Raw genomic sequence first — 130,246 nt, 5'->3', positions numbered from 1 at the left:
AGGTATGGAAAGAGACTTCACCATATGTTGGAGAAACACTTAAATTTCGGTTTAACTTGACAGATTTCGTCGATATTTTTAACATATAGGTTAAGTATCTGAAAAAATCTTATATTTCGTCTAAACTAGTGTTTAGTATCCTCTCAAATTCCGTTTTAAATTTTCACGTTTATGAACAAATTTTCATCTTTTCCATCGAAGGCACTGATATCGTTATCGATATTTTCACAAATTTATTTATTAATATTTTTACCGATACAGACATTTTAAATACCGTTGCACCCAAGATTCCTTTTGGGTGTGAGATGTCAAAACCAGGGTTTGACACATCAGCCTGCTTTTGCGATTTAGATATTTCAAATTTCAAACCTTATTTTAATGCAATTTAAAAGACCATGCATTATATATTCTACAAGTGTATGGTTCAGCAACCAGCATCCTCATAAGATAAAAAGTAAATATCTTTTTTATTGGTACATATTTGATGGATTGAAGTAGAAGCCTTTCTTCTTTCTTTTTCTTTGGTGGACTGCAAAGTGCAAAGAAACAAAGCAGTTTTTGTCAGTCGCATATACCATCATGGACTTATAATACAGTTTTTTAGTGTGACGGTCACATCTAAAAATTTTAAACGTCGGATTCATAATACAAACTTCACCAAATGCAATTCTTGAACTGAAAAAAAAAAAAAAAAAATTAATAATCAATTTATTTATGTTCTGTGAGGTCAATACACTCCTAACATATACTGCAATTCAGGAGAAGCCATTTAATCCTTCTTAAAAGGGTTGAATTGAGTATTTATTTATGGGTCTGAAATATTTTTCAGTGTACATAAAACACGGTTCAGTATATTAACTGTAGTAATATAAATAGTTGAAATTTTTTTTAAAAGAAAAAAAAATTCAACTAATCGCTTGGTGTACTAGGCTGTATTCCCGACACAATTAAAAAATTCTCATGGGGTCCATACTGTTAACCCTTGACTTTCAAAAACAAACTTGAAGACTTTTATGAAACATTGTGTCTCTTCTTGAATGGCTGCTTCCATTACTTTGTTAAACGGAGCGTCTATTGATAGGATATGCTAATCCATTCATACCTAATTTCCATTTTTTGGGTCATTCATGGCTAATTAGTCCATTATAAACATTAAATATTAATCAAGGGAAGAAAAAAAATTCTATTTGTGGACAACATACATCAGATGGAGAAAATGTGGGTTACGATAATTAATTACGGAAGTGTGTTTACTATTTTGAATTGAGCATGAGTTCAAATTTCCTTCCATGTAAATTAGTTTAGAATCCCAATTTATCAATAAAAATGCAACAAATGAAATCTTGGAAAATCATAAACATATAATTTGAGGGAATTGGTAGTGACCAATTTAAAAATTAGGTGTTGCATGAATGGATCACTTTCTAAAATTTAATCAATGTGTGGTCAAATTTGGATTAGGATTTTTATTTTTAAAATGACCAGTTGGTAGCTTCGCTACGACAATCCACCTTTTTTAACGGCCAGAGACTCAGGAAGACTTACAACGACATTTAAGCATTATTTGTCCACCATAACGTGATTCACACGCGTCAAGAGTCAAACTCAAGACGTGCCATTAAAATACGGAATTAAAATTCGTCTCCAACATTGAACCACCACATGATAGTTTAAATTTTGATTATTTCAACAATTAAACTTCGTAGATTAATGGGTTCAATCAATTTCCCATGATTTTCTTGTGATGAAAATACAAAACAAAATGAGCCACAAAATTCAAATATTGCCAAAGTGGAGCCCTAATCTGCTGGCTTAGTCTATCCAAACCTCGTGGTGGTTAATGGGTTCCCCACTGATCATGCAACTTTGTTGACTAGTTTGTTGATGATGCGACATTTCTAGAGAACAGCACCTAACGAGCCGACACACAACCAGTATCATTCATACTTCCATTTTATTTAATAGAGTAACAATTTCAATAGAAACGAAATTTTAACTACGCATCCATCAAATTTATTCCACGTGCAACTCACTGCCGCTCGATTTTTTTTTTCTTTAATTTACTATTATTAAGGGTACGAGATAACTTGAAATTATTACAATAATATAAACAAATTGAGAGTTTAGAACATAAAACATATTGATAGAAACCTAACACTTATCTATTAAAACGTTGAACTACATGCATGTTCTTGCTCAATTATTAATTAATAAACCCGTTGTAAAATAAACCAATGAGAACGAAAAGGATCAAGGCAAGCACATATTGCCTAACTAGTGGACGCACAAATTCTCTTTTTTCTCCCTACTTGGAACTTGTTCAGGCATCATGAACTTGTTCAGTTGTTCTTTGGCATCGACTACATAAGTTAATATCCAAGGGTTTTCATGAAACAAATATTAGTCTTTTTCTTTCGAAATTTTTTTTATTTATTTCTGAAATCCATTACCAATATTATCATCGAATTAATGAGAAAAACAAAAGATAGTGGCCTTGTGGGAGGTTAAGACAAGCCACGGAAACCCCCACCCCACACGATGGATGAGTAGTGGACCACTCGAAATCTATATCGGCATCCAAAAACTGTTCCAAACACGTTTCTACATCTTCTTTTTCACTTTGGTCCCTCCTATTCTTTTTACTATGGCTATATTTCAAGTCAGTCTCGCACTAGAAAGCAGAAATGTTTGACAAAACATGATTTATTGTGACATCTTCGTTGTTGGTAAATTTTTCGAAAGTACGAGCCCTGCATAATGATCGAAAGTCCAAAATTGGGTTTTCGTTATCCTAATGATTTCACTACTCAGAGAAACCTTGTGATTCAATAGTTTTCTTGTCTGTGACTCCATCTTTGTTCGAGTACTGGCCTGTCGTATTTTCTTCACGACCTAAAAAGTAAAGGCAACGTGACTATTCTGCCACAAAGCTTCTTTATAACCATCCAATTAGCATTGAGATCTAGACTGTATCTCTAAGCACGAAGTTCACGTACCAAGAGATTTAGACCGTTCAAGAGAAAGAAAAATTTGAACCGTTCATGTTTTTGGATTTTTGTAAAGTAAGCTAATTAGATGGGCTAATGAAGACCGTAAGATTTAAATTAACTGATCCGAATTTCTTGGTCCGCATGCTCGGGACACGTGGATCACGATCCATTAAATTAGAGAGCTTGTAGGCCAAGCCTTTTCTTCCGACCACGACAAATCACTCTTGCATCACGTGTTGGGACAAGAACAAATAAGGTTGGTACTTGGGAATTGGGACTAAAGAAACTTCGGGCTATTTATTTACATACAACCCACATGACATCTCATAGGATAGGTTTTTTCTCGTCTCAATCCATTAATGTATTGTGATGCATACGGTTTTTTACCACATGATATGAATTACTGGACGTAAACATAACGTCGTCGTTAAACTCGTTGCATGCAAATTGCTCTTATTGACACATGCATAATTGTCATCGTGACGTCTCGTCCCAAAAAGTCATATGAAAAGAAACTCACACACTCATGTATCATTACCACGGAATGTCAGCACCATACCAATATAATCATGTCATATAAATTCTTTCTCGTTCCGTAGGGTTTCAACTATTTAGTTCAATATTGCTTTGTTTCTTTTGGAGGCTGCAACTTTGCTAAAGGCTGAAAAGACACATCATTCCCTATGAATATTCGTCGCCCACTCTAGTAGGCTCCTAACTAGTCCTAATAAATCCTATCAAACTTGAGTCCCACTCAACAAGCTCTTCAACGGCAAACAGAGAGAGCTTATAATTTCTCTGGACCCTGAGACTGCGACCCGTTGCCCCTTCTATCGTAAGCATAAAGCTAATCATTGTACCAAGTACTAGACGCATATACTTTGTATTATTGATCACATTCCAACGGATGCGGGTTTGGGCCGTGTCCGCTTGCACCACTTAGTAGACACAAACCGAAAAACACGAAAAAGAAAAGCCTCATGGCTGCAAGGTGGTGTGCAATTATTGAGTTTCTATTGCCACAAAACTGAAAACAGCTAACTTAAAGCATGTGATTTCACATTTACGGCACCTAATGCGGTGAAGATAGCAGAAAATTACAATGCCGGATTCATAACAGAGCAACACAGATTCCGAATCCAAAAATACAAAAAACAGATAAACAAAAATCGGTATCAATCAGCAGTTGAGTTTAACTTACTGGACTATGTCTCATCTTTGAAGGCCACCTCTTGATCTCACTTGTTGCAGAGAGAATGAGCCACTGACAAGTTGTTCGGTTTAGGAAGCATTAGAGAACATCTGCGGTTAGTTGTTGTCCAAAGTCGTAGCTATCCACCTTAAAGTGATGGAAAAAATGACCTATACGGAGCAACATTGGATTTGGTTCTCAGAATTGCAAGAATTTGGAGGGAACTTAACCGGAAACAGAGAAGTGCAAAAGTACGTTTGATATCACATCATGTCACAAGTTTATGACTCTCAGTGTTTACTACCCTCTGAGAAATTACTTATTTGGATCGAATTCTCCAAATCCACTCTTGAAATCTTCCACCATCTTGGTTTCCTCTTCTTTGCTATCTGTACAGTTCTTCCAATCATCCCTGTCGGCCTTCTTCAACAAACCCGCCATAACCTGCAAATTATATCATTTGTCATTGGAGTTCAACCTTCTGCACGTCAGGAAACAAATTGGCAGATTATAAACAATCAGTTGAACTATGTCCTTACCTGGCGTCCAAATTGAGGTACGAAGTTCTCATTCTCTTCAATCGAATGTGATAGGATTGTACCATCAGGGAGCTGAACATAGAAGAAACTAAAATTTCTGTCGAACTGTTCCCCTAACAATGTTCTCCCATCATAATTGTTACCGGCTGCAACGAAGAGAAGCATCAGTTAAAGATACAGTCGAAGGTAAGGAATATCAAAAGTTTCTCAAAAAGTATACTTGAAAAGTTCCATGCCGATTGAGCACAATAAAAATGGGTTTTTACATTTCATGGTTGTGAACTTGAACCCCTGCCTTTCAGCAGCTAAGTTAAATATATTTTTAAGGGCAGCTGCTTTGGCTGAAGGAACAGGAACAACCTATACAAAAGAACGATGGGGTAAGTAATTCACCCAAAAAACTTCTCACATAAACATTTGCAACACATATCTTACCTGAAGATTAGCATGAGTAGTACGTTTCGAAGCCCATTCAAAGAAAACAACTTCCTTTCCTTGTTTGTTATAATACTTCTTCAGAGCATTCTGAAACTTATCGAGCTCAATATCACATTCTGAGGGTAGAGAAACGGTATTTGGTGAATGACCTATAGGGATTAGCAATACGTGATCTTCAACAAGCGGGCCTTTGGCAAGGGCACAATAGTAATGCTCCCCTATGCTGATAATGAGATGTGATTCTACTTTGGGGCTTGACAAACAAAACCAACACTCTGTTGACCTGCATGTGAGATTGAACTTAGTGTTACAACCAAAGAACATAACATCTTGAATACGTCTGACTGGGCCTGCTCAATAAGCATAAAAGTGTAATTCAGAGAGCAACCTGTTTCTGTTAGCATTTCCAGATCCACGTCCCGGTTGAGAATTGCTGTCACCTTCATCCTGTAAGCTGTGCTTAAATTTGCACTCTGTACCCCTTTCACATTTACCTTTGTTCATAAAATCGAAACAAACACCTCTCAACGATTGTTCTCTTGCATCTACGTCATGTTGAAAGTTGCAACTTTCCCCTCGAGGACAAGATCCAGATGATACAAACTTAAAACAAAGCCTATTACCATCTCCATGTTTCTGCCTTTTTTGTGGGACATCGTATCTCCAGTACTGAGAATCAGAAATACTATCGCTAGACCTCTTTCCAGCTTCTATTGAATGAGCTGTTTTCTCCTTATATGTGTATGGAGATAAGGTAGTGGTCGTCGACTGCGCCCTAATCTCAATAGCAGACATTGTAGATGCTGGAGTAGGAGAAAGCGCATGAATGAATTTCTGAGGAGCAAGTACAAATGCAACAGGTTATTAATGACTAGAAGCTATCTAAGGACAGAAAATGGAGATGTAACGACAAGAAACTCAAGAACTTTATCCATAACAAGGGGCAGCAGGCGTATCAATTCATCCCAAGACCAAATAATAAGGGAAACAAAGATGTTCGACTTGATGAATATAACTTGAAACTATGTTGAGATAACGAACCTGCTTATCTTTGTTTCCTACTGGAGCAAGACCCAAGAAGCGTGTGACATGCACAGCATCAACATTAGAGTAAGGTTCACGTGCATAGAACACGCCTTTTGTGCCTGCAATATGATAGCTACCACAGAGGACGAACTTTGATCAGAATCATAGAGATGTTGCTACTATCCATTGCAAAAGCTAAAATAATTCTGTTCACTACTATATGCAATTGACGAGAGTATTAAAAGTGACATGCCATGCAATAATCTCCAAAATTTCGTACCGTGGCTTGATCTCGGCTACTAACTCTGCCACAATATTGTCAGTGCCAAAAGGCTCGGAAACTCCAGGGGGAGCATCAGATATATTTGCTCTATTAGTGATCCCACTTGGCCATTTATTAGTAACAATCAGTTAAGGAAATCACACAAAAGTCCAAAAACTGAAAACATGCAGCAAACTAAAGCATGTAACGGATACTAATTGAGCTTCTTATTCATTCTACAAGATAAAAAAAATAAGAAATTGATAAATTCATAGCACACAAGGATATGTTAGGAACAAGTCAATAATTCCAGGCTCCTCAGCAATCGCTCGCAATACATCAACATCGTCCTGATTATACGTACCAAACTGTTGGCTATCCGAAGATTGCTGACCAGATAAATATGCCACAGATAACCCTGAACAATGTGAGCACCAAAATCAGCTATAAACGTAAATGAACAGATATCAACTATCAGTCTATCAGCAAATATCCTAAAATATACAAACGCAAACTATCGTAAAGCTATTTCATTTACAACAATTTACCCATTCCTCATTTTTACCACACTCAATGACTGCAACCCCTTATGTGAGCATTAATCACTTGCCTTTGATCAGAATTAAGCGTGATTCGAGTAATCCTAATCAAGCCGAGCAACTAATCCGAATTTACGAAAAATATAGCAAAGATTACCTAAGAACATAAAAGGTGCACTAAGCTTAATGCAATTGCTTAGCAAAAATAAAGTAAACTACTGAATTCTATATAAGCGCAATTTTAAACCAAAATTTTAACCTCCAGTTCACTCCTTTTTTTCCCAGTAACCAAACAGAACGGCAAAGTTCCGTCCTTTGGTTTTCCCAGTAACCAACAGAAACTTAAGCGAGAAAAATAAGCCGGAATTTAAAGCAGCACATTGGACTATACCGTGGAGCGTGAACTTGCCACTGCCTTTCAACCAGTAGAGGTTGTTGCAAATCTTCAAGCCGTCCAATTTGAAGCCTTGGTTGCCGGCGTCTCTCGTCGCAGCTAGGAGGACCTTGGCGGCGCCGACGCCGTAGTCGCCGATGAAGTAAGTCGGGAGAGGAATTTGGGCTCGGCCTTCGATGTAATCGTTGAACTCGTCGAGCTGGTCCGCCGAGTCGGGGAAGAATTGGCCCACGCAGAGCAGCACGTCGAATGGACCCGCCGCCGATTTGTTGACCTAGAACGAGTTAACTCGGTAAAATTAGAAATTGCAAATTAGTGAAGCTACAGAAAAGAGAGGTAGAGAGAGAGAGAGAGAGATACCGAAACGACGCGTTTGATGAGCTGCTTTAGGTTGCCGGAAATGTCACCGGAGAGCAGAATTTTGGGGGGAGCCATGAGTGATAGTGATGACTCAGAGAGGCGGGGGTTGGGAGGTTGACGACGCAAAAGGGCGCGCTTAAGCTTCTAGTATTTTGGGCTTTCCTTTTTTTGGGCTTTCAGGCTCAGTGGCAGAGTGGCCCAATTTTCAGTTCTGCCTCTCTAAATAAAAATAAATAAATTAAAGGAATGAAATACTATTCACAAACCCTCTTTTTTCCTGCATACACCTTTGTTAATTTTTGTCTAGTAATCTTCTTCAATTCATTCGATCCGATAATCAAAAATTAAGAAGAATACGTGAGAAGTAAAAATATATATGTGGATAATACCACCCTAATGACATCCTCTATACTATACTATATTTCTATGTATTTCTTTTGTACCAAATTATATAATATCTCGTCGGAAAAATTTGACACGGCTATTGTTCGGCCAGCCCTTGCCATAGGTTCGTCCTTAATGCTATGTTCGGGTGAGGGTTTTGCAAGTCTTGGGATTGGAAACCACACTATCCATCTATCCGCTTATATGCTTTTGTAATGCTTAGATGATGCATTTCTTAATCCCCGCATCTAAAATTTTGTAATTATTTTCTTTATAATTTGGCATTCAAACCCACGATCGACTTGCAAACCCCAATCCAAACATAGCCTAAATATGCATGTTCAAGTCAGGAGGATTCATGACAAAGATCAAAATAGCTAGTAAGTCTAACTGCATATACACACACGCACACACACACATATATACATACTAGTCTTTCTGCACGCGCCTTGCGTATACAAAATGTCTTTTTTACATCATGACGCGCTATGCGCGACATACAGATTATATTAATCGCAAGCGTTGCGTGCCTCTAGAAATCTTTTAAATATACGACGTTTATTTGTAATCTTACTCTAAGTCCCTCTATCTTTTACTTTAGATTAATCCATAATGTTTAATTTCTTTGCCCATTTCTTCTTTTGTTAGACCTTTTATTTTTCACGGGCACTACACACCCTTGACAATCTTTTGAATATACGACGTTTATTTGTAATCTTGCTCTAACTCATATTTTTTTTGCTTTAGAATCCATAATGTGTAATTTGTCTACTGATTTCTTCCTTTGTTTTCTACTGGTAGCATGCTTTCTTGTTTTTTTTTCCCCCGATATTATATTGTACATGTAAAAGCATAATTAAAATCATTAAAAAAATGGTAGAACTGTTCTGCCTATTAAAACTAAGAATGATACAAACCTAATCAAAGTGTCTAAAGAAAAGAAAAAATCACACCAACTGAACACAAAAAATAAAACACATCAACCATCGAAGATACAAACCTAATCAAAGTGTGTAATCCCCGAGATGCTTTGGTGCATTCCATATCAAAGTGTGTAAACCCAGGTTGTATTAGTTTGTATCACAAATATAAACCCTTCTTATAACTGGATGATCCCACGCTCACTCAAACCATGTATGATATCTTCAATTGCCAATACGGTACCGAAAACGCAATGGCTAAAATGATCGAAACTATCCTTCCCATTGAAAGTATAGACGATCTGCTAGCAACCTAAAATCCCAAAATCCCAACAACATGTCAATACAAAATTCAAACTTTCAAGCGATTTCATAAATGGACGTGGGAGTTTGAAAAATGAACGGAACTGCTATGTAGTTTGAACAAACGTGTTGGACGTGGTGGTTCTTTTCCCCACGTAATTATTTTCTGTTCTTTTTATTTTTAATTCTGTTTTGTTTCTAAATTTTTTTGTGACATAAGTATTCCTGTATTTTGATTGCATTATTTTTAGCCAGTTTTAGTTTTTTTTGGTTTAAGGGGCATTTCGGTCCCTTTATTTTTTTTTTTGTGAAACCTTGAGACATCAAAGTGTGCTTCTGGCTTTCTAATATTAGAGATATATATATATATATGTATATTCCTCAACGGGTCCAAGGTGATTGTGCATATATATATATATATATATATATATATATATATATGTATGTATGTATATTCCTCAACAGGGTCCAAGGTGATTGTGCATGTGAGTTACTGATATATATATATATATATATGTATGTATGTATGTATGTATGTATGTATGTATGTATTTATATTCCTCAACAGGATCCAAGGTGATTGTGCATGTGAGTTACTGATATATATATATATATATATATGTATGTATGTATGTATGTATGTATATTCCTCAACAGGGTCCAAGGTGATTGTGCATGTGAGTTACTGAGTAGGCAAATAATATGATGAGCATCTTCTTTCACCCAATCCTTTGCATCAATGAACACTAATATGATAACTTAATAGGCTTCGAAGCTAGTCCGACGTCGCAATTATATTGAACTTTGGCGGAACTTATGGTCAATATCAATTCACGCCTTGGTGCCTCTTTATCGTCTGTTTATTGTCCTATTATTATAAAAAATTATTTGAAATTGAAGATTCATAAAAACGTGCATGTATCTCAAAATTAATTTTATAAGAATATATGGTCCTACATTTCTGATTTTTCATGGCTACATGTCGGTCCCCAATCATGAATTACAAGGTGGTTCAGCCATTAATCGGAATAGGATCATTTATGGATCATTTTTGTGGGAATTCAGAGATCAATCAATCGTATCTGTTCATCGTATATCATGTATGTTAGAAATTATTTAAAATTTTTAATTTAAAATTGAATATAAATAATACCTAATGAAAACTGACTATACGATAAACAAACACGATTGATTGATCTTCGAATCCCAATAAAAATAATCTGGAAAGGATCATTTTCCCCATTAATCCAGTGAGATAACTAATCACATATTGTTCTTGTGACATTACATCGACTCTTCAATTAGAGCACCTGCGCTGCTGCCATGCTGATGTACTAGTGTGAAGAAATTGGGGTTTTTGTTATATGTATAGAGAACAATTTAATATTTTATATGCTTTTGCACTGGTCTATCCCTCACTGTTGTGTGACATTTTGTTCTCACATCATCAACTCTTAACACGTTTTTTCACGTGTAGTTAATTTTTAAGTCTACACATAATACAATAAATTGTGTGATGTATGAGCACATGTAATCTTTGGACTTTCACACGAGCAATAATTTGATCTCATACTATAAAAAAAAAATTAAAACTTCTACATAAAACCAATTAATAATTAGCAATATGAGGATAACCAAACATTTTATAAAGCTTTGCATTGGTCCTCACCGATGTAGGAACTTTTGTCCCCACATCATCAACTCTCGACGTAGTGTGAACGCGAAGAAACTAGAATATGAAACCTTTAAAATTATGTACTGTATGATCACGTTGACAGCTGGTACAAGTCTTGGTCTTCTTTCTTATGTACATTTTAACCTAATCATGCTTATATCTGTTAAATCGGTCAATTATTATTTACTAATCATGATTAGTATGGCATGCTAATTTTTATGTAAATTGACCAGCAATATCGCTTCTTTTTTGTTCTATTTGTTTCGAGGCCTCTTTACTTTCGTAGTAATCGATTGATATTATATGATGGCCCCCATTTTTTTTATTCTTATGTTTTATTGTTTGTTTAATTAAAAGTTTAAGTGGAACATGTTGGAATTTACATTTAATAATAATATTTAATTCAATGTTTGAATGAAAAGTTGTTAACCGTTGATTCAAGTTGGTGCCATCTTAATACAAAGTGGCACTACATTGTGTATGGACATCGTAGGTTTTACATAAATCCAAGTTAGAATAGACGTTAGATATGCATAAAGAGAAGGAGTTTTCCCTTTCTTATTTTCTTATTTTTTTTCTTTGTCAAATCTGAGTCGTGTCTTGAGAATACGAAATATATAATGTTCTCCAAAGTCTAAAAATTGCAGTGTTTTGACTTCGAATTATAAATTGTTAAATCTTAGGAGATAAATGTCTGCCTAACTACAAGCACAAGAGTAGATGTGAAATTTTGTCTTTAGGACATTGCATATGTGCAAGTCTCAATCTTCAAGTTTATCAATCTATATTACTTTATTTCTAGTTGTCTATATTAAATTTGTACACAATTAATGTTGTAATTGCGTTATAATTATTATCATTGATATTTTTTTTTTATTATTCTCATTCCAACAGAACTAACAAAGAAAGCATTTGATTATTATATCTCTACTAATTAATGAAACCCTATTTGTCAACCAAAAGAGAATGAAAAGACAAATTAGCCTTCTATCACACAAAAAAATTATGGGCAACAATGTAATTTCATAGGTCCAAAATTTACTGTTTTTTAGTGAAACATCACCTACAGGTGATGTTAAAATACCTCCAATATTAAAAAAAAAAAAAAAACTAAAAACAAAAACCTTCCACTCCCTCCACGTTCTCTCTCTCCCCCCCTCTCCTTCTCATTTTCTTAAAAAAACATGTTTATACACACAAAGTGTGTAGGCAAATGCTTGTACTTAAAGAATACAAGGTGAAAATTATCACAATAGAGCCAATTTAGGGTTTCTGAGTAGAGAGATAGAACGGGTACATATATAACACAACTCTTAAACATATGTTTTACTCAAACTGTTTAAAGTGAACGGAACATCACTATTATATTGAACGAAATAGTTATTGGTTTGGGAAGTGTTATTAGCACTCATAAAATCTCATTATACACTCCTCACAAGTGTATTTTTCTTTTTAATTATAGAAAGTTTGGAGTGCAAAATGAAATTTTTGGAATGCCAATAACAATTCACATTGGTTTAATTAATAATATCTCTTTTTCTCGTGTTGAAAGAGTTTTCTAAGTTCAAATCACTACCTTATTGACTACCAAAAAAAATCACATAACAATGTTGGTGCAAAGGATACGGGAGCTGCGTAAAGTATAAAACAACATACACGACACTATTTTAAAAATCTCCGTCTATCACCGTCTAGAATCTTCCTAGCACTGTCTTGGCCTCGTCTAGGCGCTAGGCGGCTGGTCAATGCCCTGATTAATCCTTAGACACTTGAAAATTAAAAAAGCGAGTCTAGACCTACCTAAGCACCCGCCTAACTCACCTAAACCCGTCTAAATGTTAGACTCAGCTCGCCATCCTATTAGTGCATAATGTTTTTTAAAACTTGGATTAAACATTAACAAAAGAAAGAAGAAGAAAACAAATCTTAATTAAATTTTTACAGCGGCTAATACCATTTTACCTGTGCTGCGCTGGTAAACAGTTGTCTTTTGTCACTTTGCTATCACCCATCTGTGATAACATTAATTGCATTTGCATGTCCACCACTCAAGTAAAACTTCAAGATGCTAGTCATGTTTTCGAACACATTGCAAAAGTCTTCGGCGCAATAGTCCATTGCATCTTGACACTGAAATGTTACGGAAACCATATTTTTAAATTATATATTCTAATTTATATGAAATGACAGTTACTAGTTGAATTATTTTTTTAATAATTTAAAGAAGAAATACAATTTTCAATCATCTAGTCTATAAAATATGATATAAACAGATAATCTCTCTAACATCATTCTGTTTGTTTCAGTGTAAAAGGCCATGTTAATTTGATGATAAGTCAAAGTTAGGTTTGATGGAGGGGCTTCTTTGTTGATTTATATGTGATAGTTAGAACAAAAAAAATTATCAACAACTATTGTTCATGAGATTGAAATTCTTAATTTCGTAACAAATTTTGTCTCAAAATATGTACATGTGTGGAATTTCACCTTACGAAAGGCTTAGCAACTTTGTCAATTAAATTGTTTAAATAAGTGAACAGCAACAAAGCTTGTATAATATATTACATATTATACAAAAAATAAATGTTTTGTGTACTTATCAACTCTTATATACTTCATAAAAAAATAATAATAATAATAAAATAAAAAATAAAAAATCTTATATACATTAATCAAAGCTTCATCACATATCAAGTTTTTAAATATAAATAAAATGATCATGCTGACATGCTACAATGGAATCACCCCTTTTTCTTTCTTGAAGTATCACTTATGAATCATGATCCTCTCCAATAAAATGAAAACTCGATAACGCCAGACGATAATATGTAAATGTAAGTTTCTACTTAAAATTCATAATACAATACGTGAAAATTCACAATCAGAGTCGATCCAATTTTCTCATTTATTTTTTATATTTTTAAGTTTTCTAATTTCTTACATTTTTTATATTATTAATCAGTAAACATGTCGTAAATGGATATTTTGATTAAATCTCTCTTTCAAGATTATGTTAGATGATAGGTGGAGTTAACCTTAAGGGTAAGTAACCACAAAATTTATTGGGGGTGTACATCCACACACTTTCTTAATTTTTGGCAATCAGATCGAATGAATTGATAACGATTAAATTCCATAAATTAACAAGAAGTGTGAGAAGTAAATTGGGATGTGTGGATAGCACATCCCAATTCATTCCACTTAATAAGAGCTTATTTGGAAGTGATTTTAAAATTGCTGAAAATTCTTTTCGTGAAAATGTTTTAGAACAAATTCGTAGTAAAAATACAAATGAATTCTGAAAAAACATTTGAAGTACTTCATGAAAAAAGTACATAACTAGTGCTTCATGGTCCTGGGCTTCAAGTATTTTTGAAATTGAGAATCATTTCTCTAAAATTACTTTTAATTATTTTTAAAATACTTTTAAACGAATAGTAAAACTTAAGATTTTTATTTTTTATTAAATCATCCCCAGATTAGTTAGAAGTCGTGCATCCATCAAATCAACGGACGTCTGAAAGGACTTTGATTGTTTGCGCTCCCTATCTCATTCTCTTTTCATCATTTTTCTATTTATGTGATCACGGTTAAGCAACATTAACATTTTATATTGATTTAATGGGAATATAAAATGTTGAAGTGGTTTAACCGTGATCTTAGAAATAAAATGGGATGAGAAAAGTATAGGATGAGGAGGGCAGACAATTCAGGTCCCATCTGAAAACAATAATAAAAACTTGCAACGTGTTAAACCTCTGTCCTTTTTTATAACGTCATCTATCTCCTTTTTTATGACGTCATCTCTCACCATTTTATATATCCTTCTATGTCATCCTACTCACCAAAACCCTACGGTTCTCCACTTTCATATGCCATACAACAACAAAAACAACTTCTCTCTCTCTCTCTCTCTAGAAGCTCACAGGAGTGAGAAGCAGCTGAGAAACTGCAACATGGCGGACCCATCGTCGTCTTTGGCCATGTGGGCATGGATGCTCAGCTGGTTCACGCCCTCCTCGCTCTTCCTTCTCCTCAACCTCATGATCGGCATCATAGTCCTCAGCTCCCACTACGGGACCCACAAAAAACCTGAGCACCAACAACTGCAGCAGCAAGAAGAGCAACCCGGCCTGTTCAGCTCGCCTCGACTCGAACGAACCCCCTCACTCTTGGACCGGGTCCGTTCGATAAACTTATCCCACTACAAATTCGAGCAACCGAATCCGGAAACCCATTACACGCGCCACAGCATGCAGATTTAGATAATTCGACCGGATCAAACCGGACTCCCTCACCCCAACTCGAACGAACTCCCTCGCTATTGGACCGGTTTCGATCCATCAACTTTTCCCACTACAAATTTGAACAATCCACCAGCCCAGAAGTCCAATCCGGCGAATCAGCAGCACAACTTCCTGGTTCGAGTCAGACAGACAGCAATAGTCCGGTCGGGTTAGCTAGGACACCCTCGCTCTTGGAGCGGCTCAAGTCGATGGATTTCCCATTCTACCGGCCCGAACATGCCGACCCAGAGAATAAAATTCATGAACCGGAAGAGTCCGAACATGAGGCCCGCGATCCGAGTTTTAGTGAAGAAAACTTGGTTCATCGGAATAAGTCGAACTCGGGTAATGGGGCTCGGGTAAACCAGCGTGAGAAGATAAAAAAGTCGACCAGCGATAACTCGCTGCTTCCGAGGAGGGGTTGAAGGAAACAACAAAGAAACGGACATTAGGCCGGCGATGCCGAGGGTGAAGAAAACGAAATCGTTTGGAGGACACGAAGCGGTTGATGCGAAAGCTAACGATTTCATAAACAAGTTTAAGCAGCAGCTGAGACTGCAGAGGCTCGAATCAATTAAAAAAAGTAGCCAATAATAAGGTTATTGTGTTTTTCCTTTTTAAAAATAATAATAATAATTTATTGGTTTATTTTCTTGCCTGTGAGACTGAGTTTGAAAATGTAATGGTATTTATTCAGTTTATTTGGTCATGCAAATTAAGGATAATGCTTGTGACCCTTCGTTATTTGCGATTAATGAATTTTTATTGTTTAAACATTATAATTAGAACCGTTCATAATATTTATCATTATTTAAAGATTATATTTGTAAAAAATTATTCAATTTTGAGATCGTTTATTTTTTCATACGTATTAAACTAATTAACAGTTTGGTGACAAGTAGCATCATATGACGAACCGTCTATTTATTTTATGCATATGAATGACTAAATAATCTTTAAATTGAATAATTTTTTCGCAGATATAATCTTTAGATGATGATAAAGATAATGAACGGTTTCAATTATGATGTCTGGACGATAAGGATATTTTAATCATAAGTAGAGGGACAAATAATTTCCATATTAATTCTCCTTATATTAATTTTGATGATCTGTCAATGGCTTAAGTTGGTATGATGTGTTGAGAGTTGTCCCACATTGGTGAGGGACAAAGTTTGCTATGTACTTATATGGTCTTGGGCTACTCCCATATTGCCAATTGATTTTATGATGGAACCCCAATTTCATCATGGTATCAGAGCGGGTTGTTCTCGTGTGAAGCCAAACAGCCACACGCGATCCACGTCACCTGATTGTTGTCCACATGTAGGCTTGAAAATCCACCAACGTGCGTGGGCGTGTTGAGAGTTGTTCCACATTGGTGTGGAACCCCAATTTCATCATGATGACTATTAATTTTACGAATGTATACATATATATAACTGTACATGTATTTAAGTTGGTATACATTTGTTCTTCTGAATTATGATACAAGATAGCAATAAGGATGGGTTATGGATTATAATCGATGATGAAGGAATAATTTCCAAGAAAGAAGTCATCGCAAGAATCTCAGTAATCTGATATGCATGAACATATTTATTTGTTTGAAAAAAGAAAGATATATGTTGTTTAATATTTATATTTCTTCTTGAAAAAAAAAAAAAAAAAAAAGCTTTCCTTTTTCGGTGTTCAAAGTGCCACAAATTCGTCAACCAAATTAATTAATTATTAATTCAAGAATGAATAATTTATTAATTATTACTCTTTACTAAAATAAATTATCGTTTTAGGGAGGTTATTATTGTATCAATGAATGAATAATTTATTAATTTATTGTTAAATAAATATTATTACATTTAACAAGAAATTTTGTTTGTTCATTTATTACTGTTATTATTTTTTAGCAAAGATACATGTATCTTATAACGCAACAAGTATATGTATATGACTTCAAACTTCTAAGAACTAGAAGATCAAATATTTTCAAAACTTAATGCCCTTGAAGACAAATATACTTTAGAAGCATATTTTGAGAAATAGTTGAATTGAGAAAATAGAAGTTGTTTGAAAAAAGAAAAGAAAATAGAAGTTGTTAAAAAAAAATCTAAATATGTATTATGAATATTTATGTGTTAAGCTCTTTTATGTACTGTGAATATCTACGTGTTATTTCTTTTATGTATTCACCATTATGAATTTATATATTCCCTCGGTCTTAAAAGATTTTAAGAAAATTTAATATCTTATGCATTTAATTAGTGAGGTTATTGAGTACACTTGTCACATCCTGGTCGGGTCCTCACCACATTCTCGAACTCAACTCCACAGTAGTACGATATTGTCTGCTTTGGGTCTCGACCACACCCTCACGGTTTTGTTTTTGGAAACTCACGGGCAATTTCCCAGTGGGTCACCCATCATAGGATTGCCCTCACGGTTTTGTTTTTGGGAACTCACAAGCAACTTTACAAGTGGGTCACCCATCATGAGATTGCTCTCACGCGAACTCGCTTAACTTCAGAGTTCTAATGGAACCCAAAGCCAGTGAGCTCCCAAAAGACTTTATGTTATGTAGAGTGAGAATATACATATAACGCTTACATGATCCACTCCCCTGGGCTATCCGGGATATTACAATCCACCCCCCTTAGGGGCCCGACGTCCTCCACTCCCCTGGGCAATGCAAGATGTTACAATCCACCCCCCTTAAGGGCCCGACGTCCTCGTCGGCACATTTCTGGCCAGGGATTGGCTCTGATACCAAATTGTCACATCCCGGCACGGGCCCCACCACATCTCAGGCTCAACTCCACCGTAGCACGATATTTGTTCGCTTTGAGCCCCAACCACGCCCTCACGGTTTTGTTTATGGGAACTCATGAGCAACTTCCCAGTGGGTCACCCATCATGGGATTGCTCTCGCGCGAACTCGCTTAACTTCGGAGTTTTGATGGAACCCGAAGCCAGTGAGCTCCCAAAAAGCCTCGTGCTAGGTAGAGATGAGAATATACATATACGGTTTACCAGATCTACTCCCTTGGGCGATGTGAGATGTTGAGTTTGAACTAAAATATTTATTATTTTTTCAAGATTATCAATTGGGTTTTTATTGCAAATGGTCTTTGAAATTGAGCCACTCCATCAAGATAATCTTTAAAATTGAAAATCCATCAATGTAGTCATTGAAATTGGGTGTTGCCAATTAATGTGGTTTTTCTATCATGAATTTGTAAAAAATTTTGTTATGTGCGATTGTGGCACATATATGGATCCCACGAATTTAATTAAATATTATTTTTGAATTAAAAATATTTACATAATAATAAAAAAAATTATTTAAATTAATTAAATATTATTATGTGAATTAAAAATATTTTAATAATAAAAAACAATTTTTATTTTTTATAATAAAAAAAAGGAAGAATCACCACCCAATCAATAAGAAAATGGAGAGCTTCAAAGCAGCTTCAACAAACCCAGTCGTCCTATTTCAGGTCTCTCTCTCTTTCTCTCCTCTGCTTACTGTTTATGCTTTTTCTTCTTCTGGGTTTTTGGTTTGATGGCGTAAGAGAAATAGGTTGTGGAGAAAAAAACATAAAGTCTTGAAATTTACGGAAGTGTACAGATTTTCAGCAGTAAAAAATAACCCAGTTGCTCTGTTTTTTAATGCGGTATGAAAAGCCAGGGGAGACGACAGTGACCGGAACCAAACACGTTTTGCAGATCTTGGAGAGCTTGAACAGTCTGCTACTACCTTCCCTCACGACAGCCGCAAGTTCGACGGTGGCACTCTAAAGATACCCAGAACTTCGTGGGGAGTGGGAGGGGGCGGGGTGGGGGTTGTAGTGGGAGGGTGGGGAGGCAAGAAGATGATGAACAATGTTCAATCATCTTCATCTTCATTTTATTTTTTTATTTTTTTAGTTTTTAATTATAAAAAATAAAATTTGTTTTTTATTATTTAAATATTTTTATTCACAAAATAATATTTAATTAAATTGGTGAAAACCATTTATGTGTCACATCTATACTTAACAGAATTTTTAACGGAATTGTAACAAAATGATCATATTAATTTGCAACAGCCATTTTCAAGAACTATATTAATTGATTTTTAATTTTATAGATTATTTTGATTGAGTGGGTCAATTTCATGGACCATTTGTGATAAAAAAAAACCTTATTAATTTATCAAACATTCATCTGTTGAATTTTGCTGTAGATTTTGATTGGTTGGACGTCCTTGATTTGAAACACTATTTTTCTTTTCGCTCCCTTTGATTGCTCTTCATTTTTAATTTCTTAGAAGGTTATTCAGATCTTCATACTTGATATATTAACGATTGTTTATCTCTATTAAACTATACTCTCGGATTTAGAGTTTTGGATAATTTTGATGCGGGACACTCTTTTCTTTTGTCTTGATTAAAATCCTCACAAGGTTTTATCGAAGCTTGAATAAAGCACCCTATTACAATACTCAGAGGTCTCGTTTGTTTGACCTCCTTAGCTAGGACTGAACTAGTTAGAACTAATAACCAATGTTTGGTATAGCAAGGGACTAAGTTAAATGGGATTAGCCCAAACTCGTGTGGACTTTGGACCTCGCTATGTCGCCTAAATTAGTCCTCCGCAAAAGCAAGGTATTGCTAAGAACCTCACTACGCTGCCTTCTCTCACTACGATGCGTCCTTCGCGTGAACTGGTGAGAGCCAGGTATTGTTCTTCATCAAAGCCACCGATCATTGAGTGAGCTTCATCCAGAACAAGTATCCCCTCTCCCTCTATCGAACTTAATTACTATTTTTTGTTGTTGTTTTATATTAGAATTACCATGATTATCTTGAAGTTCATCAATTTAAAAAGTAAAAGAAAAAAGAATTTGGAGTAGATCTAAATTTAATTATTTAGATCAGAATGTGAAATTTAGTTTTATAATTAAATTTAAAAAATGAAATTTTAGTTCTAATCCGACACTGCAATGCTTCACAATTTTAGTACTGGTTAGTCCAAGCTAAGCCAGTCTAGTTTAGTCCATGAAGTTAGTCCAATCTGAACTAGTCTGGTACAACAAACGCACTCAAAGTGAATAATAAGAGAAGAGACAAACAAAATTATACACTCCATAAAGCAATTCAAACAATTGGGTAAAACTTATTATTGCTTTAAATTGAAATTTGTTCATGCAAGACATAGTTTGTCATTTATTTTTTGCGTGCAGCAAGGCATCAATACACAATGGCACAATGCCTAAATTGATTCGGTTATTTTTGGAGCAGCTCTCATAACATGAATCCACGAAGCCTTCCACATAGCGCGTATCTACAATTTCAAGCAATAAAATTTGCAAACAACTGCAAATAAAACTAACCAAAATACAAGAATTTAATGAGCTCGTTTAAAGTTAGTTGTGCTATTCCCCATATAGTTAATTGGTAACTTCTTCAATCCGTACACTCACTTCCTCAACAAAGAACTCATGGCAAATTTTAAATTAGCTGGTGCTGCCTGCAAATACCAAAGGAGAAAATGTAGAATTTGTAAATGCGCAGCATATGTTCGGCATTAGAAACATTTATAAGATTCTGGCTACAGTCGAGCCAGATCAAAGACAAGCATCAACTGAGACTAATACTCTTCAAGGGAATACATGGAGGGATAATCGTTTGGTTGGTTGCCTTGGTGTTACCGGATTATTCCTCCGAGAACAAATAGATTTCTATGAGAAAGAACTTGAGATTACAAATTGATATCTAGCAATTTACAGGGAATTAAAACAGATGCTCGATTCGCAGAAAATACAACCAACACAAGCAGCACCGGTCGTCCCTAATCAAGTAAGTCAGATATTAATTTTTAATGATTCAGTCTCCTTATTTTTTTTTTTACTGAATTATTGTTAATTGATCTATATTTTTGGAACCAACAACATATATATATATATATATATGTATGTATGTATGTAGACTAAAATAATTGATTTATTATTACTTATACTGTGAATTTAGTTCCCTCAGATCACGGTGTAGTAGACATCAAAATTTCAAAAGTTCGTCTTCCACGTGGCTGAGATGAAAAAGTATGAAGAAGGGTACACTGAAACTTGCATGGGTGCATGAGGCAGAAGTCGAAGGCGTGTCTTCCAAACTCAACGTGCAGATGTACCCTTCTTCATACTTTTTTCACCTCAGTCATGTGTAAACACGAAACTTCCGAAATTTCGATGTCTACACCATGACCCGAAGACCTAAATTTCACATCAATTATTTTAGTCTATATATATATATATATGTTGTTGGTCAGAAAAATATAGATCAACTAACAATAATTCAATAAAAAAAAAACAAGAAGACTGAATTAATAAAAATTAAAATCATATGCCCTACTTGATCAGGGACGACCGCTGCTCCTTGTGTTGGTTGTATATTCTACGAATCAAGCTTCTGTTTTAATTCCCTGTAAATTGCTAGATATCAATTTGTAATCTCAAGTTCTTTCTCATAGAAATATATTTGTTCGAGGAGGAACAATTTGTAACACCAAGGCAACCAACCGAAGGATCATTCCTCCATGTATTCCCTTGAAAGAGTATAGTCTCAGCTGTCTTTAATCCGGCTCGACAGTAGCCAAAATCTTATAAATGTTGCTGATACCTAACATATGTGGGGTACGTGGACAACACAATTTTTTGCTTTGGTATTTGCAACAGCACCAGCTTTAAAATTTGCCATTAGTTCTTTGCTGAGGAAGATGACGGTAGGGAGTGAAGAAGTTGAAGTTCCATCATAAACTCAATTGGTAATATGAGGAATAATCCAATTATTCTGAGCACATGCAAAGTTTCTTTTCATCAATGTGAGATTTATTCTCAACAAGCTCCTTCACGTGTTATGTGTGACGAATTTCAAGTCTAACACGTGGACAACACAACTCAAGTTATGTGGGGCACGTGTGGGGCCGTTGAGTTTCGCACATGGGACAATTTGCTCTGATACTATGAAGAAATTGGGGTTCTACCATAAAATCAATTGGCAATATGAGGAATAGCTCAACTACTTATAAGCACATGCAAGGTGAGAGTTGATGATAGACACATATGTATGTATATATGTATAGATAATACTAGGAAGACCTAAATTTGCAAATCACAAGATGTGTCACTAATAGAAAATAAGCACAATACTCAAAATTTAAGTGACAATTCAACCATCAACAACAACATTATTTGATTTACCTAATTTAGTTCCCTTAAAAATTTGATGTCTCTAGCATTACTCATGGATATAAGGTGTTTATCGATAATATGGTTAAGGGTTTTAAAGCCAATTGTCATTTGGAAATGTGCCTTGTCTGTAAATGCATCCAAGGTTGTGTTGGAATTTGAAAATGTTTGGTGATTAGATATGACAACTCAAATCCTAGTGGATTAATTATGTCTCTCTTGGATTTCCCTTTGTTACAAAGCAATATATGTTTTTATTGCTTAACAGGAAAGCGGGATTTGAATTATGTCTCGTTTTCAATTTTGAATAAAAAATATTAAATCAAAAGTTAGTTTGTAACGAACAATTCACTTTAGTTGACAAAAACGAAACATAATTTGAATCCCACTATCCCGTTAATCAATAAAACGTATATTGCTTAGTAACTGAGGTAAAATCCAAAAGAGACATTATTAATCCATTTGGCTTTGAGATGTTAGAACTAGTACTCAAACATTTTTAAATTCCAACACAACCGTTACATGTATTTACAGACAAGTCACATTTCCTAATTAACGACAATTGGCTTTGAAACCCTTATAAATTATATTATCCAGCCTATTTACATATATACAAACATACATACATACCCATCTTCAACTCTCTAATTAACCCTAATTGCATTTGTTTTCCTAATACACAGCTAAACTTGGCATAAAAAACTGAAAAGAAACTTGTAATTTGAAATACACAGCTATATGGTATATAATTTGTCACTCCAAACAGTTAAATATGCTACTAAAATTGTTCTTTATATTATTCATTGAAAATTATAGCACTATTAAGTTCTGATTTGGTTATGCTGTGATTTAAAAAAAAAAAAACAAGTATATATAAAAAAAAACATGACCTTTTCAGTGTTTGGTAATCCTCCTAGAATCACCTTTTTCACAATCTGGGTGGAAAAAGCAAAATTAGCAAATGCAAACTTTGTAAAACGGGGTCTTTTGCTGTGTTTGCGCTTCTGCGCAAACCTATTTTTCCAGGCACAAAGACTTCGCTGTTAAAATTTCAACGGGACGTCCTGCTTACATTTAATTTCGGGTGGACACTTGTTCATCCGGTATTGAGTGTAAGCAGGAATTCCTGCTGAAATGTTCAGCAGCGAAGTTAATTCCTTTTTCCAGAGACACGAGGTCTTGTGTATTCTTTCCGAATCCTTTTAGTAAGGATCTTAGAGATTTGTAAATCGTGTCTATTCATCGTATATCATGTGGTTAATTTTTATCAGGTACTGTTTGTATTTAATTTTAAATAAAAATATTTAAAATAATTTCTGATCGCAATGTACGAAAAAAACTAATATGACTCACGGATTCCCAGAATCCTCACAAAGAGGATCCAGATTCCTTTAGTGTAACTTTCAAATAACAAAAAACAACCTTAAGCAATTTAATAATTTACATGTCATACCAGGATGGTTTTATCATCTTCCATCACCTCTCTGTTCACAGTGCCGCCGACTGATCAAACTCGAAATTCCTCTTCCGTTAATTCACCAATCTGACCAAACTCGAATAAGTAATTTCTTTTCCATTATAATTGTGGTCAGAAACTACAAATTAGCAGGAAAACTTACCACACAAATACTGAGCCAAAATTGATCATATTCACCTTCCCCCCTTGCCAGTTGTGAAATTGGTCAGTCCTAGGTGATATCGAAGTTCATCTTCAAGCAGCATAAGGGGTGTCGATCTTGTTGCCCAGCACAAGAAATGGAACAATTGCAGACGCCTTGCCTTTCTGTCCACACTGTCTGCCCGATCCGACGACCTCAATCTCATCAAGAAATCTTATCAACAACTTACCGACCTCTATTCGGGGAACTTTTTCAGAGAGTTTGAAGAACAGCCCACAAGGTGGTGATGAGAATGAGAGGGCTGCAACAGTTTATATAAAAGTTTACAAAACATGTTTACACTATATTTTTTTAATTATTAAAAACACTTTTATAAAATAAAAAAAATTATCAATCACATAACTTTATTTTACAATTGTTTATTCTTGCAATACATTATAAGTAATATTTTTTAAAACGCACAACGATACCATACTAGCCCTAAGTATGGTTGGTACTAGGAATCTGTTATGATTCTGCCAATCAATGATAATGCAATTGTTCATACGGATTAAATTCGATGTTATCTTATTTGGCATGCACTTTCTCTAAATGTCTGGTTGTACTAATCTTCCTAAAACTAAGATCATATCCAACCTTTGGGTTAAAACTTAAAATTTGTAACCTTGAAATTTAGGTTTTAACCGAGAAACAGTTTTTCCGTTCCAACTCCTTTTGGGTTAAAACTTAAATATTTAGTTCCAAATTATTAAAGAATGAATTTAGACTATTTTTTTAAAGTAACTTAAAAAAAAATACGTAGATTATCATAATTTAATTTTATGAACATTTTAACTCAAAAATATTTAGACTCTGATAAATATTGAAAAATTACTAAACTGATATCCATGAAACTCAATAAAACATTATGAAAGAATATAAAACATATGATAGAGATGTATAAATAATTTTTTATTATTATTTTAGTTGTTAGATTTAAATTTGGACCGTTAGATCTTTTTTTTATTATTGAATTTGATCATATTAGATTTCAGCTGTGAATTCAATAAATATATAAATTTAAAAAAAAAAAAAGTTTGAATGGGGGACCATTGGATCAACCAACGGTCGATTTAATCTAGGGCGTACATGACCGTAAGAGCCATTTGGCTCAGCATCAAGGCCGACAAGCACCCAGGTGTCTAGGACCCTGCCTCTTTAATGCCGCCACATCTTGAGGCGTGAGGCTCTTCTGGCGCTCCGTGCTGGACAAAAATTAGGCACGTCCACGTACATTTGGGGGACTCTCCACTAACTCGGCCCACTTTTTTGGCCGATATTCGACCCAATTTTAGCTTCTTACCCATAACCCTAAATTATGTTCTCATCTGAATACACCCCCCTAAAACTTATTTCAAGGATTAGAGTTGGTCTAAAAGATGTGTCTAAGTTCAAATCCTGTTCTTGTTGCTAGAAAGAATAAAACCTCCAATATTCAAGTATTTGGGCCTTTCCGGCCCAAGAAATTTAGAACGCACATAACAGTATGTACCCCAAGCAACGATACGCACTGCAATTGGCCCAGCAGCGTCCGACACACGTAATCCAACAAAGCCATCCCTATAATCTCACCGTCATCGAGCAGCTGCAAAAAACCGTCTTCAATTCACCGATTTGCGTCACCTAAACGCAGCGTTTTGACTTTCCCCAATTTCAGAGCGAGGGTTAGAGAGAGAGAGAGAGAGAGAGAGAGAAAGAGTGGGGAGGTACAGAGAGAGGAGCTTGAGGCTGAGCTCTGATGGCGGGGAAGCCCCAGCCGGTTCGCGTGCTGTACTGTGCGGTGTGCAGTTTGCCTGCTGAGTATTGTGAATTCGGACCCGATTTCGAGAAATGCAAGCCATGGTTGATCCAAAACGCCCCGGACCTTTACCCGGATCTCGTTAAAGGTTCTATCTTTGCTCGAACCCTAATTTCTTTTTATTCAATTCGAATTAAAGTTTAGTTTATTTATTTATTTATTTATTTTTATGATTACTCTGTTCTGTTTTATTTATTTGTTATTTTCAATGATTTTTTAATTTATTTTATTTTTTGTATTAATATTTTTTTTTTTGTGCAGAGGCTAATGCTAAGGAAACTGATAAAGTAGCCAACCAGTTGCAGTCCACTGGTATTTCTTCTGGAGGTGGTGATGGAGCTGCTTCTTCAGGTATTGCTGTAAATATGTATATGTGCGTATATGTGTGTGTGTATATATATGTATATCATGTATGCGTGAGCATGTGTTTATGTTGGTATGTGTTACCATTTCTGGTCTGGTTTGGATGAGTTATGAGTGCTGGTACAGTATATATGTGAATGAGTGTGTGGAGATATGGAGTGCCTAAACATGTTTATGTTATTGTGTTTGTGCTGCTATGAGATGAATTGGGATGTTTTGTTTTATTCTTTTCGGCTTTAATTTTAGTTTGGAAAGCTTGTTTTCTGCTTTGCGAATCCAAATTATAACGATTTTTGTTTTTTTTTTCGGCCTTAATTTGGTGGGTGCCATTTCAGCACCTAAAGAAGAAGTCAAGCGTCTCCCAGGTGGGAAGATTAAGAAAAAGGTGATAATTCGGAAATTGTTTTCTTCTATTAAATAGGTGTAACCCTTTGTGAACAAGCTGTCTGGGTTGATGGTTGCAAAACAATATTTCTTTTGAAACCCTTTAAATTATAATGACTAAACTTGGTATGGGTTTTTTTCCGTAGGAGAAGCAAGAAGTTACAATTGAAAAAGTCACGCGTAATAAGCGAAAATCTATCACCACTGTGAAAGGGCTGGAGCTTTTTGGTGAGCAATCTACTACTTTGCATCCTTTGTCTTTCTATTTGGAGATTCTTATTTTGTTCCTACCATAATTAACGTGGTTTCTTTCATTACAATTCAGGTGTCAAACTTAGTGATGCTTCAAAGAAATTGGGGAAAAAGTTTGCTACCTGGAGCCTCTGTTGTTAAGGTATGATGGATAGTATATTGTTTTGTCTGTATGCGATGATGGTTTGTTATAATTAATTTGGAATGATTGGTTTCAGGGGCCAACTGAGAAGGACCAAATTGATGTTCAAGGAGATATCGCTTATGACATTGTGGAGTTCATTACAGATACTTGGCCTGACGTAAGCTACTCTGCTCACTGTTTCTCTTTCTTCCACATGATGTGTTGTTTTCAACTTTTTTTCAAAATGGGAGTTCTTATTTCCAATAAAAAGATTAACCTCTTTAACGCTATGTATATGAATGAATTAGGCTAAAGTAGAGTTACTATATTGTATGAATTAGATCGCTATGTATGGTATAAATTTTGAAATGTGGTGAAAAAGTTGTTAAATTAAAAACTAAACACTGGTAAATGTAAACAGTTAGCCAAAATATGGCTTTGGGACATTTGTACCACGTAGTGTTAAATTTTTATTTCGTCATTTGTATTTTACTACTTCATATCCATGGATAATTGCATGGGGTAGCACCATAGGAATTATTTTTAATGAATTCTTTATAAAAGTCAGGGCATCAAGGATTATCCTTTTATGCCTTTCTTTTTATTCTTTCTATTGTTGTACTTAGGGAGGTGTTGATTGGATTGTGACCTTGGCTGTAAGAACGTATTCTTAATTTGAGTGGCATAAATTGTCCCTCGGTCACCCCTTTTTAGTCATGTTTTTGTAATCTCGTGTTTTCGATGATAAGATCACTTATACTGTCCAAGTTAAAATTGGAATACACGCTTAGCTTAAAGTACCTAAAACTTTTCTTTGCCTCCCTTCTCAGGTCCCAGAAGCTGCAATTTTCTTTATTGAAGATGGCAGAAAGGTCCCAGCTGCTTAAACAGTATCCTTGGCACACAAATAAGATGGAGCATTGTACTGTTCTCCTGTAGGTGCGAGCTTTAACTCGATTCAGTGTGCTATCAAATTAAAGGAACAGCGATCATACTCCTTAAAGTTCCAAGAGTACGACGGCCTATGAGACGTTTGGCCTTCCCTAGAGTCTCTTGTTCTCTTGGTTGCAAGAATGGTACACATTTTGCAGTTAAATTGTATTTCAAGGTCTATGTTTTGCTCGGTTCTTGTGTGTTACATATTACCTATAGTTAAATCCTCATGTTGCAGACCTAGCTGCTGCATCCTGTATTCTTTTACTTCCGTGAGTTAACAATTCAGAAACATCTTCAAATTTTACCAAATGAATTATATCTTTTACATTTCATCTTCTAGCTGTGAGTTCGAGATTTTTCTTCAATGCTATGTAGCACTTAGTGAAATAGAAAATGAATGGATGAAGTTAAAAATAGAATATATAACAAGTGCGGAAAAGAAATTTAATGGCTAAAATACTTGTGCAACATAACATTTGAAGCTACAGCCCTTGAATTTTCCAATACCTATGGGCCTTTCAATTCATCCTATTTCATCATATTTGTGATGTGATATGGTTCCAAAGTATGATTTGGATAAGGACAATTCCAATAAGATTTCATTCTTGAATCAAATTCTATTTTTGATTTATTGCATCTATTTCATGACCGGAACAAGGGAGAATGCACGTTACACCATAATTTTAAATAAGAAAATAGATTTTAAATGATAGCAGATCAATCTAATTGAGTCGAATCTGGTGTATCATAAGGGGTTTACCTTTTCTACTGGATTGAATAAAAAACAATTCTTGAATGAAGTATTCAACTCCAGGAACGAACGATATTGACAAAAAGAAAATTAACAAGAACCTAAGTGTAAATGACCTTAACCACCTGAGTTATAATTCCCTGCCATCTTTTTCAGCCTATAAAAAGACGGTAAAATAGCTGCGGATGGTATATTAGTGCGCTAGTAAGTTTGAAATTTTTTAGATTGACAACCTTGATGGAGCAGCGAACTATGTCTTTGCGCTTCCCAAGCAGGAAATCCCTGTCTTTGCCAGCCTAAGTCTGGATGTCAGTCCATATTTTACTCCATGTTTTTTAGGGTAAAAAATGTTTCGTCAAACAATATTATAAACTTGTCAAACAATAGTTGTCACCGGCCAAAAAGAGGCGTATCTAAAACTGGATTGTTGGCGGTACACGCACAGTGAAGAAGGATTCAAAGGAGTAACATTTTTCCATGTCCCAAAGTCGAATTATATAATATAAATTAAACTCACTAGCTTCTTTAATCCAAAAAAATAAAAAAGGTTGAAGTGCATATAACCATTTCATCTATAGTTCTTCATCTTCAGTTTTCGTCTTGGAGATTGAGGAAAAGTATACGGGATAAGGAAAGAAGAAGGGTCGAGAGTTAAAATTACGAAAAAAGTACAAAACAAAAACATGAGTATAAAAATAACTTAAGGCATGTATAACCATTTCAGTTTTTTTTGTTTTTTTTTTGCTTTTAATTTTCATACTGAAAGTCTTGTTTGGTAACACGTGAAAATAAAAATGATACCTCAAAACAAAATGATTATCAAACGGCCCCTTAATATCTCATTTCTCATGTGTAACATTTCATATACATTTCTTTTAAGGATGGTGCTATCCATACATCTTTTTTACTTCCCACACACTCCATGTTAATTTCTGTTATTTGATCATTTTCGATTCATTTGATCTGATAGCTAAAAATTGAGGTGCGTGTAGGGGCGGATTTACTAAGGGACCAGGGTGGTCTCGGATCACTCAGAAGCTCAAATAAATGGCTGTGAGAACCTCTTAGGACCACCCAAGTTCGGGCAGTGGTAGAGAAGAGCAGTAGCCATGGCTGCTGTGCTATGCAAAATTGAAGGTGGAAGAAGAAAGGTTTTTTTTTTTTTCAAACGACTTTGCCAAAACAACGTTGTATTAAGCTAAGTCATTAAAAAAAAATTTAAAACCCCCATGATAGCACACACCGTCTTTTATTAAAAAGTCAAACAATTTGAAATTTAATAAAAGCCCATGACTTTTCATTAGTCTGTTTTCAATCAAATTCAACTTTATCAAATATAATATACCTAATTGCCTGCCTATTCCTCACACCACCCAAGCTAGTGAAGGCCATCAACAACAATTTTAGAATATCGGTAAGTTTCCTAGTTTAATGTTAGTTCATACTTATTTTTAGTGTTAGTTCATACATATTTATTGTTAATTTGTTAGGATTTTTAGTTTTAGTTTTTTATTTTACTTTTTAAGAACACTAATTAAAACAAAAGGTTGAACAGTGAATACATATATGTAAGGGTCTTGATAATGGTTTTTGATAAGGATTTTTGATAAAAAGTCAAACAGTCACACACTAACAGGTTTTAAACTAAATTCAGCCTTATTCATTGTTAATTTCTTAGGATTTTTGCATATCTATTTTAGTGTGAGTTCATATATATTTATTGTTCATTCGTTAGGATTTTCTGATATTACTTGAATTGTGTTACAGTGTATTTTTTTTTTTGTCGAAGATTGTGTTACAGTGTTAGTTCATACATATTTTTTGTCGAAGTTGTAGTTTGCCATTTATTTTTCAATGTTATTTTCGTTTTTTTTTTTTGGAGCTTTTATATTAGGACCACCCTATGTTAAAATCCTGGATCCGCCACTGGGTGCGTGTGAAAGGTAAAAAAGGATGTGAGGATAGCACCACTCTTCTTTTAAATCCCTCTTACCATCTTTTTTCCACCTCTTCTTCATATCTCACTTCTCTAATGTATTTTTGCCTCTACCTTTCACAAAAAAATAAAAAGAAAAACTAAAAACGAAATGATTATCAAATGAGTCAAAAGTTGATTAAAAAAAAACTGAAATTCCAAATAAGAATTAAATAAAAATAAACACCTCCCAGATTAAAAAAAAAAAATGGGAAAATTACACCCGGAGGAAATAAAATATTGCAACTACGTATATAATCCGTTGATGTATCAGCATACTTGTAAAAGAATGTATGTACAGAATTGCAGACCATGCTTAAGAATTTGAACATTAATCTAACACAAGTAATTAACTCATTTTTCTTACATATCCAACCGACAGTTTGAAGGGAAAAAAATAGTTAATGCTCAATGTTTTATATTGCGTAAATTTGCAAAAGATGCAAGTGTACTGATTTGATTAAGTCTTCTTCTTCTTGCGTACATTTGGAAAAGCCTGTACAACTTGGCCGGCCACGGCCACTAAGCGACGTTTATTAACGCCAGTCCATGCTCTCTACTATCCCACACTAATTAAATTTGTTTAAGTAATTTCTCTTCTATATATAATGCAACTTAATTTCCCTGTACATATCAACACACTTCTCTTTCCCTCTCCTTTCACCACCAAAAAAATGGCTGAGAATTTTGCAGTTCCAAAATACTGGACTACTCTGAGTTTAATCCTAGGGTTTATGATGTTATCCGCAACCGGGGCAAGTCTACTCCTATCCTCACTCGGGGATGTGGACAGCTTGCTACTAAACGATACTGGGTCCATCAATTCAACCTCTACTGATTATGGCCATATAGTTTATGAATTCCCAGCTGCAGTTCTTAATCCGACGTCGCCAAATGACATCGCAAGTCTAATCCTATCCTCAAACAACAATTCTGCGCCTTTTAGCGTAGCTGCTAGAGGCCAGGGTCATTCTGTTCGCGGACAGGCCCTGACCTCTGGTGGCGTTGTCATAAACATGACAGCTTTGATCCGTAATGGTTCTAGAATTGTGGTCTCAGAGAGCCCCTCTTTGGGTTCTTATGCTGATGTTGGAGGTGAGCAACGTTGGATCGATGTGTTGCGTGCTACACTGGAGCGTGGTCTTACACCGGTTTCGTGGACCGACTACCTTTACCTGAGCGTTGGTGGCACGCTCAGTAACGCTGGAATAAGTGGGCAAACGTTTCTATATGGTCCCCAAATCAACAATGTATATGAACTCGATGTTGTAACTGGTATGAGGACTTCTCTGACAACTCAGTACTACTCTATCTGGCTCTTTCACTTAAAAGTCCTAAAAACTATGTTTGCCTTGTGTTGCATGCATATTCACTGGAAATGAATGCATCTCAGCAAGCGTTATCAATATATTCACCACTCATTAACTTCCAAATTTTCTCATATTAATTTCTTATTTTTTATTAGGTTCCACTCCAAAAATATCATCCCGCATTTTTTTCTTATAATTTTTTTTATATATTTTCATAAATTTGGAGTGTATAATAATAATTTTTGAATTGCAAATGCCAACAACACCTCCCTTATTATATTACCAAAATTTCTCAAATCAAGCTCATGGTCTGTTAATGAAGTGAGAACTTAGAAATTTTTTTCTTGATTATTTTGATTGACCTTAAAGTATATGGATTTTATAAAAAAAAAAGACTTTAAATTTTTAATTTTTTTTTAATTCAGGGAAGGGCGAATTAGTTACTTGCTCCTCAAAAAAGGTGCCAGAGCTATTTTATGCTGTTCTCGGAGGCTTGGGCCAATTTGGTGTAATAACCAGAGCAAGGATTCCCCTCGCGCCAGCTCCGAAAAGGGTATGAACTAATTTCTATTTCTTCTCCTCAGAGTAGAATATCGTTGTAACAAAATATTTTTTTTCTTCTTGAAATATGATTTGAATTTATTAAGTTCTGCACTAATTCTCTGCAGGCTAAATGGGTTCGAATGATGTACAGTAACTTCTCTGCATTTTCAAGAGATCAAGAACACTTAATGGCACCCAATGGATTCGATTATTTAGAAGGTTTCCTTCTAATGAAGCAAGGTCCTGTAGATCTTTCCTTTTACCCATTACTCGATCAACCAAGAATAGCAGCTTTAATAAATCAATACGGCATCATCTACTACATAGAAGCAGCCAAATATTACGATGATAGCACTCGAAAAACCGTGGACAAGGTACACCATTTTTTTTTACTACAGATTTTCTGTTAAATCACTAATATTGAAGGTAAATTAAAAGAGTTAGTACCATTTAAATAACTTTTTCTTGTTTATATAGGTAGTTGATAAAACGATCAAAGGGTTAAGCTTTGTCCCGGAATTTTTATTCGAGCAAGATGTATCGTACATAGATTTTCTGGATAGAGTGCACACGGAAGAGGAAAATCTTCGATCACTTGGACTATGGGAAATTGCTCATCCGTGGCTGAATATCTTTGTACCAAAATCACGAATTTCGGACATTGATTCGGGTGTTTTCAGGAACATTCTTCTCAAACAAAATGTTCCTACGGCGGTGAGCCTTATTTACCCCGTGAACCGAAAAAAGTGAGTTTCTGTGAACAAAAATAATTAGGGTTTCTGTTTATTTATTTATTTGTTTTATTTTTGGTAAATCTAATGTACTTTGTATTAAATAATGTTTCAGGTGGGATGGTAGGATGTCTGCAGTTATTCCAGATGAAGATGTTTTCTATGTTGTAGGGCTCTTGCATGCAAGCGGATTCAACGACTGGCAGGCATTTGATGAAGTAAACAGACAACTATTGCAATTTTGTAAGGATGCTGACATTAGGGTTAAGCAGTACCTTCCCCACTACGAAACACGGGAGGATTGGAAAAACCATTTCGGAAGAAAATGGCAAAGTTTCCAAGACATGAAAGTTAGGTTTGATCCAAACAAGATATTAGCACCAGGACAAAGGATTTTCAGTATTTTGTAATTAATAAAAATATGCAATTTTTGGTGATTTTTTCCATTTCATAAATTGTCCCCAAAAGTTTGAAACCTATGAATGTGAAATCCGTATTATCCTATTCAGAAATGTGAAATCTAAATGTTAAACCCATTCATTCAAAACTTTCATTAATATAGCAATTTAATTGAAATTAACTAGTTATAAACATAATTAAGTCAGTTTAAGTCACAATAAACAAGATCCAATATGCACTAAGCAAGCTTTTCCCCACAATTCAATATTGAGAAATGGATAATGCTAGTAATTTTTAAATCAAATTTGCAAATCAAATAATATGTTACCAATAGGAAATAAATACATTAATTAAAACTTGAGTAATAACCTAATCATCAATAACCACAGTATTTGTTTTACAAAATTTGATTTAAAAATTTGGTCTCCTTAGAATTACTCTTGAGAAATGTTAAGGAGACTCTCAAAAGTGGGACTCTCCAATCTCCATGGACTCTTCGTTACCTCATATTTTTGACATAATATTTTATAATGTTAGCACAAAAATTAACGATAAACTATGAGATGATAGATCAGAGAATCCATGAAAAGTTCTACGTTAAAAGAGTTCCCTTAACATTTCTCTTCCATATTTGCACCCCCACAATGGGGTAACATAAATGTATTGAGGCAGCTAGCGAGGGAACCTTACCTTTACATATGTGCTAGTTATCTCAACACTAGTTAGTTCAGTTCAAGCCCAAAATAATTCAGGAATAATTCAGTTTGGACTAGGAGAATATGGGGATCAACTCAGAATTTCGAAAACGAACAAAAATAGTAGAGTCCAGAATTAATAAAATAAAATAAAAAGTAAAGTTTGGATGTGAATCAATTTGAAGATATTGAAGGAGTGATCACTTTCCATGATTTTGTCAATAATACAATGAGAGGGAGACTAGTTTGGATTTTGTCGGAGATTGCATTTATCATGTGAAATATGTGGACAAAACTAGTGTATATTGCTTGCTAATTCGGCTAATCATTATTTAACATTTGCTTGTTTTCTTATTGAGAAATTTTTATGTATATCGGGAGTATTTATTATAATATGAGTGAATGACAAAATTGATATATGTTGTGATTTTTGGCTTCTTAACAGAGTTTTTTTTTTTTTTTTCCTCAAGAAAAAGAAAAGAAAATAGAAAGGTAGAGAAACCTAAACGACGTCGTGGCGGTATAAAGCTTCGGTTGAAAACCCTTTGCCTTTCTCCCGTAACGCGATCCTTGGCACGACACAGAGGCAGCAGCTCTCGTTCTCGCGCCATTTTTCTGTCCAAATCGAAAACCCTAGAATCACATCACTAACAATCTTCAAAGATCCCGTCAATTCAGCTGGGGTGGTATCCTGTACAAGCATCCTCTTCAACTTCCGAAAAGAAAGGCTAATTTTTTCTGCCGAACAGGTTAGAATCGTTAGATACTGTCACCAAAGGTTTCATCTTTTTCGATTTCGTCTGCTATTTCTCCTTTTTTTTTTTCCTTCAGAGATTGTGTTTTTGCTGTGTTGTTAGGATTTAGGATTGGATATGGTGTTTTTGCAGCTGTGAAAGGTTTCGATTTTAATTTTTATTTTTTGTTTGCAATTTTGCTTTTTCTGTTTTGGTGTTCAGTGCAGTGATTAAGCTGGGATAAACAAGTTTTTACTGTTGGAATTTGGGTGTTTATGTTGGATTTGGATTTCTTATTAAGTTGTTACGGTGTTGTTAAGCATATATTATAAGTCTTTTTCTTGATTATTGAGGATGAATGATGAAGCTGTTGTTTAATATATATGTTTGGATTTCTCATGCCTCACAAAGCAGCGTTTGAAACGCCTTAGAGGTTTCTAACTTTTGGAAAAACGGAAATAGGTAGTGGAACTGTTAAAATTTTGTTTAAGATTGATCTCTTGTTGCTTGATTGTGATTCAATTTGGTTGGCCAATTTCTAATTTAATTGTTTGGGAAATCAAATTTTCGTAATTCTGGAGGAACATAGCTGACAAGCTGTGTTTTGTAACATATCAGAGGCGAAGATGGTTTTAACAGAAGAAGAAGTCACAAGGCTTTACAGAGTTCGAAAGACTGTGATGCAAATGCTGAAAGATCGGAATTACTTGGTTGGAGATTTTGAGATCAACATGTCAAAAGAACAGTTCAAGGACAAATACGGAGAGAACATGAAAAGGGAAGATCTTATCATCAATAAAACTAAGCGAAGTGACAGCAACGATCAGGTGTTTCCCCGCTGCTTTTATTGCGGTGGATGTAGTACTTTAGCTGTTGACGGTGTCTGATTGTTGGTTTATGTGTTTCAGATTTATGTCTTCTTTCCTGACGAACCAAAGGTTGGGGTCAAGACAATGAAGACTTATACCAACCGCATGAAATCAGAGAATGTGTTCAGAGCAATCTTGGTTACTCAACAAAGTCTGACGCCCTTTGCAAAGACCTGTATCAGTGAGATATCGGGAAAGTTCCACTTGGAGGTTTTTCTGGTGAGGTTCATAGCTTAATCTGTTGTTAGTACGAAGTTGTGTTCTTGAAACCTCACGAATATCACGTTAATCAATTAAACCAGAAATATCAGAGTTCATAGTATCAGAAATTTGAAGGCTATACACATTCAAATCGCCGTTGCAATTACCTGATTAGTTTGTTTATATTCTAACTTCTAATGGCCTTTCTCTGATCAAATGCTCGTAAAAGTATTGTTAATCTGATGAGTAGGTATGGCCCTACCTTTTAGAGGGACAGGTTGGATGCATAGGGTCATCTTAATAATGTCCATTAACCAAGAGGCCTAACTAGGGTCATCTCGAATAATTACTTTGCATTGTTTGATTTACTTTTTCTGGGTATGCAGCTTTAACTTCAGCTTGCAAGAGAATTATTTTTACTCCACTTACAAAAAATTGGCTCCACCTATAATTTTATCAGCTGCTTTCAATACGAACTTAGAGGATATTAACGTTTGCTCTGTCTCTATTGATTCAGGAGGCAGAATTGTTGGTGAATATTAAAGAACACGTTCTAGTTCCTGAGCATCGGGTGCTTACAAATGAGGAAAAGAAGACTTTGCTGGAGAGGTACACTGTGAAAGAAACACAGGTCAGTGCTGCACATTGTTGTTAATCTTGCATTTACGAAATTCCGATGCTACATAAGGCGTGCCATGACTTTAAATCTTGATTTATAACACTAAAAAGTGTTACAAGTCTACCACCTCATTTATTCAACTGTTTGTGTTGGAATATTAACTCAAGTACAGAGTCATGCTTAATGCGTCTTAATACCATCTAAACTATTACGACAAAGTGACAAAGCTTTCTCTCTCCTCCTAATGGCTATTTTACGTTTGTTTTCCAAACACATCTTAGCCTGCATATCTGTGGCAAACTAGGGGAATTTGCATACTGACTGTTTCTCTTGTATTTGTGTTGTTTATTGTCCAGCTCCCTCGGATTCAGGTGACTGATCCAATTGCGAAATACTACGGGCTTAAGCGTGCACAAGTTGTGAAGATAATTCGACCAAGTGAGACTGCAGGGCGATATGTCACCTACCGTTACGTTATATAATTACTCTTATGTCAGCTCGACTTGATAATCTTTCATTCATAGTTATGTCGGAATTGGAGCTCTAAAGCGAGCAGTTGCTGCAATCCGGATTTTATGGAACTGAGATGATGTTTTGAACTCATTTTGTGGATTCCTCAGTGGTGTATGGACCTGAATTCAGTGTTTATATGATTATGCATTACGACTTGCTAGTATTGTTCATTGTGTTATTTTATTGATCTTTGAGGTAAAGACTCGATTTGTGATGCAATGGCTTGCATCATGTAGCGAAAACAATCCGTTGAATTCGCGCACAATTGACCATCGACAAGATGAGATTTCGATTAGTAAGCACAAACTTGTGGCAAAGCATGTATGTACCAAGCTACATCAAAATTCAAGATAAGGACTCCACCCGGCTGAGTCGTCAACGGGTGCAACACGAGAGAAATTTATATGCTGATTGGCAGTGTCTAGTTTGAAGTAGCCTTGTCCTGCTGCAGAGCTGCCTTGATGAAGTCCACGACGAGCGATGCTAACTCGGCTTGATGCGAGGTGTACGAATGATTAGCGCCTTCTATAAGATGTAATTTGTGGTTAGGTATTATCTTGGCAAACTCTAATGCATCTTCAACAGGGATGACCTCGTTGGCAGTTCCATGGATTGTCACCACCCTGTATGTAGAGAATCGCCGATAAACTTGGTCATGCGGGAAATGCAACAAAAAGAAAGGAAACATGAAACCATGAGAACAGAGTTAACTAAAGTTTGCTTACCGGCATTCTTTGTCAATCTGAAGGCATGATTCATGCATATCAGTACTTAGGCGATCCATCATACTCTCCTCGGTCACACGATAATTACCATCTCCTACAAGCATGGCATCCATTAACCTTGTTAAACGCCAGCATACGCGTTGCTCGTTTTTGTGTGTTTTTAAGTGTGTGCATGTGTTACTGAAAATTACGCAATTCATCTGCGTACATCTGCCCTCATAAACGAATTTTGCAATTCACCACACGATAGGAATTAGAAAATTACCTGACTTATTCTTAACATCAATGAACCCTTCCTTCTTGATTACTTCCATAAAGTCTTTCCCCAAGCATTCTTCGATGCCCTTCTTCAGATCATAACGTCCACAAACATTGACAACCGTACGAATGTCATGATACGTAGAAGCATACAGGAGCACAGCATCGCCTCCTGTAGTAACAATTTTCAGCAATACTGTTGGTACACGATAGGAAATTACTCATTCGAAACCTTCATCAACAGCATTTTGTCCTCTATTTGATCCGAATAAAATCTTACATAACGATCGTGCAAAACAATCCAACGTACCTTCACTGTGTCCAACAATTGCACTGGGTGCACGTTTTGCCCCAGAGAAGTACTCGACCACAGAGTGCAAGTCATCCGCCTCTCTCCGATAGTTACCAAACTGAAAGGTGCCTTCACTTTCCCTGACAACCAAAAACTGACAACTAATGAGCATCAATGTAATCGATAGATCTCAAACTGACAACAATGCAAACTTTGCAAGTGGGAACAATATGGCGAAGACAGAGCCATGCTTACAGGCTTACAGCTATGAAACAAACGAGGTGCACACAACGAAAATCTACTCAAAACCTGTTATATTCAAGAATTTCAAACCCTGTAATTCGACAGCCTTACCCATTTCCGGCAAAGTCAAAACGGAAGGAACTGATCCCTTCATTTTCCAGTGCAACAGCAAGGTTCACCATAATATAGTTTTCCTGGAAATCAAGAGACACATGCTGTGAACTTTGCCCACAACGATTCCAAGATGCCAACCAAGCATTACAATTTTCCACGAACGATGTACTATTCCTTTTCTTTCAGTAGAGCGATAGCATTAGTGGGTTAGATAGTTAGTTGTTAGGGGGTAGGGAATCAGTGAGGAGCGAACCTGCACCAGAGTGCATTATTCTTTATTCATCAATTCTTAAACATTGTCGTCTTCAAATTACAAACTGAATCATCTAACAATCAAAGTTCGACGATAGATTGTGAATGAAATATTAGAAAAATAACTTAAATTAAGAACATACTAATCAAGCTGGAACCGAATCCAACAACAACAACAATAATAACAACACTTGATGTATCAAAAATTCAACCTTGGTGTCTCGGAATCCATGACATAAGATTACGAGGTCCGCGGAACCGGTTTCGTGTAACAATCCCACAAGCTTTTCACCGTGTTTGTTGGGTACGATGATTTTCTGTTGCTGACCCACTGAAACAAGATGGCAATAAGAACATGAAAATTCACAAACAAACATATACAACGTGAGACGATGAAATTTCTGACCTGGGTTTTTTTGCAGCTTCTGCCATTTTCAAGATTCGTTTTGGGCTGCGACTGCGGGAAAGATAAAATTTTGGTGAAGGGAAGCTTATGGAAGTGAAAGAACTTGAGAGCAGCATATTAATTGAGATTATAAGCTAATTAACGATTAATTAATCCTCAAGGCAGTGGAAGTTTACCTAGAAACTTTTGCTTGCTGCTCTTGTTGCTCTGAATTGCAATCCACACGGCTCCAGTGAGTTTGGAACTGGGGGAGTATTTACGTTTTGGGTTTTCAGGTTTTGGTCCACAACAGTCTCTTTTTCACCTGTTGGACCCTGATTATTTATGGGATTCTCGAAACTGCCATTGATTCTATCTTTTCTTTCAGAAAATGATAAACATATATATATGGTTATTCAAGCAATATATACACCAGTTTAGATTCTTACACGATCGTGTTTGATCATGTCTGTTATTTTCTAACTTACTATTTTCAATGATTCAAACAAAATAATTATATAATAGACTTTGGCAATGACATAGCAAGTTAGCAATACTAGCACCAATCAAGAATTTCATGCGAGTGCACTCAACCATTAGGTTGAGAATAGGATCAGTAACATTCGTATTTATTCGTAATTGGGAGATCTCATACTATCAGCTCACGTGGATAATGAGTAAAATACCCTTTTGCAATTTAGCCAAAAACCCCTCGTTAAAGTATAAATAAAAAGCATGTACTAAAGAGACGGGATTAGAACCTGAGTACAGAAAGGAAGAGACATCACACATAGTTGGCTAGGTTCATATCAACCTTGGCTTAATTATTGTTATGCGACAATGAGTCATTGTGCCCCTAATGTCTCACTTAACACCTCGTAATTTTCCTCCATGTCTCACATTATCCATTTCGTCAATGAATCATGAACTTCTTCACTATTTCATGCAACAGATCATAGCAATGGTTTACAACAAATAGAAACCGTCACACATTTGGCAAAGGTTAAACCAATAAAATATTATCTCAGAATCACCACGGTAAGATGAGGATTCTCTTATTAGTGCATAAGCATGATATGCTAATTAACCTTGTCCTGCTGCAGAGCTGCTTTTATGAAGTCCAAAACGACTGTCGCTAACTCAGCTTGATGTGAGGTGTAGCAATGGTTAGCTCCTTCGATAACATGTAATTTGTGGTTTGGTATTATCTTTGAAAACTCGAATGCATCTTCAACAGGGATGGCCTCATCAGCAGAACCATGGACTGTCAACACCCTTTGTACAGAATAGTCCATGAACTCGGTCATGCTCACAATGCAAGAAAAAGGCAAAGGAAACATAAAACAGTGAAAACAAAATTAATTAGTTTGCTTAGTTACCGGCATTCTTTGTCAATATGAAGGCATGATTCGTGCATATCAGTACTTAGGCGATCCATCAGACCTTCCTTGGTCACACGGTAAATCACACTTCCTGCAAGCACAGCATCCATTTATGGTGTGAAAGGCCAGAATATATACACATTGCTTGTTTTTGTTTGTTTACTTATGTGGGCAATTGTCGAATGATCACCACACATGGTGAGAATAAACACAACCATTGCAAATTACCTGTCTTAGTTTTAACATCAATGAATCCTTCCTTCTTGATTATTTCCATGAAGTCTTTCCCAAATTGTTGTGCAATGCCTTTCTTCAGATCATAACGTCCAGAAAGATTGACAACCGTACGAATTTCATGATACTTAGAAGCATACAGCAGCACCACACCAGCTCCTGCATGCAGTAACATCAATCTATAAACAATTTTGGCACAAAGATACAGAAATCGTGATTATTTAAAACAATCCGGCACATACCTTTACTGTGCCCAAGAATTGCAGTTGGTGGCCGGTTTGCCCTAGAGAAGTGTTGGACCACAGCATGCAAGTCCTCGGCCTCTCTCCGATAGTTGCCATACAGAAAGGTGCCTTCACTCTCTCTGAAACCCAAAGTAAACCACAACTTATTAGAGCATCAAATTATTAGCTTTAAAGCATAATTTGCTATTAAATTCATGAATTTATAGTCCTATAACACCAAATTGCCTTACCCATTTCCAGCAAAGTCGAAACGGAAGGAACTAATTCCTTCCTTTTCCAATGCAACAGCAAGGTTCACCATAGTTGTTTCTTCCTAGAAATCAAAAGACCATGTTGCTGATGTATGCAATAAAATTTTAATCAAAATATGACCACAGATCGAGTTATTAACGAAGAGAAATGATTTCTGCACACTAATTTTATGATTTTGCACACCCTTGTTTATTCGATCCAAAGGCTACAAGTATACAGAGGTGTGCATGGGGAGAAAAAAAAAAAGCCCGTTGACTGTCGATATCATTTCTCTTGAAGAAATATTTCACAAAGTAACTTAAACTCAAAGCATCCTAGCTAGTTATAAAGATGGAACTAACAACCTTGGAGGCTCGAAAACCATGGCATAAGATTACAATCTCCGCAGAACCGGTTTCATGTAATATGCCGACAAGCTTTTCGCCATGTTTGTTGGGTATAACGATTTTCTGTTGCGGAACTACTGAAACAAGTGCAATACACATTAAGCAAACAGCCATCAAATTTCTTATCAAGTACTGTAAACATATTGCTCTGAGATTGGTTTCTTGCAACTACAACACATACAACATACATACGTACACAAATACATATATTAAGGGAGATGATGTTTCTTACCTGCTGGGTTTTGTGCAGCTTCTGCCATTTTCAAGATTCGTTTTGGGCTGCGATTAAGGGGAAGATTAAAGTTTGGTGAAGGGAAGCTTATGCAAGTCAAAGAACTTGAGAGCAGCATATTAATTGAGATTATAAACTAATTAACGATTAATTAATCCCCAAGGCAGTGGAAGTTTACCTAGAAAACTTTTGCTTGCTGCTCTTGTTGCTCTGAATTGCAATCTACACAGCTCCTGTGAGTTTGGAACTGGGAGAGTATCGAACCAATCCGGTCAGATCAGTCCCAACCAAATACTGTCTTGGGTTTTTCAGGTTTTGGTGCACAACAGTCTCTCTTTTACCCGTTGAACCCTTATTATTTCTGGGATTATCAAAACTGCCATTTATCTATCCTTTCTTTTGGGAAATGATAAACATATGTTGATATTCAAGCAAAATATACATCACTTTTAGCTTCTCACGTAACAATATTTGATTGTATCTATTGTTTTCTAACTTAGTATTTTTTTAGTATTCAAGCAATAGACTAATATAATATACTCTTCGGCAATAGCATAACAATATCAGAACCAACCAAGAATTTCACTCAACCATCAGGTTGAAAAGAGGGTCGGTAGTATTTCTATTTACTCGTAATTGGGAGGTCTAATACTATCGGCTCACATAGATAATGAGTAAAATACCTAATTATAGTTGGCCCACTTTACGATTTAGATAAAAACCCCTTATTAAAGTATAAATGAAAAGCCTATAAAAAAATGTGATTAGAACTTGAGTGCAGAAAAGAAGACACATCACACATAATTGGCTAGGTTCATGTCAACCTTGGCTTAATTGTCGTTATGAGACAATAAAATATCATTGTTCCGCTAATGTCCCACTTAACCCCGTGTACTTTTCCTCCATGTCTCACATTATCCACTTTGTTAACTCTCTCATCAAGACCCTAATGCTTCAAATTTGAGTTGAATAGAACCTTGATTTCATGAGGCAATAGTATATATATACATCATGAACTTCACTAATTCATCATCATGAACTGCACCCAATGTGTGGCCATTGGACTTGATATAAGCAAGGTATGAACTGTTCTGAGAGGCTCTAAGGATCCATGATGCACCCCACAAAAGCTCTGTTGTGTTTGGCTCATACATTTGTGAGTAATTACGAGTCATGTGTTGACAACAATTGAAGACAATGTGAATGCTACAAGGAAATCGCAGCAGCCATTTGTGACTTTGTGTGTTTCGGTGGAAGGATCACATTTCTATGCGCTGCATTGAAAGCTGCAGGCAAGTGCTACAAAAGAAAAGCAAGAGTACGCTTGCTTTTTGACTTTGGGAGCATTTTGCTAGAAACGTGATGTCTTGGCCTTTATTTAATGCAAGAAAATGCTTGCATTAGGCATGCTTGCCGAGTGAGGGGGCATGCATCACAGAAGCATCCAAAGAGATGGTGAGGGCATTTGGCTCTCCCATGGGCACAGTTTAGAGAAATCAAGAGAGCTAGAGTGAAAGATCTTCTGGTTAAAGAACTCTTGAGGTAGAGTGAGGCTTTTAGGAGAATTCTGTGAGTGGGTGTACAAGGGATTCAGGATTGGGTTATGTCGATATAACTCATGTGTAACGTGTACTGTTATTCTTATGGTGAAGAACAATATCTCTCTGGGAACGTTGGCAGGATTTTGCCGAACCTCGCAAATCTCTCGGTGTCCTTATTTCTTGTATTTTTATTATGTTCAACTGTGTGAATGATTTGGTGAGGTTCTCATCTTAATCTCGATTCCGCACCGAACAGGCCTAGGCACAACAAGCTCATCCTAATCAACAGCACAATTGGAATCATGAGAGGAACTTTAATGGGATTAAAATAAGGGTAATATGTACCGATAGAACTGGTTACAAGTTTTCAATAAAAAATAAAAGTGAGGGCTCTATAAATTATTGTATGTTTGGTGTCCCTCCAACTCTATTTTTTATTAGAAGTTAGTGATGTGTTCTGTTTGTACGTATTTTCCGTAAATGAAAGCAATTAGAAGCAAATTATGCATATGCATTTGGGTTACATGGGTATCCTGAGTATTAGCAGTAAAAAGGGCAGACCACTGAACCAATTGAGTCATTGTAAGAACCTCTGTACTTGTTTGCAAAATCAAAAACATGCATGGCGATCAAAATTTTAAAATTAGCGTTCTTGTTAACACGCGGTGAAGGCGAAAAGATTGTTAAAATGAAGTCAAATTTTGTTATATAGATGTCTACTTTCGTTGCTGTGCGGAGCATTTTTGCAGAGTAAGAAGAGTCAGAGTCTTTGAACACCATGGAAGCTGCAGCCAATGCAGCAGCAGTCTCAGCTGCAAAATCTGATCCCGGATTTTGGGTTGATACCTTGTATACGTTGTGCGGCGTATCTATGTCCTTCGACCTTTCCCAGCACCAGACCACCGTTGGTCAATGTTAGGATCTGTGACCTGCAACCACCAAAACATGTGACTGTCTTTAGGACATCTCTTCAGCTCCAAACTATCATCGTTAATCAAAAGTCAATTCTTATAGCCTTCAGTACCATGGTTTAGTGCCATATTTTATTGTCTATTTAGTATTCCCAGTTCTATTTTTTATTAAGGGTTTATAACAGATTTTATTTGTGCATATTTGCTTATTTCTCTTACTTGAACATATAAGGTTCCGGGGGTTGCAGTGGCTGCTTTTAAAAGATAATCAGTGCTTTGCATTGTCAATCTGGCTACGCATAGAGTCACCAAATTCAATCACACTCCATGCCAGCAATGTAGTGCTGAAGGCCATTGGCAGGCCAAACTTGACATTGTCTCCAGCATCCTAGTATCCCCCTACTGTGGCCACCTGAAATACAGTTCACCTTCAATTGAGCCATCGGACAAGCCAGAATTATCCCTCCAATTGAGCCGCTGGTTGGCGGGCAGTTTCCCAGACCTCTGACCCTCAAAGAAGAGGATCAAGTTCTCGAGAGCATTTCAGTGGTCTTGAGGAGTGAAGGCAGTACAGCATAAGCTCAGCAGACAGAGTTAAGCATACAATTTTTGTCCCTAAAGAAAATGTGACAGCAGAAGCTATTATATGATTGCTAGTGATTGCAGCAATAACAGCGGAGGCCTAGTAAAAGACAGGGTGGTGGGTTTGAAATGTGTTGAGGTGGACAATGAAATTTATAGGCAAAAAAAGGTTGGGAGAAGAGGGAAGTTGGTTGTTTGGTTGGTCACGGGATCAACTGCGCCAAAAATGGGACATTTTTCTGTGAGGACAAACATACTAATGGTGCAAAGTTACAAACTTTTATCCTCTAGAATTGGATATCATGAAACTGAAAAGTCACAAAAGTGAGACAAAAGGACATAATAGAGTTCACAATTCTCCAAGGTTTTTTGCAGCTTCTGCCATTTTCAAGATTCGTTTTGGGCTGCGATTGCGGGAAAGATTAAAGTTTGGTGAAGGATTCCACCACAGTTGCCCTCGTCTTCCGAGTTGCCCGAGTTTCTGCTATAGGCTCAGCCTCCCCATCAGAGTCTCCAAAACAGTTCTAAGAGGTCTTTAGCATGGCTAGATCCATCACCTTGCCTTACAGCCTCGGTCGCAACTTCTTGGAGGACAAAGGCGTGCCCAGCTTTTTCATTTTGCCCGACATCCACTTCTTCAGTGTTGCCTTGGGCTGCAAAGTTCAAAAGAAGCCAGAGAAAGGTCAATGGAGGGCAGGTTATAAAATAAACATAAAATACAAGTTAGGGGAACAAAAGATACCTATAAGAAGTAGTTGGTTCTTCTGATGAATCATCTTTTTCCAACCTTCAAGCTCACTCAACTTGAGATATGACTTGATTATGAGGTGTCTGAAGATGCAGTCGTGAAACTCCCTGATATCCCCTGCATACTTCTTAGCCCATTTGGTCTCCCACCAAGTGGAGAAGTTTGAAGTGCACTCAAAGTTCAGCACAACGGGCTTTAGGGCAATTTTGCTCATAACTTCAAAGACTGCGTCAGGCAGTTCGGAAAATGGCTTCTTGAGGAGAACGAAGACGGAATGAGGTGCTGCAGTGCAAAAAATAAAAAAAATGGCACATAGATGGCTTGTCTAAAACCCAGCTACCTGCTACAGAAGTTAGGGTGGTAAATTTTCAGCTCGCGCTTATAACAATCGCTGTGGACTTCCCATGTCAAATCTCTTGGTTGGATGTAACTGATAAATTTCTCTTTGCATAAGGCACTGATGTCCTCCCCGAAGGCATCTTGGAAGGCTTGGACAAAGAACCAAGGATATCTTCTTAGCACTGAAGCTCCCCATTCCAAGTCTGCCCAAGTCCGGTAGACTCTGAAAAAATAGAGGTAAGAAAAGGTAGAATGGTTGGTTGGAGAAGCTTCATCCAGAATGCGGGCAAGAGCAACGTCTTCTGGGAATTCTAGGTTTAGTGCCCGGAGCTCGAGGAAGTACCACTGCAACTACAGGAGAAAATACATGTGCTTCTGATCTCTGTTAGCAGTAGAAGAGGTCGGGCTAAAATTCTTCTTAGCAAACGGGATAAAGCCCGTGAATGAGGTCTCGTAGCTCTTGAAGGTTGAAGAGTTATACTCCAATTGAATGATAGAGTCAGAACAGCTTGAGCTCTCTGCAGTCGGGCGAGTAAAAGGAGACCAGTCATGGGTGACATCCATAACTTTGCCTGAGGGCTTTAGCCGAAGACTTTAGGCATGTCAAGAATGGTTGGGGACATGGGGCCCATCCTAAAATCAAAAGTCTTTGTCCCCGAATTTCAGAAAAGAAGAGCTGTGGTCAGTAGCTCAGGCTTGGCAATTACGGTGGTCTTAGAGAGCATTATCAGCTCGTATATACCATTATTCATCCATTTCGGCTTGAAAGTAGGCTCGAGCTCATTTATCCACTGTGTCCAACCTTCATCTTTCATCATAGGAAAACCTCTTCGATTGTTCGACCACTTGGAGGCCGAAATGCCCGCTTTGGCCAAATACGGGTTAGGAGTGAACCAATTAGACTTGGCCATGTTGTTATCCACTGAAATTGGGACCTGAAAGGTCCATGCAGGTCCCATGAAGTGCACTCCTCCCTCCTCAAAGAAAAGTGATTTTGCAGGCCAGCCCGAGGGCAATGAAGGTCGTTGAGCAAACGACGCATAGTGGCGATGCCCTCACCAATTTCATGGGAAAGTTGGGTAGCTTTGGGTGCCATTGAAAGATTTTGAGAAGAAGATGGGAGGAAAAGTAAGACTAAAAGCAAGAATTGAGAAAGCAAGAGAAATTTTGGAAATTATGAGGGTTCTAAGAAATTTGGGATTTTGGAAGCTCGAATTGCTAAGGTACTTGGCCGAGGGATTTAAGTGAGGATTATATAGTATGCAGTTAGTTAGTGTTTAAGGTTATGGGTTAGTGTAAGGGTTTAGTTAACAAACAGCTATTTTAAATGGCACAAGTCCCGAGTAAAGGCATGCGGCGGTTGTTTAATCATCATTAACGCCTCGATGTGCAAACTCAACAATGATTAAAGGGGGCACTGTTTGGGTTAATATTTGAATATTGGGTTGGCATGAAGGAATGCCTAAAGGTGCTAAATTAAAGATGACTTGCCCGAAGCACTTAGAGGAAGCCTAAGAACAAATTGAAACCTTCTCAGCCAAGATACAAGTCATGTGTTCATAACTAAAGTGACAAGTGATGGAGACTAACCTACTATCAGCCAAAAAGCACTTTCCAATGGCATTACAAGTAAAAAAGTTGATGACTCACAACACTTCAAAACCTTTCGTGCAAGAGCAAAGCCCTGACCCTTGGGCCAAGACGTTTATAAAAGAACGAAGAGAAAACAGAGACAAGGACACTCAACCAATCAAACAAACAAGCATACAAACTCTGCTCTCAAGCTAGATTTGCATCCAAAAGCTGAAATCAGCCTAGATTCAGTTCTTTTAGCAATAATTTCTTTAGGAAAGCTATCTTTATCTAGTTTAAAAGCTCTACTACTCTCTAGTATTGTAGTATCGATTCCCTTATGTAAACTTGTTAACTATCCATCATTTTTTAGCATACAATCACTGTGAACTCAAAGAGAAGTGGCCACAAGAGGTTCAACCTTGCCAGATAAGGTGAAATCTTGCCGGAGTCTCTTTGTTTGTCTTCTAAAAATAGTAGATCTATTACTTAATACACTTTCCAGCATGTATTCAACTCATTTCCACTTGTTTCCTACTTTAAGAGTTTCATTTTATTTGGATCCGGTTACCTTAATAGATATGCTTTCATTTAAAACCAATTTGGAACCAAGCAAATGACTTAAAGGGTTATGAACTCCCTCTGTCCGAACATACAAGATTATGAACTAAAAGTCCTTGTTTACAAGGCAATAAGAAGAACTTAATACAAACTTAACCCATCTGTGACAATCCTTTGATAACAAGAAGTTTTAGTAACTTAGGGCGCAAATAATCAACTTAAAACACACTTGTTTTACATCTGGCAATGGCACGCCTAGCACTTTGTTTTGATTGTGAGCCTCAAGGCTTACACCTAAGGCCCTACAAAGGCACCTTTCAAAACTAACGTTATACTTTTCTTGTAGCACACCAGCAAGCAAGAGCCCAATTACCAAACATACATCCAAAGTGCCAATCCTTTGGGGAGCTGTGATGAGGTCCAAAGGTCCTTCTCCGGAGAAATCTTTGCCCAAACACCTTCAAGAACAGCTTTCTTCGGGTCAGTTCGTTGTCAATAATCCAAGCTACTGCCGTCCACTTAAATCTATAAATATTTGAATAGGATGAGGATTACTTGCATTTGATATAGCTATTTACTAAAAATCCACAACCTTGAAGTGTTGATTCTCAGATAGTCATAAGCCAGGAGCTGCTGATCTGCAGTTGCCAATTTTTTGTCTTTTGACCCTACAACGATTGCTACAAATTTTAAAAGAAGCAAAACACGATTAGTACCTTTAAAACATGATTTAGTGGAACGTTGATTCAACAATGTTGTTTCTTTTTTGCACGTACCCTGTTGGTAATTTATTCATCAGCTCCAGCGCAGAAGAAGACCGTGATAGTGCAATGAAAGGTTGCCGAGGATTCTTCAATGCTTGAAGAATGATCTCAGACATTGTCCTCAGCGTATTGACCTCTAAACCCTTGCTAACTGATATGAAAGGCAAGCCTGGATAAACATGTTCTGGAATCCCTTGAAGAAACGACAAGCTGAAAAACTTGCAAAGGAACTTGGTGGAATTTCCAAGATCACGGCATAAGAGTTAATGTGACAAATCCGGAGTTTGGATCACACTGTTTGTAGGCGATGAGGTTTCTGAAAAGAGACTCTGCATTGGATTCAATGTCTATTGGTGGAATTTCCGTAACTCCCTTTTCGAAGGTTATGTCAAGCATGTTGCTCCAATTACTGTTTTTACTCTTGAATTTGACACCAGCTTGAAGAAGTTCCATGACAGTTGGTATAAGTTCCCAAAACCTTTTCAGTGTTGATTGCGGCTGGTGCGAGGAAATTAAAGAGGCTCTTATGGCATCAAGTAAATGTCTAGTTTCCCCTCCTTCTTTGATCTGTGGAGTCTGGTCGAATACAGACAACTCAAAGAATTCAAGAGCAAGCTTAAGTAGAGAATACTTGTCATTTCCTACCGTGTGGCAGAATAGACATTCAAGAACTTGCTGGTTTTTGAGTAGAAACAAGTCGTTTTTTAAGTACCTTGAGCATCCAAGAGGTATACTCCAAGGGATCAACATCATCGCAGGGTACCAGTCCTTCACTCATGCGGAGGAGTTCAATATGCAACCATCAACTACCAACATTTCCACAAATTTTCCACTACAAATGTCGAATTTTTCACCATAGCAATCACGACAATATTGTTCTATGCCTCTAATGGCCTCGACAAAGCACTCCAAGCTGGTCTCTGAATTAGGTTTTTCAAGTAGGCAATGTAAGCACCACCGTTTGATTTCCTCCATCACTTGCAAGTTCTCTTCTTCGCAGTGAAATGGTCCTATCGAAACCAAACTTGAAACAAAAGATTATTTCGTTATGCCTGTGTTGTACTTTGGGGACTCTAAATGCAACTACAAGCTGGGAATGGAGGCTGCTGATGAAGCTTACCCCGAATTGATGATACTATCAATTCCACTTGATTTTTATTTTCACGCAAGGTTTCCGAATTCACATTGTTTCCTGCAGTCACATCTCGGTCCTCATCCCTAATTTCCAATCATGGAGCGGTGATTAACTTTGTCTACCATCATGGAGTAGTGAATGGTGATTAACATTTGCAATCACAGATCATATTTAGACAATTTTAATTTTCCAATAGCGATGATATCAACAATAGCAACGACCTATAAATGGAACATATGTTGCATGCCTACATTAGCTTAAAAACGGTAAACTGCAACTTAGAATATCTCAATATATGATCATCTATACCAAAAGTAAGCACAAATTGATGTGATGAAAGTTGGAACTTGGACAGAACCAAGAACGAAATCAAACAAGAGAAGTTCATCAAGAAGATAAAAAAATAAAGAAAACAATGCAACAGAAATCAGAAAGACGCTGCTCCAACATTTATTTAGGAAAGATAGGTCTCACAACGGAGGCATTTCAAGCCAATTCAGATTGGGTTGTTCTTTTGCCACCTTGATTTTGTCTCTGGCTATGAAGTGTTCCCACAAATGTTTCTTCTCTTCATCACAAATCACTTTCTCTAACTGCACGTCAAGAACCCGCACTGATTCAGGCAACTCGTCCAATCTTAAGCATTGTCCTACATTGATCTCTCTTAAACTGCTCATCTTATCAATGCCTTCAGGCAACTCCTTAATACTGAAACAATTATACATGTCAAGAAGGTTCAACTTAGTGAGTCTCTTAATCGAGACCGGAAGCCTTTCCAAGTCTGCACAGGACCGTAGTCTCAATACTTCCAAATTCTCCAGCTTTCCAATCTCTTCAGGCAAGGCAGATAGCTTATGGCAGTTGGTGATACTAAGAATCTCCATATGAACAAGATCACAGAGCTCGGCAGGCAGTTCCCTCAAATCATCGCAATAATCGATATTCATTTCCTTTAGACCTGGCCAGGCATTAGAAATTGTGATGGAACAATTGCAGAAAGCTTGACCAATGTTACACATGTATAGAGATATCTTCTTTAGACTCTTCAATGGTACGAAGTTCTTGGTTATGGAATGAATTGAAATGCGCTCTAATCTGATTCTCTTCAGATTTGATAATAATTTCAGAAGATGAAAATTATTCAATTCAGTAGGTAATGAACCATATTTTGTGACTATTAGAGCCTTCAGTTTGTCAAATTTCTGCACAAATTCAGGTACGGCATTGTTCTCTGTCGTAAAATTCAAAACTAGAACCTCAAGTTGTGGTAGACGGACACTCTTCCATTGTGTTGAGGACTTTCCATCTGCAAACAATATGCTACAAGATATGAGTACGAGAGAAATTAAATGAAACTTATGTGCAAATCTTAGCATGTGTGTCCGTGTGAGCATGTGCATTTGCGTGTGTACATATACATGTGCTTGTGTATGTTTTCTTGTGTCATGAGAAAATAAATGATAATGCTATTCAAATCTGAGTGTGTGTGTGTGTGTGTGCACGTATTTGCATTTCCTAAAGAGAGATATGGGACAACCAGAGGAGATAGATAATAGGCGAGCATTGATGGGTTGAGACTTCTGCACGTATTTGCATTTTCTAAAGAGAGAGATGAGACCACCAGAGGAGATACATAATCGGCTAGCGTTGATGGGTTGATTGTCTCCACTTACGACAATCAGTCTTTTTCTATATTCTATTGGGTCTAGTTTCGCATTGTAGATAGCCAGGTCTTTAAGCCGATCATGCTGTCTAACAAAGTGTTCGATGTAGTAGCCATCCAGAATCTCTATATTCCTGGTAGCAATCCAAACTCAGTCAGTTGCAACTTGCAGTTGTATATTATGGTAGGAGATACTCATGAATAGACATTTTCAATGAGAATATTATACAGGAGAGACATAAAAGCTTGCGTACCTAGTGATCACAAGATTTGCCAGACCTCTGCTGGCGAGATCATGGAGGATCGTAATGGACAGAGAGTCCACATAGTTATATAACTCTGCCCACATATCAATGAAAGCAGCAGCAGAGATTCTTTGACCTTCAGGAAATGAAGCAAGGTCCATGAAACATTCCTTGATGAAAGCCTCGTTGTCACCTAAGGCATCTATGCTACTTTGAAGGTTAAGAAGCAACTCAGTGTCAAAATCAGGAATAGAACCTTCAAACCAGTCTGCTAGACTTGAACGCCAGAATTCTGTATCTTTTCCGCAAAGTGATTTCCCAATCACTGAAATGGAAAGCGGAACTCCCTTACAGCGCTTTAGTACCTGCAGGTTAGTTGTACCAAATGATGTCAATTACTATCTGAGTTGCAGACCGAAAGTTCAAGTTTCTTATAACATCTCAATGGTTTCATGAAAATGGTTAATGACTAACTACTTATCTTCATTCTGATTTTAGTTTTAGTTCTTAGGTAAAGGGAATTGTTATTAGTACTCTAATAATCTCATTCTACAGTCCAAACTTTCTATATTAGGAAAGAAAAATACACTTATGAGGAGTGTAGAATGAGATTTTTGGAGTGCCAATAACACTTCCCTTGGTAAAATCATGATTGTGAATGATCATTTGCAGGTTCATATTGTAAAATGGGTGCTCACTTCTGTATGTGTAGACTTATCGTAAAAGATCAAAACATTTTCTTTTCCCCACTTTGTTGCGCCTATAATTTGTGAGGCCTTGATAAGTATATATGTTGTGGATTGCATAGTGAGAAATAAACCTCTCTCAGAAGATCTTGAACAGACGAGATATCTCCCCGGGATGCTGAATGACGCAAAAGAGTCATTGAATCTTCATCATTCAAAGCTTTGAGATTATACGGAGTGCCAAATCCTCGAAATTGAATTCTCGATGTCACCAAGATCTTGCAATTTTTCAATTTCAAATCGTAAAACTCCTGAAGAAGAGATTCGGAATTGGACCAAACATCATCCAGGACCAACAGTAGAGGATCTGGTCCTGCCATGCGTTGACGTAGCCACTTGTATAACGATCTAAGTTGGGCTCTTTCGAAACGCGGACAAAGAACATATTTTCCTTGAATATAGCTATCAAATACAATACATGAATGTATTAGATAAATGTGAAAACACAGAACGATAGACGATGGGAACGTTAAGGTAGAAAAAATTAAATCTTGATCTCAAGTGCAGCCCTGGTATAGGCAACGAGTATGAACCGAGTAAGGCAATTTTCTCTATGGAACCTAATCCAAGATAATACCAGATACTACTCATGGCTAAGAGAAAGCTTGAATTTCGAAACCAGATATTCGAGCAATTGAAATATTCCATTTGTGGATTATCTTTGATTTTATATATCAATTAGCAGTTAGAAAGTATTATCATACCTTTGACATCCTTATCTTCACAGAATTTAATTGCCAATGTGGTCTTCCCGCATCCTCCGAGACCATTCAGCACCAACATTGAGACATTGTCCTTAAGAAGCATGTTCTTCAAATTCCTCAAAGGCTCATCCAATCCAACCGTGACATCTGCAAGTGTAGTAACTGATCGCAAGTTCTCCCTCGAAACAACCATTTTCCCCAACGCATTCCTTGATCCCTCCTCAGTCAGTATCCTCAACAACCCGTTTAGACACTTTTTCAAATCAACAAGTTGCAAGGCGTGGAAGACGTTCCACGGGCTAAGCTTGGAGCACTTGCGAACGAGCTCGTTTCCATTCTCTATTTGTTTCACCATTTTTCCCACTTCCCATTCTGGTTGATCCAACACGTCCTTCAACTTTGCTACGCCTTTTTCTTTTTTCTTCTTTTTGGTCGAATACTTGTTCTCTATGCTTTTGATCAGCGGATTTAACTCTTCTAGCTTTGAATCGAGATTTTCGAGGGGCTCTCTAAACATCGGATTCTTGTCCTTGACATCCTTAACAGCCTTATGTAGCATAGTAAACCATTTTACTAGATCAGCCTCTGCAAAAAGCTCCTCAACTTGAATCTTCAAGCCTTGTTCCATCCCAGCTTCTCTCAAGCAAAACCGACACCGAAAAATCCGAAAACTAACTTGCAGTCATTTCAATCCAAACTTAGAGACGAGAAGAACAGAACCGTATGAAAAAACGCACATAAAAATGCTCTCTTGACAAAAGGAAGAATCCGATTCTGCTTCAGTGGGAGGCTAATAATTTCTGAGTTCAATCCATTGGCGTTTACTTTTAGCTATCTCCATTGCACTTCCGGTTTGTTTTTTTGCTTGTTAGCCTCTTGTTCGGCTTTCGCTGTTCTCCTTGCTTCTTTTGCCCTGGCTAATACATCTACAGTTTTCCCACAAAAAAAAAAATTAATAACAATCCGAAAATTCTCAACCCGTGCAGTTGTTATTTAAGAAGACAATATAGTTTTTATTAAAAAGGAAATTAACCAAAAGTTTAAAAAAAAAAATTTCTTTTAATGAAAAGTTATTTTTAAAGGTGTAATAAATATTATTAGAAAAATATATAAATGTGATTTTTCATTAAATATAAACAGTACCGAAAATATTTTATTAAACCTCCCTTTATTAAATTGGTCAGGCCCACAAAGATTTTCACCTGCAATACAACATCCTTGGAGTACAGAGCAGCTTACTGCAATATTATTAAAGCTTTCCTACCAATGATAAGAAAAAAATCAAAAGCATTAAAGATATAATATTTCGAGGGAGTTGTTATTAGCATTCCAAAAATCTCATTCTACACTCTAAACTTTCTATTTTAGGAAAGAAAAATACATTTGTGAAGAGTGTAGAATGAGATTTTTGGAATGCCAGTAACACTTTCCTATTCGATTGAAGATTAACTCAATCAAGTAGGTAATTATAATTATATCCAATCAAAAATAATTTCAAGATATTATTTAATATTTTGGGATGACTCACCTTCTACACAAGTAGCCGGTCCTAGCTCTAAGTTCCACCGCTGCTCTTAGGCTGTCATCTAGGCTAAAACAACAGACCGGCTTCTCTTCAATTTGCTCCACTCCAACCTAATAGGCTGGCACCCAGCCCACACCAGGCAAGAGACCGGCCTAGAACCGACAGACCCAAAAGCGGGGCCATCTGACGTGAAAAATCCTGTGCACGGCGGCCGCAACGATGTTGGCCATGGGGGCGTTCACCATGAAGCACCTGATTTTAAACCTGGTCGGAGCTCTTCCCACAACCTTTAAACTCCGCTGGCAAAGAAATAAATCAAATCAAAGTTTAATTCTTTAAATTTTATTCTGGGTTCCAGACAATTGGTCTATGATCGTCCTCAATCAAATCTGAACAATCTCATTTGCCCACAATTTATGAGCTTTCAAAATCACAATCCTTAACTTTACCTTTGATTTTGAATTCGAAATCCCAACCCCTAATCCCAATTCGAACAAGAAGGTGCAGTTTCTTACCTTGACCTTGAGGTAGAGGCATGTACAATGCAGATGCAGCAGTTGAACAAGGGAGAAAGAGACCGAGAGACTGAGTAGAGCGAGAAAGAGAAAGAAACAGAAAGAGAGAGAAAGAGAGAAACCGAGTTAGAAAATAAAAGTCAAAATTATTTTACAATAAAAATTAATAATATTCTAATAAAATTGACTAGGCTATTTAGTTTTAGGGGTGGAGATGCATTTAACCTATTACTGTTTATTGAGGTCTATCACTATTCACTGAGTGGATTAATGCGCTGGGTGCTGGTGCATATTTTTAGGGATGGAACTGTTCTAAATACCGCATCTTCTCCAATTTCTAGTGAACTTTTACTATGCATTTAAGTCCTAAACTATCTCTTATTTAGAGAAACTGACTTAGGCGATCTTTTGGCCAACCCCCCACCTCGTGCGAAAGGTGTTTACAATGCAATGATCCAAAGATAAATAAATAATAAATAAAATAATATTTGGAAATAACTTAAAATTTTAGAAACTACCCTGCAACTTGAATCGTTGATATGATTAAGCCTAAAATATGGTCAATTACTAATCACTGACGGAGCAACTAAGACCATCTCCAACCGATGGCTGGTTAGATGGCTCGTTTTAGCCTTCTGACCCTCCAATATTCTCCAAGATATTAATATTTTAATGAACAATACAAGGCCATATTTACTTCCGTCTCCAACCGAGGACCAAAGGGCCAAAGGGCTCGTTTTAGCCCTATCACAAAAAACTGTCTCCAACCGAGGGCCATAGAGCCAAACATAATTTATTATTTAAAAACTACAACTTAAATGTTGTTTAAGTTTCATGTTGTTAAATGTTTTTTTTAACAAATATGAAAAACTAGAAATGTTTTTAATAATTTGTTAAATGTTGTTAAAAACTACAAATTTTGTAAAATAAAAGTTATAGGAAAAAAATAGAATTTAAAAAAAATGAAAAATATAAGTTATAGGAAAATTTTCGTAAATAAAAAATAATAATAAAACTGTAAAAAACAAAAAAATTCAAATCAATCATGTCGGTTAAAACCGATAGGAATACATTTATACTAAATAATATAAATGTATTCCTGTCGGTTTTAACCGACAGGATTGATTTGAATTCTGGCTAGCCCCAGGTTGGCTGGCTGGTTGGCTGCAACCAGCCCTCTAGCCCTCTCTGATTCCACAACCCTCTGGCCTAGCTCTCTAACCCTCTGGACCCTTTGGTTGGAGATGGCCTTAGGCCAGAGGGCTGTGGAATCTGAAAAGGCCCCATGAAATCGGAGAGGGCTAGAGGGCTGGAGGGTTGGCTATATGCAGCCAGCTAGCCCGGGGCTGGCCAGAAAATAGAGCAATCATGTCGATTATAACCGACAGGAATATATTTATATTAAAATTAAATATAATCCTGTCGGTTATAACCAACAGGATTGCTTAAAATTTTTTTTTAATACAACGGCTAGTCAGCTAGCCGTTTTATTCAAATTTTTTTAATTTTTTTTGGTTTTTTGGGCCAATTTTTTTTTATTTTAAATTCTTAAAAATTCTAATTTTTTTCCTATAAATACCTAAACCATTCATTAAATTTAAGTTCTAATTTTTTTGGTTTTTTGGGCCAGTTATCATTGTAGTTTTTAAATTTAAGTTGTTGTAGTTTTTAAATTTAAATAATAAATTATGTTTGACCCTATGACCCTCGGTTGGAGACGGTTTTTTGTGATAAGGCTAAAATGAGCCCTATGGCCCTCGGTTGGAGACGGAGGCAAATATGACCATGTACTGTTCATTAAAATATTAATATCTTGAATAATCTTGAAGGATCAGATGGCTAAAACGAGCCATCTGGCCAACCATCGGTTGGAGATGGCCTAACAAGGCTCAAGTGGGTTGTAGCATATGAGAGTTTTAATTTTTTCAAGCTTAAAAATACTAATAATTTGAGTTATTTTATAATTTTTAATTATTATAGCATACCTAGCAAATGAAAAGTTTAACTCTAGGACTACTTTTAAGAAATGTAAGAGTTAATAAATTTTAATAAATTAATTACTTAACCGATACTGAAATTAAATAGTATTAATTCATAGTTTTATACATACGCGTCTCTTAGAAAATAAAAAGGTCAAATCAGATAAATGATGCCTGTAATCATAAAGTATTCGAAAGATAGTTTCTGTACTAAAAAAATTCGAATTTAAACCCCTGTGATGTACTTCATTAGCAAATTTAATCTAAAAATGATTTTTCCGTTAATTATATGTTAAAAGTGATTTTTTAGGCTCTCTCTCCTAAAAAAGTAAAAGAGAGAAAGGAATAGACTTAAAGATGGACATGGGCATGAGCTCAACCCTTTCTCTCTCCCTTGTTCTTTTTGTGTAACGACCAAAGCTTTTCTTCTCTTCTTCTCCGAAGAAGAGGGCTCTACAAGAACCCCAAGAGCTCCAAAACCCTGCAATGGCGTTCGATCCTTTATTATTCTGCGAAGAAGGATTTGTGGAAGATTTGGGAGACAATGGTAGCAAGGAAGAGAGCAAGAACTGTGATGGGTTTTCAAAAAAACAATCAACTTTCCCTTTGATTTTCCTGGAAAGTGATATGTTCTGGGAAAATGGTGAACTTTCCTCTCTAATCTCCAAAGAGGAACAAACCTATGTGTGTTTCAGTGGAGAAATCTCAAATGGGTCTTTGATGGCGGCTCGGAAAGAGGTGGTTGAATGGATTCTGAGTGTAAAGGCACACTATGGCTTCTCCTCTTTGACCGCCATTCTGGCTGTGAACTACTTTGATAGGTTCATTGCCAGTTGGCCGTTTCAGAGGGATAAGCCGTGGATGAGTCAGCTTGTTGCCGCCGCTTGCGCCTCGTTGGCTGCCAAAGTGGAGGAGACCCATGTGCCCCTTCTCTTAGTTTTGCAAGCATGTGTAAATTTCCATTTGTAATTTGAGTGTATGTGAAATTGCTGGACTGTTGTGTTTGTTGAATTTCTCGTGATTGTGATTAGGTGGAGGAAACAAAGTATGTTTTCGGAATGGAGCTTTTGGTGCTATCAACTCTCGGGTGGTGGATGAATCCAGTGACCCCAAATTCATACTTTGATAACAGAAGAATCTCTTTTGGACTAAATTTGCTAACGGAGTACACTATAAGGGTTTAAATCTGAGTTTTTTTAGCTAGGAATTATTTTTCGAATACCTTATGACCACAGAGATCATTTATCCTATTTGGCCAAATAAAAAATCATTATTAACTTTCAACATTCATTATTTTAGAACCTACAACCATTTCCAAGCTTTGGATTAATTTAAAACCTAAAATTTTTAGCCTAAAAAATTTAAGTTTTAACCCAAAAACAGTTTTTCTGATTTTAAATTATTAAAAAAGAAATTTAGGCTAATTATTTTTAAATAACTTTTTATAAAAAAAAATTACGTAGACTATCCTAAATTAATTCTATTAACATTTTAACCTTAAAATATTTATATTTCAATAAATATTGAAAAATCACTATACCAACACATGAAACTCATGAATCACTAAACCGACACTTTGGAAATGGGAAGAAATGATTTTGGAAGATGGTACAAAGAAAAATTGGAAGAATTGTAGGAAAAAGTGAAATTTGTGCTGATGTTTGAACAAATACATATGTATTTATAGAGTTTTGGGTGAATTTTGAGTTAAATAAATTTTTTTTACGTCAAATTCAAAACATCGAATTTAAATTTGATGGCTGACTTGGCAATTTGAGATATTGTCAATATTTTCCTTCCACCCGGTATACCAAAATTTATTGCTTCTTTTATATTTTTTTTAAACAAAAATAATAAAAGTTGTGTGTTGTTGGTATAAAAATAATAAAATAGTACTTAAGTATGTTAGCATTTAAGGTAAGACAAGCGGAATGTCTTTAAAAATAGCAAAAATTAAATTTGAAGGTAACTTCAAATTTGATTTTATTTTATCCATGTAAATCGTTAAATTTTATAAATATAAAACAAAAACATTAACTAAATTAAATATGAACAGTTGAATCACAGAAGGAGAAGATGGTCACAAAAGCAACCTTTGGGCTCAACTTAATTAGCCAACTAAAATAGCCAACTAAAATAGCCAACAGGAGGCTGACATAACCCACGTGGGTGGGGTCACAAACTTGCAAGCTGGTGCGCGTTGGGGAGTTGGCGCGTCCAGTTTGCGCGGGTGATGTGCAATTGCTGGTTTCACACTAATTCTATTCTATTGTTTGGCTTTCGTCATTCTCTTTGGCTTCTTTTGTCCTGAATAATACATCTTCGATTTAAAAAATAAAAAATTAGAAATGGTCTTAGAAGAAATGATTAGATTTCAATATTTTATTATTTTATACATTTAAATTAAATACTTGCACGTTTTTAGGTTCCTACTTCGTACTTTCGTAGGACATCCTCACTATTGACTTTTGGCTTTTTGACTTTTTGACTTTTTGAAAGCTAAGCAATAGCCGCCCATTTTACACGTTTCACGTTTCTGAAGGTTTAGTTAAATGTTTTCATGGTTAACTCTAGTTGAAACATAACTTATGCATAGTTTAAATTTATTTTTCTATATTTATTTTCTCCTCTGATTTTATTTCAGGAGGTACGCAAGTTTCAATGGTTAATTGTTATGAAATTGGGAATCACATGCCTCCTTACATAAAAATAAGGACAGAATTTGGCTGCTGAAAATTCAACAATCGATTTTGCTTACACTCAATTAATAATGGACACGTATCCAAATTTTGATTAAAAAAATCAAAACTTGAACACGTGTTCATCCGTGATTGGATGTAAACGGGACCAGCTGCTGAATTCTTCAGCAGCCAAGTAGTTAGGAGTATAATAATGCAACCAAATCACCTGATCATCTATCAAGGAAAGGTTCGATTTTATAACAATCCCGATTCATACATACAATGATACAAGACATGATCATTTATTTAGTAACTTCATAAAAGACATGGAAAAAAAAAGCACGCAATTGCATGGTTTAAACCGGAGGCTTAGCTAATAGTAAGACAGCATGGAATATAAGGTTTGTAAGAAGGTTAAAACTAGGATCGCGAGTGCAGCAACAACTGACATGATTGTCCATGGATTGCTGAAATAATCGCGGCTGAGAATTGTTCGCCATCTGTTCCAGCGATGGTTATAATACTGCTTGACATTCTTGGTGAGCTCCACATAAGAGAAATGGCTGGGAATGGTGTCCTTGTAGAGGCCGTTGAAGAAGCAGGCGAGGTCCTCTTTGCTCAATATGGTAGTTATAATTCGTTTCTGAATAAGAAACTCCGCGTCTTTGCTAGACTTAATAAGGTTATCCAAGATCACGGCGTAAGAAGTAATATTACAAATCGCGATGTCTGGCTCACACTGTTCATATGCGATGAGGTTTCTGAATAGAGACTCTGCATTGGATTCAATGTCTATTGGTGGAATTTCCATAACTCCGTTTTTGAAGGTTATGTCAAGCATGTTGTTCCACTTCCTGCTTTTACTCTTGAATTTGACACCAGCTTGTAGAAGTTCCGTGACAGTTGGTATAGTTTCCCAATAACTCGTCCCTGTCGATTGCGGCTTGTGCAAGGAAATTAAAGACTCTCTTACGGCATCAAGTAAATGTTTAGTTTGCACTCCTTCTTTGATCTGTGGAGTCTGGTTGAATACGGACGACTCAAAGAATTTAAGAGCAAGCTTAAGTAGAGAATGGTCATCATTTACTTTGGTGAGGTCGAATAGACAGTTCAAGAACATTCCAAGGAAGCTGGTTTTCGAGTAGAAACAAGTCGTTTTGAAGTACCTTGAGCATCCAAGAGGTATACTCCAAGGGATCATTATCGTCCCAGAGTACGAGTCCGTTATACCTGCGGAGGAGTTCAATAATAAAGCAACCATCAAGCACCATCATTTCCACAAATTTTCCACTATAAATGTCCAATTTTTCACCATAGCAATCGCGACATTGTTGTTCTATGCGTCCTATGGCCTCGACAATGCACTCCAAGCTGGTCTCCGGAGTTGGTTTTGGTCAAGTAGGGAATGTAAGTACCACCGTTTGATTTCTTCCATCACTCGCAAGTTCTCTTCTCCGTGGTGAAAAGGCCCTATTGAAACCAAATTTGGAACAAAAGCTTTTTCGTTATGCCTGCGTAGTACTTTAGGGACTCGAAATATGCAGCTACAAGCTGGGAATGGAGGCTGCCGGTGAAGCTTTCCTCGAAGAGATGATACTGTCAATTCCACTTGATTTTTACGGTCACGCGATGCTTCCGAATCCACATTGATTCGTGCAATCACATCTCTGTCCTCATCCGTAATCTCCACGACGGAGTGATCATTAACATTGTTGTCTACCATCACGAACGCCTTTCTAATTGCCTACTCAGTTTAAATCTGCTTTTTAATACAGGAAAAATTGAAACTACTGTTACAAGCTGCAACCAAATTAATGTCAATAAGTAAAGGGATATTCACACTCTTGTTCATTTTTTTTTCCATTGATATTCTTCAATCTATTCGATCGGATGCCAAAAATTGAGAGAAATGTGTGAGAAGTAAACATAGGTATTTGAATGTAGATCGGAACCTGAAAACTTCTACGTCTACTATATATGCTTAGTAAAATAAAGAATAAATTTGTTGACAATTACTAGAACTTACGAGGTTGATCGAATTTGATGCAGTTTCTCCTCTGCAGTCTAGCAATCTTTGGACATTAAGCAAACAGCCATCAAAATTCTTATCGAGTTTGAGAATATAAGAATAATTTCTTGCATCAAAATACAAATTACTAAACATATTGCTCTGAGATTGATTTCTTGCAACTACAGCGCATACAACATACACACACAAATACATATATTAAGGGAGATGAAGTTTCTTACCAGCTGGCCGGTTTTTTGCAGCTTGTGACATTTTCAAGATTTTTCTCGATTTTAGTAAAAGAGTAAATCTGGGCGAAGCAAGTTTTATAACCAAGTTGGTTGGCAGTGAAATGATGAAAATGAAAACAGGGCGAAGAACAAGTTTCTTCTGCCACAACTTTAAAAAGAACCACCAAAGAAATTTCCCCATCGAATAAATTTAATTATTGCCTCCCAAAATTATATTGAATTTATTAATTAAATCAGCATTTGGGCTTTGATGGCGAGTGTCATCCGCTCCACACTTCTTTTATATAATTTCTTTTCCAAATTTCTTTTTATTTTTCAATAATTTAACAATATTTTAATTATGTCCTATTCTTTGACAGTAACGGAGCCTAGGTGGTGCATTGGGGAGATAGGATTAGACGGTTCCTCTTTTTTGAGGAGTTTTAGGAATCCTTTAATTATGTTCTTTCATCATAAATTGGACGGTTAGAAATTATTTAAAATTAACTACAAATAATACATAATGAAAACTGACCACACAATATACGATGAACGAACAAAATCAAAGGATTTTAAGATCCTCATTGTGAGGATCCGGTGATGATCGTATCTCTGATGATGATTCTATCTCATGCATTGGGGAATCCTTGACCCCAGTAAGAGCAACTCCACCGTGGTGGATTGCTCGGGGGACAGGCCAGAGAAAAGGGCCTGAGGCCCTGTGGATTTGCTCCAGCGTGAAGGAGCCTGAGTGGAGGTGGAGGCCCGAGCTCCAGGCCTGTGAAGAATTGCCAGCCCGAGAGCTCGAGTGGATGTGACGCCAGGGTTGACGTCAGCCCGGTGTCATGCCCTTTTTTTATTTTTTTTTTCTATCAAGCGCTTGCACCCCACTCGTGCATGGGGGCGCGTCGCCAACATATTTTCAGAAAAATCAGCCCACTTTTCAGACTGAAATGTTACTGTTGGGAAGTCACGTGGCTTCCCACGGTCCGTTCGATCTCAACGGTAAAAAAAATAAAATAAAAATCTTATTTAATATTAATCGTTCGATCTGAGATCAATGGTCGATATTAATAGGCTTTATAAATAAATAAATAAATAAAAGAAAAATAGTTTTAAAATTAAGAAAAGTTACCATTGTGACACATGGCACAATCTGGAGTGTTGGAATTCAAATTTTTTTGTATCCAACATAAGAGATTAATTAGTTGAATAAATATTTAAACAAATTGTAAAAAATCTGAAAAAAATACTAATATTTTATTGTCTATTGCTAGGGCTATTAAAGTGCAACAGTGGAGATGCAAAAGACGAAGGGCAGTTACTGTTCACTGAATGGATAGCATAGTGTATTGCCTGGTGGAAAGTTTCACACGCTGAAACTGCCTAAATATACTCTTATGAAAAAATATACTTGACCCCTTAAATAGCAGTAGCAGATGAGTTATGGCCAAATTTAGTGGGCCATTTGCTTTCTATGATTCACACTTCACATCCCTATGAGTTGTGGGCCATTTGCTTTTTATGGTTCACACTTCACATCCCTATGAGTTATGGCCAATTTAGTGGGCCATTTGCTTTTTATGGTTCACACTTCACATCCCTACCATCTGCCATGAATAATAGTTGTGGTTATATTTTAATAACTTCATTCATTTTAATTAATCAAGCTGTCTTAGGAGTATAATAATGCAATCAAATTATCTATGATTAAGATCATCTCCAATGGTGACCTAAAATCTAAAAATATTTAGCTCAGAAAATTTAGGTTTTAGCCCAGAAACAGTTTTTTTACTCCAACCCTTTTGGCCTAAAATTTTAATCCCAGATTATCAAAGAATGAACTAAGGCTAATTTTTTTTAAATTAACTTTTTTTTTTTAAAAAAAATTACGTAAATTATCCTAAATTAATTTTAAGAACATTTTAACCTAAAAATATTTAAATTCTCATAAATTTTGAAAAATCACTAAATCAATACATGAAAATCATGATAAACCACAAAAACTTAAAATAAAAAAAAACAAACAAAAAAGACAATTAATAAACCACATAAACTTAATACAATCGAAAACTCATAGACTACATAAACTTCATAATGATATCCACCATCTTGACTTGGTGATGGACTTGGGTGATAGTTTTGAGATGAATCATCATCTTAAAATATACTCCTTGTGGCATTCCTTCGTAAAATTTCCTTTTGCTTACCACGTAAGTATTTCTTCCTCTCTGGAGTGTATTTGTCGAGGTCCTCCATTATCAAATTAGTTTCGTACCTTTCTTGCTCCCTATCCCCTTCTTCCTTCATGGCCAAAAACATTTGGGCCGATACTTCTTGCCGACGGCACTGGTTTTCGTTCATTCTTGCCATTTCGCTAGCAAATTGTGCACGTATCGGATCTTGGGACTTCCCTTTTCTCTTTGCTTCCTTTTACTTATCTCTACCTGGGGGTCTTGGAAATGAAGAAGTTTGGCTCATTTAGTCAACACCTTCATTGTTTGCAAAATTCACACCTTCATTGACATCATTTGGGGGTGGGGCTTCATTATGAAATAATCTTCCATATTGTTGATTCGCATTGGTTCTCCACCTTGGACAATCCTTGAGGATGTTCCAAGCATGAAGCAACTTAAAAGCTTGATTTTTTGGTGTAGTTCTTGTCTTGTAAATTGTCATTGTTTTGTCACCCTATGCAACAAATACATAAAACAATTAGTTGCAAAATACTATTATGTACATAACAATTAAAATATCAACAAAGAAACTCACAATTTCTGAGGCGCCCCTTCCACTAGGCATGTCAACCATGGCTCTCTCCAAGCTTCCCTTCCACAAAGTGCACGCTTTGTTGATAATCTTCCACCGATCATAAACACCACCAACTTCCCTTTGACCGGCGTTGGAGTTTCATAGAACTTATCAACGATTTTACCCCACAAAACCTTTCTATTTTGATTGGTGCCAACGGCACCATCTTCGCTAACAGAAATTCATGCCAAACATAAAGCAATATCTTCGTCAAAGGTCTAATTACGACCTCTAACATGCTCTTTTGCCATCTCAAAAATTTTGGAAATGAGAAGAAATGGTAGAAAGAAAAATTGGAAGAATTGTAGAAGAAAAGTGAGTTTTGTGTGGATGTTTGAACAAATACATAGGTATTTATAGAGTTTTTGGTTGAATTTTAAGTTAAATAATTTTTTTAAATTATTTTAGCCGTTGGATTTAAATTTGGACAGTTAGATCTTTTTTTTTTTTACCGTTAGATTTCATTATATTCGATCTAAGCCATTAGATTCAATAAATATATAAATATAAAACTTAAAAAAAAATAATTTGAACCTGAACCGTTGGATGAAGAAAAGTAGCCGTTGGGCTACAGTAAAACTGACAGCACAGATGCACAACCCACGTGGGTAGGCCTTCAACTGCACTGCTTGTGGCGCGTGAGGGAAATTGGGTTTTGGGGTGTGGGCTTCACAATCCACTTTTCACTCTCATCCGTGGGTCCCACTTCAATATGTGAGCTAAATTTGTGACTGGTATTTGCCTTCATTTTAAGTTTTAGGTTTTAGGTTTGATTTAGGATTTGGGTTGGAGTGGATTTGGGGGGTCAAAAAAAGGAAAATTTAGGTTATAAGCCACCATTGGAGATGGTCTAAGAGGTAAAATTATAAATTTATCTTTCCTCGCCTAATGGTGGCGGGGCCATGATGATCTGATACTATAAAGAAAGTTTAGATTTCATTGTAAAATTAATTGATAATATGAGAAGTAATCCAATTACTTATAAACAATTTGTTTGCACCCGAATTTGTGTTGTCGGCTTAACCAATCAAGATCGTTGAATGAACAAAATTTCAAACCATTGGATAACATATTGGTTGAGAAAATTTTCAAGTACTATTAGGGGATAACTGTGTGGTTTTAATCATAATGATTATCTATTATTAATATTTTAAGTTATTTAGACTTAATATCTAGATTCCAGTTGGTTTGGATGATGGAAGATGATACCCTTCGGATCCTCTTTGTGGGGATCCCGGGAATCCTCAAATCTGGTACATCTATCGTTCATCGTGCGGTTATAAATTATTTTAAATAATTGTATTTAAAATTAGACATGAACAATACTTGAAGAAAACTAACCGTACGATAAACGATAGATGCACCGAATCTGAGGATCCCCACAAAAAGATCTGGAGGGAATCCCCTTCCTTAGATGATGATGAAAAATAGCCATATTGATTTGATAGAATTTGGCGATGCCGTGTGGGTTGATACGGCTGTGATTTCTTTAAAAAATAGTGCATACATGGGATAAGGGTTAAATAAAAAGAAAAACTAATGAAAAAAACTTGAAAACTTTAAGTTTTAACGATAAAGATAAAATAAAAGGTAAAGTAAATAGTACCAGAATTGATTTTTTAATATAAAAATATGGTTTTTCGTTAAAATGAATAGTACCGGAAGTTTTTCGTTAAACTTCCCTAAATAAAATTTGCAATGAGGTGGAGTTGAAATGCAATTTGTGACAACTGGGAGAGTCATCTCTGAAGAGAAATTTATACGCTGATTGGCACAGTATCTAGTTTGAAGTAGCCTTGTCCTGCTGCAGAGCTGCCTTGATGAAGTCCACGACGACCGATGCTAACTTGGCTTGATGCGAGGTGTACAAATGATTAGCGCCTTCTATTAGATGTAATTTGTGGTTAGGTATTATCTTGGCAAACTCTAGTGCATCTTCAACAGGGTTGATTTCGTCGGTGGTTCCATGGATTGTCACCACCCTGTATGTATAGAATCGCAGATAAACTCAGCCATGCGGAAATGCAACAAAAAGAAAGGAAACATGAAACCATGAGAACCGACTGTAGACATCAAAATTTCGGTGAAATAAATGTTGACCAATAATTAAAATTTCAACGTTCACGTGTCAAATAAATTTTACATGTAGCGTGTGATTCAACGAAAAATCGAAATAAATTGGAAAAGTCATCAAGTGTGACACGTGTCAATACCTGGCAGAAATGATTTATTTCATCTGATTATTTAAATCCAAAAATCAAGTTTTGGAATTCTATAAATAGGAGGCCAAGGCATTCATTTTGAAGGAGGAAGAAGAGAAAGAAGGAAGGGGAAGAAAAGAAGGAGAAGGAGAAAGGAAAAGAAGAAAAGAAGGAAGGAAGAAAGAAAGAAGCCTTGAAACTCTAAAGCTCTCAAGCAAATCCCGAAGGATCAAGAAAGCAATCTTCGTTCTTCGTCAAATCCACCTTCAAGATCAAGCCCCGACGGCCCTTGAAGAACTTCCACCAACTCAAGATCAAGCCCCGACGGCCCTTGAGGAAAGTGTTCATCATCCACACATCCGTTCATCCTTCAAGATTAAGCCCAGAAGCCCTTGAAGATCCGTTCATCCTAAGATCAAGCCCCAACGGCCCCTTTGGATCAACAAATCCACACATCCGTTCATCGTTCATCATCCATCAACCTTCAAGATCAAGCCCCAACGGCCCTTGAAGATTCATTCATCATCCGTTCATCCTTCAAGATCAAGCCCCAACGCCCTTGAAGAACTTCCACCAACTCAAGATCAAGCCCCGACGGCCCTTGAAGAAAGTGTTCATCGTTCATCATCCGTTCATCCTAAGATCAAGCCCCAACGGCCCTTTGGATCAACAACCTCAACAAATCCACACATCCAATCGTTCTTCAAGATTAAGCCCAAAAGCCCTTGAAGATCCGCTCATCCATCAACCTTCAAGATCAAGCCTCAACGGCCCTTGAAGAACTCCCACTAACTCAAGATCAAGCCCCGACGGCCCCTTGAAGAAAGTGTTCATCATTCATCATCCGTTCATCCTAAGATTAAGCCCCAACGGCCCTTTGGATCAACAACCTCAACAAACTCATACACCCATTCTTCAAGATCAAGCCCAACGCCCCTTGAAGATCCATTCATCAACTGTGCATCCTTAGATCAAGCCCCGACGGCCCTTTGGATCAACAACTCATCCACAAACACACATCGTACGAAGATAGAATCAGAGGATCAAATTACAAAGAGATTGTAACCCCAAAATCATTAATACAAAATATATATTTTGTACGCGTATTCTTGTCGCTTGTGTTTCAGGAATTTCTCGTGTTTACAAATTTGGCACGCCCAGTGGGACAATCTCTACCTCTCATCTCTATCCTCAAATCATCAAAAAACGCAAATGGCATCAAGAAAGGATCAAGCTGTTCCTGCAGTCAAAGCGAAGAACAAGAACATTATCGCCGCAACTGGTGATATTTCGGGCATCACAACCCGAAGTGGAGCAAGAGCTCTTTTTGCCGCGGCTTCCGCCCCTGCATTAACTCTGTCAAAGGAACAGGAGCACCTGAGGCACGAGCCTGTGATCACCCTAGCCTCGCTAAGGGCATCAAGAGGGGAAAGCCTGAGGAAATACTCAGAGTCCCTACCCTCCGACGCTGATTCGAGCGGCAGTACAACCATGCAAGTCATGACCACTGGAGCAACTTCAATCGAGGAGCAACTAGCTCAGATGAATGAAGCAATCACAAAGCTCACACGGACTGCAGAGGAGAAAAACTTGCAAACCGCCGGACTCATCAACCGTCTGGAGGCACAGCATGGCGTCAAAATGAAACCAAGCTCTCTTCCAACTAAGAAGACCGAAGAAGGCTTTAACCCAAATGCCTACGAACCCATGTCAAAGGCTAGGCATGACTTTGCTTCCTCTTCAAATCTTGGAAAGAAGGTTTCAAACACCGTCAATGACAAAGAACGTAACCTCACCAAAACTCAAAAGAAGTTAAAGGAGCATGGTTACGGAGTTGACAACAACAAAGCCGGACTTGGCTTCACACCAAATGCACCCGTGAAGATTTCAAGCAAAGTGAAGAAAGCTAGCGCTCAACACATCAGCGTGAGCATTGAACAAGACCAAAAAGAGCCTAAACCCGCCCCTCGGCCGTCGGTCTTCGATAGGATGAGCCATTCAAGCTCCAGAATTTCAGCGCTTAATCGCATTGGTAGTCAAGGCCGAACCTCTGTCTTCAAGAGGCTTAGCGTGCCAACATCCCAAAGCTCTGTTTTTGAAAGGTTGTTAAAGCCTAAGAAACAAAGCAACACAGCTATCTCTCCTCTGCGACCATCAGCTTCGGAAAGATTTGAAGATAATGAGAAGCCTTTTGGAAAGAGGAAGACAACACCAAAGGAAGAAAAGTTCGATGGGTTAGCAGAAAAAGGCGACGTTCAAAGCTTGATTCCTTCAAGGATGAAGCGCCAAGCAATCCTAGAGGTCGACACAAAAGGACCACTGAAGGTAAGGAGGCGCATCGTCGTCCACACTGGCAAATCTTCATGCCAACAAACCCAAGAGGACGGCACTGAAGATGAAATCCCTAAGAAAGATGTCACTTCTGGCTCTTTCGACTCAAAGTCTTCACCTCGACTGTTGGGGGCATGCTCAAAGTCAAGTGAAATTGAAGGATGGACTCATGTCGCTTCGAAGAAACTGCACGAGAAACATATGTCTTCTCCACAAGTGCACTAATCAGAAAGGGGGGAAAGCAGCTTTCGCCAACCTCCAAAGCAATGTGAAAATGTTGAAGATAAGAAAATTTCAACACAAAGATCGTTCATGCGGGATCTTTTCTTCCTCGAAGACTTATTCAATTTCTCGATCAAGACTCCTTGCTATGAAGATTGTGAGGAATGTCTTTCGAAGATCGCTGCGAAGAAATTGGACAAGCAGCAACCATCTTGTCCACAAGTTTATCAGTCGAAAAGGGGGCAAAACAGCTCTTGTCAACCTCCAGAACAATGTGAAAGTGTTGGAGATAATGAAATTTCAACACAAAGATCGTCCATCCCCATCACAATGTGCGACCTCTTCCCAGAAGACTTCTTCAATTACTCGGTCAAGGCTCCTTCCTATGAAGATTGCGAGGAACGCCTCTCCCAGATCGCTTGACAAATCCTCAACAACAACCAGAGCTCCTCGTTCGCACGAGCCTAAAAGGCGACAACCAAAGCTCCTTGTCCGCACGAGCATAAAAGGCGACAACAAAACGCTCCTTGCCTGCATGAGCTGAAAATGCAAACGGCACCAAGACGCTCCTGGCCCGCAAGAGCATAAACTGTGTACGGCAAAATCACCATCAAAATCATCGTCAAAATCATCATCAAAACCATCACTCATTTGAACTACGTTATGACTTGATCTCTTCGTTGGAAGAGTACGTAGGCAACTTGAAACTTCAAAACTTCAAGTACAGTCACATAAAAAATAAATAAATAAATGTTTCATTAAAGAAAGTCAATTTTATTACAAAAGAAAAGAAAAAAAAAATACATATGTTACTATGTATTAGAAAAAAAAATATATATTCTCTATCCAAAATAAAAAATAAAAAATAAATAAAAAATAAAAAAAATAAAAAATAAAAATAAATAAAATAAAAAAATAAATAAAAATAAAATATAAAAAATAAAAAAAAGAGGCCGACTCCAAAATTTTCTACTCCACTTTCCAAAGCCAGCGAGCCCAGCGACAAATCCGGGCCCAACTCTCAAAGCCCATCCTCACTCAGCTCCAAGCCCACCTCTCCTCTCTCTCTCTCTCGCACACACTTCACTTTTGGTTCCATTTCTTCACACCAGCGTGAACAACCACCACAGCAGCAGCCCTCTTCTTAGCAGCTGGGCTTACTACTGCCAAGGAAAGAGCATGGAAGAGTTGAGGCAGTCCCTTTTGTACACAACCGTGGAGCTTGAGCAAACAAGAGCAGCAGAGCAAGAGAAGCTCTTACAGCGCCAACGGGAAATTGTTCTCGGGGCATTCCCAAATCGCTGCCGCTGAGGATAACAACAGCAAAAAGAAGAAGACGCCGTCGCTGGGTAGCAACGAGGAGGGGATATTGTCCTTTAGTTCGGGAGTGGTTTTGCCGTCCAGCGGTGTGGCGAAATCCAGCGGTGGTGCCGATTCAGACCATTCGGACCTCGAAGCGTCGGTGGTTCGGGAGCAGCACCAAGCGACAGCAGCAGCGCCAGCTCCTCTTCTTCTTCCTCCGTCTTCTTCCTCTCATGAAAATGGCGGAGCCACCCACAAACGAAAAAGAAGACCTGCAGGCACACCAGATCCGGATGCAGAAGTGGTGTCTCGGTCTCCCAAGACCCTACTCGAATCGGACCGGTACGTGTGCGAGATCTGCAACCAGGGATTTCAGAGAGACCAGAATCTGCAGATGCACAGGCGTCGTCATAAGGTGCCGTGGAAACTACTGAAGCGAGAGATAGCGGAAGATCAGGTGATCAAGAAGAAGGTGTTTGTGTGCCCGGAGCCCAGCTGCCTCTACCACGACCCCCGCCACGCCCTAGGCGATCTCGTCGGGATCAAAAAAAAAAAAAAAAAAAAACACTTCAGAAGAAAACACAGCAACCACAAGCAGTGGGTCTGCGACAAGTGCTCCAAAGGCAGAGACTTTACAGATCCGATTAAAAAAAAAAATTCGAAGCTTTATATATACAAAGCTTTTTGCAGATCTATCAAATTTTTTCACATTTTTTCTCTGATCTGAAAAGCAGAGAGAAATGGTAGTGAAAGTTCATTCGACCTGCTTGCACTGGTCGCAGCCGATCATTTGCCTCTCGTCAAAAACCCAGACAGAATTGAAGATTGGGCAGATGCTGAGCTTCAGAAAATAATAGAGGAAGATCAGGACCTCGACGCCGCTCCACGTCGTGAACTTCTCCGAGATCGTCGCGATACTCGCATTCGTCGCCTCCTTCATCTACTTGCTTGGATTCTTCGGGATCTATTTCGTGCAGTCGCTCATTCTCCACAGAACCTTCGATGTGCCTTCTACCCAATTGATCAGGGACTGTCTGACTCAGACCACCTTCGAGGAAGCAGAAATTTGAAGACGCCGTCGCCGCCCTGAATTCGCTGCTCCGCTGACCTCCCCAGGGCCCAGAGATCCAAGCTGCATTTCGTACGGATGAGATCCGAAGAACAGTTCCCACTCCACAAGATGAGATGAGAGCGGGGATGAGCTATTTCCATGAAACAATTTGGAAGGGTGTCCCAAAATTTCTCCGTCGTGTGGATACAGCTTTGAAGAATATTGGGATTAATGAGCGTGTTCCCCATAACGCCCCACTTATTCAGTTTTCTTCCTGGATGGGTGGTGATCGTGAGGGTAATCCACGAGTAACTCCCGAGGTCACAAGGGACGTTTGCCTACTAGCTAGAATGATGGCTGCAAACTTATGTACTTCACAGGTCCACGAGGATCGCCACCATTTGCTGCAACTCCTCCACTTCAAGCTCAACATCGACGATGACGGCCTTTCTACCTTCAAACATGGGTGCAAGTCGCTTAAGAAACTTGAGATATCTAGCTGTCAGAACATTAGTCATGTTGGGTTGTCCGCCCTAGCGAGCTGTAGTGAAGGATGTTTAGAGCAACTTGTATTGTCTCTCCTGTGACTCTTGCTCTTGCTGATAGTTTGGAAAAGCTTCCAACGTTGCAGTCAATCAAATTAGACGGTTGCCTGGTTACCTGTGCTCAGTGGCTGTGCTCCTTGCCTGTGCTCAATGGTGATGGTGGAGCTCCTTCCTCTGTCTCCTCACGCCTTGCACTACCTCAAGTTCGTTATTCTGGCCACCTTGATCAAAATCAACGAAGAGCTTCATTGACCGCCGTCAAACGACTAGCCGGTCTTCAAACTCGACGCCTTACACTCTGCCTCAAGCTCTGGCTGCTTCTGCACCTCTGCCATGGCTGCTGCCTTTGAATGTGATCAACAAAATCAAAGTTTGTTAACTCACACCCAAAGATCTCATCCGTCTGCTTGCCTCTGCTGCTGCCTTTGAATGTGATTGACAAAATCAAAGTTTGTCAACTCACACCCAAAGATCTCCTCCGTCTTCTCTCGGACTCGCCTGGGTTTTCACCCACGATCTCAACCTTGCAGATGGCCATATAAAGAAAAAAAAATGATGATGCGGGGAAGCATCTTTCAAAAGAATAATAAAAAATAAAAAATAAAAAATAAAAAAAAATAAAAAAAAGTAGCAATGATGATGCTGGGAAGCATCTTTGAAAAGAATAATAAAAAAAAAATAACAAATGATGATGTTTCTGGAATCATGTGAAAAAAAAAAGAAAAAAAATATATATATAATAAAAAGAAAGAAAAAAACGATGGTGGTGCTTCTGGCACCATCTGAAATATATATATAAATGAACGGTGGATCAGTGCCACAGAAAGCAAACAAATGAATAAAAAAAATTGATGATGGACAGTGATGTATATGTTTTATCAGTATTTAGCATAATACACTAAATAAAACGAAGCATGTTCATTGATTTTCGAGAAATTACAAGTGCGAAAAAAAAAAAAAAAAAAAAAAAAAAAAAAAAAAAAAGAAGAAATGTATCTAACAAAGAAAGAGGAAGATGGAGCCTTCACAAAGGTTGTTCACGAGAAGCCCCACTACTTGGCCAAACTCCAGGAGCGGGAAGCACCGAAGATAGATCATTCGAGGCCCCAATACTTGGTGGAACGCTTGATGACGCCGGAAAAATGTGCCTCTGGAAGAAAGACGCAAGCCTTTGACGGTCACTTTGAATGCGACCTTGAGATTCTTGCATCTCATCAAGCTTCCTCTTCATGCCCGACGAATAGTTATTTGCAAGCACATGCAAACTTCTATTCTCGTACTTAAGCTGTTTAATCTCCTGCTTAAGATCTTCCACCTCTGCCATCAATGATTCCACTTGACGGGACCGAGCAAGCAGGCGTTGGCCCATGTTGGACACAGAGCCCGCACACTGAACACTAAGAGCGAGGGACTCTTGGACGGCCAACTCATCGGACCGTCCTGACAGCAGCCTACTATCTTTTGGAGTAAGGAGGTTCCTAGCTACTATTGTAGCTGTTGTGGCGTCCTGCATCACGGAGTCTTCACCTGTAAGAGGACCGTTAGAAGATAAGAAAGAAGGGCACCATACATTACCTTGAAGCGGCGCAACCGGATCACTGCTGAGACTCAATTCTAAGCTAAGGTTCGATGGGTTAGCCATTTTTCAAAGGTGTTAAAAGAGATGGGTGGATGGAGTTAAAACTCAAAAGGCCGGGGATGATTTTCAGGAATGAGCAACCTTCAAAGTGTGCATGTTAGAGGTGATCAATACCTCTATAAAAAGGAAGAGGCGCTTGCTCAGAAATCAAAGAGGCGTTCGTTCAGAAATCGAAGGGCCGCTTATTCAAAAGTGAAGAGACATCGCTCTGCAAATCTCAAAAGCTGGATTTTCCGGCGTAAGTTAGGCGACGCTTTCTCGGCTTTCTAGAAAACGCGTTCAACTTTGTCAAAAGATCTCCGACAAAGTTGAAAACACGTGGAGACTGGCGACGCTTTCGCGGCTTTTCAAAGCACGGGTGCCACTTTGTCAAAAGATCACGTGGAGGTCATCATCGCAGCTACACGTCTTTAGCTGACAAGCGCAAAGTTCGGCGACGCTTTCTCTGCTTTTCAGAAAACGCGCGCCATTTTGTCAAAAGAGACGCTCGTGCAGAAATCGAAGAGGCGTCGTTCAGAAATCGAAGAGGCGTCGTTCAGAAATCAAAGAGGCGTATTCAAAGATCAAAGAGTCATCACTATTTCAAAAAGCCGGATTTGCGGGATCAAAACGTTTGTCGACAAGGGTAAAAGAACAGTACCACCACTTGTTATTGGGAAATCCCTATATATGTCGACCTTCATCTTTTATGGCAAGGCAAACCTGCAAACAAGAAAAAAAATGCCCAACTCTTCCTCACCTCCGAGAGTACACTCCCAGCAAAACATCTCAAAATACTCAATTTTTTCCTCTTCCCCGAAGATGATACCAGATGCCTGGAGTACAGATGACCCAGGAGGAAACGGTAGATGGAAGCATGTGCTGATTCATTCACCGCTTCTTCAAAAGCAAAAGTATCTCATATCATCAAGGGCGAAAGCAAAGGTATCTCATATCATGCTTTTTCCCTGTCCTTTTCTTTGTCCTTGCTCTTACATGCAGGAGAAGGGGAAATAGAGTTATCAGTCGGAACCTGAAATCAAACTTCCGACCTGGAACTGATTGACTGGAACCTTTGCCTGGTTGCTTACCTTGCATTGCTCTCGAGTACTCATCGTCGCGGAGAAGTAATGTTTTGAAGCACCATTTAAATGCAAAGGTTGCATTCCATTCCTGCATCAGAGGACAAATACTACACGAGAAGATGCCAAACCTGCATAAGGAAATACCACTTCTGCAAAGGGAGCAAGTAAGACAAGTGAAAATGATACATCAAAGCATGTGGAGACAAGCACAACAAATATATGTGCTGATTCATTCGCTGCTTCTTCAAAAGCAAAGGTATCTTATATCATGCTTTCTCCATGTCCTTTCCTTTGTCCTTGTTATTACTCGCATGGCAAAGTGAAAAGAGCAATCAGACGGCACTTGGAGTCAGTTTTCCGATCTACCCTCTTCAATACGAATTGGGGAAAGATTGAACAAAGAAACAGGTCATCACTTCCACCTCCTGCTTGCCTGCCATGTGTCTGAATCCTGCTACCCAATTCAAGAATAGCACAAAGGAAAATCAACGGTAGGGGGAGACCAAAAGAATCCTCCAGCCCAGTTCAAGATCAAGCCTCGATGGCCCTTGAAGAAATCACAAGTCCGATTCAAAATCAAGTGTTCACCACCCTTGAATCAAATTCAACTCCAGATAAAAGGAGTAAGTTCAGACCTTCGGAGGAGACCAAAAGAATCCTCCAGCCCAGTTCAAGATTAAGCCTGTGGAAAATCAACGATTGGAGAAAACCAGAAAATCTTCCAGTCAAGCTCAAGATCAAGCCTCGATGGTCCTTGAAGAAATTTCCAGCCCAATTCAAGATCAAGCCTCGACGGCCCTTGGGTTGACATCTACATTAAAGAACTTCAAAACGCATCTTCTACACGTGACAAGCACATGCCTACGACGCGTCTTGAAGTGGGGGCATTTGTAGACATCAAAATTTCGGTGAAATAAATGTTGACCAATAATTAAAATTTCAACGTTCACGTGTCACATAAATTTTACATGTAGCGTGTGATTCAACGAAAAATCGAAATAAATTGGAAAAGTCATCAAGTGTGACACGTGTCAATACCTGGCAGAAATGATTTATTTCATCTGATTATTTAAATCCAAAAATCAAGTTTTGGAATTCTATAAATAGGAGGCCAAGGCATTCATTTTGAAGGAGGAAGAAGAGAAAGAAGGAAGGGGAAGAAAAGAAGGAGAAGGAGAAAGGAAAAGAAGAAAAGAAGGAAGGAAGAAAGAAAGAAGCCTTGAAACTCTAAAGCTCTCAAGCAAATCCCGAAGGATCAAGAAAGCAATCTTCGTTCTTCGTCAAATCCACCTTCAAGATCAAGCCCCGACGGCCCTTGAAGAACTTCCACCAACTCAAGATCAAGCCCCGACGGCCCTTGAGGAAAGTGTTCATCATCCACACATCCGTTCATCCTTCAAGATTAAGCCCAGAAGCCCTTGAAGATCCGTTCATCCTAAGATCAAGCCCCAACGGCCCCTTTGGATCAACAAATCCACACATCCGTTCATCGTTCATCATCCATCAACCTTCAAGATCAAGCCCCAACGGCCCTTGAAGATTCATTCATCATCCGTTCATCCTTCAAGATCAAGCCCCAACGGCCCTTGAAGAACTTCCACCAACTCAAGATCAAGCCCCGACGGCCCTTGAGGAAAGTGTTCATCATCCACACATCCGTTCATCCTTCAAGATTAAGCCCAGAAGCCCTTGAAGATCCGTTCATCCTAAGATCAAGCCCCAACGGCCCCTTTGGATCAACAAATCCACACATCCGTTCATCGTTCATCATCCATCAACCTTCAAGATCAAGCCCCAACGGCCCTTGAAGATTCATTCATCATCCGTTCATCCTTCAAGATCAAGCCCCAACGCCCTTGAAGAACTTCCACCAACTCAAGATCAAGCCCCGACGGCCCTTGAAGAAAGTGTTCATCGTTCATCATCCGTTCATCCTAAGATCAAGCCCCAACGGCCCTTTGGATCAACAACCTCAACAAATCCACACATCCAATCGTTCTTCAAGATTAAGCCCAAAAGCCCTTGAAGATCCGCTCATCCATCAACCTTCAAGATCAAGCCTCAACGGCCCTTGAAGAACTCCCACTAACTCAAGATCAAGCCCCGACGGCCCCTTGAAGAAAGTGTTCATCATTCATCATCCGTTCATCCTAAGATTAAGCCCCAACGGCCCTTTGGATCAACAACCTCAACAAACTCATACACCCATTCTTCAAGATCAAGCCCAACGCCCCTTGAAGATCCATTCATCAACTGTGCATCCTTAGATCAAGCCCCGACGGCCCTTTGGATCAACAACTCATCCACAAACCCACATCGTACGAAGATAGAATCAGAGGATCAAATTACAAAGAGATTGTAACCCCAAAATCATTAATACAAAATATATATTTTGTACGCGTATTCTTGTCGCTTGTGTTTCAGGAATTTCTCGTGTTTACACCGACTTAACTACAGTTTGCTTACCGGCATTCTTTGTCAATCTTAAGGCATGATTCGTGCATATCAGTACTTAGGCGATCCATCAAACTCTCCTTAGTCACACGATAATTACCATCTCCTACAAGCACGGCTCCATTAACCGTGTTAAACGCCAGCACATGCATTGCTTGTTTTTGTGTGTTTGCGTGTGCATGTTACTGAACATAAATGGAAAGAAGCTGAAAAGAATTATTAAATTACCTGACTTATTCTTAACATCAATGAACCCTTCCTTCTTGATTACTTCCATAAAGTCTTTTCCATAGTGTTCTTCAATGCCTCTCTTCAGATCATAACGTCCAGAAACGTTGACAACCGTACATATGTCATGATATATAGAAGCATACAGAAGCACAGCATCGCCTCCTGTAGTAACAATATTCAGCAATACCTTTGGTACACAATACGAAATTACTCATTCGAAATATTCATCAATAGCAATGTGTCTTTGATCGTGCAACACAATCCAACGTACCTCTACTGTGTCCAATAATTGCACTGGGTGCACGTTTTACCCCAGAGAAGTATTCGACAACAGAGTGCAAGTCATCAGCCTCTCTCCGAAAGCTAGCATGCTGAATGGTGCCTTCACTTTCCCTGACAACCAAAAAACCAAAACTAATCAGGATCAATAAAATCGTTAGATCTCAAACTGACAACAACGCAAACTTTGCAAGAACAGTACGATGAAGACAGAGCCACGCTTACAACTATGAAACTAACAAGGCCCACACAACGAAACTCTACACAAAACCTGTTATATTCAAGGATTTCAAACCCTGTAATTCGCCAGACTTACCCATTTCCGGCAAAGTCAAAACGGAAGGAACTGATCCCTTCATTTTCCAGTGCAACAGCAAGGTTCACCATGATAGAGTTTTCCTGGAAATCAAGAGACAGAAACCGTGAAATTTTTGCTCACAATGATCCCAAGTTGCCAACCAAGCATTACAATTTTCCACGAACGATGACCTATGCTGTACTGTTCCTTTTTTTGAGTATGGTGACACCGTTAGTGGGTTAGACAGTTAGTTGTTAGGGAGGAGGGAACCGGTGGGGATTGAACCTACACCAGAGTGTATTATCATCAATTATTAAAACATTATCGTCTTCAAAATACAAACTAAATTATCCAACAACCAAAGTTCGACGATAGATGTGAATGAAATATTAGAAAAATAATTTAAATTATAAACATTCCTAATCCAGCTGGAACCGAATCCAACAACAACAATAATAACAACATTTGACATATCAAAAATCCAACCTTGGTGGCTCGAAAACCGTGACATAAGATTACAAGGTCCGCGGAACTGGTTTCGTGTAACAATCCCACAAGCTTTTCTCCGTGTTTGTTGGGTACGATGATTTTCTGTTGCTGACCCACTGACATCGCAATTCGAAAAGAAAAAAAAAAGACAAAAGTCCATTAAACTTTTGGTAAAGTCGGCAACTTGATGGCAATAAGAACATGAAAATTCACAAACAAATATATACAACGTGAGACGATAAAATTTCTGACCTGGGTTTTTTGCAGCTTCTGCCATTTTCAAGATTCGTTTGGAGCTGCGATTGCAGGAAAGATTATTTTGTGATGGGAAGCTTTATGGAAGTGAAAGAACTTGAGAGCAGCATATTAATTCAGATTATAAGCTAGTTAACGATTAATTAATCCTCAAGGCAGTGGAAGTTTACCTAGAAACTTTTGCTTGCTGCTCTTGTTGCTCTGAATTGCAATCTACACAGCTCCTGTGAATTTGGAACTGGGAGAGTATCGGACCAATCCAGTCGGATCAGTTCCCAACCAAATAATTTTTTGGGTTTAGGTTTTGGTCCACAACAGTCTCTTTCTTACCGGTTGAACCCTGATTATTTATGGGATTATCAAAACTGCCATTTATCTATCTTTACATTTGGGCAATGATAAACATATGTGGTTATTCCAGCAATATGTACATCACTTTTAGCTTCTCACCTAACAGTGTTTAATTATGCCTGTTGTTTTCTAACTTAGTATTTTTTGGTAATTCAAGCAATATACTAATATAACATACTTTTCGTCAATAGTATAACATCAACATCAATCAAGAATTTCACTCAACCATTGGGTTGAAAAGATGGTCGGTAGTATTCCTATTTACTCGTAATTAGAAGGTCTAATACTATCGGCTCACATGGATAACGAGTAAAATACCTAATTATAGTTGACCCAATTTACGATTTAGCTAAAAAGCCATTATTAAAATATAAATGAAAAACCTATAAAAAGACATGATTATAACTTGAATGAACAAGAGAAGACACATCACACATAGATGGCTAGGTTGGTACCAACCTTGGCTTAATTGCCGTTATGCGACAATAAAATCTCATTGTTCCCCTAATGTCTCACTTAACCCCCTTTACTTTTCCTCCATGTCTCACATTATCCATTTTGTCAACTCTCTCATCAAAACCCTAATGCATCAAATTTGAGTTGAATAGAACCTTGGTTTCACGAGGCAATGGAATATATACATCATCAACTTCACTAATTCATCAGCATGAACTTGGACTTGATATAGGCAAGGTATGAACTGTTCTTAGAGGCTCTATGGATCCATGATGCACCCCACAAAAGCTCATCCTAATTAATAGCACAATTGGGGTCATAAGAGGAACTTTAATGGGATTAAAATAATGATAATATTTACAGATAGAACTAATTACAAGCTTTAAATAAAAAATAAAAGTGAGGAACTACATAAATTATGGTATGTTTGGTGTCCCTCCAGCTCTGATTTTTTATTAAAAGTTAATGACGTGTTCCATTTGTGCATTTTTTTTTGTAAAAGAAAACAATTAGAAGCAAATTATGCATACGCATTTGGGTTACGTGTATCCTGAGTATGAGCAGCAAAAAGGGCAGACCGTTGAACTAATTAAGTCACTGTAAGAACCTCTGTACTTGTCTACAAAATCAAACATCTGCATGGCGATCAAAATTTAAAATTAGCATTCTTGTTAACACGCGGTGAAGGCGAAGAGATTGCTAAAATGAAGTAAAATTTTGTTTATAGATGTTTACTTTCATTGCTGTGTGAAGCAACTTTGCAGAGTAAGAAGAGTAAGAGTCTTTGAACACTACGGAAGCTACAGCCAATGCAGCAGCAGTCACAGATGCAACATTTGATCCCGGATTTTGGGTTGACACCTTGTACACATTGCGCAGCCTGCAATCACCAAAACATGTGACTGTTTAGGACTTCTCTTCAACTCCAAACCAACGTCGTTAATAAAAAGTCAATTCTTATAGCCTTCAGTACCATGGTTTAGTGCTATATTTTATTATCTATTTAGTATCCCAGTTCTTTTTTTTTATTAAAAGTTTAAGCGGTTTTATTTGTGCATATTTGCTTATTTCTTTGGATCATCATGTGTTGGGCATGGGGAAGATATAGAGGAGGACAAGAGAGAATAACGAATGGTTTTTCTTCCTATGTTCCATTTGAGTCTATCTGGATATCAGCATTCATTTGCAGGAATATATGTGTTCTCCATACCGTAAATGTCTAGTAGAAAGCCCTAAGAGAAAGAAAAGGGGTGAAAAGGAGGAGGAGGTGGAAGGTTTGTATAAGAGAGTAATATACGTAAAATAAATGCAAAAATTAGACAGAAATTAGACTTCTGGTGTGTACTTTTATGTAGCCAATGGTAAAAATTTTAGTGTATCTACAATGTATCTCTTTATCTATTTTTCTCATCATGTGGTGAGACGTACGTCGCGTTATAAAAAAGATAAAGAGATGAAAATACGTGAATGATCTACATTCCAGAAATTCTACGTAACTAAGTTTTTTTGTCGTCTTTTTTTTTTTTTTTTTTTCTACTTGCTTTGCTCGTGGCAAAAGGAAAAAAAATACTGTAATGTAAAAAAAAAAAGTTTAAGTGGAGTAATTAAAGAAGTAAAAGGAGTGGGGGCCACGTGCGCTTAATTGCAGAGGAATCACTCTCTCCTCTCGCAGCCGGCATGAAGAAAAGGTCCATTTCACCACTAGCTCTTGTTGTCAGAATTCCTCTCTCCCTCACTCGGTCTCTCTCTCTCTCTCTCCCTCCCTCCCTCCCTCTCACTCCTCTCGCGTTTTCTTCTCTCGCCCCCGCTGTCATTGTGCACACACGGTGTATAGCTTTCCCGGCAGCATTGTGCACACCGGCTCAGACCGGCTCTGTCTCTGCGATCGACTGGACGGACCGGTTAGATCGGAGGAGGCACTGGGTTGGAGCGGATGGACCGGTTGGACCGGGGTCGGACCGGATGAACCAGGTCGGGCCGGCTGGACCAGATCGGACCGGGTCGAAGCGGCTTGAACGAGGTCGGACTATCGCTCGGCCGGCGGAGACGAGCCAACGTTGACGGAATGGGCTTCGGACCCGATGGTCTGATAAGTCCCATGATGTTTGGGAGCCATGGCTTTAGGGGACTTGTTAAATGATCCGAAAGAGCAGAAGCTAAAACTTGGGATGGGATGCAATGCAATAAACTCAACTCTGAATTTAACTTTTTACCAAACTCGAAATGGATACGAAAGAAAATGAAGGACAAGATTAAAACCCTTGTTTTTAAATTCCTTAATTTAAAAAGAATTCTGGATCAGGAAATCAATGGTTCACAAAATGGATCTCCGAAATTCTCACTCGTTTAAGTAGTCAGTAGGTTCAGACTTGTTTAACCTTGAAGAACAGCTTTCTTCGGGGTCCGTTGGTTGTCAATAATCCGAGCTACTGCCCTCAAAACCGGCATCTTCACATTATACTTGTGCACTAGTGCAATCACAGGCACAGCTCCTGCTGTTGATACACCTTCAACCACCTAGTAAACCGCATAACGTTACCACGTGATTCATGGAACTTTGTAGACCGGTGATTGTTGCCGGCTTCGCGCCCATCTTCACGAGATAAATTGGAGGGAAAGGCAGTGAGACAACAGTGGCTAAACTACAGCCCTGGGATCTGCCACAACCTTGAAGTGCTGATTCTCAGATAGTCACAAGCCAGAAGCTGCTGAGTTGCATTTGCCAATTCTCTTGTCTTTCGACGCTACAACCATTGCTACAAAATCAAAAAAGTAGCAAAACATGATTAGTACCTTTAAAACATGATTAAGTGGAATGTTGATTCAACAATGTTGTTTCTTTTTTCCACATACCTGTTGGTAATTTATTCATCAGCTCCAGAGCAAAAGAAGGCCCTGATAGTGCAATGAAAGGTTCCCGATGATTCTTCAAGGCTTGAGGAGTGATCTGAGACACGGTCCTCAGCGTATTGACCTCTAAACTCTTGCTAACTGAAATGAAAGGCAAGCCTGGATTAACATGTTCTGGAATCCTTCAAGAAACGACAAGATGAAAAACCTGCACAGGGACTGCATGAAAGCAATAATCGGCATCCAGCAAAGCAGCTTCGGCATCAGTTGTTGCAATTATATTTTCTGGCAGCGCAAATGTTGGTCCATGGTGTCCCAAGAAGGTAAGAACTCCAACCTGTCCGACGCTTCTTCGGCCAAATACGATATACAAGTGGGACCTGCACTACGAGCAAGCTGTGCGAAAAACCCCTTCTTTTCCAGCTTCGAACCAACTTGGGCGAAATGGGGTTCTACGGGCAAACCATGGATTTTTTAGTTCTCGCTATTGGTTACTGGTCGAGCCAGTGGAATGGAATGAGACAGCAGCAAATGACATGATTGACCACAAATTGCTGAAATAATCGCGGCTGAGAATTGTTTGCCATGGCATCTGTGCTACCGATGGTTATAATATGCATTCACATCCTCGGTGAGTTGCATACATAAGAGAAATGGCCGGGAACAGTGTCGTTGTAGAGCCCGTCGAAGAAGCGGGCGTGGTCCTCTTTGTTCAATAGTGTCGTTATCCAAGATCACGGCGTAAGAGGTAATGTGACAAATCTGGATGTTTGGATCATTGTTAGTAGGCGATGAGCTTCTGAAAAGAGACTCTGCATTGGATTCAATGTCTATTGGTTTTTCTACTTAAATGGACTGAGTCCTTAGTTCTCTGCAAAATAAAATGGACATTCTTGCTATCCTAGCATATATGCCACGCATTTTGTTAAGCAATACGGACAATAACAGTGAGCACATCCGGGTTGAAGCTTTAAGTCGTTTAAAGCGTCAACCCAATCATTTAGCCAAGCAAAACCCTAAACTGATAGTGGATACTCTATTTATTGGACAGTTTATAGGAACATGTTCTTTTTATTTTGTTATTCATGTCGTCCATCAATTCTTCATACCTGGTGTTAGAGTTTGTATCATCCTCATAAAGATTTTTCAATATGCCGGAATATGATGCGTAACACCATATGTTATTATATAATTGGAGGATCACTTGAAAAAGGATTTGGATCCCATCCAGATCCAAATTGTAGAGATCCTAGGGATCCTCACATCTTAATCATTCATAGTATATCGTGCGGCCAAAAGTTATTTAAATTTTATTATTTAAAATTAAACACAAATAGTACCTAATGAAAACTGATCCCACAATATACAATAAACGATTAGAATGTAAGGATTCCTAGGATCCCTACATAGAGAATCCGAAGAGGATCATCATCCTTTGAAAAAGTTTTCCTCTACTTGTAGAATGATTAATGTTGTGTCTCATGTTCTAGACACACTTTTAAAATCTCTCATCCTCCGTCCCGACCATTTGACCTCCATTTAAAAATAATAAAATAAAATAAAGAACAAACAAATGTGAAAGGGCATGAATAAATAAAAACGTGTTCAAAATAAGAAAGAAGTGAACTAATAAAAAAAATTATTTGTCACCGTATGGCCAGAAAACCCGACAAATAAAATAATACAATCAGTGACGTTAAGCTTTGGCTCATGCATGTTTCATTTAATTAAGGGAGTTTTAACGAAAAGTTCATGATACTGTTTATTTTAATAAAAAATCATATTTTTATACTAAAAAGTCAATCTTAATACTATTCACTTTACCCTTTATTTTGTCCTTATCGTTAAAACTCAAAATTTTCAAACTATTTTCATTAATTTTTTTTTAAATTAATCCATAAGACTTTGACGGCTGGTTCTTTCATTTTTGTAGCGGAACCAAAACTTCATGTTCGCAGAACCAATGTAAGATATACAAAACTTATAATCTTTACTACTTACAAGAGTACTAAGTGTAGAAGAAATGAAAAATATAGAGGGCGATTATCTTATTTTTCTTTTGCATCAATAAGATACCACATATGATGGTAAAATGTATAAGGGGATATAGCACCATCCTTTTCACAATTTTTAATATAAGTTTTTGTGAAACTCACTCTATAATAATTTTTACGATCTGAACTGTCTATCTTTTAAATCTTCTTTCAAAGATCATGTCTACCTAAAACCATGACCGTTGGATTAAGGGTTCTTTGTAGAAACATATTCATCCACTTTCTTCGCTACAAATGAATGTCGTGGTTTTGAATTTATCTAATTTTTTGCAATAATGATCTATAAATGATATTTTATAAGATAACTAGTTCAGATTCTTAGAATACGTTACAAAACAAACCTCACAAAAACTTGTGCCTAAATTTACGTAAAAAAAAAGTAGTGTCACAATCTGTCCCCAATATATAATTACCGTACTTAATGGTAGTGAAGGACATAAGCTTAACTAAGGCTACCCATCCTCACATTTTTGCTTATACATTTTGTATATGAATTACAAGAAATAAAAACAAGTGGAAAAGTTGAGTGTCCATAGATGAGTCTCCATTGTGGTCTATTAACTGGTGGCTACGATTCTCTTAACAATCGCCATCGAGCATTTCTCACCAAAGGACGTATGCTCCAGTCAATTGTGAGAGAAGAACGTGTTGGGGAAGACAAAGACCGTTCACACCACATGGTGATTCATTAACCAAGTTCATTAGTATATCAAATAAAAAAACCAAGACATCGGAAAATTTGTCTTTTCCCGAAACCCTAAACATTAATTAACGTGATTCATTTGTCTATTTACTTGAAGAGAAGATTCACGTCGGATTCTTCTTGTAAGAATCCCAGAAATTCTTCAATCACATTCATTTATTGTACATCGTGTGATCAGTTTTCATCAGATATTGTTTATATTTAATTTTAAATAAAAAAATTTACAATGATTTCTGACCACGCAATATACGATAAACAGATGTGATTTGAAGACCCTCAGAATCTTCACAAAGAGGATCCGACGAGGATCCCCACTCATTTACTTGGATAAAGTAAGATAATAAAGTGCTTTTTAATTTGGCAAATGGTGTTTTACTGTAGTAGTGGAAAGCCCTATGTACTTTGATGTGGGTGTGATTTCCATGGATTATCCTCATCCTAACAACTAACTATTTAACCAATTAACTTTATCGCTCTAATAAAACAATACGGTTATTAATTTGAGTAAAAATTTGTAAATGTAATCTTTTAATAGAAAGGGTTTAGGCGTACCAGTAAAAATACAATGTGGACCTGAAACGAAATGTCATTTTAACCATGCTTACGCACTAAACTATATATATAAACATGGTGTGAAACTAAATTAATGTAGTCAACTCAACTGCTCCGTGGACACTCATCTAGAGCACTTTAACAATAGATTTTTTCAATGTACAAGAAAACAGAGTGGTATGCCTTTTTTTTTTTTTTTTAACAAATGATATTATCTATACTAAATGGGAGAGATAGATGATTTTAGCCTTTCAATGAGTTAGCAATTATGGTTCAAATTTACCTTTAACGAAAATCGAATATAAAACCTATTACTTAAAAATGAAGAGGAATATGCCAAATGTTATTATACAAGTGAATAAATTATTATTTTTTCGATTGTCTCTTTACTTATATAATAACATATAACATATGTTATTCCGAGCATACTGAAAAATCTCTTTATCTATAACTTCAACAACATTATAATATCCCGAATCAAAGGGAAGCTTCAGCTGATTCTGTAATTCAACATTAGGTGCGCCAGAAGACATACTCAAACACAAAATATTGCCTCTTAATCTAGAACATTTCCAAGTAAATTAATAGTAAACATTATGTTTGACACAGTTTAGACAAACGTCACAAAACCACAAACCTTGGCATCGATTGATCCCTTTAATTTTAAAAATTGTGACAGAAGAAGGCGTTGGGAAGGAGCGTTCATACCACCACATGGTGAAATTCATAACCAATTTCATTGGTAGATAAAAAAAACATTGAAAAATTATGAAAGGGTAAGATTTTTTTATTTTTTTTTTATTTTTAAACGTGAGAATACAGAAAAATATGGAAAGGGAAAGAAAGGGCACTCTGCCTTCCTCCCTTGACCCTTTTCAATTCCACAGATAATCCTCCCATGAGTCATGGGTAGTCTTTGACCACTACTTTTCTAACCTACCCCTCTCTCTCTCTCTCTCTCTCTCTCTCTCTCTCTACTTGCTTTACTACTTTTCAAGTTCTCATCCTTTCTACTTTTCAAGTCCTCATAAACGAGAAACAACTAATTTCCTCTCTCACCAGCTCTCCTTCCATTTCTTCTGTTTCAGTTTCTTCCATCACTAATATGAATGCGTTTTTTAAATATCTTGCCTATTATGTCTGTATATCACTACTTTTCAAATCTCCCTCATCTGTGCCACCTTCTAGTTAAGAGACTCTTCTGATTCTCTGTACCTCATCAAGTTCTGCATATTATTCACGATGACTAAGGAGTATAAATATTGGGTAGGGCCATCGTATAGTCATGGACAAAAGACATAAAGGTCGGTTGAAGGGTAGCAGGAGATCAAGAGGCTCCCATTTCCAACCTTTGTCTATGGACATTGCTTTCCAACTCGATGAAGGCTCTCGCGCCAATTTCCTTCGACTTGTCATGCAATCTTTTGGCTGCTTCTACATTTGCTTGTGGTCTTATATGCCCCCTCCTTCTAAGTATGGACGCATCATTCATCATTCATCTCTCTCTCTCTCTCTCTCTCACACACACACACACACCCACCTACCCAAACACCCTGAATGTGGATGGAACTCATATCAATAATGTTGATTTTATGTGTTCGTGCAGCCTCCTATTTTTTCTCGATGGTGTTTATGATGAAGAAAATCAACCAAGCTCTTCTTCGGGCAGTTTGGCTCGGCAGCTTTTCAATGAATATCGTCTATCAGTATTCAACGTTGCCGAAAATGAGTACGTAACTATGCGTATTGGTTTGCTTGTATAGTTATCATTGTTTCTATTTCTCTCATAAGTTTTTTGCTGCATGCATGTACATGATCAGCTGTGTTCCAGGATTCGCTTTCAGGAATAGCCTTCCATATTTGGAGTTGCAAGAAATGGACCTACAAAGACTGGCATCAGTTGATACACAGAGGCAATTTTATCAGGTAACTAATTTAAAATATAATTGAACAGAAATATATTACAATTCCCAATTTACACAAAGAACGTTCATTAATTTACGCAGGCAAGATATCGTACGCTAATTGAGTAATTTTAATCTGCTTGTAACAGGAAGCAAGGATTAAGGTTTGTTCATGCTGGATTAAAATAGTGGCTTACAATATTAATTAATTGGTGTTGTTCTCTTAATTATAATTTCCTCTTAAATTACAGACTGCAGTTTTCATGGGGTGCAAAAGCGGAGAAATTGAGCTGGGCTTGTCCAATGTGTCTCAAGTAAGACCAAATTCTAATCTAACTTGGAATTATGTAAAAAAACTTTTGGTTAAATGGCGGGTTTCGAACTCTAAACCTAGCATACAGAACTCATAACACTACCCACCCTCACCAAGCTGACCCAAGTGGCTTGTAATTATATTAAGAATCTTAATGCATAATTGAGGTTTACGATTAACTAATTTATTTTTTGTTGTTTTGTAGATAAACATAAAAAGAGAATTGATGAGAACCTGGTTACCAGAAGCTTTTTCCAGACAAGTATCTCCACATACAGAAGTTGCCAGCAGGCCAATCAATGTTCAGCAAAACCCACCGTCATCCTCTTCGTCTTCTTTGAGATCACTTTCCGCATTGGATAGTCCTGAATATTCCTCCCTCCTCTTCAACATTCCAACCACTACTATTTCTCATAACATCCCAGAGATCTTTACACAATTATCTTCCGATCCCTTGCAACCAATCAATATTAATCCATTGGAACCTTTACCAATCATAAATCTCATTACTACTACTTCTACTAGTACTAGTCCTCATCAACAAGCCATCCAAGCCTTTTCTCGAACCCGAAACATCCAATTCCCAACTCCGGAGATCGAAGATGCCGCAATGACAAGAGCTATCCTTGCAGTTCTATCTTCTTCACCTTCTTCTTCGTATCAACCACCCCAACATACTAATCCACCTTCTTCTTCTACTACTCATCGTCACTTACTAACTCCAAAATCCACTGCTTTCAAGACTTACAGCACCTCAGCTTTAGCCCCAAGAACGCAAATGAGTGCTAATTTACGCCGGCAAAACATGCACAAGCGATCCATTTCCTTCTTGAGAAGCTTGAATCTGATGAGGCTTCGCGAAGGTATCCAAACCACCCGTCCCACAAGCGGCCAGTTGCATCATATGATATCGGAGCGCAAAAGGCGTGAGAAGCTCAATGAAAGCTTTCATACATTGAAATCATTACTTCCACCTGGAACCAAGGTAAGCAACATGCATGCATACACACACACACACACACACACACACAAACAATGTGTTGTTCAAAAGGATACTGGACCGTACTCGACTGAACTGGGCTACGGTAAACTATACTAAACTAGATGGAAGTTTTAGGGTATTCCAGTTCAGTACGGTCCAACATAGCGTACATATTAACACATTCGTTGGGAAATGCATTATTATACCATTTTCTCTTTTTTGCATTGATACATATATTGGTTTCGTTGCAAACGTGATTAATTAAAATTTTTGATAGTGTAGAAAGACAAAGCCTCGGTTCTTATATCTGCGAGGGAGTACTTGACTAGTTTAAAAGCTCGAGTTGCTGAGCTTAGTAAAAGAAACCAGCAGTTAGAGGCAAGGCTCTTGCCCCCGGCCAACTTAGGAGCTAATGAAGCAGCAGCTACCGCAGGCTCCTCAAATGAAAGAGTTAGTCTTACACTTACGCATGTATCATCCGAATCATCCCCGGATCAAGATCAGCAAATTATTGACTTGCAAGTGGTTCTAAGATCACTAGAGAGTTGTACCGAAGATATGGTGATCCGCATTTTGGAATTCTTGAAGCGGGTTGAGAATGTAAGCTTGATGTCCATGGAAGCCAATACTTGGATATCAGAACCAAATTCTAACATCAACCGCGTAATCTTGAGATTAAGAGTTGATCAGGTATGTAATAGAATACTTATAAATTTCTTGAACTCATTAATTATTATGATCCCTGTATTGGATGCATGTGTGAATGTGATTGACCTAAGATATATAGAACACATATTTTATAAGCTTTTAAGTAATTGAGGGGTGGGTCGGGTGATAAATAATGAAGGGTTTATATTAAGAATATGAATCCCAAATCTGAAAAATAAGAGATCTTGCATGTGCTTATAAGTAATTGAGTTATTCCTCATATCATCAATTGATTTTAAGATAGAATCACAACCTTCTTTATCGTATCAGAACAAGTTGTCCCACGTGTGAAACTCAATAGCCACACATGCAACCGTGCTCTACGTTATCCCATTTTGTCCATTTTGTGTTGTTCATGTGTTAGGTTTAAAGATTCCTTATACGTGAGGAGTCATATTAAGAGTATGAATCTCATCTCAACTATGAAATCAATGCATGGTATAAACTAAAAAGAGACAATGACTATGAAATCAATGATTGCTATAAATAGTATTATATTGAATATGTATTTGGGAAACTAGAAGGAAACTGAAAGTTGTTTTATTTCTTTATATATACAGGGAACGGAATGGGACGAGGCTGCCTTCCAGGAAGCAGTAAGAAGGGTGGTTGCTGACTTAGCATTGATGTAATCAAATAGCTTTTCGACATGTTCAATATATAGACTTAGTACGTAGGATCGACTAGTCCTCTTTTCGTTTTCTTTGTTTTGGTCGAAATAGTAGGAATAGTCAAGATTTTGATATATGGATTGCTTTCCGACTTTTGGCCATCAATGCTTGCCAATTTTTGACCCTATCACATCGGGCAGGCATTCTCCACCGTTAATTTAGACAATCAAACATATCAATTTGATTCATATTATGATGTCTATTGACCAAAAACTATTCCACATTTTTTCCCATTTGTCCATGTTAATAGCTACTCTTTTTTTAAGTATTTTTTGGATAAGAAATAGCCACTTTCATTATTTGTATATTTTTTATTTAGGTTTTGTGGACTTCATAATTTTTGGATTAAAAACGTAGAATTATTTTTAAGAAATTAAATGAAAACAATTTTTAAGGTTTCTTTCATTAATTTGTTGTATTACACTTTTCTTGGTACAATTGTATTATATTTTATGAATCATCTATAAATATATAAAGATGGACGGGGTTTTTTTGATGCAACAGTTATTTCTCTTTCGTGAGAGGATTGATATCTCACACACGACCGTTGACGAGATACTAATCTCGCATAATCCTTCTTTATAAATTTACATAAAAAAATGGGAGCTAGGGATGAATTGGCTGGGACATCCACCAGTCCCGGTCAGTCAAGCCCACATAGTCTCGTTTTTCATTTTCTTCTTTGTGGGTTCTTTGTTTCTTGTACGAATTTATGGTGCCCAAATTGACTGCAAACGGAAAGAGACCGCAATGCAAGAAGTAGGACCAAAAAATGATTTGGTATGCAGACAAACATTATTCAAAATATTGGCACGTCGAAAATTCACATTTTCAATATTGCTTCAAAACCGCACATATCATTTTCACAGCTGGCAGCTCCATTGATCTGCCACGTCATGTTGAGTGGTTGAGGCTGGCATTGGATCCATGTATCAAACATATTAATCTCTTAGATTAATAATATTTAAAATCTCATTTGTGAGTCAACCTGTAAATGGGTTGGTTTTATTGTCATCCGAACCCAACCCGTTAAGTTAACAGATCATCTATTTCACCCGTTAACAATTATTATTATTTTATCTTTTTTGCATAGAGTTTATTTTTTGTTGTTAAGACTTGATTGAAATTACTAAAACATTATCAACTAACGAGTGCTAACGGGTCTAACAGGTTGACCCAAAGTGACCCGTTAGCGACCCGACCCATTAAGCATCCACCCAAATACTAATATTAACTGGTCGGGTTGGGTCCAAAATGCCAGGTCTATTTGTGAAACTAAACTCACCACTTCCCTTTTAGTGTAGATAATATCATTTGTTCAAAAAAATAAAATCTCATTTGTCCTGAGTCATTTGGCCACGATATCTGCTTCGGAATTCTAGGTTAGTCAATCACTTTTCTGCATGAGACTCAGTAAAAGGTTTCGTGACCGCGGCAATGGCATGCATGCACTTGTCCAGGATCACACTTTTGTGTCTTTATAATTTCTCAAATGTTGAATAAGCTATAGAATTAGCCTTTTGAACTTTCACTATGGCAGATTTCGTTTATGAATTTAAAATTCGTTAATTTTAATTTTAAAATTTAACAAAACGTAGAGAAATGATCCTTCCATTCTAACCGGTTAGTAAAAGGTTTCGAGATGGCGTCAATGCACTTGTCCAGGATCAAAGTTCGTTTTTGTGTTTTATTTAATTTCACGAATGTTGAATAAGCTGAATTAGTCTTTGAACCCTTTTCTTTTTTTTGTCAAAGATTTAGTCTTTTGAACTTTTATTATAATATATTTCGTCTACGTACTAAAAAGTCGTTAATTTTAATTTTTTAAATTTGACAAAATGTAAAGAAATGCTCCTTCCAGTCTAACCCCGTTTGATTGGAATATCTGTTATTGTACTTATGCGGTAGCATGATTTAGAATAATAATAATAATAATAATAATAATAATAAATGAATTTGATTAAAGAACCTAGTAATTGACGCTGGATATATCTTTTTGGGTAAATTATATTTTACCTTTTCAGATATGAGATCGATTACAACATCTTTAAAACATTTCGATTTCATACATTTACTTATTATTTTATTTCAATTTCATACATCTGTTAGAAAATTCGTTAAGTGATGACATAACAAATATGAGATTCACATTTGTGCTGAATATTAAATACTAAAATAATTATTAAAAATAAAAAATAAAAAAACCCTAAAATCCATGTCTTCCCCTTCCCCATTCCCAGCCGCATTCTCCCTCTCCCCCTGCAAACCCCATTTCCTTATCCGTCGTTGCCATTGACGCCGGCTTCGACCCCTGCAACCTGGACCTGGGTTTGGGAAAATTTAGGATTTGGACAAATCCAACCCCCAAATTTTGTCGAATCCAACCCAACCCCTAAATTCGATCCACATCTCAAATTGTCAGTCCACTTGCGCTCTCTGCCTGAACCACTGCCACCAAATTCGTCAGCCGGAGTTTGGGTCTTCACCACTTTCTGCTCTCTGCCTGAAGGCCCTGAACCACCGCGACTCGCAACAGATTGTCGCGCGAGGAGGAAGATGATGTTGCCGTCCGATTTGCAGCGCCAGTCGACGTGGGTGGGGTTGGAGGCAATGTTGATGTTGCTGGCGGGCTTGCATTGGTGGACGTGTTGTGGACGAAGATGTTGACGACGTACTGGAGGGGATGGAAGATCTAGGGTTGGGGCTTTGCATTTGCAACGTGGGGTGGAGAGCCGCTCTGGAAGGTTGTTTTTTTTTTAAAGGTTTTTTTTTTTTTTTGTAATTTTTTAAATAAAATATTAATTGTTTGTCCATGTGGCAGAAGTTGTCAGCCACATAAGCAAAAATGGGAGACTCATTTTTACCATGTCATCAGCTAATTTAACAGGATTTTTAACAATTGTATGAAATTGAAATTAAATGATAACTAAATGTATAGGATCGAAATATTTTAAAAATATTGTATGAAATTACAATTGTACCCAAATCTGTGAAAGGAAAATGTAATTTACCCTATCCTTTTTGGACATTAAGCACGCTCTTGATCGAGAAATTAAACGGTGTCACTAGACGGATTTGCTCAGTGGTAATACCACCACTCAAATCGCTGCACACGCAGTACCATATCAAGCATCAAAACATTGAATACGGCGCAGTACGACTTCAAGCACTCATGGCTCATCAGTCTTGAAAACCATGTAACATCTTTAACGTAATTTATTCTCTTTATCTATATTGTTTTTTATTAAATAATTAGTATCTCTTTAAACTAAATTTATTACTTAAATTATCCTCTTAAACTCACTTTAAAACATAAATTTATCTTTACTCTCGTTCTCTTTATAAAATAATATATCTAATTGAATGATTTTTTTCAAAAAGCCGCCCTTTGCCCCTCTATAATTGCATAAGCTAGTGCCGTAGAGGACTAGCATTTTCACGGCTTGCTTTTTTATTCTTTCTGCTACTAGCATTTCCATGGCTATCCCACTTTCCCCACTTATTGCCGACAACTTCTTTTTGATAAGAAGAGAGCTAATGGAGTTTTGGTCATACAACAAAACACTAAAGACAAAACCAAAATGACCTTGCAATTAAAAGAAACAAACTATCAACTTTTCTAACAGTAAGAAGTTGTAACTTGCTTGTCTTGATTCGAAGAATTACAGGAAGATATTAACAACTTTTTCAGTGTGAGTTCTAAACTTAAAACATAATATAAAATAAACTAAAGAAATGGAAATTCCAACATATCTATCAAAACATTTTTAGTCATCTTCAAGAATCACATCTCAATAGAAAAGCTTGTTTCTCTCTATAGTTATTAGGGTTTTAGCAAGAATGAATGTGGGATAAACGAAGAGTGATGCTAGGATTTAATTATAGTGTGTGGGTTTATTGATAAATTTGAGTTTTATTATTAATTTCATTTTGTACTTAATAGTAATTATGCAATAGTGTAAAATAAACAATTAACATTTAAAATTTAAGTGAGGTGTAGAAAAAAGTTACACGGGTTTAAATAAAATTTCCCATTTGGAAACAGTTGAGATGGACAAGTTGAGTTAATAACTGCTTCCAAAGTTTATCATCCCATCTCAGATCATCGCGAATCATACTATCAGTGCATATCAAAATCTGAACCCTATGCGATGGTACAAGATGGACAACAAAACGTTTGGTGTTCTCCATTTCCTTGCTAACAAAATTTAGTAACAATAAAAGAAATTTATGACATATATCAAGTAGCCAGTAGCTAGTAGCGATTAGGGAGAGTAATGTAAAGTTTTATTGGATCGAAATTTTATCCGTTGTCTCGGGTGGTTAAAACCCAAAAACTTCGTCTCGGCCTTGAGACAAAAAAAAACAACGCAACAAGGAACTCTTCACGATTCAAAAAGGCCACAGATTGAGGTGAAGTAGTGTCATTTTCCTCAGGCCCCAGATCGAAGATAGCAAGGTCGCAAGAGAAAATGTAGGGATTGTTCGAAGCCTTTGATCATGGAGTTGAGGAAGAGGATATTTGGGTTCTTACACGATACATAACACTCGTTTTGGTTAATATACCTGACAATGCCCTCCACAACGAAAATAAATTGCATCTAAATCTGAGAAAGTAAAATGTAATTAACCCTATCTTTTTGTAGACACTAAGCACGCTCTTGATCGAGAAATTAAACGGTGTCACTAGCTGGATTTGCTCAGTGGTAATACCACCACTCAAATCGCTGCACACGCAGTACCATATCAAGCATCAAAACATTGAATACGGCGCAGTACGACTTCAAGCACTCATGACTCATCTGTCTTGATAATCATGTAACATCTTTCTACACGTAATTTATTCTCTTCACTTATATTGTTTTTTATTAAAGAATTAATATCTCTTTAAATCCAAATTTGTTATCTAAATTACCCTCTCAAACTCATTTCAAAACATAAATTTATCTTTACTCTCATTCCTTTATAAAATAATATATCTAATTGAATGATTTTTTTCTAAAAATGTACTATTTGCCCCTCTGTAATTACATATACCGTATAGGACTAGCATTTTCACTGGCTGCTTTTTTTTTTCTTTCTGCTACTAGCATTTCCATGGCCATCCCACTTTCCCCACTTATTGCCGACAACTTCTCTTTGATAAGAAGAGAGCTAATGAGTTTTGGTCATACAGCAAAACACTAAAGACAAAACCAAAAGACCTTGCAATTAAAAGAAACAAACTATCAACTTTTCCAACAGTAAGAAGTTGTAACTTGCTTGTCTTGATTCGAAGAATTATAGGAAGACATTACCAACTTTTTCATCATGAGTTCTAAACTTAAAACATGATATAAAATAAACTAAAGAAATGGAAATTCCAACATATCTATCAAAACATTTTTAATCATCTTCAAGAATCACATCTCAATAGAAAAGCTTGTTTCTCTCTATAGTTATTAGGGTTTTAGCTGGAATGAATGTGGGATAAACGTAGAGTGATGCTAGATTTAATTATAGTGTGTGGGATTATTGATAAATTTGAGTTTTATTATTAATTTCATTTTATACTTAATAGTAATTATGCAATAGAGTAAAATAAACAATTAACATTTAAAATTTAAGTGAGGTGTAGAAAAAAGTTACACGGGTTTACATAAAATTTCCCATTTGGAAACGGTTGAGATGGACAAGTTGAGTTAATAGCTGCTTCCAAAGTTTATCGTCCCATCTTAGATCATCGCGGATCATACTATCAGTGCAGATCAAAATCTGAACCCTATGCAATGGTCTGAGATGGACAACAAAACGTTTGGTGTTCTCCTATTTCCTTGCTAACAAAATTTAGTAACAATAAAAGATATTTATGACTTATAGTTGGTTCAAGTAGCTAGTAGCTAGTAGCAATTAGGGAGAGTAATGTAAAGTTTTACTGGATCAAAATTTTATCCGCTGTCTCGGGTGGTTAAAACCCAAAAACTTCGTCTCGGCCTTGAAAGAAAGAAAAAACAACGCAACAAGGAACTCTTCGCGATTCAAAAAGGCCACAGATTGAAGTGAAGTAGTGTCATTTTCTTCGGGCCCCGGATTGAAGATAGCAAGGTCGCAAGAGAAAATGTACGGATTGTTCGAAGCCTTTGATCATGGAGTTGAGGAAGAGGATATTTGGGTTCTTACACGGTACATAACACTCCTTTTGGTTAATATACCTGACACTGGCCTCCACAATGAGAATAACTTACGTGAGAACGAGAACGAGGACGCGAAGATTTCCTTGTTGCGTTGTTTTTTCTTTCTCTCAAGACCAAGACAAAGTTTTTTGGTTTTAACCACCCAAGATAACCAAGAAAATTTCGATCCAATAAAACTTTACATTACTCTCCCTAATGGCTACTAGCTACTTGAACCAACTATAAGTCATAAATATCTTTTATTGTTACTAAATTTTGTTAGCAAGGAAATGGAGAAAACCAAACGTTTCTCGGACCATCACATAGGGTTCAGATTTTGATCTGCACCGATGGTATGATCCGCGATGATTTGAGATGGGACGATGGGAGAATTGCGTCCACAAATGGTAGTCTGAAGCGCTTAGAAAAATCGGCAAAGATCGAGAGCTTGAAAGCTAGCATTCTATTGGGTAAACAAATGATATATAACATTGATCTCGCTGACATACAAACTGTAGCTGAACGAGTAATTACAAGCTGCTACGGTTAACCTAGAAATCTAAATAACGACCCTCCTCCTGCATCTTTCCCAAATTTGCCCCCTTTTGAACCCACAAAATTTCACTGCATCAATGCCATACATAGTGATTAACAAATGACTGTTAATTTACAAGGAGAGATAGTGAATCTACCAGCTGCTCAGGAGGATGCAGTAGCCGCTCCCCTATATCAAACCCCGCCAGGGAAAACAGAGAAAAACTTCTCTACAGTTTCGAGGACATCTGAGTACTTACGCTCCAACTGCCGTAACTGCATCTTCGTCAGTAGAATCAGGCGAAACAATTTCCTCTACAGGACCTTCGCCCATAAGTTCTGTTTCTGCTTCCTTGGCTGCCACATCATCAACTAGCTTCTCCGTAAGCTTTGCTGAAAGTTCCTCCATAGCAGTACTATTCTCGGACAAGAACCTTTTCAAAGCATCCTTGCCACGGAAACTTTGACCATTTAAGTCGTACATTGCGCCAGCTTTTGTGATGAATTTGTTTTTCAATCCCAAATCAATGATCTCTGATTCCCGACATATACCCTTACCAAACTCGAGCTCTATCTGAACAGTTCTGAATGGAGGAGCGAGTTTGTTCTTCACTATCTTCACTTGAACTTGACTTCCTATAGTCTGCATGGAAATTTAATTTCTTTCAAAAGGATGCATAAATAACATAGCATTTAATCCTCCAACCAAAAGAAACACAAAAACATGTAAATAAGCCCATCTTACTCCATTCACGTAATATTTTCAATCAAATGACTGGATATTCTACTGAAGGTAGCCTAAATGAAACCTAGATACTTTCACACTAATCAAATAGGTACTCAACGACAATTCAGTTGACACAAAAAAAAACAACAATTCTAATTTTTAGATAAGCAAAGTTCAAATTCATGAACAAAATAGACAAATGGTGTCGGTAACTACCTCTTCTCCCTTCTTCACAAGTCCTATTCTCCTCATATTAAGGCGCACTGAAGCATAAAACTTCAAAGCATTGCCGCCACAAGTAACTTCAGTTGGCCCACCAAATCCTCCAAAAGTAGAAAGCTTCGCCCTCACCTAAAGATAGACAAACAATTGCAGAAGTCTGAGCACCAAACAAATATTCATGAAATGATGAATATCAAATTATCTTCAAAAATACAAAACCAGAAATCTCAGAAAATGATAAGATTATGTGTAAAAGTGTTTGTACTTATAACTTTCACAAAGGATAAGTTTTTTATGTTGTGTAAATGTATCAAATATAATAATGAAATCGAATGCCATTACCTGATTTGTAAAGATTAATATTGTCTGTGATAGAGATAAAGAGTGACTCAATTTGCGAAGTGCCTGGCTCATTAGTCTAGCCTGCATTGCCATATGAGCATCACCCATCTCGCCATCAAGTTCACCTTTAGGCACAAGTGCAGGCCACCTGTTATCACATGAAAACCCTTCATCTACCGTGCAAAGTAAAAGACAAACTCTGTCAAAAAAATATATACAAAAGCCTCATGAGATGATATGAAGGTGAAAAACATTCAAACAGAACAAAAACCAAAGAGAATTTATAAGAACACATCAGGCGTGTACTCAATGAACATGGAAAAGGCTAACATGGAAAAATTGCACTGAACACAAAATGTTACTGAAAAGCACCTTACTTACACTGTCAACAACAACAACATCAACTGAGCCACTGCGGATTAGAGTGTCTACAAGACTGAGGGCTTGCTCACCAGAATCAGGTTGTGAGAGAAGTAGATTCTCAGTGTTTACCCCGATAGACTGAGCCAGTGTAGGATCAAGAGCATGCTCAGCGTCAACAAAAACACATGTCCCTACATTAATAAGTTGCATCAGACTAGGAACTCAATATCACGACAACAGCCAATATAAAAAATCACCAACATAGAATAAACCTACAAGTTAATTGACATTAACAGATTACCCCGCACCAAAAGATGGTCTTAATCAGTTCTTCATGAGTAAATATTGAAACATGAAGAATTTACATTTTACACACCAGTCATAACCATTAAATGTGCACCAAATCCAATCCTTACATGCCCATTGTATAACATTGCTTCAACATTTCAAGCTAATAGATCACAGAAATTTACTAATTTGACTAGACCAGCAAGAAAAAAAAAAGCATAGGTATCGTAGATGCAGGGGAAGAGACACAGTGATAGATAGCATCGGATATACTTTTTACAGGACAAAGACTCAAACAACTGTTCTAATTCCACGAAGCTGAGGAGATGATTTAGATATACATTTTAGATGTGTGTATGGAGGCACCGTATTTTTACATATAATGAACAACTGAAAGAGAGAGGGAAAACTTGCGTCTTTCGCATACAACAGCCATACCATGTTATATATGTGCAGTGCACTATGTTCATTTGCCACCAAATTTTAGTAAGAAAATGCCATAGTCTAACCTCCTTGCTTCTGTGCTTCGGCTATTACATGAAGAGCCAGAGTAGTTTTCCCAGAAGCCTCAGCACCGTATATCTCCACAACACGTCCCTGCAGAAAATGAATGAATATCACTGAGAAGCAAATACATATTCCTGAGCTGAGTATAAGGTCAAATCTGCCTCGCGTCTTATGCACAAAAACATTCATATGACCAAGACCATAATCTGCTATAATGACCCTAAACATTCAGCTGATTAAGCACACATGATACCTTTGGAAATCCACCAATTCCCAGTGCCATGTCCAAAGAAAAAGAACCCGTAGATACCACTGGGACTTGTCTAGGAGAGACGGATCGACCAAGCCACATTATAGATCCCTTTCCAAATGAGGATGTAATCTGATCCAGGGCTTGCTTCAGGGCCAACTCCTTCTTTGACAAATTCTCATCACAGGAGTCACTTCCGTCCGACTTAGATTTCTTTCTAACTTCAGACAGAATTTCAAATATTTTCAAAATCAAAAGGAGCACAAACCGTGTTTTATGGCAGCACATAATGGATAATAGCTATCCTATTATATAACAAGTTAATTTAGAAAAGCTATCGGTTAAACTCCGCGCCATATGAAGATAATTCACTAAACACAATAATATGGACGGGGCCATGAAATTATTGAAGTTTACAAACATCTTAATACCAAACACTGTCTATCTTTTTCAGTCCTGTTTTCACTCTTATTTTCGCTAAACAATCACAAGCAGTATTTATTGATATACTTAAAACTCCGTTATAAAACCTCCAAATTCATTTGAAACAAATAAAAATATACATAAAATCTAAGCGTCTGTCCAGTACTTTACTTGAATCCAACTTTTTAAACTCAAAAACAATTTTCAAATTTTAGGCCTTAAAATCTTGTTTGATAGGACTATTTTAAAAAACTGAACTTAAGATTAACTCAAAAATATAGTATATTATAAAAAAAAAAAAAAAAGTGAGTTTTTAGAGTTTTTAAACTTAAACTCACTTTTTTCTTTTCTTTCCCTCCATCCCTTTCACTTCAAATCTATCTCTCTTTTCTCCTTTCTATCTCCCCCTTCTCTTTTTTTGTTACCTTTTTTGTCTCTCCTCCAATCCGCTCTCTTCATTCTCTCGGTTCTTTCTCTCACTCTTCTTCCTCTCTATCTACTCCGATCCTCTCTCTTCTTTCTCTTTTCTCCAATCATGTCTTACTTTCTTTCCTCCTCTCTCCTCTTTCTCCTCTTTCTCCCTCAACCCTCTCCTTTTGGATCTCTTTATGCAATTTAAGTTTTAAAATTTAAAATTTTCAAATCGCATATCAAATGAGACTTTGAATCTTAAAGAAAATTATTTTTAAGAAAAGTTCTTAAGAAATATTATGAGAAATGATAAAAATTTTAAAATATGATACCAAACAAGCCCTAACATTTCCCAAAATGCAAATTATTGAAAGCATCAAGAAGAATAAGAATTAAAAATTTAAAGCAAGCACCTTTCGAAGAAAAATTGTAAAACTGGGTAGATGTACCCAACAATCCTCTCCGGTCCATCTGCGAAACAGAACGAACAAAAAATTAGATGCCCGAAGCTCAGAAGTTATAATTTTGATTAATTCAATCACTAATTTTTCCCAAACATTCCAGAAACCAAACAGACAGCCATTGAGTAAACAAAAGGAAAAAACTTTCTTGTTTCACAAATGAAGAAACGGCAAACCTGTGGCGGGAATAGGACACGTTTCATGGAAAGAGCGTTTCGGAGAAGCCTCGCCATTGGTGACGAACTCCAAGCTTCCAAACCTCCACAACCCACAGCTTCTCCGGAATCAAATTAGTGAAGAAATAAGAGGTAGAAGGTGACCGGAAAACCAATTTACGAAACTATAAGAGGCCATGCATATCAGGCAATGGCAGAGGAAGAGAGAGAGAGGGAGGGGAGAGAGAGTCTGGGTTTTAGGGTTATGGGGTTATTTCCCTCCTTTTTGAAATGCTGGAGCAAGCATCGCAGAGAGAAGCGAAAGAGTGTCAGAGTGGAGGAGAGTGGAGACCTTGACCGCTTGGGCTTACGACCCTTTAAATACGAGAGTGGATCCTCGCGGATCCTGTTGTGAGGATCTGGATCAGTTTTTTATATTTAATTTTAAATAAAAAAATTAAAAATAATTTTTTACAGCACAATGTATGATAAACGGATATAATTTAAGGACTTTAGAGAGGATCCCCCTGATTTAAATACAATGGGCATTTTCCTATAATCTCACTCAATTTTTCTTCCATTTTTTTTATTATTTTATTATACAAAAGCGACTTTAGAGAGAAGAAATACGGCATTGTAACCTCGAATGTATAGATAAATGCTCGGACACTATTTTTCTCTGATGAAGGCCAAGTCATTCCTTCAATAATATATTCACTCATTATACAACTTACATTTATGTTTTTAAATTAGTTCATCCAAATTTCCTTAAAAACAGAAGTTTAATAAATCGGAAGCCTGATTCCTCCGCTTGTTTTTAAATGAACACTTCCAAGTTCTTGAAAATAAGTGTTTGGATGTGCTTTTATATTGATTAAAAGCACTTTTGATAAAAGTGCTTTTGTAACCATTAGTAAAAATAGAAGTGCATTTTAGACAAGTACTTAAAATGTTTCATGCAAGAAACACAAGTGTTGCTTCTTTCAAAATGCACATCAAGCACTTTTGAAATCCAACTTTCACCAAATGCACTTTCGTCGTTTTAAATTTTAAACGAGCCATAACCCTTCTAAATGCTTTTTCAAGAAGTACTTGCATTTCCAACTGATCTTCTACCTTATTGCTTTTCTCACCTTTTTAGTGATGAAACTTTTAGGGGCCAAACGAAAAGTGATGAAACTTTAGGGGCCAAAAGAAAAGTGATGAAACTTTAGGCGCCTAAAAGAAGAATGATGACTTTAGTCCCCGGTTGCCATGTCCCCAACAACGAAACAATCAGTTGGAAAAAAAAAAGCCACATCTTCTAGAGCAACATTTACAACTGTAAGGTTTTCAACACGTCATTGTTTTAGTAAATTACGACACAACGTGCTGGTGAACCCGTTCCATGTATGCCCTCCGCATCTTTAGATGTCCAACGCAAGATACAGACAATCAAAAGAGAAATAAAGGCCAAAAATTACACAAATCATTAATAGATTAGTAAAAAACATCGTCTATCGAATTCAAACATAAGCCAACAAATCACAATGACATCCAATCCATCTTTCATCACATTCCCCCTAAACCAGCATGGAAAAGAAAACAAAAGGTAAAAAAATATATTGGCCACACAAAACTGCCCAGCAACCATTTTCTATTAAAACAGTCTGAAGGTCCAACGAGAACTCACAGCTACTCAACCCGCCTTTCCGAAACAATCATATTCTACTGCTGTTTGCATTCTGGAGGCCTTTCACCCTGCTCCCCGGTTGGTGCTCTTGCACTCTTCTACATTATGTAACGTGTTCTCAGTATATGCAACAAAAAGTTCATTTTCGAAACAACAAAACAATTAGATATTCAACTTATGAACGAATTTTAACAAGTAGGCAACATACCTTGTGGCTAGCCGATGTCTGCGTCAGAATCAATTGCATAAAAAAATAATAACCGTCAGTTCAAACTTCAAACAAACAGAAGAATGCAAGAGGAGAAAAGATGATCAAAATGTTTACAACACTGCACCTTCTTTTTGGTTTTGGCTTCATCTTCATCGTCTTCATCATCTTCCTCGTCTTCTTCATCCTCATCATCTTCGTCTTCCTCTTCGTCTTCATCTTCATCTTCATCTTCTTCCAAGTCTCCAAAATCTTCTCCCTCAATGGCCTCTCCAGTATACCATGAAACAGCATGGGGGATGATCTTATCTCGAATGGTAGACCTACACAAAAAATGATGCCAATATGAGAAGAAAATTTTAAACAAAGCACTCAATCAGAAAATTTCCAAACTATCTAGGACTAGTACCAAGGTCTGGAATCTGTCTACAAGTAGAAGTAAGTTATAAACTCACCCAATGTCATAATCATTTTCCATCTGGTTTTGGAGTTCCTCGGCCTGTTCATAAGAGGTACAAATAAGAGACTACAAAGGACAAAAACCTTGAAAGAGAAACAAAAATAGTAAAGAAGAGTGTCTTACAACATCCTCATCAATATCTTCGTCGTCCTCAGGGACTTGAGGCGGACTGAAAAAGTTGAAGAAACTTTCGCAATTTTCAGTTCTAGTTATTGGCTTAGCATTCTTAGATCCCTTCTTAGGCTTCTTCTTAAGGAGCTTTTGTGTCAAGCATTTAGAAGGATACCATTCAATCTCCGTCCTACAAAGCACCAGGTACCAGACATTGTATTAAATTAAGTATACAAACAACGATGCACAGGCCATCTTGAACTATTTAGCAAAAGGCAAGGCTCCCGAACATACCCTATTGCTTTCTCAAGAATGGGTTCATTTTCATCAATCATGTGGTATGTCTTTGTCAAGATAGAGTTCTTAAAATAGGGATTGGTGTCAAAGTAGAACTCCAGTTTGAAGCCCTTAGGGTTATCTATCCTAAACCACTTGATGTCTCTAAGATATTTAAGAGCACCTTCATCACGCTCAGATATCTGGTAATCCAAAAAAAAAAAAAACAATTCAGCTGACAAACAACAAAGTAATTATGAACATCAAATATGAGAACTTTATGCACAATAACCACCTCCTCAGCTAGCACTTCATTGTTCTTCATTGCGTTGAGCCAGAAATCAGGCACCCCTTTTTCTGCGAAAATAAATACGCAGGCAAAGACAAGAGATTAACATTTGCACACAATAAAAACTACATAGGTCCTGAATAACTATCAAGAGTATACCTTCAGAATCTTCACCCTCTTCTGTTGTTGCTGCTTCATTAGTGACTCCTTCAGCTTCAACAACACAATTTACAATCTCGTATCTCTGCAGAGTATTCAGTACAATTTATTTTAAAACGAAATAAATGAAAAGAAATGAAGTTAAGCTCCTCATTCCCAAAATAGTAAGAAACCTATAAGCAAAGGAAACAGGACATCAATCACACTAACTCAGGCCAGGGGTGCCACTGCTACCTCACTTAGGTAGAGCAGTGACAAGCCACTAAACCACGTAGCCATACAGAATATATTTAATAAAATAAATAAAATGAATAAGAAAGAAGCATCCCACATATGAACCCTTCGTATTTGAGAATATACGATATATAGAACACTGCAGTATGTAGAACAGTAGAACACCTTGGTATACAAAGGTTGATACAATTTCTGATATTTGGCTTCAAGAGCTGCTCTCTCCTCGAAAAACTTTGCCTCAAGTTCATCATGTTGGGTCTGCAAGTAAAGAAAGTCTTAGGGTGCTTCACACTTCAAGATAATATATTCACTTTCTACATATTCCATCACATAATACTAAGAGAATGAACAACTCCAACCAATTTGTCAATCAAACAAAGTATTTTTCAAGAACCATCGAAAAAACGCAACTGAAACTCCAATTTTAAAAAATTGTTAAGCTATAATATGCGACTGAAACCCGTCATATCAATCAAAATGGTAACTAAACAGAACATATAAATGAAATAAGAGTATAATCTGATTAACCAACCAAACAAAGTATGAAAAGACATGAAACTATGAGCAATCCAGCATATCAAAGCACTAAACTTCAAGCTTCAGAGCGAGTGAGAATCATACCTGAATCTCTCTAAGGACATCGACCCGCTTTCGGACTGCAGGAGATAAGCTCTCGAGGATATCAGAGTGCTGCCCGGCCAAACTCTCTATCTTATTCTGCACAAACACAAGCTCCATCAGCCAAACAAACACTTAACCGCAAAGAACAAACAGACAGAAAGCTAAACAAACTGTAAAATTGAAATTTCCTGCTAATTAACAGGGTAAGAGTCTGTTTGGTTGCCGAGAAAATTGACTACTGACCTTGAGAGCATTGACGAGGCCTGCTCGATCCACGTCGTTGAGAGCTTCAGAAACAAAAAAACCAGAAGCAGAGTAAGATCACCGCATCAGATTACAAAACATCAGAAGGTTAAGAGAGAGAGTACAACCTGAGGAGAGATCGGACATGTTGATGTTATCCTTATCGCTGCCCATTCCGACTTGCAGAGAGGGAGGAGCGGAGGGAGGAGGAAGAAGGCGGCAAAGCTAAAACCCTAGAAGCGGTGGGAGGGGGGAGGAAAAAGGGTAAAGGGGCTTTCAAAACGTGGCCTCCGTTATATCCTTTCTCTCCCTCGTTTAAATACCTAGCCCAAGCTCCCCCCTCTCTTCCCTTTTTTGTGGATGGTAGTGCTGAGCTGTCCAAAATTTAAAATATTTAATTTTATTCTTCATTTTTGAAGGGAGGCCCACAATAAGGTAGGTTAGGCATTGGGCTTAGTTTGGTGGCAATGAGGCCCGATTTTGTTCTACATATTGTGGTTCGTGAAATTTGAACTTAGGATCTCCATCGACGATAATAATTATGTATTAAAATTGAACTTGGAATTGTTCGGAAGATGGAGGAAATGTTCACTATTCGTATATGGTAATATTCTCTTTCTAATATATGGTACTCGTATTTAAAAATTTAAACTCAGTATCTCTTCCAATGACAATAATTGGGTGTTGAATTTGGAATTGTTGGGTAGATGAAGGAAATATTCGCTACTCGTAATGTTCTCTTGCCAAATAAATCATGCTTTGTTGCGTTGGATGGTCAATCTTAAACTGAACGTTGAAACAAATTATTCATTAATCAATAATTAATTAATTAATGTTTCATATTCACAGTCTTATATGTTGCGAATTATATGAGCCTTTATGTTAAAAAGATTTTAATTAGGCATGTTTTTATGTTTATTCACATCATGAATATGCCATGTTTAATTATAGAAAATGTATTGGCAAAACTTCCATAAAACGCCTATGCGTTTGATACAAAAAAGTTAAAATATCTTCTGGGTCATAAAAGCATTATTTGGATAAGCACTTCTCTTATGCTTCTTTATGAAGCACTTAATTTTTAATAAAAATTTCAACATGTTTCTCAGCATAAACGCTTATAACATAAGTGCTTTCTACATAAGCAATCCCAGACAAGCCCAATTATCTCTGCAATTTCATATAGAAAATTGAAAACGACAATGATGATGAAGTGATGCCAGGTACAAGCTGAAGTTCATTCCATAAACTAAACAAAATCAAACATTCAATACAGTAGTGTTCTTTAACGCCTAATATAGTAGCTATTTAGATATGACTGTATCTCTTCCCAAGCTATTCAGAATTGACCGATACCAAGCTGCTTATCCTGCAATCCGATATGAAAGATCGTTTCCTGTAACCCCTCTTGCCCTAGAAAAATACAAAAGATTATAGTAAGAAATGATCTTACAAATTTTGGGGAAGTTTAATGGAAATTCTTGTGCCATCTTAACCATCGTTTTCAGTGCTTTCCGCATCTTTCCCTCGATCACCACTAGCTGCTGGCTTCTCAGGAGTCACAAACCGTCCACTCATAGGATCAACAGGTCGCGTGTCACGTGGCCCTCCCTTACGTCCCATTGCCACCATTGGTGGTGGGGGCAACAGCCCAGCTCTGAAAAGAATACGCTGCACAGGATCCGAAGGCTGAGCTCCAACAGATAGCCAATACCTGCCGAAAGAGTGAACAAACTGATGGGATACAGCAGATAAACTTAATTTGAAAACATGAATTCTCTCTCTCATAAGCCTCCTGGGAAGAATTGTTTCCGCTTCTCAAATTTTCAAAAGAATTCCATTAAATTTCAACTTAAGAGTACCCATAATAAGCACGGAATCAAGCAACCCTACGATTGAGATCCAGACCTCAAACTCACAGTAATTTCTACCAATAAAGTGTCTTGATCCAAATGAGACAATTTTTCAGTGAGCATATATCCTCCTTGTGTATATATCTCGCAAGACATAAGCCTCCATCATCATTAGTGGGTCATATTTACACACAATAACATACGCACCCGTCAAGTTCTAGCATGAACACAAGACTATACAAGTTAACCCTCACAGTCAAGTGATAATTTGTACATGCATGAGGAACAATAGGAAACATATAATCAACTCACAGAGCTAAATATTGAACATCTTTCAAACCAGTACATGATAACATCCCAAAACAAAAGCTAAAAACATTGATTTTGAATACCCCAGGACCAAAAAGCGCAATTTAACTGATAAACAAGTGCAACTAAAGGCAATTCACTGAGAATTAAACATACAAAATGAAGCGTTGCCGAAAACCACTTACTTCACTCTTTCAAAGTTCAGACCCATTCGTTTTCCACCATCTTGTAAGAGACTTGTTGAATACTTTAAATAAACACACATTATATGTTTGTTCCCCATGTTTTCATTATGTTCCAATACTTAATAATATATATGTCATTCTATTTTGTAGTTTTTGATGAAATTATACATATTTTAAGTATAAACAAACACTTATTTACATGAAATATAGTATATTTACTTAAATCCGCCTAGGCACCTAGGCACTAGACCCAGCTCGCCGCCCGACTAACGCCTAGCGTCTTTTATAACCTTGCATATTCTGAACATCTTTCATACCAATACCTGATAACTTCCGAAAACAAAAGCTAAAAATGTTGATTTTGAATAACCCGGGACCAAAAAACGCAATTAGATAACGAAGTGCAACTAAGGCAATTCACCGATAATTAACGTACGAAATGAAGCATTGCCAAAAGCCACTTACTTCACTCTTTCAAAGTTCAGGCCCATTCGTTTTCCACCATCTTGGCCTGTAAAATTTCATAAAAGTCACAGAGCATCAGCATATCACTAACTATATTACTCAGATGACAAAAGACCCAATAGCTTTCTCTGAATATTCATAACCAAACTGTGTTAGGTATCACTTCTCCAACATTTTCTAGGCAGCCAAACACTATCCATCTGAATTTTGATCGGAATTCATCAAATTCCGCCTTACCAATACAAAAATGCAATATTTCTATGGTTTCTAATTAACATAATGCAATTAGAACCCACAAACGTTTGAAAAAAATATATATAAAATTACAGAATCAATACACAGAAACAGAAAAGAGAGAAGACCTGGCAAGGGATTGTAGTAGCCCAAGACTTCGAGGTGCTTGCCGTCTCTCGGAGATCGGCTATCGGCCGCCATGACCCGATAAAACGGCCTATTTTTGCATCCGAACCTCGCCAATCGGATCCTCACCACCATTTTCTCAGCTCCACCAAACGATCGCCTGGGAAAATTCAATAAGCTGACACTGCGCTTATCTGCTTTCTAGGGTTTAAGGAACTTAGAAATTAGAATGTTTAGGATCCGAAATCTAGGAGCTCCTTCGGGTCCAGTTTTAAAAAACCGGTTTGGCCCAATAGGACTTGGACCTATTTTAAACGATTAATGTTATTCGTATCATATTTTTGTACCACATTTTCATACCATTTAGGTTGCATTTGATGTGGACAATTATATCATTTGAATTAATCAGATTTTTAAATTTAGTTCATTATTTAATAAATTAATAATTAAAAAAAACTAGTTAATTAAATGATGATTATGGTATATGAGGAGTATTTCTCATTCATTTCCTTGTGTTTTACAAATTTTTCAAATAATGTAACCGTTCATATCAAATATAATATAAAAATATAATATGAATCATAATATGAATAGCATTACTTATTTTAAACTACTTTTCAAAAAGCAAGCTGTATTCTGCCAAGTAAAAACATTTGTGACAATGTTTAGCAAAAGGATTTAGCAAAAGGATTTACAAGGGCCACCTTGAAGATGGTTGTGTCTTAGAAAAATAAAGACAAACAATTGAGTGGACGTTCAAGTTACGTTAGCAGAGCTCTTACTTGGCAAATAAAGACAAACAGACTATCGAAAGCAAATCTAACAGTCAAGAAATGGCCACGTAATCATCTAATTCAGACAAAAATTCTAAACAGAAACACATTGTCGCCGACGCCGGGTGCGTTAGTTGATTCAGACTTCAATCTGTTGGTCAACTCAACAGTCTTGGGTTCGACTTGTTCAAGTTCATTGTCACTTAAGAAATTTGGCAACTTAATCCTCTTAAATTATTCTTAGTCTGGAAGGAGTTCCACGTGTTGAGCTTGATTAGTTTCTTTCTTATTCCTAATATAGGGTTTGTGTGGAAGTGCTTTTAAAATACTTAAAGCACTTTTGGTGAAGATGTTTTTGAAATCAATTATTAGTAAAATTCAAGTGAATCTTAGAAAAACACTTTAAGTGATTCTTGCTGTTAGAAGTCCCACATCTGTTGGGGTAAAGAAAAGCAATGACTTTAAATATGATTACCCCACACTAACTAATACCGAGGTGTATTGTGGTAAAACGCCACACCTAACGGATTGGGCCAGTGGTAAAGTTGGGGATAGTATCGGTGTCGTTAGAGTAGGGCCTCCTGGACCCGTTGATCTAAAAAAAATTCCAACATAGTACCAGAGCCCACGGTTACGGATCCGTGTAAACCAACGAGCTTGTTACCAAGAAGTGTGGCTTGGAAACAAGCTTGGACTCTTAACATAGAGTCAGCCTCTAAGTTATTAAGAGTCACTTCCTGAAAAAGATTGAAAACAAGTTTGGACTTCATTAAAGCAGACATCTGAGTTTTAATTGCAGATGTGTGGAACTCCATGTGTGAACCACTAAATGGGATTACACATGAGGGGGCGTGTTAGCAGCCCCACATTGGTGGGGGTAAAGAAAAGCAATAACTTTAAATGGGATTACCCCACTCAAACTAATATCAATGCCTTTTGTGGTAAAACTCCACACCTTATGGATTGAGTAGGTGGTAAAGTTGGAGACAGTATTTGTGTCGTTAGAGTGAGGCCCCCCAACCCGTCGATCTAAATAAAAAAAATTCTAACACTTGCAAGAGCACATATTTGGTGCTTCTTCCAAAAAGCATTTGAAGTGCTTTTGGAACCCAAAATCAGTTTCATCAAAAGTTTTTCAATCATTTTAAAAGCGTTTTCAAACGAACTCATAGTCATTTGATTTTGATGTTATATCAAAAGTTTCACCATTTAATCAAACATTAATAAACAAGTGCATTTAAAAGTTACTGAATTTAATGTATAAATCTATTTAATATACATGCATCTTTAATTATTGTCTTTCAAAGAGGTTGATTTTAACCGGATTAATAATACTTTAGCCCAACACAATCCAAATTTCAACCCATGTCGAGTAGGTTGGTCTAGTTGGTCGATAAACCCACCAAAAATCTCTTCTCATGGTGCAATATAGGCGAGCGAACGACAAAATACATTGTGTGCGACTGCTCACAGTGTTACCGTGATCCTTTCTAAGCTCTACCCATTGATATGCATAAGAATTATTTCCAAGATGTTCAGAGACTTGAGTTTTAAGTTTCGAAAATGGATCCTCTCTGAATCCCTTCTTCCTAATCCACCAAATTCAGGGATCCGGACCATTAAAATTTGATCCAACGGCTACAAATAGGGACTCACTTTAAAAGTTATAATAACTTTAGCCGTTGGAGCAAATTTTAATGGCCCAGATCCTGGACTTGGTGGATTAGGAGGAAGGAATCCGGAGAGGATCCCTTTCCTTAAGTTTCAACTCTTGTGCTTAGATGTTCAAAGACTCCAATTTAAATCAATGATCAAATCTCACACTTAATACTTAGATTAAGAGGTCCCCTCACAAATTCAAAAACAGCTTACATGAAATGAATTCATCATTACGTAACATCTTGATCCAATAATGCATTATTATGTGTAATTTTTGTTCACATACAATGCAGTATTAGACTAAGAGAACACAACAACGGGAACTCATTCTATGTAAGTGAGCGAAATGGGCATAAGTGATTCAACACTCTATATCTAGTTTTAGAATTAGGGTTATGTGGTGGATGACGCTTCATCGCAGTACCGAAAAACAATCATGCCTACACATAGTAGGTAGATTCAATTAGTACCAATTTCTTTTATTTTAACAACTAATTATTTAACTCACTATCGTTCTTACTAAAAAAAATTAGGGTTTTGTGATCACAAGAAAATAAAAAAGTTGGAGTCATGAGGAAGTTTCTAGAAAGTAGAGGAAAATGGAAAAAGTGCAGAAACGTGGCAATACTCCAGCAGTTTCTTATGTGAACACACACACACACACTCTCTTACCTACTGAAAAAACCAGAAGGGGTGAAGAGGCAAATTCAATTAAAATCCAAAAATTTAAAGAAGAAAAAACCCCAAATTAAACAGAAATCTCTGCCTCTTGGTACATTATTTTCTCTGTTTCCGTTATAAATCTCTGCAATTTTTCACTAAACGCCATTTTTCCAGACTTGCAAAATACCCTGTTTCTTATTCAAAAGAAAAATGGTGGATCCTGACGTTGGTGGCGGTTCTGGCGGTGGAGACGGCGGTGGGAGGCCTTCCCTGCCATTGCCGTCCAAAACAAAGTTGACAGAACCCAGCAAAAATCTAGAAGAAGCTGAGAACGAGCTTGATCGAGCCAAAGAAGAAGTGACTGACCTGAAAAAAGAGGAAAAGGCAGTGACTTTTTCCAAAGGCAGAAACTTTGACCGGTCATCCTCTTCCTCTTCCTCCACCGCTCCGCCGAACCCAGCGGCCGAATTGCTAAAGGTGAAAGAAGAAACTGTAGATGTTGTGGTTGTGGACAATGACTTAGAGGGTGGAGATCATTGCAAGACCATCAACGCGGGCGGTGGCGGTGGTGATTTTGGGTCGCTTTCTTCGTCTTCTTCCATGGAGCTGCCTAAACCCATGGAGGGTTTGCGCGAGGCGGGACCACCGCCGTTCTTGAACAAGACTTTTCAGATGGTGGACGACCCGGAAACCGATTCGATTGTTTCGTGGAGTGATGCTCGGCAGAGCTTCATTGTTTGGGATTTGTACGAATTCTCCAGGACTCTGCTGCCCAAACACTTCAAGCACAACAATTTCTCAAGCTTCATTCGCCAGCTCAACACTTATGTAAATTTTCCATCTTTTTCTTCGAGTTTTTTTTTTTTAATTACTTGATTTTTACTAATATATGAAGGACAAAGAGGTGTTGAATCCTGTATATTAAAATAGTTTAGAATATCGTCTTAATAAAGAGAAAATGTTCATTCGGCTGGTATTTTTGCAAAATTGTGAATTTTTCCTCTGTGATTTGTTTGTTGCATGTCCATTTTTCTTCATCTAATTTGTAACCTTTTGTTTGAATGCTTATATAATTTTTGTCAGCTTACTTTTTTATGATTAAGTTTTCATAATCTTTGAGTTTTTGATGGATGTTGTTGAATATTATGTCTTTAGGGGTTCACAAAGGTTGATCCGGACAGGTGGGAGTTTGCAAATGAAAGGTTTCAGGGAGGGAAGAGGCACTTGCTGAAGAACATCAAGAGAAGACGCAGATACAACAAGAAGCCGAATGTGGTCTCTGCCGATTACCCCAAACCCGGGTTGGAAGCCGAAATTGAGTCCCTAAAGAAAGACCAGGACTTTTTGAGATTGGAAATCTTGAATCTCAGGCAACAGCAAAAGTACTCGCAGCATCAACTAACTGCGTTTCAACAACAAATTCGTAGTTCTTTGTGTAAGCAGCAAAGGATGCTCTTTTTCCTCACCAAAACCGCTGTGAATCCCATCTCTGTGGAGCAGCTAATGCAGAAGAGAATGATAAAGAGAGAGCTGGACGGTGGTGTTCTAGGCAAGAGAAGGAGATTGCCTCCGGCCCAAGGCATTGAAAGCTTTGATGAGTGGATAAATGACAGTCTCAGTTTTGATTGTAGAAATCAAGTTCAGGAAGAACCAGTGCCTATGCAAACTGCGCTTGCTGAACAAATCTCAGAGGGAATCACTTCCCAACGAAATGGAACCCCATTATCATCTCCCATGGTTGATAAATCATGTAATGCAGGTCAAGGTCTACATCCCCGTTTCATGGCCGGAACAAGCAGCTCGGAGGATGTGCCCTCTGCTTATGATGACATGTCCGATAAATTTCTGGAAGAAAATATAGTTTCCAATGATGAATGTGCACTGAACGACTCCAGTTTTTACCAAGAATTGGAGGATTTGATTGCCGAGCCGTGCGATTGGAGTGCATATGTGAGTCACTCCTTGGTGGAGCAAGCTGGTTGCATTGGCTGAATGCCTTGAATTTCACAGGGAGAATCTATCTTCTCTTCAATGTTATTGTGTTTGTGCCGTGACTGCGGACGAATATAATCTGCTTTGGGTTTTTCGCTTCTACAGTAGGAATTGGAGAATGAAGATGCAACCACAGGTGAATCATGAACTCCTTAATCTTGTAAGTTTTGTAAATATTTCTCTCCGCTGTACTGATATTGCACAGCTTGGTTAAGAACGTAAACTCTGTATAATATAATTATGTTCATTCTGTCCGTATGAGATGTCCGGAAATGAACACTGCTTAGCTCCTTACATTCCCTTTTTAACTGTAAATCAAAGGGTAACGCAAATCGCATTTTGATTTATATGTTTGACTTCTTACGTGTGAAGAGCCAAGTATTTTTTGGAACTGGTCTCATCGTCGGGACACAATTGATATATGCACGTGACCGAGGGTGGGATCGGGGTCAATTGGAGGACGAGGATAACTATTATTAGAGTTCAGAGACGGAAATGCAACTCGGGACATGGTTCAAGAGCCATTGCTACAAAATTCATCTCATACTAACCAAGAACATGATTACGATATTAACAAAGGAACATGTTCTAACACAGAAATACGATCTAAATCGAACAGAAAGCAAGCACGAAATCATCGCTACGAGAAGCTTTCCTATGAACATTCTGCCTCAGGTTTGGCAGAAACTGTCTTATTTCTTGACTGGTGATCGTACCACCATTAGACCTCACCACGCCTATCGATGTGGAAGACGAAGAAGAAGAAATTCCAGACCGATCGAACTCCTCTTTGTCCTTGTCGAATGCCTGGCTTAGTACTTCCTGGAGTTCCATGTACCTTCGTTTCTTCGTGAGCCGCAATTCTGGCGTGTCGTTCCAGGTGTATTGAATCTGTGATATGTCATCGCCGTCCATGATGTTATTCAGTACTTCCGAGCACCGGGGAAAGAAGCGTTTCCCTATTTCCACTGCTCATAAAAACAGATAACGTGTTGGTAAGGCAATGAAAATTTTCAATTGCTGAAACTCGAAAGCTAAAATTACGGAAAATGTAGCGGATGTGGGTTATGCCAGTTCGAATCAAACAAAGAAAAGAAGCGATTGGAAATTTTTTGTGTTGTGAAACAAGATTTTACCAGCTCGAGATAGAGCTTGTAGACGGCTAAGGTGCTCTTCCTTGATTTTGAACGGTGCCTCGTTTAAGTCCACCGTCGTCCTCTGAGAGCTGGCCAGACCCTTCGGAAACTCAGAAGCATCGCCATCGATTTGGGTGGTATCCATTACAACCTTGGCTTCCATGGGGAACAGATATCTTGCAAGTCCAACTGATAAGAAACAATCAATCAACTACACAGTCAAATTTTATAAGCAAATGCAATCTAATGCAAGTTAAAAAGAAGAGCAAACTAACACTCACAGCAAGCGAAAACTACCTCTGTTCTCAAGGTACAAAAGTTTCATGCGCAGATCATCGCCAGCCATAGCAAGCGAAAGCGAGGCTTCTCCAAGCAACGGATCCCTTCTTTCCGCTTGCTCCAAAATCTCTATGCACAAGCGATCATTGGAAGAAGACTTTCCCTCGTCATTAGACTTAAAAAAATCCACAGCCCTGGTAAGCCGCTTAGTGATCTGCACAGCTTTCCTCCCATCCAGCGTAAGATCCGAAGGGCGAGCACCCTTCGTGAGAAGGGACACAATGATCTTAGGCTCCTTCCTCATCGCCGCAACGTGCAACACAGTGTACCCCCTCGGATTCCTACGATTAACATATGCAATTCCAAGATCAAGCAGCTCCGTTGTGGTCTTTGCATCGCAGTATGCGACAGCGTAGTGCAGCGCAAAGGTGTCGTCGAGATTGGTATTCCCTTCTTTCAGCAGCATTCGCACCAAGTCGACATCATCCGAATCCAAAGCCCTGTGTATCCTCTTGGTGTGTTTATCTGGGAAATGACTAGTACTAGCACCAGAGTGGAACTGTTGAGGCCTGTCCAAGCCGAGCGCCAGGCGGGAATCAGTAATCTGCTTCACGGAGTGTTGCGGCAGGGCTTTCTCAAGAGTTACAACGTCGGCGTCGGACTTGACTATCATCTCAACGCACCTCCCCGCCAATCTCTCGCAAGCTTTGCCGCACATGTTGGCGACGTACAGCACCACCAGTATGTCATCTATGACGACTTTCTCAAGAATATCTAGCAGATGCCTCTGAAAATTAATAATCAATACAAAACAAACTAACAACAAAGTTTCCGAAAGCTGATAAACGTCATTCACTATTATACACACCTATATAATATGTTTACGTTGTCAGGCTGTAAATTTCGACCTTAGTTAATAATTTAAACTTCATTCACTATTATGTAAGTATATAAACACTAAAAAGTATCCAAATGTTCATCCGCCAAATTATTAGTGAACGTACATGTTAATGTTGTCAGACTGTGAATCTCAGTCATTAATTAATCAAGAAATAAGTATAGCACCGGTTGGACTAGTTATTAATGAATATAGTTCAAACTAATAGTATGACAACATGTCACGTAACGTATTTCTATGGTCTGTGAACCTCGACTTTCTATCGGACTAGTAACGAGTTCAAATTCACAGTCCGACAAAGTATAGAAGTCTTAACAAAGATTGTACTAACACGTTGTAGTGAAGTTTTTACCTGATAAAGAGAGACCAATTCAGAGAGTTGAAAAGTTGCAGAAGCATACAGAACCTCCACCATGAAATCAACCACCGGCCGGCAAGCGACATGTGCGCAAGCGTCGTCCACGCAGACGCAAACGCCTTTGGGCAGCGACCTGAGCTTCCCGCTGTACAAATACCCCAAAACGGCGAGGAGCGCGTCCAGTCCGACTTCGTATTCCTTGGCGAGCTCCTTCAATTCAAACCGAGGAGCCGCAACCGACGACGACGACGACGCTGCTGATGATCCTCTGTCCTTCGCCGAGAACACGTTCTTGAAAAACTCGCTCCTCGCAGACAGAACGCAGCGGTGGACGGGAACTTCCCGGCCGGCGTTGACGACGATCTTGGCATCGGGGAAGTAGTCAAAGTCTGTGGAGTCGACAATCGATTCTAGGTTGTCGGAGAGGCGAGCAAGGGCGGAGATCTCGGGAGGGGGACGGTTGTGGGGTGCTGCAATGCAGGAGATGTTGCTGCTGTTGGATTGGCTGTTGCTAACGAAGTGATCGTCACCCATGTTCACTGTTGGGAAGACGAGAACTGAGTCGGGTGATAGAATTAGTAAGTTGGTGGATTGATCAGGTCGAATCGGAGTTGTTTAAATACACGAGTTTTGAAGTCAGAGGAGAGAGAGAGAGAGAGAGAGAGAGAGAGAGAGAGATGATCAACATCAGCATCAGCTGTGAACACTGAACAGTGAACATGGGTAACGATCATTGAAAACAAAATCCCAATTACGCAAAAAATTGCTGATCAAAGTTCGCTTTTTATTACATTTCGTAACAATTAACGATTTCTTGTTTGTCCATACGTAAATTATGATCGGTCACAATACACAAGTCCCAAGTTGAAGGATGCAAAAAAGTTGTATTGCGCTGGGACTGCGACGGATGAGAAGAATGTGTTTAATTAGTGTACAGTATTTCAAATCAATAACGCGCTATTTTGCCGTTTTCAATCAGCATCCATCGTCCATCCCAATACAGATAAGTTTTCGACTTTGAAGTCGAATTTGCTGTTGCGTGAGGGCATGGAAATCCGGATAAAAACGCCAATTTCGCCTTCAGGGTTTCGGTTTTATGTCACCGATGGCACATGCATGGCATCATTCGTGGTGTCGGAGTCTTCGGACGATCGTCATGAACACGGTTCTGCAGGCTTTGCTGGTTTATAATTTGGGTAAAGGATCCTCGCGGGATCCTTTTCTAGGGATCTTGAAAATCGTGTAATCATGTTCATTTATCGTACATTGTACGATTAATTTTCGGTAAATACTATTTATATTTAATTTTAAATTTCTGTTTCCGACCTTCCACTGTACTTGTGAGTCGTGCCGATGTTTTTTAGCACTAATTTATTGCTACAAAGGTAGTGGTGTAGCACTCTAGCTCTGCCGTGTATAAAAGGCAAGGTCTCGTTGCTTTGTGAGGCCATTTTTTCATAAAGATTTGTAGGGAAGATATGGTAATTTTGGTTGAAGATGAAATGGCGGTGGCAACCTCACCACGTGTGAGATTCACAACAATCAATGGTCCTCAGTGAAGGGCCGATTGATGCTCATGAGATCCCGCATCTTGTTCCTATTTTGGTTGAAGATGAAGAGACATATCGACCTCCTTTGGTTTGAAGGATCGAATTGGGTTGGATAACGGAACTATATTTAATATATGTTGAAATAAGATATGGATTTAACTTTTAATTTTTGTCCAAGTTAAAGGCTGCAGATGAATTAGCGTGAGAATATGAACCAATAAGTTTCCTTCACGACTCTACTTTCAACTTGGACAAAATTTAGAAGTTAGTATTCAATTTCTTCATTCAGCATACACTAAATCTAGTGAGTTATGCAATCAAATCCGATCCTTGACTCCGAATGAGGCTGACGTGATAAGGATATAGAATGCACATAAATTCCATAAAGAAACTTGAGTAATCAAATGATCTCACAATTTTACATGTATATCCTGATTTGTCATCGGGCAGAAAAGAATGACGATGAAGCATCACAACTTTGACAAAATATTCACACCTATATCTTTGTTCCCATGAGGGGAGCACATCTTCTCCAACTCTCTTCCTATTAAGTCCCAAACCCACCTTCCTTCTTAGGAGTGGAAACCGAAGTTTTCTCTTCTTTCTTGGGATGGATTGCTTCGACAATGGCCTCGATTTCCTCCTTCGCTCTTTCAAAAACATTCGGAGCCTTAACATGATCGGTTGGGATACTCTCGTCAATGTCATCACTCCTTCCATGAGTTTCTTTAGTATGATACTTCGGTGACTTCTCAGGAGTTTCGTTATCATGATTCTTTGGCGACTTCTCATGGTGCATCAATGTCTCAATCTTTTGCTTGGCTTTATCAATCAAATTGGATGTCTTGGCATGATTTCCTGCAAACATCAACTAAGAACTAAGAAGACACAAACTTTGACTTTAAAGAGTTCTCTGCAAACAACATTCAGCCAGCGTGCCACGAACAGAAAAGATTTCATTTTTCTTTTTGGTCGAATGGAGAAGATTGCAAGCATGAAAATAATTATGAGGACCTTAACAACTAGAATATTAAACTTAAGAGTTAGCACGTTGAACAAACTATATACAAACACAGAAAAGTGTTGACCACAATCCATCCAAGACGAAGCCTGGGACGCTCAATAAAAGGAAGGAAAATAGGTTTACGATCGAATTTTAAAACAGCCAAGTGAAACCCAACGTGACCATCAAGGTGAGCGTCGAGGACTACAAGGACAACTACAGCATATTGTTTTTTTCTTTTTACCCTTTATCTTCTTAAAACAGCTAGTTCTACTAATGGAAACCGATGCAGAAGTTCTGAGAAACCATCTCATACAAGCAACATTGTCATGGTTTCATACCGGGTAGAGAATCAGCTTTTTCCTGTTTCTTCGAGTCCTTTTTGCTTTCGTCCCTGCAATTAAACGAACAAACGCAATGAGGTGAAGATTTAAGCACATCAAAAGGCCAATTTCATCCTACGTTCAGATTTCCAATTTGTTCAAAGGGGCAAACTAAAACCAACATTTTTCCATAAGTGGGAGACTCTTGCTTGGGATGGATTGCTTCAACTATGGCCTCAAACTCCTCCTTCGCCCTCTCGAACATATTCGGAGCTTTGACATCGTCCAGTGGGGTTTTCTCATCGATATCGTCATGCAATCCATGAGTTTCCTTATGATCATGATGTGTTTTGTCAGTGTGCAACACTGCCCCCGTCTCTTCCTTTGCTCTTTCAATCAAATTAGGCGCCTTTACTTCCTTATCTGTGACGAATTTTCGAGATTTACAAGAAATTCACCCCATTAATCAAACAATTAATCCTATGTTCTACACAAACACATTATAATCTGCAGAAATAATCGAATCCCAAACTCTAATTAGATCCAAAATATTCAGGAGGGTGTAGTCAAATTAAGATTTGAAAGGATTTTAAAAAACTTTAGAATCAGGATGTAGTCAATTAGGATGTTAAGAGAGGATTTTAAAAGATTTTGAAATCATGGTGTAGTCAAAGTAGGATTTAACAGGATTTAAAAGAATACATCCAAATCCAAGGGTGGTCAATTAGGATTTAAAATCCAAGGTGCATATCTGTAGGTATTCAAAATGTCACAGATTTTGAAGGATATCATTAAGTAAGAGATTTTGTAGGATTTGTGAGTGAATTTTACACATACAAAGACTATAAAGAATCCCACCTCCACCCTAGGATTTCTTTTCAAGTTTCTCTCTCAAACTGACTTTTCTATCTCTTGCATACAAACCTCACTACTGCATTCAAACCGCTCATTACCATCACTGTGTCGTCTCATCATTTCCCTTTAACACAAAACCCCACAGCCAATTCCAACAACTGGCCGGGTCTCGAAGTTCCAGTTCTAAGGCTCTCTCTCTGGTCACTCATATTTTTGTTATCCCTTTCTGCAATTCCATATTTATTTAACACAGCAACAAATGAATTTTCAATTAACCAAAGAGTCGTGTGACAGCGCTACCTCTTCCTTCATAAACATCTCTAAGCCTGCAAAAAGCTCACATACTTGGTACCTGGGAAAAGAGGATACCAAGCAGAGCATTTTTGGTGACCTCAGCATTCTTATGATTCATCAATTTCATCAAAAGTTGGAGTGAATAAACCAGAATTGCTTCCAAAAGAGTTTAGCCTTGTAATTGAATATATATATATATACCCATTGTTGCCAATTTAACAAATTAATACACTCGACTATTGTTATATTCGAATCTCTACACGCTGGGTCAATGTTTTGATGTAAGTTAGAATTTTTACATAAGGTTCGGTGATGTTTACAAGTTGGGTCGGAAAATAAAGAAAGATAAATGATTGAGTATCATGTTCATATTGGTTTGATGATGTTTAGAAATCCAAAGAAATCCACGAGACAAGTTCATACAAATTCATAAAAATCTATAACAGAAATCCATATAAATCTGTTGAAATCCATATAGAATGTAGACTCTATTAAAATCCTTTGAAACCTATCATTTAAAAAAAGTCTATTAAAATCCTGTAAAATCCAAATTGACCACACCCCTCAATTTCCGCACATAATATCCAAAACCCACCACGAAAAAACCGATCTTTTCAATAATTCTTCAAGAAAAAAGAAGAAACTGAAAAATCTAACAAATGGGTTTCGGGATTACGACGAGATTTAGATATCACAGTGTTGGAAAAATCGTACCAGGTGGAGCTTGAGCTGGTCCAGGTTTGGATTCCGCCATTGGGGTTGCTTGTGAGAGAGAGAGATGGAGATGTAAGAGGATCAGTTGGCGAATGGAGAGGTTGAAGACAAGTGTGAAAAAGTAGGATCGAATCAAAACGTGGAAGATGGCAGCTTGGACGAAGCAAAAGGTTGGAACTTTGGGCCTACCCGTTAAGCCTATGGCGGCGGCTTGGACCCGCTAAAACAGAAGAAAATGCAATTCGAGAACCGTTGGTCTCCCACTGAAAAGGTTTTTCTTTTACGTATCTTTGTTCTTTTTTTTCTTTTTCGTTTTTTCAGTTTATTCAATTTAAATGTCAAAATAAAAAAATAATGCACGATGATTGAAAATGTCAAAAACATTTCTCTATATGTATTTTTCCCTTGAATAAAAAAAACACTTCACTTTTTTCGTTATTTAATAAGATGGTTGGTTTGTTCAAATATCAAAAAATTGTATGAAAAACAAAATTTTTACGATACATCTGAAACTCAAGCGTAAATATTAGGCAACATAAGAGTGGCTATTGCTAAACGCGGTCTTGCTCTTGTAATTTTTCCTATGGTTATGTATTTTCAAACATTTACAAAGATTGATTCGATTTCTCTCTCTCACACATATCAATTGAGTTTATGCAAAAGATTAATAACTGAGTCAGTTAAAAGCATTCAACTTGAACTTGAAATTTCGAGTTCGGTTCTCCAACCCTTATATCAAAAAACACACAACAAAATCTCCAAGCCTGGCAGGCCCAACCTAGTGAAAGCTGTAAATGGGTCTTTTATTACCCATTTGTTAGAGATATTTTTCATCCGCATAAAGGTGGATCCATGGACTTGGGTAATAGCTAAGATGGGCTCAACCCACTTCACCCACACAATGTGGGCCCGATTTTATTTTCTTCTGTCAAATCCTTGTGGCCCAGTAAGGCAAAACCCATTTTCTGTTTTTCTCTCTATTTTATTCTTTATTTTATTTTATTTTTCAATTTTATGGAGCCTTGATATTTCCTGATAATATCGGATTTGGTGGAGTCAGTTTGACCACTCAAAAATTGAAAAGTTGAAATTGAAGGCTGCAGACATCAACTTTGAAGCCCTACCCTGTAGGTCAAGCAAAAACCAATAATATCTTCAACTTCCGCATAAATTATCCTAAATTCGAACCATTTGCAGGCTGCAGAATTGTAAAAATACTTTAAAATTTGAATTCATGGTCCGTACATTGTATATATGTGTGTGTTTACAAATTGAGGTTTCCAGAAACTTGGGTGCGTTGTGGGCTGCTAAGTGAAATGAAGTAGTCAAACCTAATTTTCTTGAATATCAATTCTCCTAGAATTTTTCGGTATCTTTTTTTATTAGTTCGACAATGTTACAGGGGTAAATAGTTATTTGTTGGTAGCATAACTGTAACGACCCATCCCCAAAAATCACGGCTTTTATAATTTTTAAACATGAAATTACGAAAATACCCTTTGAGGCAAATACATTGACTTTTGTTGGCTGCCTTGTCATGTTGCATAAGATTTGTTCCCTGGGCATATTCATGTAGTACTCGTCACTATGAAAGCGTGGGCGCAAATGGAACGTACTTTGGAGTTATAACAAATGAGATATTAACGTTTAATGTTAGGGGCATTTTAGTAAATTTAATATACACTTTAGAAGGCTCCAGATTTTCTAGAGCAATCTGATTGAGCCACGTGCATGGTTGTGATGATGAGTGGAGAAGAGAAAGGAGAGAGATGGACGGATGGGAGAGGAGAAAGGAGGAGAGTGATGCCCAATTAGAAAAAAAAAAGGAGGTAAGAGAGTGAACCAATGAGGAGGAGAAGAAAGAAGGGAAGGGAGAGAAGTGAGGATCATCGGATTCCAAATGACCCGGTCTGACCTAACGTCAACCCGGTTCTAGGTAGCCAATTTCGGTGATTTTTGTCTGTTTTTCCAACGAATTTCTTCGATCCACCACCTAGAACCCACTCCCCAACCCTCCTTCTTCATGTTTCACCCCAAACCCGACGAGATTTGGGCCTTGATTTTGCAATGGAACATCGGTGAGTCCGAGGGTGTCTAGGTGTCAGGACATTTCGACATAGGTATCCTCGAGTCTTCTTAGTACAGGTTTCATTCCCTTGTTTGTATCTTTTATTAGTAATTCTTTCATATTATTCTTAGTTAATTGTATGCTTTGAACATGATCCTACTTTGGCTTAATCTTGCTAATTACATATCTTTTATTGGCAAGCATGTTCAAAATGGCTTCGTCACCTTCGAGTGTCGACCAACACGTGCCTACCCTAGTATGTGGGAATATCGGTGTTGGGGCATGTCAATAACCTAATTTTCTTGAATTTCAATTCACTTGGAATTTCTCGATATCTTCTTTTTTATTAGTCTGACAACATTAGAGGGTTAAATAGTTATTTGTTAGGGCAAAAGAGACTCAATAGAGATGAACCGCATAACATAAGGCATAAGCATAATTACTTTTAAATAAATACAAGAAAATAAATTGTACTTAGTAACTTAGAGTGCGCTTAGCCTTCTTCTAATGGACAAATTTTTTAGTATACTAGGAACATGAGCCGATACACCAAGTGTCATGGTATAAGTGGTTAATTTTTTTTTTCTTCAAGTATCTAACTACTTATATTATAAAGACTTGTGCATGTCGTGTTTTTGCATATTGAATAATCTCTACTTCTTATGGACCATGACCCCATTACATATTTTACTTTTTTTTTTTCCCTTCTGTTGGCATTTTATTTTTTTGTTTATGAATTGAAAAACTTTAATGCTGTCAAATCTTATATATAAAGCCAACAAGCCCAATGAATAGTGTTTTCTAATGTCACCAGCTTCACCAAAAATTATTGGACAGAAATGCCCCTCAAATAAAAAAAAACTTCAAAATCAACCCAAAATAATGCATCAAATACAGTAGGGGTATTTTCAGCATTTTAATAGTTTTGTTTTTAATAATTAATTTTTTTTGTATATTTTTTTTATTATAATTAGTATCTCACAATGTGATAGCAATAATGTAATTCTATTAGTTGTTCATTAAATATTATTTTATCTATTTTTAAACACATTCAAAACATCTTGATAGCCGGGGTAATGTCGATTATAAAAAAAGGTCTTTCGCACACGATTAAATAAGTTGTCAAATGATTTTTTTTTTTGCAACAAACGATATTATCTACAGTAAGGGATTTCTTCTGATATGATCTAAGATTATTTATTTACTTCCAATATTTGACTTTCTTTTTGTCAATTCATGCATATAAATACATTTAAAATGTGTAAGTCACGTGTAGCACGTCGTGATTCAAAAAATGCATTATGGACTTGCGTGAGCGCGTGCATAAATGTTAGTTCACGGAAGGTGGTTGGAAATTCTAGATATTTATTTATGAGTCTGAAAATCTAGATATTTATTTATTTATGGTTAGGGATCTCCATCATCAATAGTCAAAGAAATTTAAATTAGAATATAAAAATGAAGAAAAATAAACAAATAATGAGCCATTAGGATCCAAAAACTATTGGATGGGCGTTACCGCGTGAGGTTGTGCATATATGCCACTATGCAAAATTCATTAAATGTAATGTAAATATAATGTTTTCATATAAATTAATCCGTCAATAATTATTAGTTAAAAATGTGATGTAACTTAAAAGTAAAATTCTAGGACTTAGAGATCAAATCCTCGTATGTTGGTGTTACTTTTAATGCGAAAAAAAAAAAAACATCATGATTGATATAAATAAAAGTGCAACATCAAAGGATGAGGATATAATTCTCATACCTGGAGAATTCTCTCTTTGCCGCCCTCTCTCTCACACTTCTATAATTAGTTTCACAACACTCCCAAGCCTAACATTACGTGTATACTAGAGATGTCTTGGAACGTTGGGAAAACTACACAAACACTATGTGGAGTGGATTATTGGGTTTGCACAATTTTACCACTTCAAAAATTGTTTTTGGTAATTTTATTGCATAGTTTTCATCTATTTTTGTACAAACGTACCATTTCTGTCAAATTTCGTTAAAAAACGGCGTGCCATGTTCTTTGGTGCTTTTTTAAACTCAATTTATCATTTCATATACAGACGACTTAGAAGTCAGAATTGTGTTTATACAGCTCGCCTGCAAAACAAAAGCCAAATGAAGTCGACTAAGACTGATATTGTTGAGGATCTTTAAATTCTTATTCCAACTTGTCTAACGATCATGAAGTGTTGGAAATTCATCAAAAGAATCACCAATATTCGATAGCATCTGGCTGAAATTTAAAAATGATAATCAACGTCTAAATATTAAATTATCTTGAAAGAACAAAATATTGCATGAAAAGGCATATGATAAATCGATCAATCGACAGTTTAGGGGCCGAGCAACTTGTAATATTTGATCAAAACACGTGGCAAAAACATGGATTGAGAACGTTGACAAAAATAATTAAGATTAATTGATTACGATTAATTAATTAAACTATTAAACCATCAACCATGCAACGTACGCGGCAAGTGGATAAAGAAGTACACGTCTGCACTGGGAAGGGTCAACTACTTATACAGCTGTTGGCGGGAACTGGGGACAGCGGACAGAGGAATAAGAAACTAGGACATCTTCAACGCAACCCGAATTTACGTAAATGCCCATCATACACCTTCTGGGAAATTTTGAGATTGACCGACTGGATAATTGGAGATTGTCCGTTTGCCTATTTTTGTTCAACAGTTTTGATTTATTTTCTCCGAAGAACAAATATTTTGATAGATTTGAAGCGTACGGTCGGTCAATCTGTCGCGTGCATACGAAAGTGGGTCTTGGTGTGTGAAAATTTTGAATATATTGTTATTTCTTCAACTCTAGGCCTAAAAAGGTTGTGTTTTTTATTTTGTTCGGGTTGTTTTTGTGTCATATTGACTATTTTAATAGGTTGTGTCGTTCAAACTCATTATCTTAATAGGTTATTAACAGGTGATCCGTGACGACCTGAGTTGTTCACGCAAGAAATTGACATGACTAATGTCTAAATCTGACAAATAATATCGTATTTAGTTCTTAATGGGTGACTCGATACCTGCCTGACTCGTTAAGGGGTACTAGATAATAACCCAACTCATTAACAGGTTGATTCAAGCTTGTTATTATCGTGTCGTTTCGTGGTTAATGGATTGTACACAGAGACCAAGCTAGAAATTTCTCCTAGTGGGGGCAATCTGAAAAACAACTAAGAAGACCTTATTATAGAATGGCTTCTACCCAATATGATAATAGGTGTAATTTCAAATGATGATGTATCACAATCTCAATGTTACAAAAATTTCAGGTTAGTAATGGAAAGTGGCAAAGTGTTGAGAAAAATATTACTATAGATAGGCAAGGGAGAGGGGTTTGTCGGTTTGAATGACAGAATAACAGCATGCTCATATAATATTTGATATGGAGTGAAGTAGTATGAAGGTATTGTGGATATTAGATACTATATTTACTTCAAAGATAACGCGTGCATATTTTATAACTGTATTATGCAATTTAACAAACGAATCACTTGAGTGGGGGTATCTGCCCCCAGTGAGCCTTCATTGGCTCCGTCCATGATCGTACAAGAAATCGCTAGACATATTCACTGTACATGAATAAGTGTGTTTTAATTTGTTGTTGCTTGTGTAGATAGAATTTTACATGAAGAATATACGAGTTTTTCTTTTTTAAGGAATTTTGACGATAGAAATAATTAATATTTAATACTTAAGTCGTTACTGTTTGTATAATTGTCATCTAAGAGATCGGCTTGAATAATATTGAGACACCTCAAATCATCAAGAGAGCGTGTTGAACAATATTAGAACACCTCAAGCCACTTAAACTAGATCCGGAGAACTTCAACATACCTATGCATTTTTAATTATTGAACACAATGACAACGTTGATAATTAAGATAAATAATTCTATAAATTAACTCTATAAAATATATTTGTAGGTCAGACAAATATATGTATTTATGAAAAATAATTATAAAATAGATTGAGTGTATTTTACTATTGAAAGTGATAACTAGTGTCTTTAAGAAAATGACAACAATTTGTTAATAATACATACCTCCCAATCATCAATAGTACATTTGTTAACTAAGTATTAAGTCTCATACAAAAGTAAACAGTACATTTTGTAAGCATAAAGTCAATTGATTGGGGTTCTTCTGTCGTTTAAGTGTTTTTTTTATAATCGTGTTACATTTAGCCGACACATTTTCTTTAATAAGATGTTATTTTTGCACATAATTTTCATGTGAGATTTATAATTTGACTTCTTAGACTCTTCTTTGTATCATCTTATAACGCTTCTTTTGTTCTAATTGAGTTGCATAATGTCCAACAAGTATTATAAAAAGAAATTTAAGCGTTAAAGTCAAAGTTTTTGTTATATTGCATACTAACTGTGATTTTGTGAGGAAGAGAATGATCTTTTTTGCTGTCTCGTGTCATAATTTTTTTTGACAAATGATAGCGTTAGTTAATTAAATTGTTAAGTTAAAGAGGAAAGAAAGTAGTGGAGACCTTTTTCGTTTTTTTTTTTTTTTTTTGTTGAACAAGGGGAGTAGTGGAGATTGAATCACTGCGGTAAAGCATCATCTGTATAATATATTTATTTATAGTTGTCAATTTAAATTCCATGGAATAAGCATCTTGACCTTTAGGGTTCATCGACCATTCTAAAGTCCGCCGGTATTCCTAATTTTTTATGTTTTAATTTTTGGAATAAAGGCCGCCGTGCAAGTTGTAATTGAACACCAACAAAACCTCTGGACCTGTTTAAGTTGTTGACTTTGTACGTGTTATCGAGGGAGAGAGAATCAATCTTGCAATTGCAACTAGTGATTTGTATGTTTTATAGTCACGTGATGAGTCATCCATGCATAACGAAATATACTTCATTATAAATTCAATTTTCTTTTTGTTCATGGGCGTGGATCATCAAGGTGCTGTTTGAAAATTATATTGTTTTCAGTTTTCAGTTCTTTTTTTTTTCCTAAAAATTCGTTTTTTAACTATTTTCAAATTTTAAATTTCAAATAAATGAAAGCGGAGAACCAAAAAAATGAAAATTACTTTGTTTTCAAAGTTTAGTTTTTAGTTTTTTTTTTTAACTTAAATATTTACCAAACAAAGGTTTTAGGTTCGTTTCACGCCAAAGACGAATTTGAATTACATTATTACTAGTCTATTACGAGACTAAACCGATTTTCTTTCTTTAATGTAGATAATATTGTTTGTTTAAAAAAAAAATTTACCAAACGAATTTTCAGTTTTCAAAAAATAAAAAACTACAAGTAAAATGGTTATCAAACGACTTTTTGAGTTTAGAATTATGGATGCCTTGACTCTTGAGATGACTGGAAAGATTGCATTGCATTTTATTGTCTGACAAGCATATCGTACCAATACATCGATTCCTTGATCTTGACTTTTGACTCGATCTCTGTTTATTTGGACTCACTGTGTCTATGTGCAGTTGTCAAACACGTCTCTTGCGCATCACAATTCAAAGGCAACACTTTTCCTATGCCAATTTCCACATGCTCCTCTTCCTCTACATTTTCTTCTTAATTTTCTTGGTACATTCTCATTGCACTTCGCTTTCCGTCTACTGGTATTTTTCATTGCGTTATCTGTTAATGTGCACCACTTAATCCAATACTTGTATGAAAGTATGTATTACGTTTGGCAAAATACCTTTGATTGCAGAGATTTCAAATCTTCTACTATTCTCTTAATACGTAGTATACGTACATTACTCGTTAAAGGGTTTTACTCCCCAACTCGATTGCTATTAATTTTCAAAGGTGACAAAAACTATTTGACGAGACATTTAT

General features: G+C 37.2%; 18 protein-coding genes, 1 long non-coding RNA gene and 1 pseudogene across 33 annotated transcripts; 7 read left to right on the top strand and 13 right to left on the bottom strand.

The window, feature by feature from the left end:
• Window positions 1–3,982: 3,982 nt before the first annotated feature.
• LOC103951863 (zinc finger CCCH domain-containing protein 64) lies at window positions 3,983–7,900 on the bottom strand. Of its 3 annotated transcripts, none has more exons than XR_007255086.1 (11): window positions 7,741–7,900; window positions 7,378–7,654; window positions 6,736–6,865; window positions 6,466–6,585; window positions 6,201–6,318; window positions 5,548–5,993; window positions 5,157–5,442; window positions 4,988–5,081; window positions 4,722–4,867; window positions 4,438–4,626; window positions 3,983–4,352 (listed from the first exon to the last, which is right to left on the bottom strand). XR_007255086.1 is itself a non-coding variant. In XM_018648575.2 (11 exons), the coding sequence occupies exons 1-10, from the start codon at window positions 7,813–7,815 to the stop codon at window positions 4,498–4,500; spliced, it is 1,821 nt and encodes a 606-aa protein (XP_018504091.1). In that variant the 5' UTR covers window positions 7,816–7,900; the 3' UTR covers window positions 3,983–4,352; window positions 4,487–4,497. The 3 variants fall into 3 exon arrangements, 2 of the variants coding, with proteins under 2 accessions (XP_018504091.1, XP_048431708.1); XM_018648575.2 differs by having other exon boundaries at window positions 4,487–4,626; XM_048575751.1 differs by having other exon boundaries at window positions 3,983–4,626.
• A 7,045-nt stretch (window positions 7,901–14,945) lies between these two features.
• On the top strand, window positions 14,946–15,956 carry LOC103951864 (pathogen-associated molecular patterns-induced protein A70). The gene is given in 3 exon segments (XM_009363332.3): window positions 14,946–15,261; window positions 15,264–15,718; window positions 15,720–15,956. Coding segments are annotated over 3 exon segments (921 nt in total). The 5' UTR covers window positions 14,946–14,978; the 3' UTR covers window positions 15,903–15,956.
• Window positions 15,957–20,445: 4,489 nt separating this feature from the next.
• Window positions 20,446–24,421, bottom strand: LOC125473230. Its single transcript, XR_007255090.1, has 2 exons — window positions 24,153–24,421; window positions 20,446–24,076 (listed from the first exon to the last, which is right to left on the bottom strand). It is a non-coding gene; the product is annotated as an uncharacterized LOC125473230 (long non-coding RNA).
• A 1,464-nt stretch (window positions 24,422–25,885) lies between these two features.
• On the top strand, window positions 25,886–28,380 carry LOC103951866 (translation machinery-associated protein 22). The gene is given in 8 exon segments (XM_009363333.3): window positions 25,886–26,077; window positions 26,251–26,340; window positions 26,688–26,737; window positions 26,883–26,964; window positions 27,062–27,111; window positions 27,113–27,130; window positions 27,207–27,290; window positions 27,943–28,380. Coding segments are annotated over 8 exon segments (579 nt in total). The 5' UTR covers window positions 25,886–25,929; the 3' UTR covers window positions 28,000–28,380.
• A 3,068-nt stretch (window positions 28,381–31,448) lies between these two features.
• On the top strand, window positions 31,449–33,768 carry LOC103951949 (cytokinin dehydrogenase 4-like). The gene is made up of 5 exons (XM_009363445.2): window positions 31,449–32,049; window positions 32,510–32,637; window positions 32,753–33,001; window positions 33,105–33,373; window positions 33,474–33,768. Exons 1-5 carry the CDS (start codon window positions 31,449–31,451, stop codon window positions 33,766–33,768), a joined length of 1,542 nt encoding a protein of 513 aa, XP_009361720.1.
• Window positions 33,769–35,004: 1,236 nt separating this feature from the next.
• LOC103951867 (DNA-directed RNA polymerases II and IV subunit 5A) lies at window positions 35,005–37,551 on the top strand. Its single transcript, XM_009363334.3, has 5 exons — window positions 35,005–35,201; window positions 35,805–36,013; window positions 36,095–36,274; window positions 36,774–36,887; window positions 37,232–37,551. The coding sequence occupies exons 2-5, from the start codon at window positions 35,813–35,815 to the stop codon at window positions 37,355–37,357; spliced, it is 621 nt and encodes a 206-aa protein (XP_009361609.2). The 5' UTR covers window positions 35,005–35,201; window positions 35,805–35,812; the 3' UTR covers window positions 37,358–37,551.
• A 91-nt stretch (window positions 37,552–37,642) lies between these two features.
• On the bottom strand, window positions 37,643–40,442 carry LOC103951873. Of its 4 annotated transcripts, XM_048575476.1 has the most exons (8): window positions 39,855–40,442; window positions 39,679–39,729; window positions 39,485–39,603; window positions 39,018–39,273; window positions 38,682–38,803; window positions 38,379–38,567; window positions 38,114–38,207; window positions 37,643–38,011 (listed from the first exon to the last, which is right to left on the bottom strand). In XM_048575476.1, exons 4-8 carry the CDS (start codon window positions 39,086–39,088, stop codon window positions 37,810–37,812), a joined length of 678 nt encoding a protein of 225 aa, XP_048431433.1. In that variant the 5' UTR covers window positions 39,089–39,273; window positions 39,485–39,603; window positions 39,679–39,729; window positions 39,855–40,442; the 3' UTR covers window positions 37,643–37,809. The 4 variants fall into 4 exon arrangements, with proteins under 4 accessions (XP_048431433.1, XP_048431434.1, XP_048431432.1 ...); XM_048575477.1 differs by lacking the exon at window positions 39,855–40,442 and having other exon boundaries at window positions 39,018–39,100; window positions 39,679–39,695; XM_048575475.1 differs by lacking the exons at window positions 39,679–39,729; window positions 39,855–40,442 and having other exon boundaries at window positions 39,018–39,100; window positions 39,485–39,672.
• Window positions 40,443–40,574: 132 nt separating this feature from the next.
• LOC103951872 lies at window positions 40,575–42,785 on the bottom strand. The gene is made up of 8 exons (XM_009363340.3): window positions 42,567–42,785; window positions 42,389–42,435; window positions 42,115–42,233; window positions 41,749–41,831; window positions 41,516–41,637; window positions 41,268–41,432; window positions 41,037–41,130; window positions 40,575–40,932 (listed from the first exon to the last, which is right to left on the bottom strand). Exons 2-8 carry the CDS (start codon window positions 42,414–42,416, stop codon window positions 40,737–40,739), a joined length of 807 nt encoding a protein of 268 aa, XP_009361615.1. The 5' UTR covers window positions 42,417–42,435; window positions 42,567–42,785; the 3' UTR covers window positions 40,575–40,736.
• Window positions 42,786–49,315: 6,530 nt separating this feature from the next.
• Window positions 49,316–50,682, bottom strand: LOC125473115 (annotated as a pseudogene).
• Window positions 50,683–50,825: 143 nt separating this feature from the next.
• LOC103951870 (probable disease resistance protein At5g66890) lies at window positions 50,826–54,847 on the bottom strand. The gene is given in 6 exon segments (XM_009363339.3): window positions 50,826–51,847; window positions 52,079–52,338; window positions 52,459–52,814; window positions 53,270–53,541; window positions 53,544–53,597; window positions 53,900–54,847. Coding segments are annotated over 6 exon segments (2,406 nt in total). The 5' UTR covers window positions 54,528–54,847; the 3' UTR covers window positions 50,826–51,011.
• Window positions 54,848–58,304: 3,457 nt separating this feature from the next.
• On the top strand, window positions 58,305–59,102 carry LOC108867556 (cyclin-D3-2-like). Its single transcript, XM_018648555.2, has 2 exons — window positions 58,305–58,863; window positions 58,950–59,102. Exons 1-2 carry the CDS (start codon window positions 58,405–58,407, stop codon window positions 59,100–59,102), a joined length of 612 nt encoding a protein of 203 aa, XP_018504071.2. The 5' UTR covers window positions 58,305–58,404.
• Window positions 59,103–60,834: 1,732 nt separating this feature from the next.
• On the bottom strand, window positions 60,835–63,042 carry LOC103951869 (UPF0481 protein At3g47200). Its single transcript, XM_009363337.3, is given in 5 exon segments — window positions 60,835–61,707; window positions 61,709–61,992; window positions 61,995–62,358; window positions 62,626–62,671; window positions 62,850–63,042. Coding segments are annotated over 3 exon segments (1,347 nt in total). The 5' UTR covers window positions 62,323–62,358; window positions 62,626–62,671; window positions 62,850–63,042; the 3' UTR covers window positions 60,835–60,972.
• A 4,197-nt stretch (window positions 63,043–67,239) lies between these two features.
• LOC108865373 lies at window positions 67,240–80,353 on the bottom strand. 7 transcript variants are annotated; one of them, XM_048575478.1, is made up of 8 exons: window positions 80,180–80,343; window positions 80,007–80,050; window positions 79,752–79,870; window positions 79,284–79,366; window positions 78,960–79,081; window positions 78,686–78,850; window positions 78,470–78,563; window positions 67,240–67,630 (listed from the first exon to the last, which is right to left on the bottom strand). In XM_048575478.1, the coding sequence occupies exons 2-8, from the start codon at window positions 80,029–80,031 to the stop codon at window positions 67,429–67,431; spliced, it is 810 nt and encodes a 269-aa protein (XP_048431435.1). In that variant the 5' UTR covers window positions 80,032–80,050; window positions 80,180–80,343; the 3' UTR covers window positions 67,240–67,428. The 7 variants fall into 7 exon arrangements, with proteins under 7 accessions (XP_048431435.1, XP_048431436.1, XP_048431440.1 ...); XM_048575479.1 differs by having other exon boundaries at window positions 79,752–79,885; window positions 80,008–80,050; window positions 80,180–80,342; XM_048575484.1 differs by having other exon boundaries at window positions 67,577–67,711; window positions 78,451–78,563; window positions 80,180–80,353.
• Window positions 80,354–88,013: 7,660 nt separating this feature from the next.
• On the top strand, window positions 88,014–91,786 carry LOC103951950 (putative transcription factor bHLH041). The gene is made up of 8 exons (XM_048575734.1): window positions 88,014–88,448; window positions 88,582–88,704; window positions 88,796–88,901; window positions 89,029–89,043; window positions 89,131–89,193; window positions 89,398–90,177; window positions 90,457–90,864; window positions 91,443–91,786. The coding sequence occupies exons 1-8, from the start codon at window positions 88,261–88,263 to the stop codon at window positions 91,512–91,514; spliced, it is 1,755 nt and encodes a 584-aa protein (XP_048431691.1). The 5' UTR covers window positions 88,014–88,260; the 3' UTR covers window positions 91,515–91,786.
• A 6,364-nt stretch (window positions 91,787–98,150) lies between these two features.
• On the bottom strand, window positions 98,151–102,752 carry LOC103951874 (DNA repair protein recA homolog 3, mitochondrial). The gene is made up of 8 exons (XM_048575262.1): window positions 102,410–102,752; window positions 102,186–102,243; window positions 100,942–101,159; window positions 100,691–100,778; window positions 99,901–100,084; window positions 99,531–99,678; window positions 99,183–99,317; window positions 98,151–98,882 (listed from the first exon to the last, which is right to left on the bottom strand). The coding sequence occupies exons 1-8, from the start codon at window positions 102,464–102,466 to the stop codon at window positions 98,496–98,498; spliced, it is 1,275 nt and encodes a 424-aa protein (XP_048431219.1). The 5' UTR covers window positions 102,467–102,752; the 3' UTR covers window positions 98,151–98,495.
• A 1,082-nt stretch (window positions 102,753–103,834) lies between these two features.
• On the bottom strand, window positions 103,835–106,974 carry LOC103951875 (nucleosome assembly protein 1;2). Of its 2 annotated transcripts, none has more exons than XM_009363348.3 (12): window positions 106,790–106,974; window positions 106,662–106,705; window positions 106,419–106,514; window positions 105,963–106,055; window positions 105,564–105,648; window positions 105,411–105,472; window positions 105,134–105,318; window positions 104,852–105,029; window positions 104,724–104,767; window positions 104,396–104,591; window positions 104,269–104,286; window positions 103,835–104,158 (listed from the first exon to the last, which is right to left on the bottom strand). In XM_009363348.3, the coding sequence occupies exons 1-12, from the start codon at window positions 106,833–106,835 to the stop codon at window positions 104,096–104,098; spliced, it is 1,110 nt and encodes a 369-aa protein (XP_009361623.2). In that variant the 5' UTR covers window positions 106,836–106,974; the 3' UTR covers window positions 103,835–104,095. The 2 variants fall into 2 exon arrangements, with proteins under 2 accessions (XP_009361623.2, XP_048431775.1); XM_048575818.1 differs by having other exon boundaries at window positions 103,835–104,155.
• An 844-nt stretch (window positions 106,975–107,818) lies between these two features.
• Window positions 107,819–109,997, bottom strand: LOC103951876 (30S ribosomal protein S16-2, chloroplastic/mitochondrial). 3 transcript variants are annotated; one of them, XM_009363352.3, is made up of 4 exons: window positions 109,836–109,997; window positions 109,474–109,519; window positions 108,115–108,375; window positions 107,819–108,030 (listed from the first exon to the last, which is right to left on the bottom strand). In XM_009363352.3, the coding sequence occupies exons 1-3, from the start codon at window positions 109,966–109,968 to the stop codon at window positions 108,153–108,155; spliced, it is 402 nt and encodes a 133-aa protein (XP_009361627.1). In that variant the 5' UTR covers window positions 109,969–109,997; the 3' UTR covers window positions 107,819–108,030; window positions 108,115–108,152. The 3 variants fall into 3 exon arrangements, with proteins under 3 accessions (XP_009361627.1, XP_009361624.1, XP_048431764.1); XM_009363349.3 differs by having other exon boundaries at window positions 107,819–108,074; window positions 108,158–108,375; XM_048575807.1 differs by lacking the exon at window positions 109,474–109,519 and adding an exon at window positions 109,009–109,053 and having other exon boundaries at window positions 107,819–108,074; window positions 108,158–108,375; window positions 109,835–109,974.
• A 2,940-nt stretch (window positions 109,998–112,937) lies between these two features.
• LOC103951878 (heat stress transcription factor A-2) lies at window positions 112,938–115,178 on the top strand. The gene is made up of 2 exons (XM_009363353.3): window positions 112,938–113,756; window positions 114,084–115,178. Exons 1-2 carry the CDS (start codon window positions 113,139–113,141, stop codon window positions 114,918–114,920), a joined length of 1,455 nt encoding a protein of 484 aa, XP_009361628.2. The 5' UTR covers window positions 112,938–113,138; the 3' UTR covers window positions 114,921–115,178.
• Window positions 115,179–115,430: 252 nt separating this feature from the next.
• LOC103951879 (BTB/POZ domain and ankyrin repeat-containing protein NPR1) lies at window positions 115,431–118,395 on the bottom strand. Its single transcript, XM_009363355.3, has 4 exons — window positions 117,586–118,395; window positions 116,354–117,122; window positions 116,057–116,245; window positions 115,431–115,888 (listed from the first exon to the last, which is right to left on the bottom strand). Exons 1-4 carry the CDS (start codon window positions 118,123–118,125, stop codon window positions 115,527–115,529), a joined length of 1,860 nt encoding a protein of 619 aa, XP_009361630.2. The 5' UTR covers window positions 118,126–118,395; the 3' UTR covers window positions 115,431–115,526.
• Window positions 118,396–119,502: 1,107 nt separating this feature from the next.
• LOC103951880 (muscle M-line assembly protein unc-89) lies at window positions 119,503–122,565 on the bottom strand. The gene is made up of 4 exons (XM_009363357.3): window positions 122,331–122,565; window positions 120,650–120,890; window positions 120,486–120,538; window positions 119,503–119,999 (listed from the first exon to the last, which is right to left on the bottom strand). Exons 1-4 carry the CDS (start codon window positions 122,368–122,370, stop codon window positions 119,689–119,691), a joined length of 645 nt encoding a protein of 214 aa, XP_009361632.2. The 5' UTR covers window positions 122,371–122,565; the 3' UTR covers window positions 119,503–119,688.
• Between the last annotated feature and the right edge of the window lie 7,681 nt (window positions 122,566–130,246).

Source organism: the organism of the source record quoted next, unplaced genomic scaffold (genome assembly GCF_019419815.1).
Source record: "Pyrus x bretschneideri cultivar Hongxiangsu unplaced genomic scaffold, Pyrus_bretschneideri_v1 Contig8, whole genome shotgun sequence".
In the NCBI taxonomy this organism is placed as follows: Eukaryota; Viridiplantae; Streptophyta; class Magnoliopsida; order Rosales; family Rosaceae; genus Pyrus; species Pyrus x bretschneideri.
The sequence above is the reverse complement of the archived record's forward strand: the minus strand, read 5'-3'. Positions and strand labels throughout refer to the sequence as shown.

Bases quoted from the DNA above. Each gene is read 5' to 3' on its own strand.
- LOC108867556 (XM_018648555.2), top strand. From the start codon at position 58,405: ATGGCGTTCGATCCTTTATTATTCTGCGAAGAAGGATTTGTGGAAGAT. The intron at 58,864-58,949 runs GCATGTGTAAAT...GATTGTGATTAG, and splicing joins CCCTTCTCTTAGTTTTGCAA to GTGGAGGAAACAAAGTATGT.
- LOC103951873 (XM_048575475.1), bottom strand. From the start codon at position 39,649: ATGTTTGTTTGTGAATTTTCATGTTCTTATTGCCATCTTGTTTCAGTG. The intron at 38,568-38,681 runs GTACGTTGGATT...GTGTACCAACAG, and splicing joins AATTGTTGGACACAGTGAAG to TATTGCTGAAAATTGTTACT. The intron at 38,012-38,113 runs GTAAGCAAACTT...CTCTACATACAG, and splicing joins CAGATTGACAAAGAATGCCG to GGTGGTGACAATCCATGGAA.
- LOC103951874 (XM_048575262.1), bottom strand. From the start codon at position 102,466: ATGGCGAGGCTTCTCCGAAACGCTCTTTCCATGAAACGTGTCCTATTC. The intron at 101,160-102,185 runs GTGCTTGCTTTA...TTCTGTCTGAAG, and splicing joins TTACAATTTTTCTTCGAAAG to TTAGAAAGAAATCTAAGTCG. The intron at 100,085-100,690 runs GTTAGACTATGG...TTATTAATGTAG, and splicing joins CGAAGCACAGAAGCAAGGAG to GGACATGTGTTTTTGTTGAC.
- LOC103951949 (XM_009363445.2), top strand. From the start codon at position 31,449: ATGGCTGAGAATTTTGCAGTTCCAAAATACTGGACTACTCTGAGTTTA. The intron at 32,050-32,509 runs GTATGAGGACTT...TTTTTAATTCAG, and splicing joins TGAACTCGATGTTGTAACTG to GGAAGGGCGAATTAGTTACT. The intron at 33,002-33,104 runs GTACACCATTTT...TTGTTTATATAG, and splicing joins CTCGAAAAACCGTGGACAAG to GTAGTTGATAAAACGATCAA.
- LOC103951950 (XM_048575734.1), top strand. From the start codon at position 88,261: ATGGACAAAAGACATAAAGGTCGGTTGAAGGGTAGCAGGAGATCAAGA. The intron at 88,705-88,795 runs GTACGTAACTAT...GTACATGATCAG, and splicing joins TTCAACGTTGCCGAAAATGA to CTGTGTTCCAGGATTCGCTT. The intron at 89,194-89,397 runs GTAAGACCAAAT...GTTGTTTTGTAG, and splicing joins GCTTGTCCAATGTGTCTCAA to ATAAACATAAAAAGAGAATT.
- LOC103951878 (XM_009363353.3), top strand. From the start codon at position 113,139: ATGGTGGATCCTGACGTTGGTGGCGGTTCTGGCGGTGGAGACGGCGGT. The intron at 113,757-114,083 runs GTAAATTTTCCA...TTATGTCTTTAG, and splicing joins TTCGCCAGCTCAACACTTAT to GGGTTCACAAAGGTTGATCC.
- LOC103951875 (XM_009363348.3), bottom strand. From the start codon at position 106,835: ATGGGCAGCGATAAGGATAACATCAACATGTCCGATCTCTCCTCAG. The intron at 105,030-105,133 runs GTATGTTCGGGA...GGTGCTTTGTAG, and splicing joins ATTCTTGAGAAAGCAATAGG to GACGGAGATTGAATGGTATC. The intron at 104,592-104,723 runs GTGAGTTTATAA...TTTTTTGTGTAG, and splicing joins GAAAATGATTATGACATTGG to GTCTACCATTCGAGATAAGA.
- LOC103951863 (XM_048575751.1), bottom strand. From the start codon at position 7,815: ATGGCTCCCCCCAAAATTCTGCTCTCCGGTGACATTTCCGGCAACCTA. The intron at 6,586-6,735 runs ATATCCTTGTGT...ACTGATTGTTAC, and splicing joins ATTATTGACTTGTTCCTAAC to TAATAAATGGCCAAGTGGGA. The intron at 6,319-6,465 runs GTACGAAATTTT...CCTCTGTGGTAG, and splicing joins GTAGCCGAGATCAAGCCACG to CTATCATATTGCAGGCACAA.
- LOC103951876 (XM_009363349.3), bottom strand. From the start codon at position 109,968: ATGGTGGTGAGGATCCGATTGGCGAGGTTCGGATGCAAAAATAGGCCG. The intron at 109,520-109,835 runs GTCTTCTCTCTT...GAAATTTTACAG, and splicing joins CTACTACAATCCCTTGCCAG to GCCAAGATGGTGGAAAACGA. The intron at 108,075-108,157 runs GTTAAGATGGCA...GTATTTTTCTAG, and splicing joins GGAAAGCACTGAAAACGATG to GGCAAGAGGGGTTACAGGAA.
- LOC108865373 (XM_048575478.1), bottom strand. From the start codon at position 80,031: ATGGCAGAAGCTGCAAAAAACCCAG. The intron at 79,082-79,283 runs GTAAGTCTGGCG...TTTGGTTGTCAG, and splicing joins TTTGACTTTGCCGGAAATGG to GGAAAGTGAAGGCACCATTC. The intron at 78,851-78,959 runs GTACGTTGGATT...TTGTTACTACAG, and splicing joins AATTATTGGACACAGTAGAG to GAGGCGATGCTGTGCTTCTG.
- LOC103951872 (XM_009363340.3), bottom strand. From the start codon at position 42,416: ATGGCAGAAGCTGCACAAAACCCAGCAG. The intron at 41,638-41,748 runs GTAAGGCAATTT...TTTGGGTTTCAG, and splicing joins TTCGACTTTGCTGGAAATGG to AGAGAGTGAAGGCACCTTTC. The intron at 41,131-41,267 runs GTAATTTGCAAT...CTGTGCTTGCAG, and splicing joins TGATGTTAAAACTAAGACAG to GAAGTGTGATTTACCGTGTG.
- LOC103951879 (XM_009363355.3), bottom strand. From the start codon at position 118,125: ATGGGTGACGATCACTTCGTTAGCAACAGCCAATCCAACAGCAGCAAC. The intron at 116,246-116,353 runs GTAGTTTTCGCT...GTTTCTTATCAG, and splicing joins TTTGTACCTTGAGAACAGAG to TTGGACTTGCAAGATATCTG. The intron at 115,889-116,056 runs GTAAAATCTTGT...TTTTATGAGCAG, and splicing joins ACAAGCTCTATCTCGAGCTG to TGGAAATAGGGAAACGCTTC.
- LOC103951867 (XM_009363334.3), top strand. From the start codon at position 35,813: ATGGTTTTAACAGAAGAAGAAGTCACAAGGCTTTACAGAGTTCGAAAG. The intron at 36,014-36,094 runs GTGTTTCCCCGC...TATGTGTTTCAG, and splicing joins GAAGTGACAGCAACGATCAG to ATTTATGTCTTCTTTCCTGA. The intron at 36,888-37,231 runs GTCAGTGCTGCA...TTTATTGTCCAG, and splicing joins ACACTGTGAAAGAAACACAG to CTCCCTCGGATTCAGGTGAC.
- LOC103951880 (XM_009363357.3), bottom strand. From the start codon at position 122,370: ATGGCGGAATCCAAACCTGGACCAGCTCAAGCTCCACCTG. The intron at 120,891-122,330 runs GTACGATTTTTC...AATTCGTCACAG, and splicing joins ACCAGCTCAAGCTCCACCTG to ATAAGGAAGTAAAGGCGCCT. The intron at 120,539-120,649 runs GTTGGTTTTAGT...GTTTAATTGCAG, and splicing joins TCTCCCACTTATGGAAAAAT to GGACGAAAGCAAAAAGGACT.